This window comes from Castor canadensis, chromosome 5 (assembly GCF_047511655.1).
Source record: "Castor canadensis chromosome 5, mCasCan1.hap1v2, whole genome shotgun sequence".
In the NCBI taxonomy this organism is placed as follows: Eukaryota; Metazoa; Chordata; class Mammalia; order Rodentia; family Castoridae; genus Castor; species Castor canadensis.
Genome location: NC_133390.1, coordinates 42911465 through 43055643, shown reverse-complemented (window position 1 = coordinate 43055643; position 144179 = coordinate 42911465). Strand labels below are relative to the sequence as shown.

The following is a 144179-nucleotide window of genomic DNA, read 5'->3' as shown; positions in this document are numbered from 1 at the left end:
GGCATTCAAAGCAGACAAATGCATTCTACATCTTCTGTTTCTGGCTTGATCCATCAGAACTGCATATATATTGATACCTGATAATCCTATGTGTTTGTCAGTTTGTTCACATTTAACATTTATACTATGTGCTAGAAATCATGCAATTCCACAGCTGTTACTCAACATATTCTGAAATCAAATGCTTTTTTCTCCTAGACAAGCAATATCAAGACTAGCCTCCATTCATTCTACTGTTTTCACTTCTTTGTTGTTGTTGTTGTTTTTGTTGTACTGGGGGCATTTATAACCTGGGATGAGCATACCCTTATGTTTTCACTTCTTTATAAGTTAGAGAGCTGAACAGTATCTCCAATTTGACCAAAGAAGGTCTAAATGCTATTTTTTTCCCATCTCTTATTCTCTTTCAAGAAGAAAGAGATTTAAATAATATTTTGAAAGTATTATAATAGATATTTTATGTATTATATTTTATTTAGAAAATATATAGTGGAGAAATCTTTAGGAATCATAGTTTTATAAGATTCTAGATTTAGAATTCAAAATATCAGTAATAAAAGTTTTAAATTTATAACTTTGGCTTGAAAAAACGAGGCTTCCGCTATTGGTTTCTGCTCATCTCAGGGTATAAATAAATGCCAAGCAATATATTAGGATTTGCAAAATGTCTAGAACTCTCAAAAATCTCACAGTGATCTCTGAATTCTAAGTGATATTTCCCCTTTTCTTAGTTTGTTGCAAAGGAAATGACATTTTCAACATATTTCCAACTTAAATTAGTGTTTTCTGCTATGAAAACATAATTTCTCATCTTGAAGAAACATTTTTGACTCTGAAGAGCTCTTAGAGAAGCAGTAGCTGTTCATGGAGACTTTGGGGATGATATGCCTGGTCCAAAGGGCAAAACTGAAGCCATCTAAGTGAGGACAATAGGATTCACATTGCACAGTAGGTCTTTAAATAATTCAGTTCTGTGCAAACTTCTGCCTTCTTTTTTAGTTGGTCTACAAATGAATAGACTGATGGGGAAATTATAATGCATTTGTTTAGCTAAGGTTGTGTGTATGCAATTTCCCATGAATATTTTGATCTCTTGATATTCTAGGAAGTGAATAAGAACCAAAGAGATGGAGGGAAAAAGGGAAAAATACTGTAGATTATTAAGTCTTAAGAATATAATAATTTTCAAAAAATGTTTTAAATAGTAATTAAATAGTTACCTTTGGTTGCTATAGCATAATACTGTAGACTGGGATTCTGGATTAAACTGTATGAATTTATATTTTAATAGGTATGGAGGCTAGAAAATCCATCATCAAGGTCTGGGTGTGGTTATTTTCTAGTGGGGGGAGGGCTCTTCCTGATTCGCAGATTGCTTACCCTCTGGTGTCCTCACATGGTGAAGAAAGAGAGCCCTTTGACATCTCTTCTCATAAGGACCTTAATGTAATCAAATCAAGTTTCACTCTTAGGACCTTATTTAACATTAATTGCCTCCATCAAGCTCTTGTATCTAAACACAGTCACATTGGAAATTGGGGCTTCAACATACGCATTTTGGGGATTGCACAAACATTTAGTCCACAGCAGTAATGATCTACCTTCCAGAATAAAAGGGGCCCTGCATATGATGTTATTGGAAGCTAGGAAATTCTTCATGGACAGTAGTTTAAACTGAATGCTCTTGTACTATTCCTGTAAGTCAGAAGGAAGCACACTCTACTGGCTAGCTGTTAAGAGTATAGAAACTTCCTGCTATTCTCTGCAATGGTGGCAAAACTATGCAACACAGCCTTAAGAAAATCTTCTTATATAAAAACTTGTAAAGAAATGATGCATGTTGAGTTTTTCAGTATGTGAATTCTTCAGGCCATTCATATTCTGGACTGGGTTATTTTAGATATACTCACAGAAAATACCTGCAAAAGAAGGATATCAAAATATTTTCTGCACACCTATTATGTGAACCCATTACTATCCATTATAAGAGAGTGCTCTTCTACAAGAGCTATATAACTATTTCCAATAGTTTGTAGCATCAATAAACACATATATCTAAAGCACAGTGTAATGACTATATTATTGCACATGAGGCTTTTCCAAAGAGTCCTTTATTGCTAACATAAATTGGAAGGATGTTAATAAAGTAGGGAAATGGATCAGGCAGTAATATGTAGTACTTACAAAAGAAATGCTACTTCTTTTTCTGAAAGTTTGCTTAAAACTTCAATAGTTCATCTTTGCTTCTCTTCCATCAAAGTAAAAAGGAATAAAGGCAAAGGAGCATTTGGGTAACGTAGGAATGTTTCTCTATGAGAAAAAAAACATAGCTGTACTATAAAGGAAAGTTCTCTTGAGTACAAAGAGATAATCAGTTTCTTAAGTCCTATTTCTACCACTAGGTGACAATTTGACCTTGGGTTAGTCATTTGGCTGGTCCCTCCTATATAATCACAACTTTGGGGAAAAAAACCTTGTTAATTTCTTTCAATTGTAGAATGCAACAATCTGTTATTTAAATTTTCTTTTATGTGAGGCTGCATAAGTTGTATTGACTTCAACAAGTAGATTGTTCTACCCTATGTTATAACCCTAAACTTCCTAACCATGAGTCAAAAAGTTTAACAAATGCTTGTAAGTATTGATTTGTTTCAACAGAGAAAATAGATCATGTGTATGTTAAGAGCTGAATCATTTTCCTCTCTGACTGTATGTGAATAAACATTAAGTTATTCAGTATTCCAGGTTCTCAATGTGCTGAAATATCTCAAGGGATTGCCTGGACAGTTTAATTGCCTCTGTTACACAAAGCCCACTCAGCTTGTGTTTTCACAAAGTGCTACAGCAATTTCACACAAATGTTTGAGGCCCCAGGGTTTCCCTATACAAACACCAGTGGAAGAGCAAACTCTAAGACTAGGTTTATGTCAAAGATCATATTTTCTCTCTTGTACATACTCAGCTCTAAGAATGAGCTTTTATAAAGGTTATCTGTCCCTGTTTGAAATATCACAAAACCTACAAATTTGATAATGTGTTAAAATTTTGTCCCATGAAACAAAATATTTTCCCCCTTCGCCTCCAGATTTTCATCTGCCACATTTTTCAACCTTATTAGACTCAGTATTTTCGTTTCACTTTCTGGATGTATCCTGTGGTAAGACATCACATTTTGTCCTTGAGAAGTGAGTGCAAGTTACTATATTTTCCTTCTTGGCCATTTTGTGAGACAGGCAGTGAAAAGCCAAGAATAATGTAAACTATACAGGAAAATACCATGACATACTACACCTAGAAATATCTCAGGTTAATAGGTGTTGTGCCATTAACGGTGAATTTTATGGAGGTAAGGAGATGTAAATCTGTCATGTAGACAAAGATTTACAATAATGCCCACTTCAGTGGATGATTTTCATCACAGTTAGGATCGTCAGGCAACTTGCGTGTTTTCTCAAGTCTCAAGTTATAAAGGCCTCCTCATATTAATCCAAGGTTGGTCTCTTGACCTTCCTGGAGCTGGAGCTGATGATGTAGTTTGCCATGCTTCCCTTCCATTACCACTGATGTGATTTCAGTAAGTGTGGTGGAGTTTTAGTTAAATAAAATTGATTTACAATGCTAGTCAGAACAATTTAATTTAATAACAATTTTCAACAAACAATGTATTTTGACGGTTGCTAGAGGTAATATAAACTCTTCATAATGAGAATCATTTCCAAAGATACACAAAATATATTACTATGAGACATGATTTGCTTTTGTATTTTTATACATTGACTTACTTCACAGTTGTTACAGAAAATTGTTAATTTTGTTAGCTATTAATGTGAAGTTACTGGGAGGTAAACCAGCTCACAGATTTGCAGGATAGCATTGTATCAGAAAAACTAAAAACTAAAAAACAAGGTACCTAGTTCTATTTTGAAGCAAAAATTATTTAAAATAAAAGTACATACAGACTTTTATAGCTCTTCAGTTTACAAATTTGAATTTTCACTAAATGTATTAATTTTTAAACTCATACTCTATTCCTTTATTTATATGTATTACATTACTGGAAAAGATATGAGAAAAATTATGTGGGACATGATTATAACTAATGATCATCTAATATTTATTAAAGATATTTGCTAAAGTATTTCGAGTGAGACTTTTAGGCCATTATCTGCAGGCCGTTGGAATTCTAACTTAGTGACTTTGCAAAAGCAACTTTTTAGAAAAAAAATCCATAAGTTTAAAGTGAAAATACATGGACACTTTTGACATTCACATATGTGTTCTAGAATATATATGAAGCAGAAATAAAATAGCAAAGTGAAAATTATAGCCACAGTTACTATTGCTAGGTTTGGATGCAAATGTAGGGCACAGGCCTTACCAGGCTCAGTGGCCTGAAGATTGCTTATTGACTGGTATTCTTCCAAAAGTAAAGATATTACTGACTCTTTTTTTAGCAAAAATATGTAGACTGAAACCTAGAATAAACTGAAACAAAGACAGCAAAAAGGATGTGGCACAGACAAATGTCCTGACTTTGTTTTAATTTTCCATCTGTTAAAGCTATGATGTCTTCACTACATGTAATCCACAACTTTGTAGAAATAAGGAAGCTAAGCAAACTTCTGAGGACCTGATGGAGAACACCCATTTGAACATCTCAAAAGATGATGATGTAGAAAGAACATAGAGGCTGTATAGGGCTGTGAGCAAGAAGAGAGTTACAGAAGAGTGGAGCAAGAATGTGACCTTCTTCTTGAGCCAAAATCCAAAGTCATGGGGAGAAAGAATTTCAGCCCCTAATCGAGTCACTACTCATGTACATCATTTTTACTTTGAAAACTAAATTTATTATTAATAACATGTGATGTGATAGATATAAAACATACTTCTCTTGTGCAAAATACTAGATAAACATTCTCAATAGAGAAAAGTTGGTTGAAATTTTCCAACTAGTAACATGTAGTACCCTATAATAAACAAAATATTCAAAAAGGCCACTACCTTATAACTACCTAACAGCATAAAACATGCAGTGTTTCCAAAGAGTTTTGCAATGTATATTAAAATGTTTAATTTTAATTTTTGAGTTTTATTGAAGCTTATTGTAGCTCCTAAAAAGGTAATAAATGCCACACTGTGGCTGAAGAAGATAGGGTATTAACGTGGGTAATTCCAACACTAAGTTTTGGTTTTCACCATGGAGGAAAAACATGTTATTCACATTTATAAGAGGTGTTATTTTATCGCATTTCTAGGCTTTTTGGATTTGGTGATAAACATTTTGATTGTGGTATCTACCATGCATAGATTTGTTTGGAGACATTTTAGTGAAACAGCAATGAGTAGGTACAATATGAAAAATTCTGCTTATGACATTAACCATCTTGATCATTTAGATTTATCCTAAATATTTACTTACTTGTCTCTTGGCCTATATACAAAATTTCCATTTTAGTCACTAATTACATAAATTATTTTTTCATAGAAGAAAAAATTCATGGAATCTATATGTACACAATTTCTTTCATTTTAAATACAAACTGAAATAGTACAAAAGTTCACAATAAGGTGTACTAAAGGAGAATAGTCACATTGAAGGAAAAAAACAAACTGCACCTTGTTATTTCTCCTTTAGAGATTCATAATAACATTTTTGCATCTTATATATATTATTTACATATATTATTTATAGTTTCTAAAAATTTATGCAACAAAGAAACATGTTTCATGATGGCTAACTCAAGAAATTGCCAATTCATTAACTATGAAACTCCCTTTTTAAAATCTATTATCAAGACATTTTGAAATGCTACTGTAATTAATAACATTTAAAGTCTTTATGCTGATACAGTTTTTGAAGAATGCTTAATAGAGAATACATTTAAAGATGACTGAGACATATAATATGTGATCCTAAATATTTTATTGAAACTAGTTGATTCAGTTAAAACAATTCTCTTTTGACTTAGGATGTTTATATAAATCCTGACTTCATTTCTACATGATTCCAAATACTCACTGTTAAAACAAAAAAATCACAAAGACATTAATAGAGGAAAAGTGGATAAAGGAATCATACTCCATAAACTTTTCCTTGATCACTTTTCTTTGAAACCATCAATTTATCTAGAGCAGGAAATAGCACCACATAATTAGCAAGGCAACCAAAGTGTATTTTGCTTATTGTCAATAATGCCTCCTCCAGTATATTAGTGGAAAACCTCTAATGACTATTCAGACTTCTCCCACTCCAACACACCCACAAGATTCCATTTACACATTGAAGGACAAACATAGTCTGAACAGCAATCGGAAATTACAGTTATTGAATTAAATTTAATTTTGAGTTTAATTTTAATCAAAGCATCTCACTTATCCTTCAAATAATCTAACAAGAGAAGCCCTTAAGGCAGAAGCCCAATGAGCCTGGCCACTGCCTTCAGAGGATCCATGATTTTACACAATTCTGTACATAAGACATATAGACATTTTTGTGAGAAGACTAACAATCTTACTAATGTTGGAGTTTTAGAAACCTAATAAATTATATCAGAATTCTACATTTATGTTTCAAAGAGAATTAGACTAGAGAATCACATGGATAAACACTCCCAAATCATGACTAAAAAAGTTGTTTGGGGCATATGGAGTTTAGGAGCTAACAGGGGCCAGATATCCTTGAAAGTTGGATGAGAAAATTTCATTCAGTACTAATGAAAAAAAGGTGGGTAAGTTACTGATATTTTCCATGGCTCTGAGTAGGAAAAATGATGATAGTAATAATAATGATGATGACCATAACAGTAAAAGCACTAATGATAAAATCTCTTCTGGGTGTTTACCATCATAAACTCACTCTCACTCTTGGATTCACCGGCACCACAGTGGGAAAAACCTCAAGCCAAAAAAATGAAAATAGTACCAGATTCATTATGCAATATGGTTCCCAACAGAAGCAAATATAAATCCTCATTTAAAATATACTTCCAATTTAGACCTCAAATTCCAACATAGGAAATATAGCTGCAAATGAAAACTTACCAAATATGTAAGGGAAGAGAACGCCATGAGTAAAAGTCTTTAGAAACAATATTTAAATATTATAGGTTTCCCAGTGACTTCAAAAGTTGTGATTATGCCATACATACAGATTATAAAATAATCAACTATGAAATTTTTTAAAAAATTAATATCCTCTGATTTGTCAGTTCCATTATGTTCAATTCTTTTGACTAATATAATTCATCACAAGACACACAATGAAATTTAATAAGCATACTGAATTTTTCTTAGTTATGACTACTTCTTTCCCCCCAGTGCTTTCCAGAAAGTGACTATAGGCAGAAAGACAAGGAAATCATGGTTTCTTTTTCCTTTTTAAAAAATTTTTTGATTATAGTACTATTGTGCCATCTGTCCAATGTCTGAAAACACCTGTTTCACATATTTTGTCTCGTTTTCTAGTTATTTTTAGTGGAAGTCAAGTTTGTAGTTACTCAAACTCAGCCAGAAATAAGAATTACCAGGCTGTTTTAATTATGATGATGATTCTCCATATTACAGCCTGACCTAGTTCTGGAATGTTCCTGAAATTTCTGAGAGCTCCTGGCACGTGGACACCAATACCAATTTAGCTATTACACATGTTGTCATTGATTATTTTAATGTCCAAATATTTGGTAGTTTCTAGGTTATGCTGTTTTATTTTCATTCATTTCTGACTTAACTTTATTGGGATCAGATTTTCTTCATTTGAAATATATTTCAATTTGGATGATTTTCTCCCTTTATAATTCATTGAACATTTTTCTCAGGGAACCTGAAACAGAAAGTGGTAAATAATAGTCTACAAAATGTGAGCCAATCTGTAGCTCCAAATAGTTTTCAGTGAGTTGATTCAACAAAGAGAACTGCATCATTTATTTCATGCAAATTATGAAGTAGAATTTTTAGGAAGAACTCAACTCAGCAGGCATCGTTTTCCTTCTCTGCACAAAACAATTCAATCAGCTTCTTCCAACCTCAGCCATTAGTCATTATGAGATATGAGAGATGTAGCTGAGAGGAATGTTTCCTCACTATGAATCTCTCTGAGGAACAGTATAATTGCATCTCTTCCTGAATGCCCTTCCACTTGACCCTAGCTCCATCTTTCCATTTAGTACCTGTTTTCAGCCATTTCCCTCCACTCATGGTACAGTTCTCTGGCTTGAAACTTGTGGTTACCCATATTGCAAATGGTAGCAGCAGATTTGTCAATGTCTCTCCTATGTTCCATCCCCAGGGTGATATCATAGAATTTTAGGTAAAAAACTACAGATGACTTCACAGTTTACTCAAGGGTCTGCACTCATGCTTAGCCCTAACTTGATTTTAAAGCAAGAAGCTGTGAACCAACTCAAAGTAACTTAAATAATATACCCAATGTTAATCTATGGGATAGGGTTTTGTCTTGTGTAATATCTCTCCCTGTTCTGTGCTGGCATGTGCAGATCTGACAAGCCAAAATAAAAATATGTATATTCCCACTTTACTATCTTTCATATGGGTATGTTTAATTGACTAAAACCAGTCTTTTAAAACTGTTTTTCCCCAAGAGTGATAGTGAACACCTGTAGAACCAGCACTCAGAAGGCTGAGGCAGGAGGAGCATGAGTTTGAGGCTAACCTAAGCTACATAACAAGACCCTAACTGAAAAAAAAAAAAGGTCTCCTATTCCTGTTTTAAATAAGAAATATTTTAATCTCCCATTTTAATCTTTAATAAAAACACAGTACAGTCATGAAAAATGTGATCTATTGAAGTAATGCTATACATTTTTGCTCTCTTTTGTACATTAGTAGCAGTAAAATGTATTTGTTCGTCAAAACAAACATATTTTAGTGAATCCGAGTAAAGAATTTTCTTTCCAGAACCTTTACTACATTATATTCTGTACCTTCTCTTGCAAAATAAGCAAAACTTAGAATAAAATACAAACACATATATACTTGTAGATATCCATTTGTAGTGCATAGTAATTTCATCAGCACAAAAGCAATGTTATCCAACTTTCAGCTGAAGGAAAAGTAGACTTTGACCTCAGAAAATTGTCTATAACCATGTTCAGATGATTCCTTTCTTGTTGATACTGGTCTTTTCACGTCCAAGGGGAATGTATCACTGGCCTGTCCATGCATCACATGGGCAACTGTATTTTATTTTGTGCCAGTGGGTAACTGATTCTAAGGTTCTGATTAAGTTCTTGTGTTATCCTTTCCCCTCATTTCTTTCAAATTTTTGTTCACTTACCAACTTCTTAGGGAGGATTTCCCTATTTTATAGGACAAATGTTATTCACCCACTTTTCACATACCTCCATTATTCCTGTCATACTCCATCCCATTGCCCTGCTTTATTTTCCCAAGATACATTATACCAATGTCTAATTTATTAAATTCATTTTATTTGTTTAATATCACTCCCCTCACTAGAACATAAGTGCCATCCCAATAGAAAGATTTTGTTTGGTCACTGAATCTTCTTCTGCAGTCATGGGATGTGTTCCTTGTTGGTTGTTATTTCCTCACTCTTCTAGTCACAATTGAACTGCAATATTTTAAGTTCCTCAAATTGGCCCTCCTCTTTGAATATATGTATGGCTGTTTCTGGATCAGCATATCTTTATTCCTTCTATTTCCATTTTCAGTTTGAGTGCACACATTTACTTAACACATTTCTCCCTAGATTTTCCCTATAGGGAAAATGGCAGACATACAGCAAGTACTTTATAGGTCTGCTTCAAACAGCTATTGTTTGAATCATTCTTATATACCTTCACCTCCTTCAGTATAATAATGGGCAACTCCTTGGACCCTGGGATTCAATCCCAGCTCTACAATTTGCTAACTGCATTACCATGAGCAAGTTACTGTGAAAATTTCCACAAATGTAAAATAGAAGCAGTAATGCCATGTCTGTCATTCATATAGGACTGGCAAAGATTAAGCAACATGAAATATATTCATATGTTTGGAGCTAGCCCTGGCTATAAGGTTTAGTTATGTTCATGTTCATTTTTACCCACTTCAGGGGATGTTGTACTAGACAAATAGCTTACGTAGTCCTAGGCTTAATCCAATATGGTCCTACTATGCTCTCACTTAATATATCTCATCTTTACTTTCTCTTAGAACATCCATTCTCAAAGTGTTTTCTAACCCTGTAGCATCAACTCACAAAGAACTCTCAAATCTATTCAAATTCTCTGAAATCTCTTAGTATATGTTATGGTTTGGATGTGAGGTGTTCCCAAAAGGCTCATGTGTTAAAGGGTTATTCCCCAGCTGGTGGTGCCATTAAAAGGTGATTGGACCATAAGGGCTCAGCTTTCATCAATGGATTAGTCCAATGGTGAAGTCATAATTTGATGGCATTATTGGGAGGTGGTGGAGATTTAGAAGGTAGGGCCTAGTTGGAGGAAATAGGTCACAGGGGTGTGCCTTTGAAGAGTAGCTTGTCCTTATCTTTTCCTCTGCTTCCTATCTACCATGAGGTGAGCAGCTTTGCTCCATCACATGCTTTCCACCATGATGTCCAGCTGTGTCTCAGACCCATACCAATGGAATCAATTGCCCATGAATTAAAACCTCTGAACCCATAAGCCAAAATAATTCTTTCCTCCTTTGAAGTTTTTCTCTCATGCATTTGTCATAGCAAAAAGAACAACCACCAAAAAAAAAAAAAAAAAAAAAACCCACCTAACTGTCATTGTATGGCTATTTTACACTTTATGAAGTGGTTCCTTAATTATTCACTCTGACACTTGGGTCCCACAATAGAGATTGTGATCTAAATTACCCCAGGTCTACTGTATCCATTAAGATTTTTGAAAGGGCATTTCTAGTGTACAACCAAGGTTGAGAACACTGATACTTACTCTTGTTTAGGTATAAGTGATTCTAAATATTCAGGTTTTGAGTCTTAATATAAGAACAGTGTTTCCCAGCCACTCTTGGTGATATAAATTATTTAGGCCCGGGATAAAAATACAAATTCCAACACTCTATCCCAACCCTAGTGAATCAGAATCTCCAGAGAAAGCCACAGGAAGTGATATTTTTAATGAGTACTCTGGGTGATTCTTCACATTATGGAAATTTAAGAAAGTGTGATACATCATATGTAAATAAATATGTATGATTCTTGTCACTTTTCACTGAGGGACAAAAATACCATCTAGATGAGTACACTGAAACTAGATTTGATTTTCACATTCTTTTTATTTTTTAATTTATTAGTTATAATGTCATAAACCAAATGATTATTCTATTTAGTATCCCTGGGGAAGAAAGAATGTGATCTGGATTTATGTTTTAGACATAAAATAAAACTCTAGAGAACTTTTTGTCATAAGTGAAACCTAAACACCTTGCCAACCTTGAAAGGAGATTATTTAATAGCTTAATAGTTAGAAAGAATGACCAAGTTCACTATTCCATGGAAAAAATTCCCACAGATACTATGCTGAAAAAAATTATTTTTTAATTAAAATGAGCATTTCTTTTAAGTGAATTGAAACTTCATCTAAACATTGTAAACTTACTTGTTACATGAGAATTAAGTAGTAATTAATAATTACAAATCTACCATTTGTGAAGTTAAATAATTATTTTGCAGGAAAGATTACAAAATCCAAATTAAAACACTATGAAATTTAATTTGTCAAAATTACCATAAAACCTGTACAGTGTCTCTTCGGAATTAATGAGGCAGAACTCTGGGTGGTAGTGACATTACAGGGTAACTTTATGTATTTCTAATGTAATAAGTATGCTTTTACCAATTAAATACACAGTTTTTAGTGTTTAGCTTGTAATAGCTATCTCGCTAAGTGACTAGAAATGTATTCATTAGGTTATGTGATTTAATTTATTATCATAAAATTTATTCTACTTGATAGATGCTTAAAATAGCTGAACTCATTTCACCAGATTTAGGGCTTATTCAGAGAATATAGCTCCTCTGTTTTGCTTGAAACTTTAATCTTAATTGAGATCATTTGGTTCAAGCTAAATGCATCTGTAGCCAGGCTTAATGATCATGACTACCTGAGGAATATTGGATATTTTCTCCTTGAATTATTCAACAGCTATGAGTGTGTCAACTGCAAGCATGTTCAAAACAGGGAGGGCCTAATCAAATATTAAAGCATAGTGAATAGACCAAAATAATAATTTACCAAAACTACTTCAAGCAAAATCTAGAGTATGAATGAATTGCATAGAATATTTTTAAGCAAATGAGAAACAATACTATTTAACAATTTTTAATATTGGCTTTGGGAACTGTTGTGAAATCTTTCCTGCTTGCCCTAATGATCACTGTTATATCTCCCTTGCATCAAACTACCCCAGCCTTGCACCACTATCTTCCCAATAATGCCCATCCTCCCAAACTAGCTTTCCTCTTAGGTGTGCTGCTCTCTTTTCTCTCTTTAAGGTGACAGGAAATCTAAGGGTTCCCCAAATCCAATGTAACAAATATATTAATCACCTCAGGATCTTGTCAAAATGCAGATTCTATCTCAATAGGTGGGGTGGGTCTGCGATATTTTTACATTTCTATCATGCCCTAAGCAGATGCTAGGATCCTACTGATCTACAGCTGGAGTAGAGACAGATTGAAAGATAGCTTTTTTCAAGTTAGAGCAGTGTCTTTCCAGTCCACTCCATGGACTCATATCTTTGGAAAAATTAAGATTGTTGGACTTAATTATTCACCTATTAAATCTAATCTCTGAGGGTTAAACACAGGAATGTGCAGTTTGCCTAATGCCTGGAAGTGCATCCCAAAGGTTAAATCACAGATTCATTTTCAACTGCTCATAGCTATAAGTTTTTGGAAGCTGCCAATTTACAAACAATGCTAAAATCCAAAGAGGCAAACCAAATAGTGGAGGCAACAAACAAAAGGGCATGTTAGGTGGGAAAGAGTTTTGAAAAAGTAGGATGTTCAAATTATCCGTGGACCTATGTGTTTATTCCAAACAAAAATAGTACCTTCGTTTCTCTACATAGAGGACCTTGAGGATTAGCATAAACATTTCCTGTAAATAATGTTCTTTTTTGCTTCTGACAATGGTGAGTCTCTGAGCTATCTCCCTTGACTATCTCCAGCTTGCCAATCTTCTCTTTTTTGACATTGTTTCCATTTGCCATTACTTGGCACCATACAGCAGGTGTTAAGTCATCGCTGGTAATTACATGCTTCAGTAGAAACTTAGATCCTGCATGCTCCAGAGAGTGTAAAAGCTGTCATGAAAATTTAAAAATAGAGTCCAAAACGTGGCCTCTCAAAAGATCTACATGCAGCTTTCAACAGCAACACTTCAACAAAAATGAAATGCCCCAACATGAGCAGCTTTCTCCTACAAATGTAAAGATTAAATGTATCCAGATTAGTATTTTATGAAAACACCTTCCCCCCCAAAAAAAGGCATAATGAAATTATATTTTGAAGGAACAGCTGCTGAAAATACCCCACAAGCATGCAAAGACAGACTTCACACAGCATTTATCCTCCATCCACACTTCAACCCTCTTCCCAGAGGGAAGGCACAGCTAATATCAATTTCATTCATTTGCACGGCTTAGACGTTGGCTGCTTTGTAGTTAGGCATACTGAGGGTATTGCGATATTTCTGAGAGGAAGCGATATTCTGAGTAGCTCTTCTTTCAGACATTGCTTTGTGCTTTTCAAATGAGCTCAATTTTAAACTTGGTGCATTTTGTTGCTCAAAGCACAATCTGGAAGTAAGTCAAAGTTTTACAAATCCTGTATAGAAATAGGCAGTTTAAAACTTTGACATTTCAGAAATGTCTAAGGATTCAAATCAAATTCAGTTTATTCTAAATCACTCTGCCTAACCCTAGGGAAAATCAAATAGAGGAAGAACTCTTTGACATTCTGGAAGAGCAATTGTTGTTTCTGTATCTCCATAAAGACACATACAGCAAGACCAAGAGAACATAAAAGTGTGGGGGGTGTTAAAAGAAAAAAATGAATCTAACTAAAACAGAACTCCAGTAAATTAAAAAGCTGAAGAGCAAATTGTCTTAATATATTTGATCTAACTAAGTAGTTCCCATGTACTTCACCTCTCTACTTCATTTTATACATGGAATGCTTTCTTTTAATTTACTATATGTTAATAAATGAAAATTCAATTCCATTTCTACAAAAAATGAACCTAATTATAACATGCAAACTTAACCACTATCGAGGATGAAATTATAAATAAGAAACTACTCTCAAAATAATTATCAATTGGTTCCTGGAGAGTAGGAGAGGTCTGATAATAAGCTTATAAAAACATTATATATATAATATGTGTGTGTGTGTGTGTGTGTGTACACAATCAGTATACAGATGATGTAAGACAGTAGTGTTAATATGGTTCAGAGGATGACTTCACCAGGCTGGGTGAAGGAGGACTGCTTCCTTAAGTGGATGACTTATGGATGAGCCTCTGATGCTTGTATAAGATTTTGGAAGGACAAATTGGGAAATTAAGAACATGTTTTAGAAAAACACATAAGTAAATAAAAATTCAATTTAGAAATACAGAGAATCTGTTTGGCTGTATTGTAGGCTTGGCTTCTCACAGAGTTCATATAAAGACGTTCTGATGTGCCAATGATATGGTGGGGATGAAATATTGTAGAGGTTTTTAGCAAGTGGAGAATCTTTTTCCTGGTTCAACAATAGAAAATATTTCAAAGCATTGAAATAAATAAGTGCTATAAATAATCTGTCTATAGAATTAGATTGAATAAGAAGACTTTTTCTAACAAGTTATTTCATAGTAATTTCTACTTACTGCGAAGAGCTGTCTTCAAAAAAAGAGAAAGATAAGGAAGAATCAGAAGGATATAATTAGAGGAAACAAAAACTAAAGAATTCATAACAGATTTGATTTTTTTGTGGGGGGATGCAATACTGTGGTTTGATTTGAGAGTCTCGAGCTTGCAAGTCAGGTGCTTTACCAATTGAGCCTCATCCCCAGCCTTTTTTTTCTTTTAATTATTTAGATAGGATCTAACCTATCTGGAGTCTGACCTTGGAATGTGATCATCCTACCTATGCTTCCTTATGTACCTGGGATTACATAATACCTCACCCTACCCTGCTTGTTTGTTGTTGAAGGGGTTCTCACTAACTTTTTGTCATGATCCTCTCAATTTCCACCTTCCATGAAGCTGGGATTACTGTTGTGAGCCACTGCATCCAGCACTAGGTGAAAATTTGGTTAGAAGGATAAGGAGGAGACATGGGAAAAGAAACTCAAAACTGGCTCTAGGTTTTCAAATTTAGATTATTAAGAAAGGGGGACTATTTGGGGGAGAACCAGTGAGAGGGGTGAAGGTAAACAGAGAGGGTGATGAGGGCTAAATAAAAAGTTGCATATATGAAAATAAAATAATGAAGACCAATAAAAATTGTAAAAAATAAAAAAGGGGGGTAGGATAAGAAAGAGTGGTACAGAGGATGTAAGCAAACTACATCATGTGCTATAAATGTATGGAAAAACCACAATGACAGCCCTTTGTGCACTTAATACATGCCAATGTATTAATGGAATATTTTTTCTAAAAATATGCAAAATTAAAAAGTAAAATACATAAATGAACAATTTTCTATTTAAATTCAGATTAAAAGTATCTTGCCTCACATGACTGCATGCTTTAACCATCTAAGTAATTGTTTCAGTTAACTGCTTTCTTTAGCTGGAATACATGTAGTCTTTTTAAGATGATATGGATGGACTGCATTCTGAAGCATGTGTATAAATTGAAAATAAAGTAGTATCTTGACAGATCTTGTTTTTATATTTATTGATTCAATTATATTAAATCATTGACTTATACTGTTTAATCATTGATATGCATATTGAGTAAATAAGTTTGTGTAATATTGGGTTTGTTTCACTGACCTTGCTTTAAGAAATGAGACAAAAACCATAGGAACTGAGATAACCTGCAAGCAGAACACATGAGAGATCAAGACTTCTCAAAAAAAGATCAAGATCAAATAATGTATGTAAATGCAAAAATGATACCTGTTGAAACTGTTTAAAGAATCAGGGGGAGGGGATAATGAAGAGTGGGGGAGTGAGTTCAAGTCTGATGTATTTGATTGTAAGAACTTTTGTAAATGCCACAATGTACCCCCATCCAGCACAACAATAAAGGAAAAAAAAAATGTTAAAAAAATTCTGAAAAATTAAATTTGACTACATAATTTTAGTTCTTAGGAAGTATTAGCTGTAATTTGTAGTGTTGTTTTATATGAAAATCATTTATCATTGAAACAAGCAATTCATCAAGATAAGTAAAATTGTACAGCTACTATTTTATTGACACAACAATAACTTTTTTCTGAAACACTTCTGCACTATGAAGCACTGTACTAGGATTAGAGCTATCATCACTGGAAAGGAAGCAAGCATACCCTGAAGAAGTTACCATCTAAAAGAGAAGAAAAGCCATTCAATTACAACTCAGTTTAGGAACTCAGACCCAGAGTTGCGATGGAAAGAAAAAGAGGACATAAGCCGAATTTGGTGGACCAGAGAAAGCATCTTCAACCTGATGCCAGCGAATAACGTAACCTATTAAAAGAATTAATGCAGGAATAGAAGTGCCTCCCGGGCATTGGAGATGACAGGTGAGAAGACATGGAAGCAATCGTTGTGGTTTACAGTAATGGCAGTGCTAAAGAGGATGTTGTATAGGTAAGGAGAGAAGGGCATTGGGGCAAATGCCAGATGATGAAAGGTTTTCATGCCCTGGGACATTTGAGATTTCACCAAGAAGAAAAGAAGTCATTGATTTGTTAAACAGGAAAATACCATAATCAAATATATGCATATGTATCGTAAAATTACTCTAGGAACAATGCAGAGAGACAAATAGAGATCAGACTGAAAACAGAAATAGGCTTTGAAGACATTTTAAAGCATGGAGAAATGACTGTGTTTTCAATTAAAGTAATTAAACATCAATAGAAGTAAAACAAACTAAATCATAGTAGAATTAGGTAAATGCTTTAATGTGAGTGATATGGGAAAGAAAAAAAGTGGAACAGAGAGTTAATGTAAAGTAACAAAAAATCCTTAGACTGGCTAAGTAGGGAATTGATGGTGGTAGTCACTAAAATGGGCAATGGAGGAGAAGACCACATCTGGGAGGTAAGATATGAATTGGTCTTTATGTATAGTGAGCTAAAAATACCTACTGGACATCCAAATGGAGACATTCTTAAGCAACTAGACATACCTTATTTGAAATAAAGAAGAGATATTTGTAGTTTGGATTAATTATGAGCATATGTGTAGGGCCACTGAAATAAAGATGGTGGAATCTTGAATACTAAACATTTAATGCAAAAAGAGAAGCAAGAGAAGACCCAGGAAAATGAGGAGAGTAAAATGTGATAAAAGTCAATGAAAATGTTTTGGAAATGAGAAGCATTAACATTACTGAGTAGTCGAGTGGTAATGAAAAGGTGGCTCTCAGACTGAGTTGCATAAAAGTTACGGGAAAGCATGTCAAAAATGTACCCATGGACTAGTGGGGACTAGCTAACTTGCAGTGAATAAGAGAAGACGAATCCAAGAAAGCAATTACAGGTAACAACTCTTTTCACTAAAGCTGAGGAGACATTTATAGGAGGACAGGAAATATACAAGTGATTGTCTTAAGGGAGGGGAGACCTGGCATGGCTAACTGCTCATTAGAGTCATGAGTACAACTGTGGTTGAAGATGAAGGAACTAAATTACCCCCAAGTGAAATAGTTAACTTAAAGGAGAAGTAGGTTTTTATTTATAGAGGGAAGAGAAGAAGGGATTGATTTTCTCAGACAAGTGTATTAGTCTTCTATTGCTTTGTAAAAAATTGCTACAAACTTAGAAGTTTACAACTACACAAATGTATTATCTCAATTTTTATGAATTTAGACACTGGTTAACTAGGCCATCTTCTCAGGCCCTGGCAGTAAAATCAATGTGTTGGCCAGAGCTGTGTTCCTGTCTGAGGTTCAGGGTCTTCTTTCAAGCTCACTAGTTGCTGGAAGAATTCAGTTTCTCATAGCTGTAAAACTGAGATCCCTGCTCTATGGCTGGCTGTCAGCCAGGTATTATTCAAGCTACTAGAAGCCACCTGCTGTCCTGTCCATGTTGCTCTGCCTACATGATGGTAATTTGCTCCTTCAAGGCTAACAATAAGAGCAGAGTGCTGCTGCTTCAAACCTTTAAAAACAAGAAAGGCTTAGTCTCTCTTCATGGCTTTACCTGATTTAATCAGGTCCACACAGGATAATTGTCCTTGCAATTTACTCAAAGTCACCTGATTTGTAAACTAAAGCCCTTCTACAAAATTCCTTTGTCTTGTCATATAATGCAGCTTCATCACAATAGTGACATCCACTCTAGCCACATTCAAGAGGAGTAGATTGTACAGACCATGTGCTCAGGGAAAAGAGAATTTTGAGGACCATCTCATCTTTCTGTCTACCAGAAAAAGACTGCCCTAAATTTAAGCATTTTCTTTCTCAAAGAGAGATTTATTCACTATTCACTTCAAGTAAATAGTGAAAAAAATCTCTCAAATAAATAATAATAGCAAAATGAGGGCAAAACTAAACTCCTTATTGCAGCTTTCCCCTCCTTTCTTCCTTCACAACACCTCCCACTGGAGATCAAACTCAAGGCCTAAAACATGCTAGACATGTGCTCTCCCTCTGAGGTATACCCCAAGCCCCTCTTACTTTCTTAAAGAAATAATTCTTGGGAACTTTTTCTTCAGGTGGACACAGGTGCTGTTCCACTTTGGGGCTATAACTAGGACTGATGCTTCAGGCAATACTTACTTTCCCCATTCTCTAATGGATTTGGAGTCCATTTGATTCTGGGCTTTCCAATACCATTCAGCACTATCACAGGGAAGAAATGACAATCCAATAGATTTTGGATTATGGATCTCTTTCTGAAACAAGTGGAGACTAAGCAGGTAAAGTTTAACCTAATCAGGTTAGTGCCATGTATGTGTTTATAAAAGAATGTGATCCCACTCCAAAAATTATTTTCAAAATATTGATATTTGGGCTGAGGATATAGTTCACTAGAACACTTGCTCAGTATGTGCAAGGCCATGGGTTTGATTCCCAGCACTCCAAAAATATTGATGGTACAAATTAATTACCACTTATTTTATTCTTCTACTAATGTCTAATATTCACATGCCAAAATAGACATCATTCACCAAATTCTTGCATATAATGTGTATTGGACATTATAATACCTACCAAAAACCAACTACATAACACATTAACAGTTTCAGCAAAAATGTATATAAAATTAGATTCAAACACTATTAACCACAGTAGAGTATAGTGCCAGAGTCAATTAACATTGCCTTCAATGGATATGGAAGGAGGATGGAGCTGGAAATGCAAGTACAACTAAGAAATAATTGCAATGGTCTAAGAAAATAATGTAGGACAGAATGATAATAGATATGGCTATTGAATCCCCACATTTTCTTCCCTATGCTGAATTTTTTAAATTACGATGTATTCATTGTACAGAAGGGATTCATTGTGACAATGCCAAATAGGCTTATATTGTACATTGATTATATTACCCCCGCCATATCCCCCCTCAACTCCTTCCTCACACCACTTAAAACAATTGAAAGAAGTTTCCTAGTTCTATTTCGTATAAGTACATGAAGCCCATCTACCGTATACCTTCACACTGATCTCCTTCATTCACCCTCTCCCCTCCCACAATTACCCCCCCACTAACACACTGTACCTATTTTACAGTACTGTTTTTCATTATTGATATCTAAGTCAAAGGGGTTTCTCAATGTGTCCCCACTGTGAGTCTCCAAATTTTTGTAGTGGAGGCCATTATAGTGCCTACTTTATTTTAAATATCTCAGAGCTTAACAATGTCCTTGCAAGATAGATAGTTGTATCACTTTTTATAAATTTTTTAAATTGTAATTGTGAAATATTTATAGTACAATGTGATAATTGAATGAATGTATTTGGAATGTAATGTATATCAGTTTTTTAAAAATCTCAACATTAAGGAAGATAGGAAACTTAAGAAACTTATTCAGAAACAGACAAGTGAGGGGCAGTAATGTGTGACCATGGCTAGCTGGCCTCACATCCAGTGCATTTCCTCATATCACATTGTCTCTGGTAGGAAGGAGTGTCAATGAGGAGTCTGATGTCATATATCTCCAGAGCACTGACATAGTACTTGATAAAGTAACTTTAGGCTCTTCTCTTAAGGTTTCTCAGAGAGTATCTCCTAAAAAAAAAAAAGGAAAGTCATAAAACATAAATATAATATGCCGTATTCCAATTATGCCTTTTCAAGTGGCTTATTTTCAGATTTTTTAAAAAAGATTTTGCAACAGAGATTCATGACTGATTTAATCCTTGGATTTGGTCATTTCTTTTCTTCTGGTTTAAAACAAAAAATACCCAACTAAATAATCCTCTAAGTAAGCAGTATACAATACCTTACTTTCTCAGGTTGCTTCCTTTGTTTCAGCTTATAGAAATCTGTACTGGTCTTCTGAAAAAAACAAATTATTTGGGCAAGAAAGGAACACACTACTTCAGTACATACATATGAGCTCAGGAAGCAATTCTATAGCTGTTGTATTATTATATATTAATCTAATTACTGTTTCCTGTAGTGTTTTGCTGCTTTCCCACTAAGAAGCCAATGTACAAGTCTTTTGCCTGCATGTTCAGAGCCAGAAACTCATTATAAGAGTAGCCTGCAAGGCGGTGCTGGGAACCAAACTGTGAAATTGTGATTCCTTCACTGGAGTGTTGGCAGGGACATGTATGGATACCTTTCTAATAGACTGCACCACACAATCACAGCAAAGATTTAGAAAACTCTGAATGTGTGTACATGTTGATTTTAGCAGTATTCAAGGGAAAACTAATCAGAAAGGGAAATTTATTAAAATAAATATTTTCTTGACTAAGCAGTATCGACTCTAACATTTGATTTCCATTGACATTTGACATGCATTTTGACTATTCTTTTACATTTTCATATTCCAGAAATTTTCATTTTGAAAGAGAATATGAAGAAAGAAGTTTTGGTGGAATGTCACCTGGATTTTGCAAAATTTTGTTATTCAGGTGTTTAATCTCCCTCCCAGATATATTTCAGAATCAAGTGTTGAAAATAAGATACCCACACCTCTGCTTAATTTTCCTGAAAAAACAAGCTGACCAGAAAATAAGGTAAATGCTTTCAAACCATGACAACCTCATTATTTCTATAAAGCCTACATATGGACAAATAGAATTGTGGACTTTGAGAATGATTTGATTTTATTTGGAAAATTATTTTTCAATGAGATTCAAGACACATAAAATTATCATACCCTTTACCAAACCACTCCCTGTTGGTAGGCAGATACACTAAGGAATTTATCCCAAACAAGGAAAAATTAATATATATGAAAAATCTTTACAATAGTATATCTAAAACCATTAAAATGATGAGAACTCTATAACAACACAGAAACATAATATCAACTGAAAAAGAAACAATTGTATCTAACTACTATCTATAACAATATAAAAATCATCCTTAGATAAGAACTGTATGATGAAAAATGACACTAATTTATTGAATGACATGGGTCATTTTAGTGACTATTATTTTTATTTCAATAAATGCTACAACTTTGTCTAACAAAAATAATTTCTTTAAGGCAAGAATTCGTAGCAGGAAGTAAAAAAATCCTTTGTAGTTCCCCAACATCCAACCTCTCATTTTCCACTTACACTGGGACCATAGCCAGCAGAATAAAGATGACATTACCCAGACGCAGCCAGGTATGGTCATATGACTAAGTCTGGCCAATTTGCTGTGAATCAGACTAATATGTGGCAATTTTCTGGTTACCCAACTTAGGAGGCAGTTATCACATGACTGTCTCCCTACTTCTGTGTTCCCTTCTCCTGCTACCTAGATTGTTGAAGCCAACTTGGACAAGGGCAATCCTAGAGTTGACAAAGCAGCATGAATGAGGAGTCTTGGTCCTTTAAGGCAATACTAATCAGAGTTGTACTCCTAGAGTGAGCAATAAACAATATTAAGTCACTGTTAGTTCTTACTTTTCTATTACTCAGAATAATCTCAGCCAACTCAGTGCAGATGTATTGCCCCAAAAGCTAGTTAGTTACAACATTTAAGCCATAAACAGATTAAAATTTCTTAGAACAAGGAAGGGACAACAATATGGGGGTTGTAGGACATGACAAGATTATGAAAATTGACCAAAGGGGAATAAAATTAGCTGACAACATCCAGGCATGTGACTCCCACTATGTTAGGCAGTGTCAATGCAATCATATTGTACCAAAAGAATGAAAAAGTTTAGAAATTAGAATGGTTTCTGGTTTTCTAATAAGCCACAGTACATAAAGGGGCATTCAACATATCCGTGACATTAATATCAGTGTTATTTCTTGGGAATGGATGTTAGCATTTAGAAATTTTAAAAAGTATGGGGACATGACTCAACTAATAACGTGCATGACCAGTAAGCATATGAAGCTTTAAGTTCAAACTCTGTGTCTATAAAGTCTCCCTGTGGGGGGTGATAATGAAAAAAATATTGAGAAACTCAGCTCAATATAAAAAATTCTCTCCTGCTTGTTCTACTGAACAAGTCCTACTTATTCATTAGTCTCTGTGGCTTCCCTGATTAACCACTTATGTCATTGTTTTATTAGTGACTTAATTTTCCAATCTCTCCCAGTAGATTTTCAACTGATTATAGGAAAAAAGATTGTGACTTTCAATTCCAAATCCATAACATATTGTTTGGCATGCATTAATAGCATAAGAAATGTGACTGGCTGAATGAGTACTCCAGTGGCATTTTTTCACTTCAGCCTAAAATTCCAGCAATACTGATTTCTAGTAATTGACACAATTCTTCCTCTGCGTGGTTGATGAACAACTAAATCAACCTGCAGCAATTTCATTTCACTGAGAACAGAAAGCACTTCTCAAACACAAGTGTGGACAATTTCAGTTCACTGCAGAAACACCTTTTCTTACTTATTTGTACTAACTTAAGTTTACATGTAGAGAAATTAACCTTCTTTATGTTTATTAATACTTAGCAGTTTCCTTTTTAATTTCAAATCACTTGACTTCAGATCCAGTGTTTTAACAATAGAGTTTGCTATTTGGAATTTATGCAAACATTTCTGAAAAGGCCACAGCTAGAGAGATTCTAATCTTTCCAATTTACAGGAAATATCATCATGAACTCAAAAAATATTAATTACAAGCTGAACTCTGTTTGCTGGTGTTTTGTTCTATCATTATGAGTTATCCTTGTAGAATAATTTAATCTAAACAAAAGTTTTGAAGCACTTACTCCATGTGAAGTGTGGGACAAGGAGATCTAGAGTAAAATAAAGCATAGTTCTTGTCTTCAAATTTCTTACATTCACTTTCAGAAACTATCATGAAAAATAATATAACTGAAGTGCCATGAACAATATACATATAAATGTTTGGAAATTGCAAGAAGGAAATATAAAATTTGTGTAAATAAGATCTTAAGGATGGCTTTTGATATGTGCTTTAAAAGAGGAATAAGACTGTAATGGAACAGTGCATGATCTGCACTTGATTTGAATGCACATTAAGTTTGAGAATCACTTGCATAGGTTACATGTAGAAACCTGAAAGAAAATACAATAGCAAGGTAGTTTGGAGCCATTTCCAGACAAACTTGTCCTTTGAGGGGAAAAAGGAGTTTTTAGTCAGTAGAGACCATAGACAGCTTTTGCGAATGTGAGTTGAAGCTGCACTATAAGTAGATTAACAAAATATGTTTACAGGATAATTTTCAAAGAACTTTTGAAAATAGGAAGACCAATAGATAATTATTTCTGGGGTCTGGAAAGAGTTAATGAGGAGATGAATTAGAATTGTAAGTGGAAATAAAAAGTTGAAGATGTAGGAACATTTAAGAAATAAAATCTGCAAGACTGAACAACTATCTTAGTCTGTTAGGAGTGGTATATCTTAGACTGGGTAATTCATAAACTCTAATTTATTGCTCAGTTTGGGACACTGGAATGTTCAAGATCAAGGTGCTAGCAGATTCAACACATAGTGAAAGGTAGTTCCTCTTTGATAGCACCTTTTATGTGTCCTCCTATGGTAAAAGGGAACAGGCAAGGAAGGTTCTTTTATAAAAGCACCAATTCCAATAATAAGGGTTCTACTTTTTATATGTTAGTCACCTACCAAAGGCCATGCTTCTTAATACCATAACTTTGGGTGCTAAGATTCAATATATGAATTTTAGAGAGAGGACTAGGGGTGTAGCTCAAGTAATAGAACACATGTACCACAAGGGTGAGGCTCTCAGGGGAATGAATGAATGAATTTTATGGGGTCACAAACATTCAAACAATAGCAACTTTGAGTATCAGGGATAAGAGAATGATATATAATAAAGAAAAAATATTCTTGGGCTTTGAGCCTGAGCAACTGAGATAAGTAGCTGGGAGAAACATGTGGTGCTCACAGAAAGGGGAGAATAAGGAGGGAAAGTTGGTTTAAGACATTGAGGAGATAAAGAGTTCAGATTTGGACATATTGAACTTGATATAGTAATAAACGTCAAAGTGAAGATAATGTTGGGAATGATGTATTAGTAGTTAGAAAAGGTTGAAGGTGAAAAAAAATGGAACTTGAAACCCTATATGCAGACACAATTGTTGACGCTGTGGAACTATTTGAAAAAAAAAACAACAGTGTATGGAGATAAAAACTTTTAAAAATCAAGGAAAGAAACTTAGAGTTTTAAATTTTAAGATTTTAAGAGAAACAAAGGAGGCAGAGCAGTGGGTCCAAAAGTACATTTGGAGAGTATCATAAGTCACCAAGATGAGAAAACTCTACCTTTCAGTGAAGGAATTCATCAGCATCACAAGGTTGAAAGAAATCATAAGGAAAGATGATATTTCATTATGAGTAAAATCAGCTATGGTAACCAAGCACTCAATATATTTTAATTAAAGATCACGTATAAACTGTAAGTATTTCTAAGTATAGGGAGTATTAGTAGTAGAAAGCAAGCATGAGTGTATTGTGGAACAAATGTCAATGTAGCAATATTGAAACATGCTTCAACATATTTAGCATATCCATGCTTCTAGTAAACTAATTATACAAGCAGTCATACATATGTTCTGCATATAACTTTAGAGGATCCACACTGGTAACTTAGTCTTTTGAAAGCTATTAATAAATGAAGGAATTAATTTCAGCTTGTAATGAAAACCAATTGCAATGTAAACTAATCCATGCCCTGAGAAGTTACAAAAAAAAAAAAAATCAGCTGTAAACTTGTTTTGTGAATGTTGTAAACGTCATGACATATCTAGTCTTCATTTCTCCTGTTTTATATAAACTGTGAGCCCTGGATAAATTTCCAACAAAACTTCCTGACCCTACATATTCTAATATATTTCTGAAGTATCTTTTAACTAATTAGTATATTTAATATACAAAGATGTATCTGAGGAAATGGGTGAAAGTAGTATGATAAAGAAGAATAATATGGGATTGAGCAAGATGGTAGATTGTTAACAACCCTAAGCCCCAGTGGTGACTAATTACCCTGAAGAAGGAAGATCAGGGGACCACAAAAGCTACCCATGGGGTCCATAACCAGCAAGAAGCAAAGCCCTCTCTGAATCCACAGAGAAACAAGTAACCACAGTAAGAACAGTAACAACAAATCGCAGCTCAACACTCCCAGTGACCCCAAACTCCCCCACCCACCACCACCCCCACCCCCTGCTCCTGAAGTCTCCTTGTGTTTCCACTCCTTTGTGCTGGGGGGTAAGTCTAGCTTCCCAGCACATATAGGAATTCAGAGCTCCATACTCATCCCTACTACATGAACCTGCTACTGCACACCCTGGAACACCAGGGAAACCTGTGCTCCTACATAAGCAGACTCCAGGGCTCCCTCTCTCCACAGGTAACAGAAGTTGCAAGCCAGCAGGCTTTGTTCTCACATTCCTACAGCCTACTCTACTGGGCCCCTGGAAGCCCATGCCCACCAAGCTGGTCCCAGAACTGCTGCCAGCAAGTTTGATTCTCCCATGTCTGCAGCAGGTGTTGGATTCTGAAAGCCCATGCCCAAGCACAAGTAGACCCCAGGGCCTCTGCTGCTTTTCTGGAACTTGAAGATTCAAGCCTGCTGGCTTTGCTGCCCCACAGTCACCCTCAACTTGCTATTCAGTGCCAGGAGCCCACCCCACACATGCAAGTGAACCCCAGGCTCCATGCTTTGATAAATTGCTGGTGCCAGGAGGCTGCCCTCCTCACAGAGCATGAAGGCCCAGCATTCACAGAGAGCCCTCCAGTAGGAGAGTTACCACTATCCATCAGAAAGCAGGAATCCAGCTCCTTCACTGAGTGGTAATCTGCCACTCTGTGGGTGCCAGGAGACCTGGTTCCCTAAATTGCACAGAGGCCCAGCACTTCCCACTGTGCCTCCCTGTAGGAGACTCTCATCTATTTTGTCCAAGAGCTGGAATCCCAGCTCCTTCACTGAGTGGCACACCACTACTCTGCAGGTGCTGCCTCCCACAGTGCACAGAGACTGAACACTCCCCACCGTGACTGTGGGAGAGTTACCACTCCCCCATCAAAGAAATGGAATCCCAGATCCCTCACTGGGGGGAGAAAGGAGGTAATCTGTACCACAAGAACCCTACAAGGGGTAACATTTCCAGCATACCCCTCTCTGAGGAAAACTGCTGGGACTCCATAAGAAGAAACTCAAAATCCCAACCACAGGGGCACAAGACATTAAAACCCTAACCACAAACAATTCCAGATGCATAAATCTCAACACATAATGAAACCATAAGACAACTGCTTTCCATCAAAAGCCAACTCCACCACTAAGGATCTAAACACCTGTGTAGAGGAAAAAATATCAAATAATGAATTCCAAAAAAAATAGTAAAAATGATTAATGAGCTTAAGGAAGAAACACAAAAAGCTAGTATTTGATCTCAAAGAGGATGTGAATAAACAATTAAGTGGACTCAAAGAATACAAAGAAACAAATGATGAAATTAAGAAGACTATGCAGGATATGAAAAAAGAAATCTATAAAGATATGGAAACCCTGAAAAATAATCAATCTGAAATAAATAACCCATTTTCCCAAATAAACATCTCAACCAAAAGCTTAGTGTACAGAGTAATGCAAGTTGAAAACAGAGTATCAAAAATGGAAGACAAAGTAAAGGAATTAGAACAAACAGTAAAAGATCATGAAAGAATGCTAAGAAAACACAAATGGAACATGCAAGACATCTGGGACACCATGAAAAGACCAAACCTACAAATCTCAGGTATAGAAGAAGGAAAGGAGATACAAGCTAAAGGCACTGACAACCTATTCAATAACATAATAGCAGAAAACTTTCCTAACCTTGAGAAAGTGAGAATCACCCAGGTGTAGGAAACTTACAGAACACTAAACCATCAGGACCAAAAAAGAATCACTCCCCAGACATGTCATAATCAAAACACTCAGTACACAGAACAAAGAAAGAATACTGAAAGCTGTAAAAGAGAAGAGAAAAGACAAATCACATGTAAAGGCAAATCCATTAGAATAACAGCAGATTTCTCAACTCAAACGCTAAATGCAAGAAGGCCGTGGAAAGACATAATTCAGTCCCTGAAGGAAAGCAACTGTCAATGTAGACTAATCTATCCAGCAAAACTATCCTTCCTAATTGAAAGAGAAATTAAAACCTTCCACAATAAGGAAAAACTAAAGGAATGAACAATTACCAAGCCAGCACTACAGAAAATACATAAAGGACTTTTACACACAGAAGAAACTAGAGTAAGACAGAAGGAATCAAGAAAGAATAAACCCTTTTGAGCAAGCAGACCAATAAACAAGGAATAGGTAAAACTAAACAACAGGTGAATAAAAGTGACTGGAAACAACAGGCACCTCTTAATATTAATACTGAATGTAAATGGCCTCAATGCCCTAATCAAAAGACACAGAGTAGGAAATTGGGTTAAAAAAAACAAGACCCAACCATATGTTGCTTACAAGAGACTCATCTCACTGAAAGAAATAAACAGTGGCTTAGAGTTAAAGGATAGAAAAAGGTTTTCCAAACAAATGGACCCCATAAATAGGCAGGAGTAGCTATACATATATCTGACAAAGTAGGCTTTCAGATGAAAGTGACACAATGAAAGTCACTTTATATTAATTAAAGGAACAATCAAGTCTTAACATATATGCACCAAACACCCATCTACATTTAAAAAACTCTAATGGACCTAAGCATTAGTCCAGCAATAGTGGGAGAACTGAATATCTCACTGTTGCCAATAGATTGGTCATCCAGGCAAAAGATCAGCAAAGAAACTTTACAGCTACTCCACACATTACACCAAATAGACATGATTGATAGCTATAGAGTATTTCACCCAACAACCAGGAAATATGCATTCTTTTCTGTAGCTCAGAGAACTTTCTCCAAACATCATATTTTAGGATAAAGAGCCAGTAAATACATGAAGAAGTGTTCAAATTCCCTGGTTTCAGAAGAGATTCACATCAAAACACTTAGATTTCATCTCATCCCAGTTAGAATAGCCATAATCAAGGGCAATAACAACAACAAATACTGGCGAGGATGTGATGAAACAGGAACCCTTATACACTGCTGGTGAGGATGCAAATTGTACAACCACTATGGAAAGGAGTAGGGTGATTCCTCAAAAAGCTAAAGATTGAACTGCCATATAATCCAGTGATAACTTCTTCTGGGCATCTACCCAAAGGAACATCAGAGAGGATACAGTAGAGACACCTACACACTGATGTTCATTGGGGCACTGTTCGCATTAGCCAAGCTTTGGAAACAACCCAGGTGCCCTACAACTGATGAATGGATTAAGAAAATATGGTATATATACACAATGAAGTATTGATCAGCCATAAGGAATAATACCATGTAGGTTTTTATGGTAAATGAATGCAATTGGAGGATATTATTTTAAGTGAAGAAAGCCAAACTAAGAGACACAAAGGCCACATATTTTCTCTCATATGTGAACGATAGATCCAAAGATAAACATATATACAAAAACAAGCATGATCATAGACAAACTCAAATGTAGAACATGTTAGTAATATTGGAACTACTCTGGAATTTGGAGAAAGAAGGAAAGGAAAAGAGAATGATAGAGCATCAGTAATATAGGATGTGAAGACAGAGGATAGAAGGATGTGTATTGGCAGCTGTTGAAAAATGGGGGGTGGGGGAGAGGTAAAAGAGTAAAGGAGAGTAATGGAAGGGGTTGAATGGATCAAAGTAAAGAACACCCACAGTGGGCATACGTTGAGACACCACTTTGAACATCAGCTTAAGTATTAATAACAAAAAACAGGACTATAAAATAGGTACAGTGTGTATAGGGGTACTAGTGAGAGGGGGGAGAGGTTGAATGATGGAAATTAAGGTGACAGTATATGGTAAATGGACTCCATATGCCTATATGAAACAGAACTAAGAAACCTCCTGCAATTGCTTTAAGTGGGGCTGGGAGGGGTTGACGGGGAGAAACGATGGGGGCAATGTAATTAATCTACAACATGTGTAATCAGAATTGTCACTATGAATCTCCCTATATAATGAATATATATCCTAATAAAAAGTTATAAAAATGAACAATATGAAGAACCACTAATCTCCCCTTACATAGAAAGATAGTTTCATTAAATTCAAAATTCAAGATCCAGGAAATATAATAGTAGATTCTCAGCTATAATTTTTTCCCCAGGAACTGACAAATTGAAATGGCAAGAACCATTGTTTCCATATATATGGAAACAACTGAAATATTCTACTGAGAAATATCCTGAAAGTATTAATAAGAGACTATTGGAACTCATATACTATTAAAAATTATTGCTTGATATTTTAAATTACCATATAACACACCCAGCTGGGTGAAATTCAACACTCAGGTGCTTGGAAGTCACTTCTATGAATCTGTGTCAGGAAGACGAATGGCTGCACCTTCCCTTTTCCACCATGGCCATCATGGGAGACCTCGGTATCAGTCTACATCATAGAAACCCCCTGTCCCACAGCAGGTTATGAAGCTCACTGTAAGTGCATGACAAAGACTGTTTCAACAGGGAAACTTTCTGTACTTTCCATCGTGTTCAGTAATAGCCAGAAAAATTTTAAACCAAGATGGAGTTTCTCTTATTTTCTGATTCCTAATAGTGGAAGCAGATAAATAGGCTGGTTGGACTAGTTTGTCAGAATAACGTGTTGGTCATTAACCTTAAAGAGACTATTAAATTCAGTATTTTATCAATTTGTTGAAAAATTTGAAAGAGCTTAGTGATCGATAACTTTACTAAATAAATGAGGCCAGATAAGACACTATATTTTATCTAACTTCTTATTTTTTAATTTTTGTTTTACCAGCTTTCATATTATTTGATAGTGAAAATGATCATTTGAGGTTTCATTTAGGGACGTACTAAAACAAGTGCTATAAACATAAAGGGAAATAATAAATATATTAAGTATGTGCCCCAGTTCCTGACATAGAGCACACAAAACTCTTGTAGAGAAGGGCACTCGGAAAAAAATTTTATTCTAATATTTGTCCTTTGACCCTAGCTCCTGACACAGAGTTCCTATGATCTTTGTAATTTCTTGAGTGATAGAAGAATATGACCCTAAACTCCTGAATCTCTTGCTCCTTTCTGGGCTACATGATTCCCATTGCTTTTTGGGGGGCAGATTTTGGTTTTTAAGTGAGATAATTCTTGATTGGCTCCTGGATATCTCAGGAGGGAGGCTGGTTGTCAGTGAACTTACCTTTTCATTAGAGGGCTGGATCTTTCAGTCCCATCCACTGATCTCCAAAAGAAAAGAGAGGTGCTGCAGTTTGACTTGGTCACCATTGGCCAGTGATGAAATCTATCATGCATGCATAAGAAAGCCTTCATAAAAACACCAAATGACAGGACTCAGAGAGCTTCTGGATTGCAGAACACATGGAGGTGCCTTCAGAGTGGCAAGTCCAGAGAGGATGTGGATAATTGGTACATTTTCCTCAAAACACCTCTACATCTCTTCCATTTCACTGCTTATCTGTATCTTTATCATAACCATTATAATATAATAATGTGGTAAACATAAGTGTCTCCCTCAGTTTTGTGAGTTACTCCAGAAACTTAATTCAATCCAAAGAGGAGGCAGTGGGAGTTCCTAATTTACAGCCAATTGGTGGGAAGTGTGGGAACAACTTACTACTTGTGATTGTTATCTGAAGTGGTAGAAAGTCTGTTTCTTTGTTTTTTTCCTATTTTTTAAACAGATTGCTTAAAATTATGAAATGTTTATAAGTTAAATCTTTATATCCAAAAATATGCTTAAATAACTATTGTTCTTGAAGCATAATATAATTTATGCTTGTAACTACTGCATAAAGCATGGGTGGGGATGTGGAGGACTGTACCCCTCTAGCCTGTCAACTGGAGGACATATATGCTTGAAAACTTTTCTGGAAAAAAATTTGACAACTTTTAACAAAATCATTAAAAATGTCTGACTAACAATTCTACTATCCCAAGAAAATTACTATGGTCACAGCAAATATTCTACCAAATGATTTTGATGAAGTCATATTCTTAATAGAAAATAAATACACATCAGAACAAAGTAAATGATCAGTGGAAAAGTAGAATTTATTTTGGGGGTATAGTTCAGTGTTACATTACACAGCATACATAAAGCCCTGGGTGCAATCCCCAGACTTCAAAGACATAAATTAAAATCAATAACGTGTGAGTTAAATTATGAGCCTGATGTTATATACCCATACACCAAATTGTTATGCTTAAGTGTACGTTAAAATAAGGACAATGTTCATGACACATGTACTTTTTAAATATGAGAAAATATTATTTCCATATTACTATAGTTTTATAAATGACATTTACAGTATATATTTTACATTCAGAAAGTTACAGAGCATAGTTTGGCAGCATGTAGTGAGAGAATATACCAGTTCATTTCATATTCTATGTAGAAATAATTCACTCGTGAGCACATTTTATTGTGTAAAATGGTGATATTCTAATTCTATCATCTTTTAAACTAGCTTAAACAATTTTATAGATACTTTTCTTAGCTACCATTTGGGCACCCAATGTTACAATTCGTATAAGAAGGTAACATAAATGCTTTATTATTTTCTTTTTATACCTTTCTCAAAGTAAATATTGGCTCGCTTACATTTTTCAAAAGATGGCTGATTATTTTTATGTCTGTTTAAACTTTTGATTTAAAGGTATTTTGAGTTTCAACACATTTCTTATCCTTACTGATACCAAATTGTCCTATATTAGGCCAGTGAGAGACACTTCAAGTTAACACCTAATTCTTTTTGACAAGATCTTAAAAAGTCATCATTAGCTGTCTTGCTATCTGATATAACCAGATTTTCCAAACACATGCTGTTCATTTCCATCCCTACATGGAGAATCACCTATTTCTCCAAGAAGCCTTACTGTTTCAACACATAATTTGTTCAGCATAAAATGCACAGTGCTCATGAGCTAGCCATTCTTTACAGGCTTTCTCAGCAGACATGAATTTATGAAAATATACTCACAATTACATTGACTTTACTTAACCTCTTCTACTTTACATTTCTATCTCCTTTTTCCTATGCTAGGAAACTTGGTTCTCAAGCACAGAAGAGATATCCTCGATTTATCCCATATCCCATAAATGTTTAGATAAAAACTCTTATTGAAATTGAAAAAGAATGCAAGGGCAAGTTGACAGGAGCTGCCTGGCTGATAGAAGACAGGGGAAAGACTGTATAAAACAAATGGAAATGTCCATGAAACAGGAATCCAATAACCCCTATGCATCTTCTGAGTACCATGTAGTCCAATAGTCATTCTAGTTGTTCTAGGTGCCAGCAAACAAAGAATGGAGGTGACCAAAGTTTATGTTCCTAGGCAGCTTCCTTAATGGTCTCCTGACTTCATTTTGAAAAACTCTTTCAATATTGCTTTCTTCATAATTTTCCTTTTATTTTCATACCCCATCATAATCTTGTTTCAATAAGTGAATTTTCCTTTTCACAGCTACCTTTCAATACTAAGTGTGCTTTTTAAAATTAAATTAGTTGTTAATGACTGATAATAAAAATCACAACATATCTGTTATGGTTTGGATATGAAGTGTCCCCAAAAAGGATCATATATTAAAGGCTTGGTGCTCAGGTGGTGATACTATTTTGAGAGGTTCAAGAGACTTCAGGTGGTGGGGCCTACCTAAGGAAAACGGGTCACTGGGAGCATGTTCTTGGGGTCTTTGTCTTATCCTGGGTACCTCTGTATCTCTCTCTCTCTGCTTCCTAAATACCATGAGGGGATCAACTTTGCTCCTCTACCCCACTATGATGCTCTGCCTCACCATGGTCAAGAAACAGTGGCGTCAGTCATGATGGATTGAAGTTTCTGAAACCTTGAGTCAAAATAAATCCTTTCTCCCTTAAATTGTTTGTGTCAGGTATGCTGTCACAATGATGAATAGTCTGATGAACACAACATCAAAACTAGTACATTTGTTCCTTTACCCAATGGAATGGTCACTGGAGAAAGCTAAGGTTATAAGTTTGCTTCTGAAATTATTCTAATGGCTTATAAACAAAATGTACTTTAGTAAATAAATCCAAAGTTTTATAGATTATATAAATCTCAATAGATTGCTAAATCTAATCCTGCCAATATTTCAAATTAAATGTTTCTTAATGGAATTTCTACTTAGCCATTATTTTCTATCAGTAGGTTTTGAAACAAGGTTTACTTGTATCATGGAAGAGAATAACAATGTTAATGAAAAGATAGCAGGCCTAGCCAGATACAGTGGCTTATGCCTGTCATCCTAGCTACTCACAAGGCAGAGATCAGGAGGATCATGGTTCAAGGCCAGCCAAAGCAAAAAGTTCATTTCAACCAATAAAAATCTAGGTATGAGGATGTATGCCTTTCAACCCAGCTATACAGGAAAAATAAATAAGAGGCTCTCAATCCAAGCTGGCCCTGACCTAAGTGCCAGCTTAGGTTATTTTTAACCTTATGTTAAAAATAAACAAATCAAAATGTCTGGGGACATGGCCAAGTGGTAGAGGATCTGCTTTGCCAGCACAAGACCCTGAATTCAAACCCCAGTATTGTCATTAAAAAAAAGAAGGAAAATTAACAGGTTTAAAATAGAGTCACTCATGCAAAAATTCCACAACACAAAGCAAGACTTAAGATTTCTTATAAGATCTGACCTGAGAATCAGAAGAAAGAAGAGAGTCAAATCCCCAAACAGGTTAATTAAAAAAAAAAAGGAAAGTCAAGGTAATTAATTAAAAGTGGCCTGGTTATCCTGAACTGGCACAATAAGGAATTCTCTGCTTTAATCCATACAAGGAAATCAGCCTAATGATAACCAGCCAGCTTTTGGATCATGCTGTTTCCTGGTCTCTGTGAAATCTGTCTTACAGAAACCAATCCTCTGCCACACCTGGTGGAGTCCTTCTACTGTCCAGACTAGATGCTTCCTGGTTCATAAATCACTAAATGAAATCCTTATAACCCTAGGAGCCAATTGGATCTTTATACTCAATTTACTGAACTTTCATTTTTTAAAAGTAATAATAATACTTATATCTGTACAATAATTGCCAATACTTTTACATATACATTTCATTTGATTTCTAATGCTATATTCAATTTAATAAATATTTATTGTGTGTCTATCACCTATCAGGCACTAACTTGGGAAATGTAAAGAAGACAAAACTTTCTTCTTCCTGAAGGTTCAATAATTTCATTCAAGAAACAAACTGACAGTTTATAGCCTGAAGGAGAAAAAAAATTTTAATTTTGAACATGGGAGTTCCTCAAAACATGACTTGAATAAGAACCAGATAACTAAAATTAATATAACATATAATATCTTAAGAAAGGAATAGAGGCTTAGGGCTTCTGAGAGAAGGTGGTGACAAATTATGGGAAGAAAGAGGGAAGAAATTTGTGGAAAATAAAGCTGTGTGGCTATGCACAGAGAGTCACTAGATAATAAGATTTGTCTTGGAGGAGTCCACAGGAGATAGGCCATGTTCTGCAAAAGTCTGTGTAGGAATGGAATATTGGCTCCAATCTTCCCTGGTTGACAGGATTCCTATGGAGGGTGTAGATGACACTTGAGTTCCTTTTTGGAAGATCTATCTTTGGCAAATAGGAGAACCCCAGAGAAAACCCTTCCCTTCCTTTGCTTTACCTCAAGTTCTGTCAGATGAAAGTAATCAGCATATAAAAGTAGCATTTTTGGTGGTGAATTTCCTGAGCTCATTGAAGTATAAGACAGAGCCCTCAACAAGCTTACAAAGGAGGTGTTATATCACTACTCTTTAAAGAAGGAAGAAACAGTCCCAGGAAGATTAAAGAGTTCTGACAAGATCCTTGATGTGTAAATTGATAGCAGAACTAGAATTAGTATTCATTGTGTGAGAATGTGATTTCATATCCTCTCCCTGGATCACTCAATAACAGATCTATATTTTTATATTTTCTCACCTATAATAAAATTAAATGGAACACTTCTGGCTGCAGAAAATCTGCTTTTACTAGAAACCAAATTTTCATGGTGATTTCTGTCTCTGGCATAAAAAAATTTTTATACTACTGTAAATTAAAACAAATTTCCAGCTCTAAATTTGCAAGCTTCTGTCTGTACCATGTTTGGGTACTTTGGGGGGCAAAGTAGCTGAAGAAAGAAAGAATTTTATCCTTGAACTGACTTGGTCAATTCAAAACTCTTCTGGTGCTCATTTCATATTCAGGGACTCACTGGCCTATCAGTCTACTGTAGAAATAAAAGCTGCATTTACTTTTCTTTCTTTAATCTGCCTGTTCTTAATTGCCATATTGACAAAAAAAGAAACAGTTGTTTACTTTCCAAATTCTCTGGTGCACCAGCCAAATTAATCCTTTTAAGCAATGTTTCTTCAGCTCCAGGAACATGTAGCATGCAAAGTAGCTAGTGGCTCCCTTAAGAGGCAACAAATTCAAGATTCCAGGACATTGACCTTGATTGGGAGAGCTCTGAAGGCTTTTGTTTCTTCCTTTAGAAACAGCCCTGAGCTGGAGAAAAGGGGAGGTTGTATAACTAGGGCTAGATTAAGAAATAAACTAGTTGGGAAACTCCCTCTGGTGTCAATCTATAAGGGAAAGCCTGGTAAATACTGTTGATCACCTACCCTTAAGCTATGTTCCCTTCTTTCCTGATAATAGGATCGCAGTTTTATTCTCAGGAGCAATTTGTCTCACTTAAGTGATGAATCATGGTCTGTCTGAACTAATCTTGGTATTGCATTCCCTTTGCCAGGTGCTTTCGTTCTTAGCTTCTCTTGCAGCTACAGGTAGCCATTGACCCAATTCTGGGAAATTCTGGGAAAGAAATAAAACATCAAAGATGAGCTAGCTGGGACTGTCCCTTCTTCCTTCGTGATTAGAACACTTGCTACGATGCTGTGCCCACACTGGGAGGTAGAGAGAAAGGCATTCCAGAAATGAGTCCTAAATGTCAAGTAGACATAATAGGGAAAGGAGGGCAGGAAAGAGCTCCATGGAGAAAAAGTACTCTACAGAAAATTTCAGAACTACTGGCTAGAAATGACTAGTATGACAAAATAATAAAGCTCAAGTGGTAAGAAGTAAATTGGAGAGATATGAAAGGCATAGTAAGCCACACTAAGGAGTTTACATTTTACACTAGAAGGAAATAGAAGCTATTGAAAGCTTTTTTTTAATTCACTTATTCATATGTGCATACATTGTTTGGGTCATTTCTCCCCCTGCCCACTTCCCCCTCACTCTTCCTCCCACCCCTCCTCGCTTCCAGGCAGAACCTGTTCTGCCCTTTTCTCCAATTTTGTTGAAGAGAAGACATAAGCAACAATAAGAAAGACAAAACATTTTTGCTAGTTGAGATAAGGACACCTATACAGAGAGATTCCTAGCATTGCTTCCACGCACAAGTGTGTTACAACCCAAGATGATTCATCTCTACCTGACCTCTTCACTGCTTCCCGGTCACCTTCCCATATTGACCTCTGTCTCCTTAAGGTTTCTGTAATAGTTCCTCTGGAGGGGGACATCAACACTTTCATGTTTTGGGTTTTCTACCTATTCCCATACCTCCCATATGTGCTCTCCCATTAGCATGTGACCCAAGTCCAACTACATTGCTGCATTTGCCCTAGATCTAAAGTCCACATATGAGGGAGAACATATGATTTTTGGTCTTCTGAGCCTGGCTAACCTCACTCAGAATGATGTTCTCCAGTACCATTGATTTACTTGAGAATGATAAGATTTCATTCTTCTTCATGGCTGAGTAAAACTCCATTGTATATAAATACATTTTCTTAATCCATTCATCAGTAATGGGGCATCTTGGCTGTTTCCATAACTTGGCTATTGTGAATAGTGCTGCAATAAACATGGGTGTGCAGGTGCCTCTGGTGTAACCAGTGTTGCGTTCCTTTGGGTATATCCCCAGGAGTGGGATTGCTGGATCACATGGCATATCAATGTTTAGATTTTTAAGAAGCCTCCATATTTTTTTCAGAGTGATTGCACTAGCTTGCATTCCTACCAACAGTGCACAGGGTTTCTTTTTCCCCCACATCCTCGCCAACACCTGTTGTTGGTAGGGTTTTTTTGATCATAGCTACTCTAACAGTGGTGAGGTGGGATTTTAGTGTGGTTTTGATTTGCATTTCCTTTATGGCTAGAGATGGTGAGCATGTTTTGATGTGTTTTTGGCCATTTGAATTTCTTCTTTTCAGAAAGTTCTGTTTAGTTCAGTTGCTTATTTCTTTATTGGTTCATTGATTTGGGGAGAGTTTGGCTTTTTAAGTTCCCTGTATATTCTGGTTATCAGTCCTTTGTCTGATGTATCGCTGGCAAATATTTTCTCCCACTCTGTGGGTGGTCTCTTCAATTTAGAGATCATCTCTTTTGTTGTGAAGAAGCTTTTTAATTTTATGAAGTCCCATTTGTCCAGTTTTTCTTTTAGTTGCTGAGCTGTGGAGTTCTATTGAGGATGTCCCTGCCTATACCTATTACTTCCAGAGTATTCCCTGCTCTTTCCTGTACTAACTTTAGAGTTTTGGATCTGATATTAAGGTCCTTGATCCATTTTGAGTTGATACTAGTACAGGGTGATAAACATGGATCTAGGTTTTTACAGACTGATAACCATTTTACCCAGCAACATTTGTTAAAGAATGTATGTGTCTTTTCTCCATCCTATGTTTTTGGCATCTTTGTCAAAAAATAAGGTGGGCATAGCTGTGTGGATTCATATCTGGTACCTCTATTCTGTTCCACTGGTCTTCATGTCTGTTTTTGTGCCAGTACCATGCTGTTTTTATTGCTATTGCTTTATAATATAGTTTGAAGTCAGGTATTGTGATACCTCCAGCATTGCTCTTTTTGCTGAGTATTGCCATGGCTATTTATGTTCTCTTGTGCTTACAAATGAACTTTAGGGTAGATTTTTCAATCTCTGGGTTAAATGTCATTGGGATTTTGATGGGAATTGCATTAAACATGTAGATTGCTTTTGGTAGTATAGCCATTTTTACTATGTTGATTCTACCAATCCATGAGCATGGGAGATCTTTCCACTCTTCTTTCTTCAGTTGCTTGAAGTTCTCCTTGTAGAGGTCATTCACATCCTTTGTTAAGTGTACTCTTAGGTATTTGATTTTTTTTTAGGCTATTGTAAATGAAATTATTTCCATATATTCTTTCTCAGTCTGTTCCTTATTAGTGTATAGAAAAGCTAATGATTTTTGTAAGATGATTTTGTACCCTGCCACCTGCCTGAGAATCTTTATGGTGTCTAAGAGTTTTTGGGTGAGTTTTTTGGGTCTTTAAGAGTTAAGATCATGTTGTTTGTAAATAGGGATATTTTGACATTTTCTTTACCTGCTTGTATTCCTTTTATTTCTTCTTCTTGCCTAATTGTTCTGGCTAGGAATTCCAGGACTATGTTGAATAGGAGTGGGGATAGTGGGCACCCTTGTCTCATTCCTGATTTTAGGGGAAATGGTTTCAGTTTTTCTCCATTAAGTATGATGTTGGCTGTAGATTTGTCATATATAGGCTTTACAATGTTGAGGTGCATTCCTTCTATTCCTAGTTTTCTTAGAGCTTTTATGATGAAGTGGTGTTGAATCTTATGAAAGGCTTTTTCTGTATCTATAGAGATGATCAAGTGGTTTTTTTGTCTTTGTTTCTATTAATGTGCTGTATTATATTTATAGATTTGCATATGTTGAACCAGCCCTGCATCCCTGGGATGAAGCCGACTTGGTCATGGTGAATGATCTTTCTGATGTGTTGTTGGGTTTGGTTTGGGGATTTTTGCATCAATGTTCATTAAGGAGATTGGGCTATGCTTCTCTTTTTTGGAGGTATCATTGACTAGTTTTGGGATGAGTGTAATAATGTTTTCCTAAAATGAGTTAGGCAGTGTTCCTTCCCTTTCTATTTTGTGGAACATTTGAAGGAAAGTTGGTATTAGTTCTTCTTTAAAGGTGTAATAGAATTCAGCAGAGTATCCATCAGGTCATGGACTATTCTTTTTTGGGAGACTCTTTATTGCTGCTTCAATTTCATTTTGTGTTATAGATCAGGTGATTAATATCCTCTTGGTTCAATTTTGGATGGTCATAAGTATCTAGAAACCTGTCCATTTCTTCAAGATTTTCAAATTTATTAGAATATAGGTTCTCAAAGTAGTCTCTGATGATTTCCTGGATTTCCATGGTATTTGTTGCTATCTCCCCTTTTGCATTTTTTATTTTACTGATTTGGGTTTTTTCTCTCCTCATTTTAGTCAGGTTTGCCAGGGGTCTGTTAATCTTATTTATTTTTTCAAAGAACTAGTTTTTTGTTTCATTGATTCTTTTTATGGTTTTGTTGTTATTGTTGTTGTTTCTGTTTCATTAATTTTGGCCCTTATTTTTATTCTTTCTCCCCTTCTGCTTGTTTTGGGATTTCCTTGTTTGTGTTTTTCTAGGAGTTTGAGATGTAGCATTAGATCATTGATTTGAGATCTTTCTGACCTTTTAATATATGCACTCATGGCTATAAACTTTCCTCTCAGGACTGCCTTAGCTGTGTCCCATAGGTTTCGGTAGGTCATGTTTTCATTTTTATTAACTTCCAGGAAACTTTTAATTTCCTGTTTTATTTCATCAATGACCCATAGATCATTGAGCAATGTGTTGTTCAGCTTCCAATTGTTTGCATGATTTCTACTATGGTTTTTGTTGTTGAGTTCTAGTTTTAATGCATTGTGATCAGATAGAATGCATGGGATTATTTCTATTTTCTTCAATTTGCTGACGCTTGCTTTGTGCCCTAAGATATGATCATTTGTGGAGAAGGTTCCATGGGCTGCTGAGAAGAATGTATATTGTGCAGAAGTTGGATGAAATATTCTGTAGACATCAGCTATATCCATTTGATCTGTGGTGAGATTTAGTTCTCAAGTTTCTTTATTGATTTTTTGTTTGGATAACCTATCTATTGGTGATAGGGGGGTATTAAAGTCTCCCACTACCACTGTGTTGGAGCCCATATATGCTTATAGGTCTTCAGAGTATGTTTGATGATATTGGGTGCATATAGGTTGATGACTGTTATTTCCTTTTGGTGTATTTCTCCTTTTATTAGTATGGAGTGTCCTTATTTATCTCATTTGATCAATGTAAGTTTGAAGTCAACTTTGTCCAAGATAAGTATTGATACTCCTGCCTGTTTTGGGGGTCTATTGGTTTTGTAACTCTCCTTCCAACCTTTCACCCTAAGCCTGTGCTCTTTTCTGTCTATGAGATGGGTTTCTTGTAAGCAACGAATTGTTGGATCTTCCTTTTTAGTCCAGTTTGCCAAATGATGTCTTTTGATGGGGGAGTTAAGTCCATTAACATTCAGTGTTAATATTGATAGGTTTGTGGTGATTCCTGTATTTAGTTGTCTTTGTTGTTTAAGGGTTTGTTTATGTGCAGCTGAATCAATGTTACTCTTGACTTTTCTTGTCTTTTCTTCTCCTGTGGTTTGGTACAGCCTGTCCTTTCATGGTTTTGTTTGCTTTCATTTTCTCTGTGCAGAATTCCTTGAAGAATCTTTTGTAGTGGTGGCTTGGTGGTCAGATATTGTTTTAGTTTCTGCTTATCATGGAAGACTTTTATTGCTCCATTTATTCTGAATGATAGTTTTACTGGGTAGAGTATCTCATTTGAAATTATTTTCATTCAGTGACCAGAATACCTCACTCCATGCTCTTCTTGCTTTTAAGGTTTCTGTTGAGAAATCTGCTATGATTTTGATGTGTTTACCTTTGTATGTGATCTGGTTTTTTCTCTATGATGGCTTTCAGTATTCTTTCTGTATTCTCTGTGCTTGTTGCTTTAATGATAATATGTCGTGGGGAAATTCTATTTTGGTCAAGTCTGTTTGGTGTCCTGGAGGCTTCCTTTACCTGAATTGGCATGACTTTCTCTAGATTTGGGAAATATTCTGTTATTATTTTATTGAATATATTATGATTTCCTTTTGCTTGCACCTCTTCTCCTTCTTCAATGCCCATGATTCTCAGGTTTGGTCCTTTGATGGAGTCAGTGAGTTCTTGCATATTCCTTTCATAGGTCTTGAGTTGTTTGACTAATAGCTTTTCAGTTTTTCCTTTAATTTCCACTTCATCTTCAAGTTCTGAGATTCTGTCTTCTCCTTGTTCTAGTCTGCTGGAGTGGCCTTCCATTGTATTTTGTATTTCTGTTTCATTCTTTTTTCTGAGGTTTTCCATATCATGGGTCCCTTCCTCTTTAGTATTGTCAATTTTTGTCTTTAATCATTTGTCTCTCTATTTATAGTGTTCTCTGTTTCACTTCGGTGTTTATTTAGGGTTCCTATTAGTTCATTTATTTGTTTTTGTGTCTTGTCATATTCTTTATTTTTGTTGTCTTGGAATTTTTGAGTGCCTCTTGTACATTTTGGTTGACCATGTCTAGTAACATCTCCATTGAATTCTCAGTGATTACTTGCAGGATTTCTTCTTTCAGAGTGTACTTGTGGGCTTTTTTGGGTTCCTTGTCATAGTTTATCTTTGTTTTGTTGGAGTCTGGAACTGGGTATCCATTTTCTTCATTTTCCTGTGAATCCTGTATTAATTTATTTTTGGGGGGAGAATGGTTTCCATCCCTTTCATCTTCCCACTGCTCCACTTAATACTGTGTAACTATGTTCTTGATAGTCTATTGGTGGTTTCAGTCACCTGTTTTCTTTCCTTTGCTTTAATTTTGTTTTGTGGGTGTGTTGGGTTTTAGGTTAGTGTATGTATGCTGTTTCTGTCCCTGATCTGTGTGTAATTTAGTATTAGCTAGTTCACAATAGTAAAACTAAGAAAACCAAAGAAATCAATAGGGAGAGGTGGTGGACAAACAAACAGGATCAAAACAAACAAACAAACAAACACATTTTAAAAATTCCAGCTTAAGGAACAATAGAATTTCAGTCATAGTAGTTCTGGTGTTACTCCTTCAGCATCCAGTCTTGATGTTGGTATTTAAGCAGAGGCTCTGTCCTAGTCTCACCAGGTGGTTGAGGAGACTCAGCAATTTTTTTTTCCTGTCTTTCACCAGCAGCTGCTTCATCAGCTCCTCCCTCAGTGAGTTGTGGCTTGTCCTCAGGTTCCAGAGATCAGCTCTGTGGTCCGCCAGCTGTTCTGCTTTGGAGTTGGGTTTTTGTTGTGTTGGTTTATTGGGGGCTTGTTTCTTTGCCTCATCCCCTTTCTCAGGAGCAAGGTCAGAGATCTGTCAGCCAGCTCTCTGCTGTCAACATGTTATGCTGATTTGCTGATTATTTTTCAATTTTGCAGTGTCATTTGACTTTGGATGTTGCTTACTGGCTCAGGAAATGAGCTTTGTGAACCGCTATCTGCCCTATTTCAGGCAGTGGCTTATCACCCACCTGCTATCGGCCTTTCTGCTCTTCCAATCTTTGTTTACTAAAAGTTCCAGCAGAGATCAGCTCTTTGCCCCTCCCCCCTTCTCCGGTGAGCTTACGGCACCCCACCCCCTCTGCTGCGTGTTCCTTTTCAGTTCCTTGTTTATTATTCAGTTGTGGTTTTTTGGGTTTTTTGGGTTTTTTTTTTTTTTTTGCAGGGCAGGGGATCAATCTGTCCAGGGGGCTATCCTGGTTTATCCCAGGGTTGGCTGTGGGAATACCCACATGATGCTTATTTGCTCACCTGTTGGTCTGCTGGATGGCTCCTAAGCAGGTTTGGAATCAGTGTCTGGAGGCATGGGAGCCCTCTTGTTTTCTCAGTGTAATGTGGTGTGAAGAAGCTTTGTATGGGCTGGGGGTTCAGGGTGTCAAAGTTTTGATTCTTTTTGGTGCCTTTTTTTCTGCCAAGTGTGGCTCCAGCGTCTCAGCAAGATTTTTGATTTATGGAGCTCATGTTGTCTGCTTCTGCACTCTAGTCACTATCTTGGATACCCCCAATGAAAGCTTTTAATCAAAGGGATAAGATTAAGTTAACATCTTAAAATGGGATTGTATATGATCATACAAAACACAGTTATTGCTCCAAAGGTAATAAATCTTTGTTCTGAGCCAAATATGAATAACCATGGCCTGGGAACATGAATTTATCTGACCCTAAATGGCATGTTCTATTGTGGAAGAGGTTACATAAACTTTTATACTCATAGAACAAAAGAACATCATAAACCAAAGCACTTACCAAATGCACTGGTGGTGAAATCAGGTAGGTAGGTTGCAGCAGAGTTAGGAAATCTCTTGTACAAGATTCAGATGTCACTCTTAACTTTAGGGTTGGTGGAGGATAGAAGTCTGCTCAGTTTAACAATACATTCCAAAAGTTTTACCTAATAGTCACAAAGACATTAGCTCAGATACAAGGTTGGTAGCAAACGGCTATTAAAGAGACTAAAGACAGAGATTAAAGATAATTTTGGCTCTAGATCTGTAACACTTAATCTCTTCATAATCATGAAGTTTTAGTCAGTCAATCAGTCTATAGGCTCTGCATCACATATGCAGCTTCTTCAGAGAATTTAATTCACATGTAGACTTTAATAGAGAGAGACAGGAGAAACAAAAAGTACAGTTGTAATAATTTCAATGAGAGATGGTAGGGGCCAGAGCAAGGCTTGTAAAAATGGTAGCAAAGAGTTGAATGTCCTAACATTTAGAAGGTAGGATAAACATGAGCCTGTGACTATAAGAAAGAACAAACCAATAACATATAAAAGTAAGCCAATCAAAATAACAGCAGATTTCTCAAAAGAAACCGTGAAAGCAAGGAGGGCATGGGATGAGGTAATTCAGGCATGAGTGAAAATAATTTGAGCCCTAGAATATTCTACCCATTAAAACTATCATTGAAAATTGAGGGAGCAATAAAAACCTTCTATGATAAACAGAAACAGAGACAATATATGAACACCAAGCTATCACTACAGAAGATTCTACAAAGAATTCTGCACATAGAAGATGAAAGCAAACAAAACCATGAAAGGACAAGAAGTTTAAACTGCAGGAGAAAAAAAAGACAAGTAATCAGAACATAGCATTGATTTGGTTGCACACAATCAAATACTTAAACAACAAAAACACCTAAAAATGGCAGGAATCATCACATACCTATCAATATTAACACTGAATGTCACTGGACTCAACTACCCCATCAAAAGACACCGTTTGGCAAACCGGATTAAAAAGGAAGATCTGACAAACTTTTGTTTACAAGAGACCCATTTTATTGACAGAAATGAACACTGCCTTAGGGTAAAAGGCTGAAAGAAGATTTACCAAACTAATGGCCTCCCAAAACAGGCAGAGTAGCAATACTTATATCAGACAAAGTAGACTGCAAACTTGCACTGGTCAAATGAGACAAAGAAGGACATTTCTACTACTAAAAGGGGCAATACATCAAAAAGAAATAACAATTATCAACCTATATGCACCCAATGTCAGTCCAATTTCATTAAACATACACTAAAGGACTTAAAAGCACAAATGCACCAAATGCAGAGGTAGTGTGAGACTTTAACACCCCTTTATAACCAATAAATTGGTCATCTAAACAAAAAAATAATAAAAAAAATCTTAGAAGTAAATGACACCATAGATCAAATGAACCTGATGTCTACAGAATATTTCATCCAACAACAGCACAATGTGCATTCTTCTCAGCAGCCCATGGAACTTTCTCCAAAATAGAACATATCTTAGGGCACAAAGCAAGCCTCAGCAAATATACGAAAATAGAAAAACCTTCTGCATTCTATCTGATCACAATGCAATCAAACTAGAACTCAGCAACAAAAGCAACAGCAGAAAATATGCAAATAATTGGAGGCTGAGTGACACATTACACAACAATCAGTGGATCATAGAAGAAATAAGAGAAGAAATCAAAAGGTTACTTGAAGTTAATGAAAATGAAAGCAACACGTATCAGAACCTATGGGACACAGGAAAGGCAGTCCAAAGAAGAAAATTTATAGATATTAGTGCACACAATAAGAGGACAGAAAGATCTCAAATAAATGATCTAATGCTACATTTCAAACTCCTAAAAGAAACAAGAACAACAAACCTCAAAACAAACAGAAGGAGAGAAACAATAAAAATAAGGGCTGGAATTAATGAAATAGAGACAAAAAAAAATACAAAGAATCAACAAAACAAAAAACTGGTTCTTTTAAAAAATAAACAAGATTTAGAAGGCCCTGGCACATCTGACTAAAATGAGGAAAGAAAAGAACGAAATTAGTAAAATCAGAAATGAAAAAGGGGAGATAACAACAAATACCAACAAAATCCAGGGAATCATTAGTGACTATTTTGAGAAACTATATTCCAATAAATTAGAACATTGTCAAGAAATACACAAATTTCTAGATACTTATGACCACTCAAAACTGAGCCAAGAGGATATTAACCAACTAAACAGATGTATAACAAGTAACAAAATCGAAGCAGCAATAGTCTCACAAAAAAGAAAAGTCCAGGAACTGACAGATTCTCAACTGAATTCTAAAGGCCTTTAAAGAAGAAATAATGCCAATACTCCTTAAACTTTTTCATGAAATAGAAAGGGAAGGAATACTGCCTATCTCATTCTATGAAGCCAGTATAGCATTCATCCCAAAATCAGACAAGGACACATCCAAAAAGGAGAAATACAGGACAATAGAGATTGAATATCAATACAATGAATATCAGTACAAAAATCCTCAATAAAATAATGGCAAAACAAATCAGAAAGATCATTCACCATGACCAACTCAGCTTCAAAGCTGAGAAGCAAAGTCAAAATCCACTTGATCATCCCAATAGCTGCAGAAAAAGCCTTCAATAAGATTCAACACCATTTCATGATAAAAGCTCTAAGGAAACTAGTAACAGAAGAATTGTACCTCAACATTACAATGGCTGTAGATGGCAAACCTATAGCCAACATCATATTTAATGGGGAAAAACTGAATCTATTTCCCCTAAAGTCAGGAACAAGACAAGGGTGCCCACTATCCCCACTCCTATTCTAGACAGTCCTGGAATTCCTAGCCAGAGCAATAAGGCAAGAAGAAGAAATAAAAGGAACACAAATAGATAAGGAAATAAAATAGAAAACTATCCCTATTTGCAGACAATATGATCCAATACCTCAAAGACCCAAAAAAACTCCACCCCAAAACTCCTAGACACCATAAACAGCTTCAGGAATGCAGCAGAATGCAAAATCAACTTACAAAAATCAGTAGCCTTTCTATACACCAACAAAGAACAAATTGAGAAAGAGTACAGGAAAATAATTCCATTTACAATAGCCTGAAAAAAAAATACCTAGGAATAAACTTAACAAAGGATGTAAATGACCTCTACAAGGAGAACTATAAACCATGAAGAAAGAGATCAAAAAAGACTACAGAAGGTGGAAAGATCTCCTGTGCTCATGGAGTAGCAAAATCAACATAGTATAAATTTATATAAACATATATAAATGGCTGTACTACCAAAAGAAATCTACATGTTCAATGAAATTCCCACCAAAATCCCAATGACATTCATCACTGAGATTGAAAAAGCTACCCTAAAGTTCATTTGGAAACACAAAGGACTGAACAGCCAAGGCAATACTGAACAAAAAGAGCAATACTGGAGATATCACAATACCTTCACTTCAAACTATACTACAGAGATATAGCAATAAAAACAGCATAGCACTGGCACAAAAATAAATATGAAGACCAGTGGAACAGAATAGAGGACCTGAATATGAATCCATTCAGCTATACCCACTTTATTTTTGACAAAGGTGTCAAAAACATGATGGTGAGCCTATTCAACAAATGTTGGGAAAAGTGGTTATCCATCTGCAGAAAACTGAAACTAGATTCATGCCTGTCACCCTGCACTAGTATCAACTCAAAGAGGATTAAGGACCTTAATATTAGACATGAAATCTTGCAGTTAGTACAGGAAAGAGCAGGGAGTACTCAGAAAGTGATAGGTATAAGCAACGACTTCTTCAGTAGAACTCAAGAGGCCCAGCAACTAAGAGAAAGGATGAGCAAATGGAACTACATAAAATTAAAAAGTTTCTGCACCACAACAGAAATGGTCTTTAAATTGAAGAGAAAATCTTTGCTAGCAATACATCAGACAAGGGAATGATAACCAGAATATATAAGGAGCTCAAAAAACTAAACTCCCCCAAAATTAATAAACCAATAAAGTGGACAAATGAACTAAATAGAACTTTTTCAAAGGAAGAAGTCCAAATGGCCAAAAAACATGAGAAAATGCTCACCATTTCTGCCTATAAAGGAAATGCAAATCAAAACCACACTAAGATTCCACCTCATACCTGTTAGAATTGCTACCATTAAGAACACCAACAACAACAAATGTTGGTGAGGATGCAGGGGAATCATACACTGTTGGTGAGAATACAAGGTAGTACAACCACTTTGGAAAACAATATGGAGGCTTCTTAAAAAACTAAATATAGGTCTGCCATATGATCCAGCAGTACCACTTTTAGGGATATACCCGAAGGAATGTGACTCAGGTTATTACAAAGACACCTACACACCCATGTTTATTGCAGCACTATTCATAATAGCCAAGCTATGGAAATAGCCAAGATGCCCCACTACTGACTAATGGATTAAGGAAATATTTATACACAATGGAACTTTATTCAGCCACAAAGAAGAATGAGATTTTGTCATTCGCAACTAAATGGATGGAACTGGAGATCATCATCTTAAGTGAAGGTTCAGAAGGCCAAAAATTGCATGTACTCCCTCATAGGTGGATTACAGACCTGAAACAAATGCAGTAATATTATTGGACATGGGTCACACACTAAGGGGAGAATGCGCACAGGAAGAATAAGGAAAGGGACGAATCTAAAACTTGAATGTGGCTGATGTGCCATTCTAATCTTAAACTGGCAGAAGCCACTATGGAGTACCAGGAAGTAGTGAAGAGATCTGGTAGAGATGAATCAATGTGGTTTGCAATACACATGTGTTTGGAAGCAATGCTAAGAATCTCTCTGTATAGCTATCTTTATCTCAAACTAGCAAAAACACTATGTTTTTCTTATTATCTCTCCTGCTTTCTCTTCAACAAAAGAAAAGAACATGTTCTGTCCAGAAGCAGGGTTGGGGGAAGGTGGTCCAAATAATGTATATACATGTAAGTACATGTAAACATGATAAAATAAAAAAAAAATGAGTGTGTCTGCAAATGAATACAGCAACAAAGGATAAAAATCAACTTCCAGCTTCTTGTTATGTCAGGTAGGTAGATATCATTTTCATGCCAACCACTGAAAAAGTCAAAACAACAGGAAGAACAGGTCTGAAGGAAATCTGGATGTTGTGGGCTGTCTAAGGAGAGATGAAAGTCTGAGACTTGGAAGTGAGACTGATAATGATCTAAACAATGCAACCCAGAAAGGTTTCTGGCACAGAAAGAGAACAGGGAGAACTGTGGTCAATCCAGGACAGAATTTGTGGAGGACGCCTAACATAATGTCTGAGATAACAGATGTCAAAGTTTACTATGTATATGACTTACTCTGAGAAACTTGCTATAAGACAAGTTCTTGATCTCCCCTTCTAGTTTTCTCTTTAGAAGGTTTGTATTAGAATCAAACTCTGAATTCTAATAGTAATCCTATGATGACAAGGATGATGTATGCAGGTAGGCCATAGACCACACTTGGAGAAATCCCTAATTAAGGGGGAAACAAAGAGAATAAAGAAGGGTGAATGTAAGGAAGGAAGGGGAGGAAATTGTTCAGAAAATAGAGTTTGCCAGCTGTGCCAAAATTAGAAGGGAGAATTATGACAAATTTTACTCATGGTTCAAACAAGGCTAAGAAAACCATCAATTTAGTGGGAAAAAATCAAAAAATAGAAGAATAAAGAGTTACATGTTTGTTTTAGTGAAATTATTTGCAACTCACTCATTACTACTTAAATATTTAAGTTGATGTTTTCAAATGACCTATAGATAGGGGTTTTTCTTATAAACTTTTTTAAGTTCCCTTGTGATACTTCAAAATTCTTTTCCCATTAATCACAAGATCTACAGATATCAAAAGTAAAAGGGAATTTAATACAGATAAACAGCAAATTACATATTTTGACAAAAGAACATACAAAGAAGTTATTTTAGGAGTTTTGATAGAAAGGAAGAGGCACTTTAAATTTTGATTTCAGTTATAAAACAAAAATACAGTTCTCATTATCAGGGATAAAACAGCAACAGCATACAAATCTCACAAAATCAAAATCTAGTCATAGTAGACTCCATGAAGTAGAGTCCACGAACTCAGGCCTTAAAAGCATATATTTATTAAATGAGAAGGGAAGAATTATGAAGAAGACTATGAGATATTTTACTTAAAATAATTAAGAAAATATCATTGTGCTAATTTTTAAGAAGAAAACTTTCTGGTCTCCTTCCCATTTCCTATGAAGCAAAAAAATCTGGGTAAATAGTGCATGAAACTCACAGAAAGGAGTTGTAGAATGTAGTCTTTTTCTCTTGAAGAAATATATATATGGATGCTAAATTCATTTGAATGAAACCTGAAACATAAAATAACTTTATAAGAGTCCCTTTTGCACAAGGAAGGAAAATAATGCTAGTCTCTATAATATTTACATTATGGGGAAGAGAGGGAGAAAAGGAGGAAGAAAAGGGGAAAAGAGAGGGAGGTAGAATGGGGGAGCCAAGGAGAAATATATTATTCTTTTAGGTTGTCATGTAGTCTGGAAGCTATGCAATTGCTTTTTTTCCACCACAAAACTCCAACTTAGTCTTTGAAAAAGGTGTCTTGTCAATTAATCTTTCTGTTTCACAGCATAGTCTAAATTAACTTGCTAACCTCAGTTTTCTCTCCTATATATTCTGCTATAATATGTACCTCTAGCACAAGACACATTTTCATGCCTTTCAGTTGATGATCAACTTGAGTGTCTTGTTCTTACATTCTATTTCTAATTAGTGTTGCTGTTATTCCTGAACCTGTCTTATAACAAATACACTTTGGACAACATATTTTAAATGCTATCCCACTAGAAAATTCCATTATTTGGCTGAAAAACAGGGTAGGTTACCATAACATGACACCCTTTATACCATGACTTCAACATAACAGGGTCATTCAAATGAGAGTGACATTGCAATAGCAATTGTACTGGTCTCTCCCTTGTTACAGTCATTATCTTTGGTCATTCTATTTAAATGCATCATTTAGTTTGACAGCAAGTTGTATGACAGAATAAAAGGGACCTTGGGGGTGAAAAACATCCGTAAGTCAAACTGATTTAACATCACATAACTTCAAGGTTAGTTCTGCACTTTCAGTTGCTACCTTGCCATATTTCCTTTACCATAAAGAATGCTGGCCTCAATAAATTGGGGCATTTAACCTTGAGGGTAAAGAAACAAAGAGATCTCTTGCAAATGTCTTTAAGGATGTATGTATAGAAGTTTCAACAATTATAAAAACAAAACAAAACCTAAGTCATTTTGAAAAATGTCTTTCAATCATAAGAAGTAAGAACAAATAGAAGTTATGATCTTAAACATTCTTAAGAGCCTAGGTTTCAAGTTTTTGAGCTCACTGGTTTTTGTCACTTAGAAATTACATAATCTTAGGGGGGAAATAATTAAATTTGTTAGTACTACTATCCTGATCTTTAACATTGAAATTGTAACATGCCTTTACAGCATTTTTAGGGATTAAATAAAATGTAATTCAAATTTGCAGAACAATAAAGGGAAATACTACATATGTACCTGCTATATTGACCTGCTATGTTAGAATAAATCTATAGCTTACATTCCCAAAATCCATGATTACTTAAATCTTCTACTTGGAATTCATCCCTTGCATCAATAAACCCTTATTTTCAAAGTATATGGGACAGTTAACATATCCATAAACATAAAAGCTTCAGGATATGCCAAAACAGGCAACTGGCACATTTCAATATACGTTTTTCTTTCTCCTTCAGATTCATTCTAAGATGATGTGTTGCATGGTGAGCAAAATTTATAAAGGCCCTAATTATATATTATAGGCTTTTTGGCCAAATCCTTCCTATTATAACTATTCCAATTGGCCATTGCAGCAGGACAGTGGCCACAGGCAAGGTACAGATGAATGATATCTGTGTTCCAATAAAACTTTATGAAAACTGAATATGGAATTCAACTTTCATATACTATTCAAGTGTCACAAAATACTGTTATTCTTTTGCAACAATTTAAAAATACAAAAACTTTTCTTAGCTTCAGGATATGCCAAGACAGGCAGCTGTCAGAGTTATGCCTATGGACTACAGTTTGCTGACCCTTGGTATATTGAGTACTGAGTGGGAGAATTTTAGGTGAGCTTGGGCCTGGGAAGGGGAAACTCTAGCCTCAAACTCACCTCTGTGTTACTTGGTGACCATTCAATCAGAATTGGACTGTTTGATCCACAGCCATGCCCTTGTGATCCTCAAGTTCTTAGAATAGTTCAACCCTTGTCCTTCCATGTGACACAGCTTCCTCTCTTCTCCCTACTTCTGCAGATCTTGTTCAGTCTCTGCCATATCATCTACCTTGTGTTCATTCCCCAGTGACTCCTTCCATACCAAGACCTTAAACCAGTGTCCCTATACTCTGGAGCTGCAAAAAGGATACACATATAAATGATATCCTCTCTCCACCAGACCAAGCCATCTATCCTCTCTGTTAAGATTGTCTACTATATTTAATCAGAGCAGCCCTAGAACATCAACTCAACTCCTATGGGAAGTCAGATGCTGAGCGAAGCTGTGGCCCTCCTACCCTGGGTTTCCTGTCTGCCTGACCAGACTTCCTCCCCACCTCGAGGCTCAGTCCCCAAAATCACATTTTTCTCATTTCAGTGGAAGCATGATCCTCTTCTTCCCCAGTGTCAAGATAGTGGCTAACGTACAGGGGAAAAAAATTTATTAATAAGGAAAAGAGTTCAGCACAGAAATGAGGATGCTAAAAATTCATACTCAATTTGTTTCTTCAGAATCTTGGCTTCTACATCCAGACATCCACTTTGTGCTTCTTTAACAAAATATTACAGACTGGGTATTAATGTTTAATGATCAGAAATTTATTTCTCACAATTCTAGTGGTGGGGAAGTCCAAGATCAAGGCACCAACATCCAGCAAGGCCCTTCTTGCTGAGTCATGACATGGCAGAAAAACAAAGAAGGGCTGAGTGCAGATAAAATGGGGCAGAACTTATCCATTTAGGACAATACATTCTTGTGAAAATGGTACTAACCCATTAATGAGGGCAGAGCCCTCAAGACCAGTTACCTCTTAAATAAAGGTCCTGCTTCTTAGTATTATTTAAATATTAGACAATTTTCTATGTGAATTTGAAGGTGAAAGAACATTTAAACAAGAGCAAGATATTGAGGTGTGAGTCAGTGGTAGAGCATTTGGAAGGGAGAAGGAAGGAAGGAAGGAAGAAAGGAAGGAAGGAAGGAATGAGGAAGGAAGGAAGAGATGGTAATCCATATGGAGGCTCCTCAATAAACTAAAATTAGAACTACCATATGCCTGAAGGAATGCAATGGCAGCATTAGTGACACCTGCACCATCCATGGTTATTGTGGCACAATTCATAGTAGTCAAGTCATAGAGTCAGCCAAAGTACCCAAAGTCAAATAAATGGATAATAAAACATAGTATATATACACTATGAAGTATTATTCAGCCATGAAAACTAAAATTATGTCAGTTGCAGGAAAATGGATCATCATATTATCCAAAATAAGACAGACTCAGAAAAACAAATACCACATGTTTTCTCTCATATGCAGAATGAAAAACAGAAAAAACTGGACATGAACATAAGTAGGGAACTATTTTTGGGGGTGCAGGGAACCAGAAGGAAGTGGAGTGGTCAAAGAGAGGGCAAGTGGGGGAGAGTATTATGGAAGTATATTGTATGCATGTATGAAAAAATCATAATGAAAGCCATTTAAAAATTGTAGAAAAGATTTTTTTAAAGGGGTATGGGAAGAAGGATAAGAAGGTAACACGGGAAAATATGATCAAACTATATTATGTGAATATATGGGAAAACAATTAAATTCATCATTATACAATTAATAAGCACTAATAAAAATGTGGAAAAAATAAATAAATCTTAGCAAGAACTGTTTTTACTGGACTTTCAAGACTGGGAGGTAACCTTGGAAGTTAGGTAAACCTTACTTCATTCTATTTCTATTCTTCGCCCAGTGTCTAAGGAGTTTTTTCTCCAAGCTAAAAAAAAAGATCTTATTCCCTTCTGGCCAAAGATGTTGAGCCATGTGTATAGGTAAAGTTTCTCCATTCTATCATCACCACAGTTATCTGAGACTAGCTCTTAAGAAAATTCATCTACTGCACAATGAGTTTTTTTTAATTGTTGTCCTTTTGTCTTGGGGGTTTCGTTTGCCTGCTTTTGCCTAAAGTCAGCAATGCTTTAAACTGGCTCCCTATTCACTCTCCATCCCCGTCTTCTTTATTTTACTCGAATCATGTCCAGTAATTAACCTCAGCTGTGTGATTCAGCAAGCCAATGGATTCTGTCTATGTTCTTGTGGGACCAAGCTGTTCCTAGGACTCTCCCACCCTAGCTTTCTCCCAGAGCCCCCAAGCCCATCTTAGTTTCCACACAAGCAGAATGGGTTTTCATTACGGATGCAATCTACCTGGGGATTGGTTTTTATAGGGGAGCCAAAGCAGAGGATGTCTATGAAGTTTTACATACTCTTCAAAATGTCCCCCCTGAAGAACTGAAGTTTAATCTCCCACAATCATTGGGGATTAAAAGGCTTCTATAGGGCTGGAGGAGTGGCTCAAGCTATAGAGCACCTACCTAAAAAAGTGCAAAGCCCTGAGTCAAACTCTAGTACCTCTAAAGAAATAAATAATGCAATTTATTTTACACATTTAAAGCATCTAGTTAAAACTTTACTCCTATCATCGATATGCTAGGTTTTCAAATTCTTAGCTCTTTCCCCTGTTAATAAAAGCAAAAGAACGCAATAACCAAAACTTAAACTGGATTAAAATATCTAAAATAGTATACTTTGCTTATGGATAAAATGTCTTCTGAAAGGCCACATTGATCTTTATTTTATTTTGATGTCTGAAAATTATTCAATTCTACTGTGATAGAATTTAAAAATTCTTTGATTCTAATTAATCAGAACACTTTCTTTTATTTAGTTCTGGAAACCCATAGAAAGTTATTAGCTGTCAGCAGCTTTAATGCCAGTTTATTAGAGGCCCTGACTCGGTGCCTGCTGATAGTTATTGTGAAGGATGAAAGGTTAACAAGAACGGGCTGCTACCAACCGCCTTGCCAGGTGTTTTTCCCTGCAGTTAATGGACTTGAGCCAATTGAAATTATCACTCCAGAACAAGTCACAGACACTCTTAATCTTTAAACAGAAACATTGGTAGGAAAAAAAAAATTAAAACTGTGATTTATATTGTTGCTTTCTACCTTCATCAAACTTAGAACAATTAAAATGAATTATAGTTAATCCTCTATTTGTAAATGAAGGCCTGACAGCTCAAAAAAAGAAAAAGAAACTTTTTAAAACAATATGCATGCATTAACATGTTCCATTAAAATAATAACTGTCCCTTCAATGAAACAATGTCTTGTAAAACCTCTTACACATTTTGGAAGCACAGTGGTTAAGGGGTTCGTAAGTATTAATGAATCTAAGTTCCTTTAATTGCTGGGTTTATAAATCCAAACAGTTGTAATGAAATAAAAAGAATCAACCAGATGGAATTGGAGCCAGTTACCATGAGTATTTGAGAAGTGCATGCTGTTTGGAAGGGTTGAATATATATTTGTCCAATCCAAAATGGAACAGATGGCAAAGCAAACAGGTAAGCGTTTGCTTCATCTTGCAGATATTGCGGTTCACTGATCATCCTTACTTATTTTAGGAACTTTAGCACATCTGTACAACTGAGATGAAGGACAGTAGTAACCAAGAAAGACTTGAGTGAAGCATGAAATTTTAGAGCTTTCGAGCTGTTGAATGAAAATTAAGGGATGCTTACCCTTTGCCAATCTTTAAGAAGTACATAGAATTTTAGGTAGCAGTGTTTGAAATTAAATACTTAGCTGAACAAAATACAAAGGAATGAAGTGCTTTAATTGTATAAAATCCAAACTTGAACAAATAAGAACAAAAGTAAGAGGAATAGAAGTGGACTGAGTATAATAAAAGTGAAAATTACCCATGCCCACCCGAACATTAATGTGCTCAACTAGTGGCAATATCTTGAAGTTCCTTGGAGAAATGCTTATACAAAGAAAATCACTGGTGAGTTTAAAGGTTCTTGTACTGTCAGAAAGTGAGAAAGTACTCAATGATTAGTGAAGACACAACAGCAGCAACAACAACAAAAGCATGGGGACTACATTGAAAGATCCAACTGAACAAATGTTGGGTGATTGAGCGTTCAAGAAAAGAACAACACCCAGGATCAGTGGCTCAAGCCTATAATCCTAGGTACTCAGAGGCAGAGATCAGGAGGATTACAGTTTAGGGGCAGTCTGGGCAAAAAGTTGATCCATCCCAATCTCAATCAATGGATGAGAGTAGTGGTTCATACCTGCTATTCCATCTGTGCAGGGAAGCATAAATAGGAGGATCATACTCCAGGGAGACCCAGGTATAAAGTGAGACTCTTTCTCAAAAATAACCAAAGCAAAAAGGGGAGTGACTCAAGTGGTAAAGCACCTGCCTAGCAAGTGCAAGCAAGGCACTTAGTTCAAAACCCAGCACCACCCAAAACAGAGACAGAGAAGAATATAGCATAATTAATTATAACATATTACATTTAGAAAAAAACTCAATAAAATGTATGGTGGATGGAAGAGGAAAAGTTCTCTTAAAAATGCCATCTAAAAAATATGTAGTGAAAGGATCCCCACATTCTGAAAGTTTCACCCAGCACATTATTTATGGATCATGAAGATAAAAAAGTACTTTTATAACAGTAACAGCATATTCTTCTGGGATTGGTGACTCATGCCTGTAATTCCAGTTACTTAGGAGGCTGAGATGGGAGGGTGGCAGTTTGATGCCAGCCTAGGCAGAAAAGTTAGCAAGATCCCATCTCAAAGATGGTTCATGCCTGTAAAATACCTGCCCAGGGCAAAAAACATGAGACTCTAACTGAAAAATAACTTAAGCAAAAAAAAAAAAAAAAAAAAAAAAGACAAGCATTTTTCTGCAAGTTCTCCAACACAATGCATGTTTAATGTGCCCAACTTTTTATACCAACCATGGGAAGGAAAAAAAATGACCTAAGCAAGCTCTTTCATGGCAAATAGATCCTTTTGATGATAATTGGTAGCAAGACAATTTGCTCTAGTTTATTTATAACGACTTTATAGAATTGTTTTTAAAAAGTAAACCTTTCATTCTGTTGTAGAAAGTGTATGCAACAGTATTGTTGATCTGGTTTTATGTTACATTCATTGGGCTTCATGTTCTTTATCAATGAATGAAGAAGGTTGGACTCTGACTTCTAAATTTTCTTTCATCTTCAATTTTATACCTTAAAACTTAAAATTTATTTTTTACTAGGCCTATAGCAAAAGAAAAAATATTCAAAATGATTCTTGAAAAAAACTTTCTTTTAATTTCCAATATTAGCCAAAAAATAGATATGTGCTAAGATGGTAAAAACAAGACAGTTTAATGTCAAAGATTACATTAAAAGCTGGGTTCCATCCAATTATCAGATCCTGATTACACATATCCCAAGGGACTTAAGGAATTGACTGAAGCAATTACTGAAGCACTAACCATAATTTATGAGTACTTAGAGGACACAGTGCCTCTGACAGTAATAAATCATCACTTTTATTTTTTTGAGGAAAGAAAGGACTATTCAATCCATCCATGCTTCTCTTCAGAGTCTAACAATTTCCAATTTAATCTTTCATGCACACTTTTCCACACCCCTCTTTCAACTGCAGTTAAAACTATATATAAAATACATGTATGAATACATGTATGTAAATACAAAATACATATATGCACATATGTATGTTTTATATATATAATTAGGCTTGCTTTTAAGAAAGGGTTTAAGCACTAACAAGCAAAACAAATTTAATTACAATGACTAAAAACTTACCAAATTGTTAAAAATTAATAAAACTTTTTTTTACTTCAGAGACATTTTGATTCATAATCATATATCAAAGGAGAGTGAGCACTACAAGGATGTTGGTAAATTGACTGTGGAGCTTTGTTCGCTGCTCTTTAAGTCTCCCATTTAGAGAATCAATGCTTACTAGATACCTAAACCCACAAAGCCCAAATTTTAGGTGTATCTTCTTAGAATTAATAAGCATTCTCACAATGACCTAAACACAGAGCTTTTCAAGGACCCTAATGATGAGGTGAGCATCTGAAAAATTTGTGGTACTAAATGGATTTATTATTGCTTTCCATCTTAGACTTTTAACCCTTTCTAACAGGATGTCAGGCAAGTTACAGCATTTCCATCGTTTTGACAGCAGGTTGCCACTGACTTACCTTATAATTAGCTAATTTAATTGATAAATGTACTCTTAAGTGCTTGAGCCAAGACATTAAATTCTATAATCTTTGGGGAAGATACATATCATTTTGTCCAAACAAACAATGTTTTTACTCCTTTTTGGTCTGACGTCATTAGAGTCCACTCTTACAATGCTCCTGACTCTTGCTAATACAAAAGGGCAGTCCTACAGCCCTTTGAAGTAAACCTATATCCTTTCAGAGAAGGACTTGCATGAATTTATTGGTATGTGTTGATATCTGACTCTTACTATGAACATGGGAATAATGAAGGATAGTGGTGGTAGGAGACTAGCATTTCTTTATGAGATAACGCACTGTTGTAGCAGCCATCAAAAATTTCATTCAAGAGGAGTATTATGTCCTCAGATAGGGTTGGAAGGTAAGATTCTTTTTTTTTTTTTTGCTTATAAAATTTTACATATTTTATTAAAATTTGGAGGAGAGGGTCAATGTCCTTTTTGTGTTATTAATCTCCAACAGGAAGGCAAGATTCTTGATCTCTGTAGGATTGTGCTGCTACTCTGCAGTGCTCACAATGAGGCCTCAAGTCTCCCTGTGACTACAGGAAATAAGAGGCTCCCTCAAAGATGCCCTTAAAGATTTCTGATATCTCCCTCATGTTCTAAGTGTTATTTTCAGGATGAGAATTTCTCCTTTTTACGATGTGCGATCTCTGCAGTCATCAGAAACAGCCAACTGATCTGTAATTATTATCATCACAAGTGCTACCATAGGCCCAAGTGCCTTCAGAGCACACGTGATGTCCAGGCTCCTTGCCTTAGACTTCAGTAGTCTACACTATGCGAGTGAACATTTAAATAACCATAAAGACGTTGTAAGTTCTGCATCATGAGTAGTTCTACAACTACCTATAAAAACATTATCTATGTGCTCTTCAAATTGTGGAGCTATCCAATTTAAGAAATAATTTTCTGAATCATTCTGCTACCATATACTACATCAGCCAGGTTCCTAGCAGAAAAGGTATTTTACTTGTAATCTTATAAAAAATGTAATAAAGGACTATTTAAATAGGAATGAGAATCACACTTGGAGGGAGGTTTGAAGGAAGTAGTGACCCCAAAGCTAGCCATAGCTGGAAACCATTATCACTTATGGGCCTAAAGAGACAGGGAGAACATGGAGTTCTATCTGCCCAGCTGAAAGGACCTAGAGCAACCAATCCCACGGAGAGAGTTGAGTGTGTAGATACCCTGAAATCAAACTGTTCCCAGATATCTGCATCTGAAGAAGCAAATAATAATTGTCCGTGACACATAGTCTTATAAGGAAAGACATTGCAACTTGTACCCTATAGCCAAAAATCATGAGTTTGGATCTCATTCTAGGAACAGTGCAGTCACTAAAAGTTTTTAAGTTAAAAAAATAACGTGGAATTTGATTGATGACTTAAAAATAATTGTCTATAGGATTGAGCATGCTGGCTCATGTCTGTACTTCCAGCTACTTGGAAGGCTGAGATAGGAGGGTCATGGTTTGAGGCCAGCAGAGGCAAAAAGTTATTGTGATCCTATCAAAAAGAATAAGCTGGGCATGGTGACACATTTCTGTAATCCCAGCTATGCAAGAGGCAAAGGTAGGAGAATCATTGTATAAGGCCATCTGGGGCAAAAGAAAGATCCTATCCAAAAAGTAACTAAAGCAAAAAGGATTGGGGACATGGCTTAAGTCAGAGAGCACTTGCCTAGCGAACATGAGAGCCCTGAGTTCAAACCCTAGTACCACCAAAACATCCAAAAAAGTTCTTTAGCTGTTCTGTAGAAAAAGGATTGGAAGTTATTGCAGTTGCTCAGGTAGGAGATGATGTTGGGATATGTTAAAAAGGTGGCAATAAAGATGGATATAGTGTGGCTTCAGGCACACTTTGGAGGTAGAATTAAGAAGATTTAGTGGCAAGTATAACATGGAAAATGGATAAAAATGTCACATGTGAATCACAGGCTTGTAGACTCTCTAACAAGCTACAGTGTGATGTAATTTACTGAGACCCATTCAGTGAGAGCTAGCTGAGAATTAAGTGTGAGAAAATTCCCTGAAGAAATAAGGGAAAAAATGTAGTGTGTAAAAAGTTACATGAGCTGCATCGTTTTCCAGGAACAAAGCCCATTTTATTATAGTCTATTTCGGCATTTTGGAATCTAACCACAAACAGAAAAGTCAGTTTTATGGCTGTCTTCTGTCACTGGCAAATGGGAGCTTTCAGGGATGTCTGCTCACCTCTTTGAGATAAATGGTATTAGTAACTAAAAGCAATAAAGTTATTTGTGACAAGTGAATTGAATATTGATTTTATTCTATTTTCCTCTGGTAACTTTTTCAGAAATATTCAAAAGAAGCTAGATTTCAGGCCTAATCAGTTTAAAATAAAGCAGAATCAATTTATTGTTAACTAACACCTTTCCAATATTTCCAGCTTCTGCATTTATTTGGTATTAGTTTATATATCCTCCATTAGTCAAAATTTTATTAACTCTTTCCAGGATTACATACTGCTCAGAGAAACTGATAAATGAAATAGAGTTTAAGGTTTTAGTATCTGATTTCTCCTTTCCCCTAAATGTCTGGATATTTTAACTTATCAGTTTTCCTGATAGGGAAATAAAACAATTTTTCACCTTTCCATCCTGATAAAAGTTACTTATACTTGAGTATTAGAGAATGGTGACACAAACCAGATAGTCTAGGCTATTTCTTATAGTGGTTCCTTCTGGTACCCTCAAGTAGGTAATTTTGTCAATGGCTTTTGTAGAACCTTTGGAAGAGAATATTAGTGATCACAGCTCACTGGGACAGGATCTGGTTCAGACTTTCAATGGTTTCTCTCAATGATGAACATAATTAATGAGTAAGAGTGGGTGCTGACCCCAAAAGGCTGACCAGTAAAGGCTCCTTATAGAGTGAAGCTAATAGACTAAACCAAAGCCTAAGAGAGTCTATATGTGAGGCACAAGCAGGAATGCAGAGGACAAACTAGACCATACACAAGGAGTCAGTGGCTGTTAATAACAACATAAAAGTAGCATGATCTACTAGGACAGAAAATGATTAGTTACAAACGGGACAGTCCTCTAGAGCTGCTATTGGAAGATCACAACTATTTGGACCCAAAGATGATAATCTATTTACTCATGAATTCCAACCCCAAAACTATGGAGGCTGGTGACTCCTTTTTTCTTATTTTCCATGTCTTTCTTTGAACTATTACCTAAACTTTTTCAATCTTATCTTAATTCTTGACAGCTATTACCTAACACAAATTCTTGTTTTGAGAAATAATTTTTAAAAGTAATCAAAAAATGAAAATTTTCAAAATAAATGGAAGCAGACTATCTCTGGAATATCCATAATTCAAGGTATGGCTTTTCTATTTATGTGTATGCTTGTGCTTAAGTTATTTAACCGCTCTGTCTTCAGGTTTCTCATCTGTGAACTAAAGATAAAGATAGTTGTAACATCTTAATAACATGTGGCATATACAATATTCAATGAAAGGTAATTTCTCATTGAAAATACTGTATTTTCTAAAGATGACTGAGATGTTTCCCATACCATATGTCTTCTCATTGTGTGATGTTGCCACTCCTCTAACAAGAGGTAGAGACTATTTTACTTCCCTTGAATAAGTTTTTGTAACTTCCACAACACAAAGCATGTAGTAGAAGTAATGATGCTTGACATCTGAAAATAGATCATAAAAGATGATACGGCTTTTGCTTGCCTCTTCCCCTCTCTTAAAACTCTCATCCCTTTGACCACAGCTACCATCTCAATTGAGATCAGTCTTCCAGTTGAGACCATGGGAAATCACAGAGCAAAGACAATCTATTTCCACTGTGTTCTTTACATATTCCCGACCAACAGAATATACAAACATAATGAATGGAAGTTTCTATCACACAGTAATGATGTTGTATATTACACAATACAGTAAGTCACTTAGTACTCATTAGACTTAAGTACTAAAATAGACTCTACCTTTTAACAGAAGAGTGCCAAATCACAAAACAGTCATCTCTCAGTATCTGTGGGGAACTGGTTCCAGGTTACTTGCGGTTACCCAAATGCACAGATGCTTAAGTTCCAAATACAAAGTACAATATTTACATATAACCTACATACATCCTCCTGTATACTTTAAATAATCTCTAGATTGTTAATAATACTTAACAAAATATAAATGCTATGTAAGTAGTTGTTATAACATATTGTTTAGGAAATAATGACAAGAAAAAAGCCTGTACATGTTTAGTACAGATACACTTTTTTATATATTATCAATCAGATATTTGAATTCACAGATATGGAAACCACAGTTACTGAGATATGAGTATGATTGATAAATGATAATTATTATATATTATATTATATATAAAATAAATATTTCTGCGTTAAGACTACTCAAATATAGCGCTATAGTATCATTATAATCACTGTCAATTTCATCATTGTCATACTCATCATCATAACTACTGCTTCATTCGTGTCCTGTATATTTTTTCAATGGAAATGCAAAGGAAAAAACATAACTCAATTTATTTAAAGATTCTTTAAACTTAACTTTCCCAGACCATATATTTCATTAAATGAAAAGCGGCTATAGGTTTTTTAATGTGCTTTTGCCACTGAAGGTCTGAGTCAGGAGAAAATTCCAGAAGTGTTTGACAAGCTGTTTGTGTTTGAGGGCTTTATTTTAATTATGCTAAACAATCAAGAGAATTGAAATACAGTGCTGTAAAGACAAGCATTTTTCTGCAAGTTCTCCAACACAATGCATGTTTAATGTGCCCAACTTTTTATACCAACCACAGGAAGGAAAAAAATGACCTAAGCAAGCTCTTTCAATGGCAAATAGATCCTTTGATGGTAATTGGCAGCAAGACAATTTGCTCTTGTTTATTTATAGTGAATTTATAGAATTGTTTTTAAAAAGTAAACCTTTCATTCTTTTGTAGAAAGTGTATGCAACGGTATTGTTTTATAGATACCAAAAAGAAACAGATGTTAGCCATGTGGTTGGCTGCCTGACTGGTTCTCAGCCACCGACTTTTTACGGTTACATTTTAGTCTCCCACCTTTCAGTCTCACTTTTCTTTCATTTTCACCTTCTCACTGAAACTTATAAGTAAAATACCTTTTTAAATATGTGAAGTAGGATTATTTCTTTGAAGGACAATTGCTAGTGTCAAGAAGGAAGTAAAAAAAGAAATGGAGAAACAGGAACTGTGTTTCTTTATGTCTTAAGTTATGCAGTAGATTCAGTTCTGAGGAGCATAACTTAGACATTGATAAATTATACCTTAGACATACTATTAGAGTTTGATATGGAACAGAATTTGTGCTGAATCTCTTAGCTGATTTATTTTGCAAATGTGAATATTCATATATCATTCTTTTTAAAAATAAGCAATACTTAGAGTTGAAAATAGATAGTATAGAAATTTTAATCAAATATGGGTAAAAATCTTAATGCAAAAGATAAAAAATAAAACCACAAAAGTATCATATTTCAATATAGAAAGTTTTTTCATCTTTGGAGAAATAAAGAAATTTGTTTTAACCTTTATAACTAGGAGGAGACCTTTAAAAATAAACTCATAGATTTGGTTTCATAAACAGCAAAAACTTATATCCATAAAAAATTAATCAAATAAATATGAAAGATAAATAAAAGTGTGCAAAGGTATTTAAAAATGTACAATAAGTAATTTATTACATGTGCATACATGTAAATATACATGTATAAAGAGGGAGACAGAAATAGTACTCCTACAAAGGAAGCATAGTAATAGAAACATGTGTCAATGATACACACCTATAATACCAGCACTCAGAATGCCAAGGCAGGAGGATGTCAAGTTCAAGGTTACTCTGGCCTATCTACTATGACCCTGCTTTAAGAAAAGAAACAATATCTGTGTCAGGATGCAGAGGCAATTTAAGGAATTAAGATGGTCAAATTATGTCCAGACTCATATAGCAAAACACAAACAGCAAAGCAAAATGAGATTTTTAAAAATCTAACTACTTGTTTGTCCTTGAAATGGAAAGATAAAAATTCTCAGGCAATCCCATGCATTAAGAAGTATAAGTGGGTATGACTATTATGAAGAACAATTTGACACATCAACTTCACTTAGGTAATTTTATAAAACTGGGATAGTCCTACAAGTTAGGAAAGACATGAATACAATATTCGTTAGAAAAATGTAATGGGCCTGGAGGTGCAACTCAAGTGTTTGATTACTTGCCTAAAAAGCAGAAGGCCCTGAGTTCAAACCTCAGTGCTATCAAAAAAAAAAAAAAAAGAAGACAAAGAAAAATTAATGGAGAAACTTTGCAGTGGCACATGCCTGTAGTCCCAGCATTTGGGAAGCTGAGGCAATAGGATGAGGAGTTCAGGGCCAGGCTGGGCTACATAGTGAGTTCCATGCCACTCTGTGCCATACAACCAGAGCCTGTGTCAAAAGAGAAAAGAAAGGAAAAGGAAGGAAGGGTGAGAAGGAGGGAAAGAGGAAGGGAGGGAGGAAAGATAAAAGACAAAAGACAATTGAAAAATGCAATTGAACAAAATTAAGGAAAAAATTTAAAAAAACAGAATTTCCAAATTTCCAACAGCAGTGTAGAGGATGTTTCTTCTCTTTCTTTTTTTAAACATACATACTCAGCTATTAAAAGAATAAAGTTGATCTATACAAAAAAACTAAGCTCAAACAGAGTACAAGTAAAAATGTAAGTTGTAGATCAGTATTTCTAGCATGATTTAATTTTTTACAAACCGATATTAAGAAAAATAATATGTACCGTAAAACTAAAGACTATATACCAAGTGGTTAGTGATAGTAATAGTTGTCTGAAGGGATGGGATTATGGAAACTTACATTCTTCAACACATATCTCTGTAAGATCAAACTTCTACATAATGAACAAGTATTATGCCCTAAGTAAAAATTAGAATATTCAATAAATTCCAATAAAATGAAAATAAGGGAAGACTTAATTTTATCTGTTTTTGTGGAATCTATAGAACTAATCTTTTAAAACTCTGAAGAACTGAGTGTCAGAAAGTCAACATGTGTGCAGGTAGAGGATATAATTATATGTATTGAAAGCTGTCAGATAATGGGGGGTGGTAAGGAAGGGGTAAGGAGAGTAATAGAAGGGGTTGAAACAACCAAAATAAAGGATATTCACAGCTGGGATTCATCAAGAAACCCCTTTGAACATTGACTTTGGAATTAATAATGAACAACAGGACTGTAAAACAGGTACGGGAAGAGGGGTTCTTTTAGAGAGGGGAGGGTGAAAGGAGGAGATGAAGGTAAGGGAATATGGTTGATGGGCTTCCTTTACATATATGAAAAATAATGAAACTTCTTGCAATTGCTTTAAGTGGGGCAGAGATGGGGTTGGTGGGGGAGATGGTGGGAGCCATGTAACCAGTGTACAATGTAAGCCTATTTGGAATTGTCACAATTAATTCTCCCTGTACAACAAATATATCCTAATAAAAATGGGGAAAAAAGAGAACTGCATGAAATAGCCTTGTCACTGATTAAGACTTTTTATGTTAGGATTTAATGCTTATATGATCTTCAATAAAACCCTGTCATTACTTCATAACTCTGAATAAATAGAAGGAGAAAATGAAAACAAAGATATCTTTAGGATGAATGTTGGGACAATCCCATACAGTTTCCTTAGACTCCTGACTCTTGGTGTTTATTTTTATTGTATTTTATTTATCTATTTTGGTGGTTCTGGGGTTTGAAATCAAGGCTCTGTGGTTGCCAGGCAAGTATTCCATCACTTGAGCCAAACCTCCAGCCAAATTCTTGTGTTTCAGATATAACTTACCCTTGACAACAATTTAAATAAAAGAATTGACTAATGAAGTTCACAATATTAAAAAAGAGGACATTTAAATTACTTCAGAGGAAAGCTTTTAAAGTGTATTTAAATAATCTACTCACAGAAAATGTAAATTTCAATGAAACAAGAACTTAAATTTTTGTATATGTACTCTATACATTTATGCTGAACCTTAGAACTTGCCACTAGATGGTTTAACCTCTGTAGCCAACCAAACCAATTCAGCTGTGACTTTTCTTTCTTTCTTTTATGCATATTTTTCTTTTTTTTTTAAGCATTGATAATTCAAACACTGTTTCTAAAGGTAGATCCAGGGTTTGAGTGACCTATACAATTTAGAGAGCCCTCTCAAAATAAAAGTTTAAAGGCCCATGACTACAAAAACACATTGTAGGAGAAGCATGGTAAACTTCCCTCTCTGGGTTCCTCATTTTATTATCAAAGAATAAGTTTACTTGGCCTTAAATGTAGTCATTCATATTGTCTCACTCTCACTCTCAGTCAAGAACTAAGATGAAAACTTCCCAAAGGGGTTCCCTGCCCCTCTTCCAGCAGGGGCCTTATCAAACCCTTCTGTCTTGTACTTTTAAGAACAAAGAACAATTCATTTTCCCTCATAATGTTAAGTTCTTATGATCACAGATGTTCCCTTCTTATCATGTCATCCTTTTCTCTCAATTTTATAAAACAAAAATCACAAGAAATGAGTGAATCAAGCATTTGTGTTAGTTTCCCCACCAAGGAGAAACAAGTTCAACTGTCTTTGAGATGACTACAAGGCAAGAAAACTGACATTCACTGTGTTAACATGTCAGGATCAAGAACTTCACAACCTTCAGGATGTGGAAACAGAGTAGGTTTGTATTTCTTCTTAGAAAGCTATAAGTGGCAGTTGTATATGTAATTACTCAATTAATCTGAAATACAAAAAGAATGTAAGATTAAGGAAATATAAAGATAAGTGCAAAATTACTTACAACTTCTTTTCAGGCTATGACTCTAGTTGCAACATCATAAAATAAGAGAGATAGCAAAAAAATAAAATGAAAAGAAAGATATAAAAAATAGAATGGAAATGTAAAAGAATTAGAAAAAATAGTAGTGGCAAATATTATTGATACTGTTATCTATGTACAAATGACCCCTATATTTAAGAGAACCAAATAAAATAAATAAATTTTGGATATTCAATTCCATTTAAAATTAATTTAAATACTTTTTACTTTATCCAGCATTTTCCTCAGGGTTTTCTTGAGCAGTCTAGCAACCTACTTCCAATATTTAGTTTCTCACCCAGCAAGAAAGAATATATGCTCATTAATTTTAAACTATTTATTTCAGATTAACAATAATTGACAACAGTATGTGCTGGAAAGGTTGACATGGAAAGAGCTTCATTCAATGTTTGTTTTTATTATTATCGCCATACTGTCTTACTAAATAGGTTACTTATGAATATGGTAATGAATAATTTGGACTTATAGTTTGCTTTGTTAAATAAAGCATCAGAAACTACCTCAGGGGATCTCCTATTTGAGCCTCAGCTTAAAATATCTGTGCCAGTCAGTGAGTGTTAGACTTCAAGCTACCTCCAAGTCCCTGAACTGAAATCTCATCAACAATTTTGTCATTTCCTTGAGAGACAAGAGGCCACCTTCTGAGAAAACAACTGTAAGCGGATGAGCAAATAATTGGTGCCTTATAATACTACAACACACTTTATGATCTCAGGACTTATGTTTTGGAGATAATACCTGAATTGATGTATGAAACCAAGTCTATAAATGCAAAGATGAAACATGTGTACCGTTTACTTCCTAGGAAAAAACAGAGTAAAAGTAAAAATTAAGATAGCCTCCATCATTCTAAGAATGCACATGAAAGTTCAAACACAGCTCTCAGCATATGCATGAAGTATTATTTCCTTTCTTCCCATGCTTTTTCTCCAAAAGAAAAAGAGTATAATTACTTTCTTTTATTTCTGGACCCCATCAGGTCACTAAAATTCTTTTCAATTTAATGTAAAGCCTGCTTACAGTTTGGTTCTTCCTAGTTAAACTTTGGAAAACCAAGTCTGTTTACTCATGTGTTTGGGCTGCTATGTCATAATATCATAAACTGGTAAGCTTAGAAATAACAAAAAATTTGTTCCTCACAATTCTGGAGTAAGTCCAAGATCAAGTCAATGTTTAGTGAGGGCTCACTTCCTTACAGACAGCTTCTCCTCACTATGTCCTCACCTCTTGGGAAGGACAAGGCTCTCTCGGACCTCCTTTTCAAGGGCATTAGTCTTCCTGGAGAGTTCTTCCTTCATGATCTGAACACCTCCAAATTCTCTACCTTTTAATACTTCAGCATATGAATTCAGAGGAGACATAAACATTTAGACCACAGCATATATTCATTACAAAACTGATTTCCAGGAAAAGGATGGAGAGTCTACCTCTTTAGTCTCTTTATCAAGTATTTTTGACTTTCTGTGCTCTGTGCTATCTCATCCTGTATCCATCATGGTTCTTCTGGCCTGTGTAAGGAGGCAAGCTGGTGTAGCGGTTGAGAGTGAACATCTTCAGCTAATCTCAGCTCTGGTGTCCACTGGGTAATATCTGACAAGCTGCATATCCTCCCAGGCTTTGCTTCTTGTCTGCAAAATGGAAATAGTAATAGAATAAAACTCAGGTTGTAATACTGAGGATTAAATGAGTTAATTTCAGTAAAATATTTAGAATAGTAACTTCCATAGGATAACTCAAAAAATGCTACTTATTATGTGAGAAAGATGATCACAGGAAAAGCATGTGGCCTAAATCCCTCCTGTGCATACTTAAAGACTGTACCACATGCTCATCTCTTTCACTTGTAGTATTCCAATTCTTGGTATGTTTTTAAATTCTAAAATTCATTATGTGTCCTTCTCTGTTTCCAAAGCCTTTTAATGTCTAAAGACCAACAGATTTTAAACTCTCTCATTTGTTCCTTGACAACACAATTTTCAAACACAGCATATCCACACAGTGTGCTAGCCATTAGGACATTGTGATAAGAGAAATGAAAGATATTGTTTGAGTCTCCTAATTGTGGGGTAAGGGTAAGGAGGAAAGGAACAGTTAAACAAGTGAACAAATAACTACCACTTATCTGAGTTGCCCTTTTTCATGTACAGATGAGAATTATTGCAAACCCTTATACTGTCCTATATCCTTTCTAGTTTTCTGATTTTGTGATTGTTGTTTTGGCAATCCTCAATAACTTCTGACATATTCTGAAATCCATTTCTGATGCCACCATGCATCTCTCCTCTCACTCTGCTGTCCTGCTTCTTTCATGGGAATTTCTCCCTACACCACTTCCCTTGGCAACTCTCTGATCTGCTTCATTTCTAGGCATGGATAGAGAAAAACTGAAGGTTCTGAGAGGGCAGGACTGTATTTGGCGGTTTGTTCACTATTATTACCTCAGAACCTATCACAGTGCCTGCATGTAGGAAAAGTACTGTAACACTTGATAAATGTGTGAATGAATATGAAAGAACTCATGAGAATGAATAAATAGTGTAATAAAGAGCTCTTTTCTCCCAAGTCAAGAATCCCCTTACTTCATATATGGATGACCAAGAAGCATTTTTTAAAAATCAGTTAATACATTAATTTCTACAATGTACCTTCTGCTTGTAATAAAAACAAAGCTTTGTTTTATATTTTCGTACATTATTCTAACCCCCAACATCTCAGCAGCATCTTCTTAATTATATCTCTATAATTAAAAAAGCATTCCAAAATAATCTTCAAAACAAAGGTAGACTCTCCTCTCCTTAAAGGATAAATTTCAACTTCTATTTCCTCCATACTCCAAATGTAGAAACAGCTGAACTTTTCAGAATGACTCATATTGGTCTCAGCTACAGTGGTAGTGCTGTTAATTTGATGAGTTAACATTCATGTGTTTTATATACATTTTAGCATCCCACTAGAAGATGTCTGTGACCTAGAAACTACAAAACTGAAATCATAACTGAGGCTGATGTTGGAATTACAGTGAGTAAGTAGTTCAAGCCAGGACATAAGTCCACTTGTACTCATGACCAAACCCCACATCTGCTAATAAATGATCACTAAGAAGGCCCAGATCAGCCCTGAAAATACCCGAAGACTACTCCATCCCTCCCAGATTTTTTCTTAACCTAAACAGCTGTGGATTCCTCAATCATGCCTCAAAACATGTGGTTAGGACTCCCTGGTGTTACTAGTTGCTTTCTCTTCTGCACAGAATATGACCTTTCTCTAAACTGATTTTGGAGTTGAAAAGAGAACAAAAATAGTCTTTGAAAGAATGAGGGAAAAAAAAGAGAAGATTTTATTAGACATCATGATATATTGTACTATGTATATTATACATCAGGCTTCTCCCCAATACTGTGCATCTTATCTTCTTTCTAAGGGTAGAACTATGCTACTTTCCATTCTACTGATTTTAATCTGGTCACATGACTTGGTGTAACCAATAAAATGTGAACTGAAGTTAGCTTTACCAGACCTAAATAAAAAGTTTAAATCCAGTTGTGAGTTTATACTATGAACTCTCAACTTCAACACAAGAGGGAACATGCCCATATTTTGGGAACATAGTTAAACAGTTGCCAATTTGGAATAAACCTGACTGATAGTGTGTAAGTTTATCTTAGTTGAATAAATAAATAAATTTATCTTAGTTGAATAAATAAAGAAGATTCAATAATTATAGCAAAAATACTTGGCTATGAAACAAAGGAGAAAGAGAAAAAGTACTTAAAGATAACAAGACACATAAAAGAAATTTTTTTTATTTGAAACAGGATGACCTTATATATCACCTAGAGTGATGATTTGTCCCTTGAAGTTCCAAAATAAGGAAGAGAAAAAAGAAAAGAAAGAAGTAAAAATACAGGATACAGTTGACCCAGTTGGGAGATCAAGATTTACTATTTAGAATAATAACAATACAACTGAATAAGCACATTTTCTGAAAATGTTAAGAGTTGGAATTCAGAACCAAAGTCTTGTGAATAGGTATGGTTCATGATAACCATGTGTCAGGCATCATGCTAGACACATCACATTAAAGGGATAATCTCATTAAATTCTCACAACCACTCTACCTAACTATGCTTCCATTACAAGAAAAAAATCTAAGGCTTAGAAGGAAAGTATATAGCTGTAAGAGGCAGATGGGATCTAAAAACAGGCTTTCTGGCTCCATAATTTGTGTCTGTAAGCACTCAGTAATGTTGTTTGGTTGTTATAAGAAGGAAGAGACGTTTCTTACCCTGAAAATATGTTCCTATACATACCATTTTATGACTGAAGAGAAAGAGGTTAAGAATATTTTGCCCAATGTATGGATTTAGCTTGACTGCAACCATCTTGAGTCACAATCACAATGACTGTCTTACCAGTATCCAAATAAGTAGACAAAACCATTAGAACCAACAGAGGAGCTTTCCAAAAAGGCCCTGGCACCAGGAAAGAATCTGACTCATTGATATCACCTTAAAGTCCAGGTACAATCCAACTTGGATTAAGTCACTTTTATCCTAACCAATACATATTCCCCTCTTTCTGACCCAAATTATTGAGATCTATTTGGTCTTGTTGCTGCCCAGATCCATACTTCTGTCAGTAGGTCCCCCCAATAAATTGCAGTCTATGCAATCCTCAATCTATCTCTTTTTCTTGAGTCACACAGCACCTCAGGACCAGTTCTCACACACAGGGTCATTATTATTTCATAATACACAATTCAGAATTCAGAATACGATAATACTTGGTTTTCTTTGAGAGGTAATAGAAGAGATTAGAGCTATGAAGCAAAGGAGAAAAATAAATGCTAAAGGATACTTGATACTTGCAGGATCTAGTCCTAAAAAACAAAAAAACACTAATCTCAGGGTAATTTGTTAAGCAAAAATCCTATCAGATTCATGAACTGACTATGCATGAAAACAATCCTGATTCTGAACCAGGGATATGTTTTTATACCACTGGTTTTCTCTCGGGTGTGAATTCTCAAGAGAACAAATGCTATAAGGCAAAACCTGATAAACCTAGGTTAAGAGGACGGTTGTGTAGCACATCTTCTGCTATGCAGTAACCTTAAATCTTAAGCCAACTGATGACTAGATTTTCTGGTACTAGAAGAGTCTGGTCCTTCTTCATTTTGGTTTTCAAGGTCTGGAATTTTGTGATTTTTCAAAAAAAATTAACGTATATTAATTGTAAAAAGAGGTTTCATTGTTGATTCAAAAGTAGACAGACCATCCAAGAGGAATCTTGGATGACAAAGGCTCTACAAAAAGCTGGAAACTATGGTGGGTACAGTGCTCCCTGAGAGCACCAAGAAATAACCAAAGGCAACATTTGCAGGGTGGAGGACCTGGAGTCTGAGTGTGAAAACCCTGATAGAAAATTCAAGTGAACAGATTGGAGGTAAATTCTGGATAAACGTGTGTAAGCCCAAATATTATGAGATGTTACTTTTGAGTAAGGCCAGTTATGGTTTCATTATTATCTTCCCACAGGCTTGCATGTTGAATGTTTGGTTACTAGATTGTGATGTTATTTTGAGAGGTGGTGGAAAATTTAGGAATTCCTCCTACCTGGAGGAAGTAGGTCACTGGGTGCATGAATGAAAGTTCTGCCTGATCACCGTTCCCTTCCTCTCTTCATCCATAAGGTGAAGAACCTCCTCCGCCATATGTTTTTACCACCAGCATGACGTTCTGCCCAGTCCCATGGCGTCAGGTGACCATGAACTGAACCTTGAAACTGTTAGCAAAATAAATATTTCCTACCTTAAATTATTCTCTCAGGTAATTTTGTTGCCATTATGGAAAACTGATTAACACAATCCCTGTCAAAATAATTTAAAATATTAACAGAGTCTGGAAAAGGTGTAGTTTCTGGTTTTCAAGATCAATAACTTGCCAAGAGTGAGAGTGACTTTTTGTCTGTTGAAGTCTGTCTCTTATTTCCTATAACTTACTGCAATCTTTCCTTGCTGCCCCTGTCAGTCTAAAGAGTAATGCCCCAAACCAGAAGGTTAACTGGTGTCCCCCCCATGGTGAAATGTTTTCTTCAGTTTCTAATTGGGCCACTTACTTCTCAGCACTGCTTTCACAGGAAAGCAATGGCTGAGCAGTCCAAGACTGCTGCTTCTTTTCACATTGTGTGACTTGACACCCAACAGCAAGAAAACCACCCTCACAGATGCCAAATAAATGCTCTCAACCTGAAAAAGATACGGATGTTTTCATTGGCCTCTCCAATCAGCCTGTCAAGTTGGAAGAAAGAGAGTTGGGGGGACAAAGAGAAAGCCTGCCAGAATACAGTCCTCCATACCCTCTTCTCAAAAGAATTGTAACTGCTCTGTTTATTTACTAACAAAGATGTCAAAGTCCTTTCATGCCTAGGGTTTTACATGCTGGTAATATCAAAGAAAAAAAAAGGCTATGATTTTTTTTTTTCCTTTGCCTAATAGAATGTCATCAAAGAACTTAGGATTCAAGAAGATAAAGGTATTGCCACCATGGTCTGAGGAAATTTTACTCCTTGAAAAGAATCACACCTACAAGATGTTCTGGGTATGCTCAGGTGCCTGGCCTCAAAATACTGGTATGAAATATTCTCTTTTAAATACAAAAAAAAATTAAAATTTTGGTGGCTAAAAAGACTTGGGATTTCTTGGCTTTTGCAGTACATAATATTGTCTCTTAACATTCTTCAACACTGGACCCCAAAGTGATTTTAAAACTCATTATGTTCACAAATTGTTGTAGCTATAGGAAGATAATGACAGTTTTCAACTGTAGGAAAGTTGAATTTATTGAACCCTTCAAGACTGAATGAGTTTGCAGATGCAGATTCCTATGTTGATTTAGGATTCAATTGACTACCACCACGTTCAAAATCACTGGGTTTGGGGAGGGAAAAATTGAAATGCAGAATCCCAGGCCCAGAACAAATCAGCTTTCCATATATGGGTTACAGTTATCAGTACTGTATACAAACCTCCAAAAGAGTCTTCTTTAATAAACCAAGTGTATCTATTGTATCTGCAACTGGGACTAGTGCCTAAGGATTCCTAGACACCAAGACATTGTAGTTGGTAGCTTCTTTCTGTTTGTTTTGCATTTTTATAAGATAAAATGCCTGTGTGTGCAAGAGCTATATGAAGAAGACAATATCCTTGCTTTCTATAAGCTTTATGCAAAATACTTTTAGTGCCTCTGAACATGAGAAAAGCAGATTTCCCCACATACAATAAATGGAACTCCCAGACACTTTGCAACTGCAATAAATTGACAGTAGTGGGGGAGAAAATGAACTGTGATTTCACTTTCCTTAGTGAGGAAACAGTTCCTCCAGGAGTACTTCAGTGTCCTTTCCAAGGTGACTGGGAAGTATACTTGGCAGATTTAACCATGAAAAGCTTGCAAGATGTAATGGACAGAGGGGCAACAGGACAGAGAGAAGATCTCTAGAGAATGCCGCTAGTCTTCACCATGCCAGGCTTTGAGTGGCTCAAGGAAAACATCCTAGAGTGGAAGGAGTCTGAGGAATGGTCAGAAGATTCAGGTTATATGGCAAGGTCAAGGGTAGGCTGAGGGATTGTTACTGCTCCTACCCAATGTCTAGCAACCTACCAACCTACCTCAAGTGTTTTTATTAGACAATGAACATTTCTCTATCTTTAAGAGTGAATATACCATCTTTAGAAAACTTTGCTGTGTTTATTAATCTGTAATTTAATTCATTTTTAGAAAATGTACTTGCTGGACTTGTGCAACTGCAAACCAAGTCCCTTTATTCACCTTCCCACTGGCAAAGGCCTCTCTAAATAGAAATACTGGAGTGACCACTGCCTTTGTGCTAGTTCTGGCTTGAAAAAATTACTCCTTCTCTTTGAGACTTTTTTAACCCCTCTCCCAATCAAAAATATTCAAGATCAGCCTATCTGATTTCCTTTATTTTTCTCAAGCTATAAAATATTAGACACATTACAACTCTCTGTTTTCATAAAACCAAATCCACCAACCATCTTGTGCTTTGCTCCTTAATTTGGGATGAGTCTCTGCCTGTTCTGATTTGATCGCCTGATAGTTACTAATCTTCTGAGTGAGGGAAAAAAATTAATTCACTAAATGGCCCTCTGATGATCAGGGGCTCTAAAATGCTAAGCGTTGTTTGTTAGCAACTCCATCCTCAGTATGAGCTCATTTCTCACTTTCACATACCACAAATTCCATCTCTATTTCTGTGCCAGCTCCTGGCAAACACCCACACCACCTTCGCTCACTATGATCAAGTTAAATTGTGTATCAAAATAAATCCTAAACATTGGAAAGCCTCACAGAAAATTTAATCCATCTCTATTTTTGTGAATTCTGCTAATACTGTAAATTTTGTTTTTAACTGATGGATGCCATCCTGTGGGGAAATTTGGTAGTACTGGGCTATTGCTAACTCTTCTCTGGTCAGCCAGTGTGCAGTTAGTTAGCAATGGGTCAGTGCATTTTCATCCAAATAGCCCTGAGCTAACATAAACCCAGGACAGTCCCTTCCAAAACTTCCACTCTCTTTAGTGATGGCAGCCTAAATATTTACTGAAAGGCTGTCTGCACACACAGCGAGGGAACTGGTTTTGTTCCATGGATGATTATGTCTTCTGCTACACATATAAAACTTCACTGTGTCTTTACAACGTTCCCCTGAAAAGTGTGTTTGACTGTTCTTTCCTTTAAAAAGTAGAAAGAAAAAAATGTGGTGTTCTATTTCAGTGAGGTAAGAACTCAATTCTGCTTTATAACTGAGCTTACTGCCCACCTCACCAAATGAATCAACCTGATTAGCTGTCGAGTACAAACCGCTGAGATCCCACCACAGAGCGGTCACCTTTACACTTAACAGCACAGGAAAATTACAATTTCAAAAAAAAAAAACATGTAGTCACTTACTTTCAAATAGCAAATCCAGTCATTGTCATGAGTATTGCTTAACACAATTTCATGCACCCTCAGCCTTGCTGAGCTGCGTTTTCTCTTCGCTGTCTTTGCGCAGGGGAAGGTGAGTGAAGCTGGCAGCCTCACCCAGGCAACTGCCTATAATATCCTGAAAATACACAGTAAGTCTGTTGTCTTGGAGATGCCACAAGAGGAAGGCAGTAAGCTGGCGGTGGCCCTTCAGAGAAGCCATGTTTGTCAATGTTATTCACCCCAGATGTAGGTAAACTAAATTATGCCTGCATTTGAGTTTTTCCTCATTAGTGTGGCCTTACATAGTATTCAGATGACATTGTGACCACAAATGATAAGTATTTTCTTGCACTAAAGTAATTTAAATGTTCTTCCCATCTCCACTATTGGATCTCAAACTCCCACAAAGCAGAAAAAATCCCACACTATGAACCCCCACCCCAAAAAAAGAAAAAAATAAATAGTGCCTTGTATGTATTTAAGTATTTAAAAAATTAGTTAAAAAATAGGGGAAAAAGAAGCTAAGAAAAACACATTTCTCATTGCTTAGGAAATATTCTCTTTAAATTATCTAATTTCACTGTAGAGAAATATGTTAATTTTCAAAATTACCAAGTTTACCTAATAATAAAGAAAAATTAAAATCTTAAGTAGGAAGCTCTGCAAAAAATAGCAAACACCCAGTTCATCCTACATACATATGAAACAAAAATAAGATTGAGCAGAAGTGTCAGAAAAGACAACAGATTAGACTGTCACTTTCTTTGATACCTTCTATGTTAGAATAGGGTTTTTCAAGCTTGACATTATTAACATCTTTAGGTATTCTTTGTTGAGTGGAGGGGTGTAGTGGCTGTCCTATGCATTTAGGATACTGAGTAACATCCCTGCCCTCTACCAATAGCAGCTCACCCCCAATTGTTACAACCAAAAATGGCTCCCTCTAAACAAAGCCAAATGTTCCCTGGAGAACAAATTAGCCTCTGCTGAAAACCAGTACTTTATGGTTAAATTGTACTTAGGATAGACTTCTCACAAGGATTAAACTACATACTAGGACTTGCTTTACTCAGCATATTTTTACATTTTGGTCAATATACTATTCAGTTAACATCTTTTTTGAGTTTCACCCATTTTGCTTTTCTCTTAGAATCAAATTAAGACTGTAATGCAGAGAACTGGGTTTTCCATATCACAACCTCCTCGGCCCCTTTAACCATTTCTGGGTGCTGGGTAAAATGCTTGGAGCTTTGGTTTCTAACTCACAGGAAAACCTGACTGAGCAGGTGGCAGCAGGCAGCAGTCATCGAATGGCACTGGGGTATGCCAAGGCTGAGGTAAGCTTTGCCTCTTCAAAGTTTTGAGGAACTCAAAACGTAAGACATTCTATGTCGGGAGTACAGAAAAATGTTAAGCTTATATGACTAAAACCAGGACATTTACTATAAACCTGCTTTCAAAAGTGGGGAGAATTTTTTATCATAGACATGGGAATTCCTCAGCTATATCAAGGCCTCAGATTTGGCACATCTATTGATTGTATGGTGGAGTCACAGTGTCTCAAACCCTAAAGGCTTCTTAAGGTTCCTATTTCTCATGGTATAAGGCACCCATTTCCTTTCTCAAATCTGTTCAAAGAAGGACTCTAACAGCTCTCCAAGAAAGAGTCCTGGAACTCAATTAAGTTAGAGTTCAAAATTTATGTGCATCCCTGCATGAGTGATTAGGGTTGCAAGAATAAAACATGCTGACTGGTTAAAGACAAGGAACAGCCCTGAATTGGAGGTAAAATAAGCAGATATGAGACAGGTAAAGCCAAAAGAAAATCTGGGTGATATTTGAAAGAAGGATGGGAGGAAAACTGAGTCTAAAAAATACTACTAATATTATCCCCTGTTATGGCTAGATTTTTAAATGTTTAACATTACAGGTGAAACAAAAATTAAAATGCAACATATTGTGATGCAATTACAGGATTGATATTTTAAAATAAATATCAATTTACTTATTAATAACATAACAATTCACAGTACACATGAAGTTTGAAATGTAGGATGATCACTTTGCAATCCTTTACTTTAAATTTGTTACTGCATACTATTTTTATCTTGAGATTACAGCAAGTCTAAATTTGAGAACCTTTCTGAATGTAAGGCACTACTAGCCTGAGGGACCTTCTAGAAACTTTCATCACTACCTTTACCACCACCACTATGACTACACACAGGGTTTCCACTTCTTTTGGTCCTTTCTGTTTTCCTAGTGAGCTTTCAAAAAAAAAAAAGTCACATTATAAATAAGGATCTTGATCAAATAATCAAATGGGATATAAATATCCCTGCCTAGAGTGTATTTAGAAAAGTAAACTCCCTGTTAGGGAGAATTATTTAACAGACAATTTCGATGAAGGTGAGCACACACTGCAGTAAAGAGCTTTAGAGATTGGGAAAAGGCTAAAGTTAAGCTGAGCTCCCTGGAGGATTGTTGAAGCAGTTTATTTTAAATATGCTAAAATGTTAGGGTATTATCTTTCTAATAAGATGAGATCAAAGAGAAGTCACAAACAGAGCTAAGAAAATAGATGCTGTTTCAGAGTTCAAAAGTTCAATAGCACATGCCTTCCGGCTTCCTGCTGACTTCTGCTAGGGCTGTCAGAATGTTCAAGATTTTCAGAATGGCATGAAGAGAAGCCAATAAGGATTTCTTTAATATTTCTAAGCATGAAGGCACCCTCTAGCTTCCACATGGACTGTGTTTCAAGAGTTCAGGTTAGGAGTTATTTATTTAAGACTCAGTTTGCATTTTCCTTAGGGACAACCAAATAGCTAAAGCTGATGAAGTGAAGTTCTGTCCTAACAATTTTGTGAAACCTAAATGCCTATCCATAAACCTCTTGCGAGAAAATGCATTCCAAATCTCCACCTGAATGACAGAGACATATTTCCCATCAGAGAAAGAATACTTCAATTTTAAATCCCTGGGCCCTACCAAAGGATAAAATATAGGAATGATAGGAAAGCAAAAGGTAAATAAATGCTCCTGTAACCCAGGACTCCAACCTGGGAGTAAAGAGGATCCTCCTATTCTCACATTCCAGTTTACCTCCATATCCCTGGGCCCTCTTCAAATTAAGGGTAGTTTGAGAATTTGCTTTCCTACCAGACTTTTTAGTAGTATAATTCCTGATTTATCTTCCCTCATTTTCTTTCCTTATAAAATAAAGCAAATTGAGATTTTTTTTTTTTTTTTTTTTTTTTTTGGTGGTGGTACTGGGGTTTGAACTCAGGGTTTCACCCTTTCTGGGCAGGCACTATACTGCTTGAGGCATGCCTCTAGCCTATGAGGTCTTTATAAAAGGCTATAATTTAAGACAAAGAATACACCCTTTTGAAGGTCGGACCACAGGAGGTCAAGGAGACACTTCTCCTCCCTATGAAACAACTGTCTGCATTTGAAAGGCATCTCTGTGCTCAGGAAATACACAAAGAAAAAAGCTATAAAACCCACTCCCCACTCTGACCCACAGGACCACCAGTTTCCAGATCCCCCTGCATTCTGCACTATGCAGTCTTTCTCTTCTCTTCTTTACAAATAAAATCTTTCTGACCTCTGCTGTTGGAGTCTACCTGTGCTTTCATTCTCAGAGGGGGCTCAAGAACCCTGAGCACCTGAAATTCCTGTACATGTCATCTGTGAATATTTGGCAATGCACAAAAGGACCAGCCATCACCTGAGGTCGATATAGGTCATGCCAAACTGGGAATGGCTGCCTAGGAATGTGACTATGAGCATCCAGCACTGCAATGGAGTCTGTTTTCCAGGAGAGCTCCCACATCACAGCCTAGTTACAGCAGAAATCTCAGGCCGACCTTCTCTCTCTTTCTCTCTCTCTCTCTCTGTCTCATTAAGGAGGGTTTCTCCCTTGGGAAACTGAGGAAAAGCTCCAAGCCCATTACAGCTGTAAGGCAGGCAATCTGAGAGAATTCAGATGCCAGCCAGGGGTTTATACTGGACTGCTAATGCTACATGGGCAGAGCCAGACTTAAGTGCACTGTACCTTTTTTTCCTCCCCTTAAACGCTAATTCTCTCTTCCTTTCATGATCTGACCCGCTTAAGAGGAGGGCCGAAAACAGCTGTTGGAAAATAAAGTTTGTCTTCAAGCCATAAAAGGTGTTCTGCCCAGGACACTCCCTGGTGTCACCCAAAGGTTGGAGATGCAACTTCCTGACCTGCCCTGAGGCTCCAAAGGTGGCTAAGTCTCGGACCCTTCCAGGCATGCCCACAGCAAACAAACAACCAGAACTCTTATGCTTCCTTCATAGTTTTTGTGGCCTGAGAGTGGAGGTCAGCCCCTGCTTCCAGTGCCCCAGTACTGCCCTTGGGCAGGATCGACCTGGACAACAGTGGTAACCAATAATCCCTCATACATTCTATATGTTCAACCGTTCTTTTTCCTAAGAGACCACACAGAATGGCTGAACAAATGCAGGTTAGATACACAGACCCATGGTAACCCTTTGCAAAAAGCCCCCAAACTTCCTTGAACCAAAAAACCCATCTGATTCTCCATCAGGTCCCCCACATCCCCTTTACCCAGCTACCTCACACACCAGACATCGTCCCACAGGACTCTATCCCCTCCAGTTAATTCCTGGAAAGGATAGGGTTCACATTCCTTTTAGAGTGAATAAACTTAAAGAAATAAAAAAGGATTTAGGAAATTACACAGAAAACCCAGATCAGTACATCAAGGCATTTAGAGAAGTCAGCCAAAACTTTGAACTGAGCTGGAAAGATGTAATACTATTGCTATCTCAGACCCATACTTCTCAGAAGAAACAGCAGGTACAAGATCAAGCAGTCACAGCTGGAGACAATTACCACTTAGATAAAAGTGGCCCTACAGGCCGGTCTCAGACTGTGCCCTCACAGGCAGAGGAGGAGGAGGGAGAAAAAAGACAAAGGCGTTGGATATCTAAAAGGGAACCTCAATTCCCAGTTCCAGTGGGAGATCAGGCAGTGCCTAGGTATGACCCTAAGTGGGACCCTGAAGATGACAAGGATGAATGGAGTCATAACCATTTCATCCACTCCATTCTTGAGGGTCTACGGAGAGCCAAGGTAAACTCTCTTAATTGCTCCCAAGTCACAGCTGTACAGCAAGGACCCTTAGAAACTCCAGTAGCTTTCCTACAGAGACTTAAGGATACTTTACAAAAGCATACCAACATTGTACCAGAGTCACAGGAAGAGGACATTGTCTTAAAAGATAAATTTCTAACACAGCACCAGATAGCCATAAAAAGCTTCAGAAACTGATGGCTGAGGGGAGCAGAGATCTAGACTATTTGGTCTGTGTAGCCACGTCTGTATACTATAACAGGGACTTAGAAAAAGAAAAAAAGGACCTGGAGAAGTAAATAAGAAAGGATAAATGGCAGGAGGCTCTGATCACAGTGCTCAGAGAGGCTTCCCCAATACAAAGTCCAAACCCAAGGACATGATTTCAATGTGGACAGACAGGCCATTTTAAGAGGGTATGCCCCTGGAGAAAGCTACCTCCAGGACCTTGCCCCATTTTTTGGGAAAAATATTAGAAGGCACACTGTCCCTGGTTCCCAGGGGAACCGAGGTCAGAGCCTCCCACCCAATGACAGGTCCCAGGCCCTCCCATACAGGCTCCTATGGCCACCATAAAAGCAGAGGAGCCCCACGTGATACTATTGAAAAGAACAAGGTCAGCCTCCTTATCAATACTGGAGCCAGCATTTCAGCTATTCCTTTCTCTCCCTGACCCAAAAAAATTACTGTCTGGGGCATATCAGGCCAGCCTCTAGAGTGTTATTTCACTCAGCTTTTAGCCTGCTCCTGGGGAGATTTCCATTTCTGTCACTCCTTTTTAATTGTCCCAGAAACCCCTACTCCTCTGCTAGGGTGAGACCTTCTATCTAAGTTGGGGGTACAGCTCCTTTTACTCCCAGGAGAGTACTTTTGCTTGTCCCTAATAGAGGAACAAGTAGACCCCACAGTGTGGACAGATGGACACACCATGGAACAGGCACGAACAGCTGTCCCAGTCCTAATTCACCTCAAGGATCCCTCCTGGTTTCCCCATCAAAAACAACATCCTTTAAAGCCAGAAGTTAAGGAGGTGCTAATTCCCATAATTAAAGACTTAAAGAGACAGGGACTGCTAATAGAATGCTCCAGCCCGAATAATACTCCTATTCTTGGTGTCAGGAAGAGACCTAACAAATGGAGGCTAGTCTAGGATCTCCACATGACCAATGAAGCAGTAGTGCCTCTCCACCCTTTAGTTCCAAATCCCTATACACTTTTAGCCCAAATACCTCCAGGTACTTCTTACTACTCTGTTCTGGATTTAAAGAATGCCTTCTTTTGCATTCCCTTACACCCTAAAAGTCAACCTATCTTTGCCTTTGAGGACCCCACAAGAAAGTCTGGACAGGTCACTTGGACTGTCCTCCCCCAGGGATTCAGAGACAGCCCCCACCTCTTTGGGTTGGCTCTAACCCAAGACTTGGCAGAGTGGCAACATCCACAAACTACTCTGCTACAATATGTAGGTGACCTCTTGCTCTGTGGACCAAATGAGCCTGTCATTTCATGAGCCACTGAGTCCTTACTAAACTTCTTAGCAGATAGAGGATAAAAAATTTCTAAAGAAAAATCCCAATTATGTCAGTCAAGGGTTACATATTTAGGTCTTATCCAGGAGAAAGAAATGAGGGATCTAGGAGAAGATAGAATCCGTCCAACCCTGATGTTTCCTCTACCTAAAACTCTAAAGCAATTGAGGACCTTTTTAGGGGTCACAAGATACCGTAGAATTTGGATCCTGGGCTATGCAGACCTAGCCAGGCCCTTATATCAAATACTTAAGGAAGCACAGAAGGATACCCAGCCCTTTATTGAATGGGATGACAAGTCAGAAAATACATTCCACCATTTAAAAAAGGCTCTTATGACACCTCCCACATGGGTCTCCCAGTACAAGACAAGTTTCAATTGTATGTCTATGAAAAAGGAGGACTGGCCTTGCTAATGGTGACTCAGCTCCAGGGCATCACTCCCCAGCCAGTAGGCTACTTAAGCAAAGAATTAGATCAAGTAGCCAAGAGATGGCCAGGATACCTTACAGCAGTGGCTGCAGTAAGCCTTCTAGTGCCTGAAGCTCAAAAACTGCCCCCTAACTGTTTATACTTCACACAATCTAGGCGGAATTTTAAGCTCAAAAGGAGAACTTCTGGGAGGGACAGAAATAACTTTAAAAACCTGTCAGAACCTAAATCCTGCATCACTTCTATCAGAGGCAGAGGGAAGTCCTGAACACTGATGTGAGGAGGTACTTAGGAGAAATTATGCTGCTCTACCTGACTTAACTGATCGGCGCTTAAAAAACCCAGATCTAGAATTGCACACTGATGGCAGTTCTTTTGTCAAGAATGGTGTCAAACATGCAGGGTTTGCAGTTGTGACAGAATTTGGCATCCTCAAATCAGGTCCTCTTCCTCCCAATATAAGTGCTTAACTGGCAGAATTAGTGGCCCTACCAGAAGCCCTAAGACTGTCAAAAGAACAGAGAGTAAACATCTATACAGATTTTAAGTATGCCTTCCTGATCCCGTATGCTCATGCAGCCATCTGGAAGAAAAGGGAAATGCTAATTACAACAGGAACAGCTTCCCATAAAGATAAAAGAGAGGTTACTTTAAAAGTTTTAAGGATAACAGCATTAGTTACAGCCCTAGCTGAAATCTGCTATGCCAATCATGTAACTGCAAAAAACCTAACCAAAGTAGTAGAGGACACCTCAGACCAGATAGGCATTGCCATTAAGGACATGCAAAGGTCTTTTTCATCCCTTGCCTGTATGGTCATAGACCACCACCTGGCCCTAGATTTTCTTTTGGCCAAACAAGGAGGGGTATTTGCCATCACTAATACTTCCTGTTGTACATATATAAACACTTCAGGCATTGTAGAAGAATGTACAGATTCCATTCTCCAACAGGCTAAGTGGCTCCAAGAATAATCTCTTGAAACTCAGGTTTCTACAAAGGTATGGGACCAAATAAAATCCTGGCTTCCCTCCAGGACTTGGTTCCTACCCTTTCTGGGGCCTATAGTTGCCACTATTCTCTTGCTTGTATTTGGGCCTTGCATTTTAAACTTGTCAAGTTTGTTTCTTCTCACCTAGAATCCATCAAACTACAAATACCTCTGATGGAAATGAAAACAACCTACTATCACGGTCCCCTCGACAACCCCTCTTGTGGTCAGCCCTGATGCTGTGGGCCCCTTCATTGCCTTCTGTCAGCAGGAAACAGTTACTGAACAAACTTTGTCATCCTATTCCTAACAGAAGTTAGGGCGGTCACTGAGAGGGGGGACTTGAAGGACAGACTGTGCGAGATCAAGGAGTCACTTCTCCTCCCCAGGAAATGCCCATCTCCATCTGAAAGGCATCTCTACCTTCAGGGAATACACAAAGAAAAAAGCTATATAACCCACTCCCCACCCTGACCCACGAGACCACCAGTTTCCGGGTCCTCCTGCATTCTCCACTATGCAGTCTTTTTCTTCTCTTCTCTTTCCGACCTCTGCTGTTGGAGTGCACCTGTGCTTTCATTCTCAAAGGGGGCTCAAGAACCCTGAGCACCTAAAATTCCTGCATGTGTCATCTGTGCATCACTTAGGCTTGTGGAATAGCCAAGTGGTAAAGTGCCTCCTTAGCATGCATGAGGATCTGAGTTCAAACACCAGTAGTGCCAATAAAAAAATATATACCCTTTTATGACCTTTTTTTAAAAATTTACTTTGACTCCTTCATAAATCTGTAAAATTGCCATGGTTTAAAACATACCAACCTTTTATAAATTTTCAGGTATCAACTGGATAGAAGCAGCACTTGACTAATCTTATAGACACAGATAGTTAACTAGCCTTCCAAAGTTGCCAGGTCTCTGAGAAGCAGTTTAAGTCACAGGAGAATATACATTAAGAATGTATTACTTCATTCTGTTGCTGGGTTTTAAATGGTTAAGATTCATTTGATGTTACATAATTCAGAGCTGAAATGGAAGTTTAAAATTGGATATTCAATGAAACTGCAAAAAGATATAGTTAAGCAAGTCCAGAACTGGTTAGGCTAAATCATGAAAGAGAATTTGCCAAAGGGATCGAAGAAATAGCAAAATGGGACAAGAAATGACCCTCAAATAAAAAAACACAAAGACAAATACAACCATGCTATGTAGAGAGAAGGAAAAAAAAGGTGACTGAGAAAAATATTGTTTTACAAAAAGAAAAGATGTTTAAATGGTCACAGTTCCTTTCTTTCCCTTTTCTAAAATGAGAAGAGTATTTGGCAAGCAATATATGGATTTCAGAATTTTCAGAACAATGAGAAGTAGATCTAACTTGGCTCCAGGGCCTAAAATTAAGGCCAAGTGTGTCTGGAATTGATGTAAGAGCATTCGGCACGAGGCCCACATCATCAGCCAGCCAGCCTGGGCAGTGTTTTGGTCACTCTTGACCTGCAGTCTTAGGAGAAGTAGTGATTATAAACCCACCACTGAATTGTTGCGGGAGTTTGCTAGCTGAGATACAGGACTCTGAGGCAATTAGCAGGAAGCAAGGTTTTATTGTGCCAGCACAGACTCAGCAGACTCATGTCCAAAGGCTGAGCCCTGAGAACAAAGGGGTCTCACTTTATATACCCTTGCAAGGAGGTTACAGAAGCAAAAAGCAAGATCTAATCCATATATGGTTATATTTAATTTTATTGGCTACTTTATCCTAGTGCTACATGACTTTCCCTTCCCTGGTGCTACATGACCTTCCTCATGTTCAGATTTCTCAGGTTTTATCTCTCTGCTATGCCATCCCTACCTCTCTGCTACTTTCTCAGGACTCAGGTCTAGTCTGTTTTCTTCTGATCCTCCTCTCTGCTACATTGGAATTACCCTGATAATTTGTTTCACAGTAACAACTATAAATGTTGTTTTTTGGGGAAAGTATTAATATGCTGATCCTATATTTTAAAAAATTACCAGGAGTAGTAGAAAAAGGACACATGCCAGGATTGATAGTTACTGAAAGTGATATCCTGGGAAATTCATGTAAGAGGAAGCACAATGCATATAACAATCATTTAGTAGTTACACAATCTCTTCTTTCTTTCTTACTCCAAAAGTACCTCTTAGATTGAGTGCATATGATTATTTCAAGTCTGAAAATATTGGGGAATTTCTTCACTATGGAACAACCAACTATATTCTGAAATTTTCTGGAACATTCAGAACTTTTTTTTAAATTAAGAACAACTTATTTTTGGCAGAATAGCTCAAGTGGTAAGAGTACCCTCCTAGCACGTGTGAGGCCCTGAGTTCAAATGCCAATGCCACCAAAAAAACATATAAGTCTGATGCTTAGGAAATAGATATATAAAAAACAACTTATTAAAGCCTTTCCACAGTCAAGGAGAGAAGACACGAAGGGATGATGGGAAAGGTTTGCATTTTTATTTTGTTATTATTTAGAAATCACCAGATGGCGCTGTGTTAGGCTTTGTCCTGGTAATTTTCATCATGCAGTAATGGCTTGTGGTTGGACTTTGGGGAAAGCAAGATAGTACTTCAGTGTAGGATCTCACAGGAAGTAATTAAAACATGCCATGAAGCTTGTTCTATTGCTGAATTTGTCACTATGATCATTTCTTTACATTCTGCTACCCACAGTGAAGAAATTTAACAACCACAACACTCAGTACTGCTAACTGCTTAACCAGAGAAGGAAAGAACCACTTTAGGTAGGTAAGAGGCAATGTCTTGTGGTCGTTGGTTGTCTGCACTGTGGGCAATTGAGAGAAAAGTGCCATCACAATCAAAAATTCAACAGTAATGTTTAGTGCTTCACATTGCACACTTTATGGACAGTATTTCATTGATCCTGGAAAAAAATCTCTGTGAAATAAGCAAGTAGAGATGTTGTAATAGTCTGTGTGGAGAATTTTTTTATGGAACAACAATTTTATCAGAACTCAAATATTGACAAAACATAAATTCAGAACTATATCTCTAACATTTAATTACCAATAATTACAGTTTGTTAATTATGGAGGATGTGGGGCTTCTAAGTAGAGTTAAAAATCTGTTCAATGTTATGATGTGTAGAGAATGACACAGTATTTCAATACAGCGCCTGAAGGCCTGACTAATTAGCTCTGTGACCTTGGGAAGGTCATATAACATCTATGCCTAAAATGCTTCATCATAAGGTTAGTGGGGTTTAACTAAATCCCCATCATATCTGCAGTGTGGTAAAGCATTTGCAAGTACAGCCTTTGTAATCAGAAAGACTCCTGTTCTGTCACTTAGCTGTGTGAATTTGAGCACCTTATTTAACATTCTGTGCCTTAGTTTCTGTACCTCTAAGATGAGGGTAATAATAATGCCTATTCACGTAATTGTTTCAAAAAAATCACATGCAATAATAAAAGTAAAGTGTTTAGCATTATTCACTGTCCACACTAAATATCTACTAAATACTGTTATTACTGAAAATATGGTTCTAGCCATGTGCTTGTTTATTGGGCTTCACTTACAGAGGGGAAGATGCTCTGGGCTCTATTGCTGATTTAGGCTCTTCCAGCTCCTCATGTGGTGCTACTTAATTTTTAACAAATTTAGTAATTCTGCAAATAATAGCTTACTTTTTCATCTCATCTCTCCTATTGTGTAAAGGGGGTGGGCAGGGCTAGCCAGAAATTTAAGGCAGATATCCAAAAACACAGAAAGAGTGACTTAATCAAAGTCACAGCTGGTATGAATGTCAGATCTCTATCTACTATTCCAAAAGTCTTTGGCTTGTAGTAATGTCCTTGGTCCAGGCTGCATCTTGCCAACCCAAGAAATATTTGAAAGGTTGATTTAGATTTGGCTGCTCCAAGCGTAGATCACTGCTCCAATCTTCGTGACATTTCTAGCACAAGACCAAGATTTTACCATCCTTAAAAGTTAGAGCCATAAACAAAGCAAGGGATACATTGCAATATAAAAATGGGAAAGAAATTAGCTACAAGAAACTATATTTTAAATAGTTTATCAAATTTAAGTATATTAATTTTGTTTGGCAGTGTTTCCTAATGAGATTTTTTTTGGCATTAGGAAAAAGTTCAAAAGTGGTCCACCATATTCTAAATCATCTCTAAGAGTGTAATACTCAGCTTCTCCAGTATTTTCATCAAAATACCAAAGAAGATTCAGAAGAAAACAAATAATAGCAGCCATAAGGATGATAGCCATTCCTAAAATAAGAAACTGAGAAGAATTTTCCCTCCATGTTAGAGTAAGAGATGAAAATGAAAATCACAATCAGGAAAACACAAATAAAACAGTGTGGCAGGTATGTGTTTCAAAGACAGCCATTCTAATATACTTTATCCTTTGTGATTGATCTTACAATGTTACATTGACACTCCTTCATCATTCCCTTGAATTTGAGTCTCCTTAGTTAGGTGCTTTTAAAACTGGAGTATAGAAGAAGAATTCTGTGACTAGGTTAGAAAAGTCAAAAGCATTTCCATCTGCTGTCTCTCTCTATATATATACTTAACCTTCAAACTCAGCCATCATGTTGTGAGGAAGCCCAGACAACATAGACAGTGACTGGTATGTGTTTTTACCAAAAATCCCAGCTAAAGTTTAAACCAACAGCTAGTATCAACAACTAAATTTATATGAGCCAGTCTTCTGATTCTGCTCTCAGACTTTGAGATGCCCCAGCTGATGCTGAGTAGAGCAGAGATGAGCTACCTTAACAGAACTTATCCACGTCCTGTTGTACCCTTCACCCAGTCTACTGTAGATTAATATGCAAAATAAATGTTGTTTTAAGTTATGAAATTTTAGGGTAGCTTGTTACATACCAATAGATAACAAGAAAATCCTGATATACATTTTGCCACATAAATAAGAGCAAATAATCCTGTTGTTCTTAAATTGGAATTGGAGTTATTATGTTCACTAACTACTTGTCCCAATATCCAGAGTCATTTCAACTGCAAAATTAAACTATTCTCCCTCCATAGACAGAGTTACTCTTTTGAGAATTTAGCATAATATTACAACAAAGATAATTTAATATCACTCACTAACATTTACTGAGTGAATATGATTAAGCATGGTGCTATTTTGCATGTAATTTTTCATTTAATGTCCTCAACAGCCCCATCAAATATATGGGAAGTTCAGAAAAGTTAAGAGACATGTTCAAAAACCCTCCATTATTAGCCAAGGAGCACAATTTAAAACCAGTGTGCCTACCCACATAGAAAGATAAAAATATTCCCTGAAAACTCCTGTATCAGGGAAACAAAAACTTGATTGAAAGCCCCTTTAATGACAGACAACATGACAAAATAAATAATATCTCAAAATTTGTGGAATATGGCCACAGCCGCAGAGAACCAGAGTAAATGTACTCAGAGAAAAATTAACAGATTTAAATGCTTTCACTTTATACAAACAAAAATATGATAAGTAAACAATATATGCAATTCGTTAACTTATGAAATCAATATAAGGAAACCAGAATAGATTATCATACTGATTAAAGCACAGATCAAACGAATTGAGAGATACACCAGGCATGTTGGTGCCCATCTATAATCCTAGCACTAGGAAAACAGGAAGGAAGATTGCCAAGTTCAACACCAGCCTGAATTATATCATGAGTTCCAGGCCAGCCTGAGTGGCAAAGCACGACCTTGTTTCAAAAAAGCTAACTAACTAAGCATTAAAAGAAAAGATAATTTTAAAAACACAAAATAATTCCAAGAGCAGAGTCTTTAAGGAAAAATGCAAGCTACAAATATTGGGGGTACAAGTCTCAGTAGGCTAACTGCGGAGGGAAAATAACAAAATTTCAGTCTCAACTCAATGAAAGCTTACTGGTTGTTCACATTATTATCTAATAAAATGGTGTTAGGATTGGGAGGCTCTGCTTCACAAACTTGGCTCCTTCCGTTTTATGATGCCACCATCTTAAACACATAAATTCCAAGGATGCCTTGAAAAAGGAAGAAAGTAAAAAAGTAAATGGTTTTTCACGGGTGATTTTTATGGACTAGACCTAGAAGCTGTATCTAACACTTCTAAATTTCATTCACAAGAATCTAACCTCGCAGTGTTATTTATCTCAAGTTGTCTAGGAAACTATGTTACAGATGAAAAAGAAATGGGTTAGGTAAAATATACCCATTATCTCTCCCCCAATCTTTCTTTGTGAAAGAAATCCATTTCACTTTTCATCCCCCATATAGATAGAGATGAAATGATTACCTCTAGAAGAATGGAAATTAGGTACAAGACCTCAAATTCCAGAAAACTGGGTCACCACAGTCACAGTGGAACCATATGTTTTAATATGAGGCATATAGTGTTACGTTTAGAGTTCCTTATTTACCATCCCACCCCATTCTTAATATCACTCCTTAAATCTGCCAAGTTTGGACACATATGCAGAAACAAAAGCACCATATTACTATCCTTAAAAAAAATATCAGAGACAGTATTGCAGGAAAGAGAAGATCCATAGAAGATGAGCAGGCACTAGAATGTCTTAAATCTCTATTGTTGAGAAATTGCTGAAACTGAAGATAGAGGTAAGTCGGGAACATGATGTGACCCTCAAAGGACAACTCACACTGAACTGCAAGACAAAGATTAAGAAGTCATCATTCAACCCAATGAAATCAGCCCACTTCCACATTTCCTCATTAAAGAGGAAATTCAGTGGGGGAAATATTTATGAAATCCTTATTTAAATCAGAGTCTCTTAAAAAAAAATAAGCAAACAAAGCAAAAACCATAAAATTTAGTAATAAAAAAGAGCGAAAAAAACAGTCTCTGAAGTTCTCATAAGAACAGTCAAAGAGCATTAGAGAGAATTCACATTTTAAAGGGCACTAAGTTTTACTTGGGATGGGAGGATGTAATAAATATTAAATGATTTTTAATAGGTTGAATCTCCAGTTCAGTTCTCTGTACAATAGTATTTTTCTCTCACCTGAGCATCCAGGTGAGTTGCTCAACATTTCTCTGCCTTCAACATTTCTCCTACTAATTAGAAAAGAATGCATGTCAAAAACAATAACTTAATGTGAACCCATCTATTTTATTCAGTATTTTATGAATGGTATTACATTCTCATATGCTGTTCTTTGCAATAATCATGTCATTCATTCTGCACCAGTAAACAGTGATTTAATCTTCTGAAGCTTTATTATGGTTCATCTTGCTGGTAGTTTAAGTACCCATTAGTTAATCTTTGCTGCTGCTGACCTCAGTAGGTCTTTTGGTAAAGTTCCACATAGCATTTATAGGTCACAGAAATGTCAACAATGTTCATTATGGTCATTTTCCAAACTACCTGACAGCAAAATATTTTCCCTTAAGTCATTTGTATGTATGTCCTTTAATTAATGCTTCACCTCATGCCAAAATATACTGAAATACTTGTCATTTTACATTCAGAATGACATTTACCCAAATACCTGCTGAATTCATCATAAGCAATGCACAGAATTTGTACCTTGTGGCTTAAAGGCAGATAAGCCATAAACCTAGACTCATACCTGCTGACTAAAAAGTAAAAACTCAAACTCAAAGCCATCCTCAAAGGCATCATGACTACTAATTTGCTGCTAACAAATAGATCTCCCAAAACTATTGTAAAAACTTTTAAGAGTGCTTTTACTTATTTGTTTATTTATACTTATTTATTCTTTCATTTATGTTTTTAACTTTTTTTGGCCATACTGGAATTTACTGGAGCTTGAACTCAGGACCTCACACGTGCTAGGCAGGTGCTCCCACTTGAGCCACTCTGCCAGCTACTTTTGCTTTTGACTGTTCAAATGCCAGCATAGGCTTTTTTGGGAAAGAAACCCTGCAGAGAGGAGTATCTAGCCAATGCTAGAATCTCACTGCAGCTTACAGGTTCAGAGTACATATAGGAGGTTAGTGGAAGACAATCCAGGAAGGTCACTGGGTTGAAAAATCCTCAGTCACTCCTCTGATCCTCCTGAGATAATGGCTTAAGGGCAGGTTGTTCTTCAAGGCTGAGTGGGGAGTTCCTAGTAAATGGTTAAAGGTGGATGTCTGTTATTCTTTAGGACCAGGTGGAGAGTTTCCACTAAGCCACCTTCGAGGGGAAAGGAGTTCAGTTCTAACATGGCTGCCTAATATTCTACTAAATTTCCAAATATGTATATTTGGAAAAGGGATGATGAAATTTCGTTTAGCTACTTCCTGCTAAGGCAGGGTATTGAGATCTCTTAAGGAGAGAGGGTATTGGCAGGGTCTTCGTGCTCTAGAAAACTAGAGCAGGCCTGTTGGAGAAATAGGATCAAATTGATCTGCATTTGGATAGTGTCCTGGATAAAAGCCTGGAGCCTCTGGGAAAAAGGCAAAAAAGTCATTGGAAAAGACAAGATCTGATAGTCAGCAGAATGAGGAAAAAATAAGGGGTCCCAGCAGAGGGAGGACCCATGACCTCCACTTAGCCCAGGAAGATCACTGTCCCCAGTTGTACATTGTTTGTTGTCAGAAATTGACAGCACATTCCTGAAATCTCTTAGCAGCCTTGCAAAAGATCCCAAACTGCTTGACATAAAAGCAGCATTCTTTCGACAAGGTTTTGAGTGGCAATCTATGAAAAGGAATGTAGCCTTTGGAAGATAAAGTGAGACATTCAGTTAAATAAATACACATGGGTCAATAGTTACAGCATGGGAGGGAAAATGAGGGGATCTTGGGGTACAGACATGGGCTATAGGTTTAAGTAGACAAAAGAACTGGGGGTAGAGGACAAAGTTATATATAATTAAACAGTCCTAGTCTTAGGTGTGGTCTGCTTGGCCATCTCAGTTCTTGTTTTGGGAGAGGTTCCAAAGTAGTTATCTTGAGGGTAGACACTCTGAGGAAGGCCTACTGTTGTCACAATGATGCTGTTGATCATTCCTGTGCTTCTTTGCAGGTGACTGCAGAGAGAATGACTCAGAGCAAAGACAGATACAAAATGGAGAGATGCCAGGCTTTTCCGTTTTTAGTTAATTTGTGAGCCCAAGTAAGGGTCAGTGCTTTTCAGCAAAAGTAGTTTAAGTACCATAATTTTTTATGCTTGAACATTTTTTAATCAGGAGGGAATTAGGGTTTCTTAGCCAGTGATAAATTAGTACAGGAGAAGGGGACAGATAGCTGACAGCTAAGTCAGCTGTCTAAATCTATAAACATTTTATAAAGCACAATACGGAGACAGTGAAAGTATTTACCAGTTAAAACTGTGTAGGGGAGCCCATTTCCAAGTAACTCCACGAGCACAGACTACTAAGAATATACATGTTGAAGAAGATACAAGTGGAGCCAGCTAAAAGTTATTTTTATCTCTACTTAAATAGAAGGCCTTTGTTTAAAAATATGACATTGCCTTCTGTCAGAGGTGCCTGCAAGGGCTTGGATGTCTTGTAGCCATGTTAAGAACATTTCTTTAAAACCTCTTAAGGTCTGGCACAGGTGACTCCATCTACATTGTGACAGTTTTCCACTCTTGTCTCCAAACTGTTTGTCTCTGAATAGTTTTTCTGAAGATTTCATCAATGTTAACCATTCTGGTTGATGAAAGTCCTTTGTCACCAGGAATAGCTTTTCCCAGATGCTCTGATGAGATCCCACATTGGAGGGGAAGCATCAGGCAAGTCAGTTGTGAGTCAGTGCCAAAAACCCTTTCGACCAAATTATAAGCAACTGAGAGGTTTAAAAGAAGAAGACTAAGGGTACTTTTAGAAGATAGTTTCATGCACAGGAAGTGCTCCTTACCTGAAAGACAGATGGAAATTTCCTAAAAATCAGAAAAGGTGTTTGAAAGACTCCCAAAGGCTCAAAAATAGAGAAGTGGTTCAATCCATTACAGGGAAATCTCCTTTCTGGAGATGAAGGGAATTGAAGTGGTGCCATTTGACCATTTAGGGCATAAACATGTCACTGGGAACACAAAAGATTTTGGTGAACAGAATTCAAAAATTTTAAATCCAAACTAGATTCTGGTTTTGAAACTGTAAAGCACTTTCTGTTGTAAGGTTGATTGATATGAAACACCTAACAGAAGAATCTTCAAGCAGACCCTGCATACTTAACGTCTTAAGTGCAGCAAGAGGCATGGGGCAGTGTGCAGAGCGCATGCTCTAGAGTAAGGCCATTGGCGCTTCGCAAATTCATTGCGAATGCTCCAGCTTCTATATTACTTGTGTTTTCTCACTTAGGAAGAAGCAGGGAGAGCTTATAAAAAAAAAATCTCATGAGTTTTATGAAAATTAAATCAGTTAATAAGTAAAAAAAACAGTGTAGAATACTGTTTACTATATCATATCTACTCATTGAAAGTTAGCTATTACTATTATTCCAAACTTACAAGTGAAATAACTTCAGAGATATGAAGTGATTCCAAAGGTGGCACAGATGCTTAGTGGCCACCAATGTCCCCTGAACTCAGACCCTATGTCTTTGTCTACATTTCCCCAAAACTTCTCACAAAAATTAAGATTTAAACTATTCAGTTTTCAGCAATGCTATTTATTTTTTAATAATATTCATATTTTAAACATTATTGGCTAATCTTGCCCTGAAAGTAAATTGCAGTCACTTTCCAACCCACAAGTTGGGTTAATTTCTTCCCATGTTTCCTCTCCCTTTACTCTAAATGTTTGAAAACATTTTCTTAACTGAAGTGCAGTGAATTAGGACTTGAGAAATGCTCCCAATAGCATTCTTCTGGACTTCTTTCTAGAGTCAGCACTTAGACAGAAAGGGGATAACCTTCCAGGCCACAGTGACACGAGCTGTTGTGTATAATTCAATCTTGGTCATCAAATGACATATTAGGTAATAATACCAAGCTTATGGCCACCACAAAACATTAATAGATCATCTACTCTGAAAATAGCAGACCCCAAACCTTCTGGCAATAAAAGTGTTATGCAGCTAAAAAGACACAGTATAAAGTCATGTAAAAATGACTGAAAACTAGCTTCTAATTGTGGCTCTTCCTTCAACCATCTTTCTGTCAAATAAAAACGTTGTAGCTGGGTCACACACCTGTAATCTCAGCACTCATGTTTCAGGCCAGCCTGGAATAACTAGCAAGACACCACAGCAATAAACAACAAGCAAACAAACAGAAAAACAAATAAATAAATAGCTGGAGTGTAGCTCAAGTGGTAGAGAGCCTGCCTAATAAATGTGAAGCCCTAAGTTCAAACCCCAGCACCTCCAAAAAAAAGCTGGAATGAGTGATATTATATCTTCAATGATTTACGGTTCTAAAACTTTACTGTTTGTGTTTTGTTTTCTTTTAGGGGTGTGTATTTAAGACTGTTGTTCCTAATTGGTGTTCTCACATATCTTTCTCAAATATCCTAAGCATAATTATTTTCCCTAAAAAAGGAAAAAGTATATGGCTCTCCAAACTGGAATTAGCTTAAAAATAATCATCTAATAAAATAAACTATTATGCAGAATACTCATTAGCTGAGATTTTCACAAAGGAATCTTTAAAACACTTACCTCAATAAGAGACAAAATTCAATTTTGCTGATTAAATTAGATCAATTCATCAGTTAGCCATGTAATGGATATATTTCATACATGAGGGAATATCAGCTAAATGATCTTAACGAATTTCTTTGAAACAAAAAATTATCTGAGACCCAGCTAGATTTAGTTAAGGAAAGTAAAGGAATGGCAACTCTAAGTTACTTTAAAACTTATTGTGTCTTTATATAGATTAATTATTTGCCATTTATCAAAATTATTAAGATGACATTATTAGCCTCAAGACAAATGACAGTTTAGGAAATTTTTTATGTTTTCAGAAATGATAGACTCCCTTCAGAAACTGAATTTCCCTTTTGTGGGCAGTGTTTATCATATGTTATGACAACTAAACAACTGTATTTAAAATAATAAATTCAGATGCTCTTAGAATGGTTTATTTTGCTAACTCTATGTATATTTTTTTCCTTAGTGGTATAATATTACTAGGGTACTTGCATTAAAACCACAGTCAAAAGGAATTGAAACAATAAGAAGTCATAGAATTATGTGTTTTAGTAGTTAAAATCTTTATGCAACATGTACAGATATGTCCTCCTAGAATCATAAACTGATAGCAAAAATGAGCACAAGAACAGTAACGTATGCATTCTGACTCACCCAGGAAGAAGAGAAAATAGAGACGGTGGAAAACAAAACATGAGACACTTAAGTTCCCCATAAATACATGCTGTTATGTGTTAAAGAGAAATGATTAAGCTTTGGAAAAACTTGAGAGCCTGACAAGATTAAAATGTTCCAAGTAAGTACCTGTAATATGAAAATGTTTCTAAATAACTATAACTTATATGCTAGCAAAAATTAAAGGTTTGTACCAGTAAGCCCCTAGATCAATTTGAACACTAAAGTTTTATAACCATATAAACTAGGAAATTAAGTATCCTTTCTAGGAACTGAACCAAGATCGTGACCCAGGAAACAAAAAGGATTTACCTGTTTTCATAATGTTTAATGGATTCTTAAATTTTCTCAAAAATGATTCTAAAGTGATTATGGGCTCAATAAGAAATAGAAAATTGCTGAACAGAATTTGTAATATGTGAAGAAAGGCATGCATAGAGAAATAATAGGTTTTTGTTATCCCTAACTTACAGGCATTAAACAGGGGATAAGCATAATGAATGCCAAACAGTCACTCTCAACATTAACACTGAGTTTCTTTTTGAGACAAATGTTAGAATTTTGTGTGTATATGTAAACATACGTGTCCTTTTCAATGAGTGACAATAGTGAAGAATACCGCCTCATTCAGAAACTTTATTAATTTGCTAAGGCTGCCATAACAAAATCTCAGACTGGGTGCCTTAAACAACAGAAATGTATTTTCTCATAGCTCCTGACCTTATAAGTCTAAGATCAAGGTGCTGGCTGTTTTTTTGTTTTGTTTTGTTTTTTCTCCTAAGGCTTTTCCTCTCTGCAAGTGCAACCATGATGTCGCTGCTTCTTTGTATTAGCACACCAGTCAGACTAGAGTCCACCCACATGCCCTCGTTTAACTGTAATTATCTCTTTAAAACCTTTACCTCCAAAGAGAGTCACTTTCTGAGGTGAACTAGGAATTGGTATTTCAATATATGAATTTTGGTTAGACACAATTTAGTCCATACCAGAATCGATGCCTCTGCAGTTACCATTTTTCTCAGCCCATGTCTTCTCAAAAATATTCAGAAAATCGAACATCAGCTAGTGATGGAATTCGCTGGAGGGAGGACCAATACTTTACCCAGAAGGCTTGGTATGGGTACCAAGGCTCATTCCCGCAGTACCGCTTTGCCTTATGGTTGATGGTTTTTTTATTTTCTGTTACAGATATAGAGTACTTTACTACATAATTGCAATAAAGTTAGTATATCCCTAGAACAAAGTGAAGTGAGGCTAGAAGCAGGAAGACTGGCTAGAATATCAAGAGTGGCTAAGGAAATGGAAAAGAAGGGGTAAATCAAGAGCTACTAGTAGATATCTTTGTTGCACTTGTCAAGGGCTTTGCAGATGCAGGAAGAGAAGATGAAGTGTCTTTGTTGGGGGCCTAGGAAAACAAGTCCACCCATACCAGACAGGACAGAGCTCAATTCCTCTGTGGAAAATTATACCATGTTTGGCAATGGGGAATATTTCCCTAAAAGTTAAAATAGAATCTAGACATACCCACTGGCTTTAAAGTTATGTCTCACAAAGCTTTGTTGTTTCAGAGAGAAGAAAGAAAAAGGGAAAGGGTACTACTCATCCCAAGGCAGTTCTGCTTTTACAGTGTTGTTAAGAATGTATTTGAAAATATTAATTCTTAACCTAATTCCCTACCGAAAACTTTCAGACCATCAGGCTACAAGATGTTTAGTTTTCCCTCTTCCAAGAAATTCTAATATTCTGAGTCTAAAATGCATCCAAAGATCTCACTCAAAAATTTTCAAGGAGCTGTGTTATATTCCTTTTCAATACAGAATTCTTAAAGTCCTTATTCGTTAAGTATCTGGTTTAAAATTTGGTCTTAAATTTAAAATGATCATCTCCATATTCATGTTGGAAAATGGAAGTTTGAAAATTTAATTTACTTATCTAAAAGGCAAGTCATCAATAATAAATTTTGTCTCTCAGTTGTCTCAATAGGTCCCAACACAGACCTACTATCTAAATTATTCAAAAAGTGTAGATGTATAGTCTTAATTTTAAACAGGTTAAGTCAAAGTCCAAAAACCTTAAATGCAGCAAAGTGGGATAGTGTTATAAAGGTAAGGGATGATCAACCTTTGTAATAACCACAGAGATTTAAAGGTAGGGTGAATGGTAGATGAAAAATCTTTGAGTCAGGATGTGAGGGGCTGCCATGAGATTGAAAACCAGGAGAAGAACCTGGAGGAATCTTATAGGTAGGGAGAAGGATGTCTGTGAGGCAGATCAATACACGGGAAAGAGCTGTCTCCCAGAGCTGTTGATCTATATACAGATTCCACTTTCCCAGACCAACTTTGGGCTCAAAAAATTCATTCCATTTTGTCGTATCATGAGAAAATGGATCTTTGTCATAGATCACAGAAAATATGACATTTTTCTTTTCTGAGCTGCCATAAAGAGCAATAAAATGCAATTGGAACAACACAAAATAAAACAAAAACAAGAGAAAAATAAAATCAAAACAATATTCTTAAATGTTGGCTTCAGGCAAAATAACTCAGAAAGAAAGACAGAGAGAACAAAAGAAGAAATGAAAGAAAGTGCTTTTAGAATTTTAAATATTACATTTATTAATGGTATACTAAATTACATTTCCACCTGGTTGCAAAGCCTAGTCAAGAAATAAAACAAAATGTTGAAGAATAAGAAAAAAAGAAAGGAAAACCCCAGCTCTGATAGCATTTTTAAAAACTACGTGAAAAACTGTGAGATAGTACATGATCCCTACTTGAAAGTGGATGTCACGTTGCTGTAAAGCTAGTTCCTAAAAAGCTCACACTACAAAAACTGACATCTCGTTCCTAATTGAGCTTTGAAGACAACAGAATATTTTCAAAATCTGATTTCTACTTTATGCATTTATTTTTCCTCTGCATTTTAATGTCAAGATACAGTGAGGTTAATGAGTCAATGATATCATTGTCTGCGATCAAGCTACTAACCAATTAGTGTTAACTAGAGAACAAATGTTTAAAATACATTTTCCGTGTACTCCTGACTACCAAAAATTGTCAGCTTATAAGCATATTTTTCTGCCATTAAATTTTATGCCAGCTACTAATGTATCTTTGAAGACTGCTAGAATGTTTTGAAGTTCATATAATTAACCCTGCACTACTGGGTGGGACTTAGCAATATAGGTCTTGAATTTATTTTTAATAAATTGGAGGTTAGAGGAGAAGTGAAGAGTGTATTCTGCCTTGTTCAGTATTTTACTGCATTGATCAGGTTCTAGCCATAAATTGAATCAAATTCTCCCACTGCATAAATTCAGATAATTTTCAGTAACAAGAAAGAGCCTTACGAATAGTTCAGTTGATAGTTCTATCCAAATATAATCTTTTAGTATTTCAAATTTTAATATTTGAAAGCATCACTAAAATCCTTCTTGTATCTTGAGAATGTCTTACTCACTTTGTTTCTGATCTCTTCCCTTCATCTTTCACTCTGTTCTGACAGTCTTTATATGATAAAGAAGATACCTGTATCTAAAATGATCTGAATAAATTATTGCCTCTCATCTATGAAACTGTCCTAATTCCTTCCAAGGACAATAGAGAACTATTAGCTACATTATTCAAAAAGTGTAGGTGAATAGTCTTAATTATCTTTATAATTCATGAAAATTCAATTGTGTGGATTCTTCTAAATACAGATAAAGTTTTGTGCATTCATTGTTGGAATTATTGCTCAATATATGTTTATCACTTTATTATGAATAGAAGTATAATCAGGATTCAGAGCTTTCAAGACTATTTAGGGAAAACTATGCATACCACACACATTTAGTAGTGGCATCTTAAACTTGGGTCATTTAGAGTATCTTTGCCAGGAACTTACTGTGTTTTAAGGAATCACAGACTTCACAACTTTGCCAAATTTTCACAATTATTAAAAACAGAATTATTCTTCCCCTGACTGTTCAGAAGATTGGATTTCTGTCACCTTCCTATAAATAAGCATAAAAATCTGTTACCTATTTAACTAATTTCTCATCCTGTTCTTTAGTACAAACTGATAAAAATGCAAAAAGATTGTTAGTAAAGGGCAGTCTATCACAAAAATATCCATTTGTTCTCATTTGATTTTAGATTTAAGTCTTTGAATGCTATTAACTATTATAAGAAGATTTTCCCCCATTTTCCTGAATGATCTAAGCCTACACATTCTAAAATAGACAAAGGAAAACCAGCAGAAATGAAAACAAAAGGTGTAAAAGAAACTTATGAGAAACTATCATCATTTTTAGAAGCATTTGTACAAAATTAAGACTTCTCAAATTATTGGGTCCCAGATCACTTCATATTCTTACAACAATTATTAAAGAGAAAAAAAGAGTATATGTGGGATATAGCTATCTGAAATTAAAACTGACAAGTTTTTAAAATTCAGGAATGCATAAGCACATCATCTTGATGACATTGTCACACATCATGTAGATTCTGGAAAGTTCTCTTCTACCATGGTACGAGAATGAGGATGAAAAATGCAAACAACGTGTTTAATGTTGTTAGAAAGTTTTGGTCTTCCAAGATCCTTGAAAGTGTTTCAGCAACCCCTAAGATTTCAAAGACCACACCTTAACATCCACTTTTCTGAGTGAATTGGGGTTGGTCAGATAGAAATCAAAGGTAGAAATCTGCTTGGGAAACCCAACCAGTCATGGCTTTCAGGCTTCCATGCAGACAGGGAACCCATTTCATTCTTCCATCATTAACTGCCTGCCAAAAAAGCCACCCTTTCTGACACCCTTCCTTCTACTTTCTCCATTTAAACCTTCCTTTCTTGGTCCTATTTTTTCTGAGATTCCCTCACATCTAAAGAAATAGAACAATCTAATTCTCTTAAAATGCTCAAGGAGAGATGAAAATAATGTGCATTTGTATTTTAAACTGAACTCTTACAATGACCTTGAGAATGATCTATTGGTAGTATTTTTTGATGCCAGAGAAAATTTACCTGGCAAGAAGTTTCACTTTATAACCAATCACACCAATAGCAACCACCTACAGTTGCAAGAAGTCTGGCTTGAAAGATGCCTTCAAGATTTCAAGTATCTACACTCAGGTCAGTGCTTGGCATACAGCACTTTTAACACCAAGGTGAATTCCAATGAATTTACCATTAATCTCTCTGTATAAAAACAGAAACAACTAAAAGCAAATAAAATTCCCTTAAGCTATTAAGATGCAATTTAATGGGATTTCTGTGCTCAATCCATTTGCAAAATTGAGGCAGTTTTCAAAGTTCCCAAGTTTAAGGATTTAGAGAAACAATCCATTCCCCACTCCCATTCAATTCTTCCCCCCTACCTTCATGCTATAGTTTGGATTTGGAATGTCCCTAAGGCCCATGTGTTGAAAACTTGGCCCCCAGCCAGTAGTGTCAGGATATAGTGGAACCTTTGGGAGGTTGGGCCTACTAAAAGGAAGTGAGATCACTGGAGGTGTGATCCCAAAGAATATATTTAGAACCTGTTTGTTTCCTGTCTCTTTTTGAGGTGAGCAGCTTTGCTCCACCACAGATTCCCCACCATTATATGCTGCCTCACCACAGACTCAAAATCAGTGGAGCTAAGTGACCATGAGCTGAAGCCTCTGAAGCTGTGAGTCACAATAAACCATTCTCCTCTTAAGATGATTTTCTTGAGTATTTTGTCCCAGCAATGGAAAGCTGATTTCATACTTCTTTTGTTTCTTCTTCTCTTTTTTTCAATAAGTAGTTACTAGGCATACGCAAGGAGCCAGTTACTGTACTCAGTAGTTGGGACCTATCATAGACCAAAACAGATTCCTGGTGTTGGAGGTGCTTACTTTCTATGACACAGTTTCTAACAGGCGTATTAAAGATGAGGTATATGGTATTGAAGTTATCTTGTACAGATGTTGAACTGGAATTTTGTTCTCAGAATCACCTATCCAGAATGATATTGGTAAGAAGTGACCCAAAGCTGAATCTGTGGAAAGTGAAACAGTAGCTTTGTGGGAGATATAGAAGGGTAGCAAAACAGTAGCTTTACTTTGAGAGTCATCCTGGTTAGATATGATGAGAGGCAGAAATATAGGTAGCTATACATCTAGTTTGTTCTGTCTGCTCACATGTAATAGATTTTCCCTTCAGAGGCCCTGCTAGCCAATAGCAACCTTAGGTTCACCACAAGACACAGAGGCAACAGCCTTCTAGAAAATTCTAAGTTATCTCCCCTTTATATCCAAATAGATGTGCTGGCTCCTCAGATTTCACAGCAAGTTTTAATTCATCCCATACAAGAAGGCATAATGAATAATAAAAAACAAGTAAGTTTCTCCTGTTGGAATTGTTTTTCTTGTCCTAAAGACATCTTATATAGGGAGAAAAGCAAGCCCTGTGTCAATGAGCACAACATTTTAAAGGCAACAGATCTGAATTCTAGTCTGCCTTCTAGTCCTGATTTTATAACATAATCATGCTACCTGATACAAGGTTTCTCACTTCAGCAATATTGATATTTTGGTCGGGGTAATTCAGTGCTATGGGGGCTGTATGCATGCATTATAGAATGTTTAGGAGCACACCTAACCTCTACCCACCAGACATACCCCTCCCCAGCAGTGACAACCAGACACATCTCCAGACATTACCAATGTCTCCTATGTAACAAAATTGCCCCAAACAAGAACTATTGCATTAGTGAGATAGTTTTGCAATTCATTTTTTAACAAGAAGAGATCATAATATCATGTTGCAATGTTGTTTAAAAGTTTAAATGAGCGTATGCATTTTAAATTGCTCTGTAGATACTTATTAAGATGGCTAAATGTATTCATAACTAAGGAGTTTTTCCTTGATGTAATCACTTTTTCAAGTTTTTTTTTTCCCAATTCATCTAACCACAGACACTAATTAAACATTTCATCTAATATGTATGGATTCAATTTAATGGTTTGTTGTGTTGTTTTTTTTTTAACAAGGTAAATCATCTTGGTCTATGCTTTTCTACCAAGAACAGAGATACATTTGCCATTCAATTCAATGGTTATCCTCTGATTAACAGCACAATATTTGATTCAGAAATTCATATTCGGCTTTAGAAACACTCACAGAGTAGACAACTGCCACTACATTTGACAATGCCTTTTAAATTTGGTCAGCTTTTCCCCTAATCTGCATCACAATTCAGTGGAGGATGATCTACCATAGTGAGATACAGTCTGGACAAGCTTCTGATTAGCAGGAGGTTCCAAACAGCAGTGCCTCTGCCAGACAGATGTCAGTGTAATCTAACCTCCCAATCTTTTGCAACTGTGTGCAGGAGCTGCCTAGCCACAGTGTTTGACATGCCCCTCATTAGTTAAGATTTCATACAAAGACTGTTTGATAATAAATCCTTTTTTTCAGAGGTCAATATATGGTGGCCCTTCCAAAACCACCCTGGCATCAATCCCAGGACATAATTTATTGCCTAATAAGCAAGCAAGCTTTTCAGTTATTTCCTCTCCCCCAATACCTCTCTCTGTGATTAGATTGTCTTGTTGCCAACTCCCAGAAACATTAGGATAGGTGAAAATGGGAGGGGGGTTCTTAAAGACACAGTCAAAGCTGCACAAAAAACCTGAAAACAAAATGGAATCACCATACCAGCTTTGGTTGTTGATTCACACTGACTCATTCTAACTCCTCTTTCCAGAAGCCTGAGTCTATAGGAGTATTTTCCACCAAAAGCTGTCTTTTTAGTCCTACTTCCAATTTATCATTTCACCAAGAAATCCCCATTTAACTCCACCCTCAGGTTATAGTTCAGCCACCTTGAAGAAGTTCCTGAGTTAAACTGGAAGTTTTAGATTCTCCTGTCTAAGGCAAAGAAGAATCTCAGACTAACTGCTATCTTTGACCCCTTTCATCTGATCTCCCACTTAGTTGCTTGCTCTGCCTTCTCTTTGCATATTTCATCCTTTCTCCAGCATTATTGTCTGACTTATGGACTGTGTATCTCCTGACCTTGTCATTTATGTTCATCGTGACACCTGGTCCTCACCAGTACTTCAGATCATCTTCCTGATGTCACTGGCAATCTGATGTCAGAATACTCACATAAGGTGGCAGGTAATACCGAAATAGACTACACTTGAGATAGCACAGCTTCTGAACTTTTGAGAAATTATGGACCTAAAAAATTGCAAATGAGAAGAAAAGTAACATTTACATCGATATAACCCATCCTTTTAAAAGTAAGCCACTGTAAAAGTATTTGCCTTTAGCATTTTGTTAATTTTAATAGCTCACTAAAAATCACTAGGAGAAGAAGGCTAGACTATACGGGAGAATTTCTAGCTTAGTAAATTGTTATTCACATTTTATTCTAAATAATCTACCTCTAAAAAAGAGGTTTTTGAAGTGTGATGATATATTTGGGTTGTTTCATCAATATTTTCTTCCTCATCAACCTGACCCCATTCCCTGCTTGAAATTGCTGGCTGGGATATAATTTATACCTGTAAATACAATCAAGCTTAACCTATCACATCTAGGTTAAATCTGAATTTAATTACATTAGCACTGAGTCTAGAAGCTCAGAGAATAGAACCAATTTCCTCTGAGAGGATGCTATGAGAAACTTGTAAGATAAGCTATGTCAACATATCTACTAAAATACAATCATGCATTGCCTACGAATGGATATTTCCAAGAAATGCACCATAAGGCAATTTCATTATTGTGTGAATATCATAAAATGTACTCCCATAATCCTAGATGGTATAGGACAATAAGCTTTAGTGCAATTAAGAGATGCTATAAACATGAGGTGTATAAATCTGCTACCAGCATAATACAGCAAACTATTTTACAGTAAACATTTTGATAAATGAGTAGAGGGCATAATCTAAGATAATGACAAAACGTGTATTATAGTAAGTATATAAGCCAATAATATGGTGTTTATTATCATTACCAATTATTATGCACTGTACATAATTGTATGTGCTTTACTTTTACACAACTGGCAGCACAATACTTTTGTTTACACCCATAGCACTACAAACATGAGTAATTCATTGGGCTACAACCTTAGCATGGCTGTGACATCACTAGACAATAGGAATTTTTCAGCACCATTTTAATTTTATGAGACCACAGCTGTCTAGACAATCCGTTATTAATCAAAATGTCATTGTGTGATACACAATTGTATATCTATTGTTATGTAAAATGTTTGGATAGCTACCAGCATCCAAACATTGTTGCTATAGAAATCTGATAGAAAAAGAAGTTTTAGGGTAGATAATGGAGAACTCTTGATATTTAGGTAAGGTAGGAAAAAAAAACTTATTCTTACCAGCTGTCATCTGGGCACAAAAAAATTACAGCTCTTGTTAACTTCTAAAGAAGGAGTTTAAGACATTCCAGATACACAGTTCAAAAAGAAGAATTGCCAGGTGAATGCCATGAGAATGATGAGGGAGTGCCTGAGCACTGCTTAGGGAGCTTGAGATGACTGAAAGGAGGCCTTTGGGCATCACTCACTAGCTTTGGAGGATAAAGCCCTCCCCGTACTCTGGGCTACAGTAACACCTTTTATTTGTGTGTGCTTCAAGGGGAGATCTATCCCTCAGGGCCGGATCCTTATATATAAATGGTGCATATAAAACCACAAATGTATCAAAACCCATTGCATGCCAGCATGTTATTATTCTGTATAATGGACTTGAACCAAGCAATGTAGCTAAGTTGGAACGTTTCCCATAATTCCCTTCACCATGAGCCAGAGAAGCCTTTTTACAGGAGTTTTCAAATGTCGATTTGAAGCAGCAATCCTGTTGCTTTTACATTCAGACCAGTGCAGAACCCAGGCACTATTCCAACTCACTCTCATTGACATTTCAGCTGACACTGACTGACACAGGGCAACAGCTAGCACATTTCCCCTCAGTTGCTCCTCGGGTTCTCTGTGTCCTAGTCCAGATGTGGGTTTAAGCTTTGAGACAAAGAACCCCAGTTATATCTGTAGGTCATTAGTGTCATCAAAGTTGAAAGTAGGTACGAGTCCATCTGGTGGGTTCCACCTGTGCCACTGAATTCCAGTTTTTCTTGCTCTACTGATGTCACACTGTCTTTTTTCTTGACTACCTGTCCTATGTGCTTTAAGCTCCAAAAAAGATGCAAAGACCATAGCCTAGCAGAGACCATTTAATCATCTCCCATAATTGTATAAGGTACAGTCTCTCTATAAATCCTATCAGTTTCTCTTCTCTGATTCTACCCTGACTGCTAAAATTAAACTAATTTAAAAAAAAATAATAACCATTATGAGTCCTGAGCTCTTCAAGCCTATATGACCAGTACATTCTTCTCTGTAGGCAGAACTACCACAGAATGAAATAATGACCCAGAGGCTTGTCTTGGAAAGACTGGAAACAGAAGAGAATTTATTAAATAAATCAAATTTTAATATAAAATAGATGCCTTAATATAGGATCTTCCTGATAATGGAAAAAGATAAAAAATTCTGTTTTCTGAGCTATATTAGGATAGGCATTTCCAAAGTATATTCCTGCCCTTTTCAACAATTCAAAGGGTGACCAATCTTTGATTGAGACTTTTTTTTTCATTAGATGCATTAATAGTCAGTTTATTTTTTTTCATGGTCAGCATAATGTTACTTTGAGTATCTCTTTTCAGATCTATTTTCCAAATCAAGTATTGTTTTAAAAATTATAAAATCCAATCTCTTCCCACAATTGAAAGTTTTTACTTCATTTCTCAGTTCTGCAAATTAGAAATAATTTTAGCTTCTCGAGCAACCTCTTTTATGTAGCAAATACCCACATGGAGGGTAGCAGACTTTCTCATCTTAGCGTGAATTAACTCCATCTGTTTGATTTCCTCTTGCTGTGGTCAGCTGTGCTGAATGGATCAGTGTTTTAACAAAGGATTGGAAAGGAGAAAATTATTTTAGGATGCAGGATCTTTGGGGAAAGAAGAATCCAGTTGAGTCATCTTAGGAGAAAGCAAGCAAACACAGGCAATACAATCATTCAGGGCTTCTGAGGAAAAGGAGGAGAGGGAAAACTCTCAAGATGTTTTTTCTGACTCCACATTCTGCAGTCATAAGAACTTCAGTAGACAATTTAGAGTCAGCAACAGATTCTCCCAAATCTTAGACCTTGATTGAGAAAATTAGATGGTGACTTGTAGTTCAAATGCTAAGTAGGATTTTGAACAGCTCTCTCCCCAGACACCAACGCCATCTCCATAAATGGCTCTCATTAGATGTCCTTTGAAAGACTTTGGCACAAATGTGTGGCTGCAAGAGAGCTTGATAATTTTAAAATAATCAAGTTGTAAGTAGTAATTATTGACAAGATATAAGAATTATCGTATTTTTGTTGTTGTTAACATGAATACAGCCTCCAAGTGAAATGCCAAGTGGAAAGTTCTTCTGTCCACTAGAAGACTCCAAATACTGAAGTTTATCTGATTCATAAAAATAGTATTTTCAGCCTTGAAAAAGGCTGGAATTACTGAAATAAAAATGAAAGGGTATAGCCATGTTTTATAAAATTTCACTTTCAAGCAAACTGTATGAAGCATTTTGTTTTGTATAGAAACATTGAAATAGCCTGAAGGCTTTCTTTGACCAGCTGTCTATCTATTAAATGTCCTCGGAGTGAAAAGCTTCGCACAGCAGAGGCACCTGCAGGATGTGCAGAGATTCGTTTTTACCCCAATGTCAGTTCTATGGAAGTTTCAGCTCTACTGGCTCATCATTTACATTCACAATGGACATCTGGAGCCAGCAAAATGAAACATTAGACTTGTTTGTGTTGTCAAATTAAAAAGGGAAAGGAGAATGTTTAAAGTTCTGAGAGTCTCTGTAACATTTAATTATGCTTTCAACTGCAGTCCAATCAAAAATATGCTTCTGCAGGAAAATGAGCACTAAGAAAAAACATACTCTGCTATTCAGATTGTTGCTAGGTCAACCTCTCAATTCATGGACTGAGAGAAAAGCAGCCACCACATGGTTGTGCAGTCTTTCCTCTGCAGAAGCCCAAAGCTCTTCCAATATTTTCAATAGCGCTATTTCCTTCACAGTCCTGTGAGGTGCTATTACCCCTCCTTTTCTGATTGAGGAACTAGAGGCTGTTAAGCCAACTATGTTTAAGAAGTTAACTAAATCTGTTAGTTTGTGCTGACAATAAACCTATTGTGTTCGTCCCATGATAAATTTCAATCCAATGGATATGACTAGATATGCAATTGATAAAGGAATGCCATACAACTCAATGAATATTTTGATAATTTTACTATGAAATCTTTTATTATACAATGTTTTTACATGAGAGCTTTAGTAATTTTCAAAACCCCTGCCATGAAAAAAAAAAAAAGGCCTTATGCAAAGAAACAGAGTTGTAGGAAATAATAATTGACTGCTTCCTACTGACCTTACAATGACTATTCCTAGTGAAATTGTTTAAGCTATTAGGTTATTTCTGTCCTTACTCCAAATTGATTCAATCACATCTGCTGAGAGACTGACAAGAAGGACTTCAATAGGCAGATGATGGAATTGTTGAAAAGGGTGAGGGTTTTTGGTTTTTTGTTTTTGTTTTTGTTTTAGCTTATCCAGCTATTGCATACACATTTATTGAGCCTTTACTCTATTTATTGCACTATATTAAACAACTTGGGAAATCCAAGATAGAGCTTACATCCAGCTAGAAAAAAAATAAGTAGAAATGGGAAAATGATGTCTAAAGCACACATCTTTCAATCAGAAGTTTTGTACAAAGTAAATTTGAATTACTGTTATACCCACAGCAAACTCTCTCCCTCTGTCTTTCTATCCCTCTCCTCTCTTTTTCTCTCCTCTTCTCTTCTCTCTTTCTTCACTCTCTTTTCCACACACAAATTATAGATGGGTTCAATGAGTCAATTAAAAATAATTGTCCCTCTGAGAAAAAAATTGCATTTTAAGAATAAAACAGGGTGTGGGAGGTAAATGGGTAAGGGAGAATAATGGAAAGGGTTGAGTGGACCAAGGTAAAATATACCCACAGTGGGCATACATTGGGATACCCCTTTGAACATCAACTTAAATATTGATAATGAAAACCAGGACTATAAAATAGGCACAGTAGGGGGAGGGTAGTAGTGGAGGGGAGGGTGAAGGAAGGAGATTAAGGTAACGTTATATGGCAGATAGACCTCATATACCTATATGAAACAGAACTGAGAAACTTCTTGCAATTGTTTTAAGTGGGGTGAGGAGGGGGAGAAACAGAGGCAATGTAAACAACATACAATATAAGTCTAATTGGAATTATCACTATGAACTCCCCCTGTATGATGAATATAGCCTAAAAAATTTATTTTAAAATGAATAAAATAAGCTCCTTGAAAATCAGGTATTTTAAAGAAAATTGAGATAAATGAATAACCATGAGGATGTATAACAGACTCCAAAGATAAGGATATTATAAGAATGCATGAACACTACAAAACTGTTATATTGTGATTGTTTGCCTCATGCTATTTATATTTAAAGTAGTCTTAAAAATACCAGCACTTTTGAATAAATTTGTCATTGTTCTGAGTGACTTTACCTCTGAATTTACAATTTAATCCTAAATTCTTTAATATTATGCTAGACCTCATTTTTTGAGTGGTTAAGATTATTTGTTTTTGGTTTTCACATTTCTCTAAACATTTAAATTCATTATAATTCATGTCACCTGGTAACACCTCTGTGAGGCACCATGTATTTTTATTTAGCAAATGACATGGGGTTGGCACAATATTCAGGCTTGCAAATCTGTTCCCTGCTTATTCATATTTTTGACATACTCACAGCTATTCCTTGTTTTTTTTTAATTCTGAAAAGTATTTAGATTCTATTCTTAAAATTGTTTTCCTTAACTTTTGCTCCCTGTACAATATGGGGATATTAAGATAGCAGAAGTTTTTGCCAAACTAGATCATTACTGTGGTTAGCCTGTGCATGCCTAAATGTCACACGCACGTCACTTCAGGAGACCATCAGGTGATCATTACAGTGAGCATGAGAGACGTCTGCTATACTTTATGGCCTCTGTGTCAGCACAGCTGCACATTCTGCCAAACTCAATCAGTGATCAGACCACCCAAACCTGCTTGTTTACCACCCAGGAAGTTCAAGCAGATGCCTTGGCAAGAACACAGGCTTGAGAGCCTAAAAATATTATTTTAAAAATTGCTTTATTTCCTCCTATAACTCCCAAGTTGTTATATCATCACATATAAATTATACTTCTCCACCTATTTCTGTATCATCATTAGCAGAACGGAAGAAATCCCTGTAAGGCTGGAATTTTGCTCTCTCCTCTAGATCAAAGTTTGAGTCTTAAACATTAGGGCACCAGCTGGGCTTCACCCCCAGAGTTTCTGACTTGGTAGGTCTGGTTGGAGCTTAACAATTTGCATTTTCAATATGTTTCTTACTGATCAGGCTATGAGAACCACTGCTTGGCCCATGGTTTTTCTGCTGGTTCTAAGACCATACACAATCTTACAGTCACTTTAGGCCACAAAGTATAGTCTCAATCATATTAACTCCAGTAAAGTATAAGAGCTGTCCCATGTTCTCTCATTAAAGTCTGGTACACAGTGGGCTGTCTGCATTCTGGGAACAGTGTACTGTCAGCCTCTGCTTTCTCCCTCTACTCACGTCCTCCCACACTTGCACCATTCTACTGGTGGGGGGAGAGAGCTGATGAGGGAGAAAAAGTATGATGAGTAAGATTAGAAAGTTCTTAGTTGGCCACTATCAATTGCTGTCCTAAGCTGGTTTTCTGCACCGGAGACCTGGCTGATGCTGTTTGGGGGTCCTTGGAACACCACCCCTGAACCTGTCTGACTATTGTCATGTGACCATGATGATGCCTCTTCTTTGACTGGTGGTTGTTCTATAAGCTGCGCTTCTATGGAAGTCCACTCAACTCATGGATTCTCACTGTAGAAATCTGCTCACACTTCTTGGGGTTCCCTTGGGTAGCTTTTGAAACAGTTCCAGGTCAATGCTTTGTCTCCAGACCTGAGTCATAGAGAACTCTCACACATTCCTTTTGTTAGTGTCACTGGGGGTGTTGTAACTTCCCAAATGGAGTTCTCTATTGAGCTCATGCTTGCTGTCTGTTACAGGCCACATTGGCCTCTCAGGCACCAGTGCAAAGAATACCTCATCTGTACAGAATACATACCTCTAATTGGTTCTGAGTAAACTCTTCCTCATCAAACTTTGAAGTGAGGAAACAACTACCATCTGTTAGGAGTGATAAGATAGGGTAGGACTCAAAGAACAATTTTCCCTTAAAAGATCCTCTACACACACACACACACACACACACACACGTGCACACACACACACACACACACATCTCTTCAACATCCTTGTCTCTTTTTTTGCTCTACTACTTCCTTGTACCTCCTTCAAGTTTAGAGTCTTCCTATCTATTAGCACTTTCTTTGAAAGATTACATTGTGCTCATTGTGCTCTGTTTTTTTTTTTTTTTTTTTTTTTTTAGTGCTGTGATTTGACAGGGCCTACACTTTGAGCCACTTTACCAGCCCTATTTTTGTGATGGGGTTTTTTGAGATATGGTCTTAAAACCTGTTAGCCCAGGCTGGCTTCAAACCAGGACTAGGATCCTCCTGATCTCTGCCTCCTGAGTAGCTATGATTATAGGCTTAAACCACTGTCATCTGGCTCATTTTGGTATTTTGTCTCACTAAAAATGTTCTATCTCTTTTCTCTCTTAGTACTTCAATCAAAACTTTTAATTTTGATATCCTATAACAATCAGAATCTTGTATTCTCTTGAAACAACCTGGTCATAATCCCGAACACCAAGACAATGTGTTCTCCAGGCAATTTACTCATGTAAATGCCTTGGTGAAGAATGCAGATATTACTAAATATGTCACAGGGATAGATGAAGGGTCATATATCAGATCCACATCTGTGTACCACATAACAATTGTCTTCATCTATTTCCTTTCCTCAAAGTCTACGTCAAGTGAAGACTCCATCTTTTATAATTCTTTGCCTTCCATGTTCAATCTGTCTTTCTCTAACCTCAACTCACCAGATCCCCACATGAGATGTCAAATTCCTTTTCCTTCCTTATTATGCAAGATAGTTTTCTTCTTTTTCAGACAAACTGGATGTAGCGGACATCAGGTTCTAGGAGGTTCAGCTTCCTAGCAATCATCTCAATAAAATCTAGTAGGAACTTCCAAGGGAGGCTTATTTTTATTCTTTATTGTTGTAACTACACTATCTTGTTTAACCTTTAGGAAAAACACTGTGAACATAATATTAGAAAATTTGAGAGGTATTATTGATGATGAAATCAGATTGTAAGGATCTCATGCTACTTGTCCAACTTCACAAAGGAGAAAAATGGTTAAATTTTTCTTCTTGTGCCAGAAGCAGAAATGAGTACAAGCAGATAAACTGGCCCAGGCATAATGAAGGTATAGTATCAACCTTGTGTAATAAGCACTCCACAGAAATGTCATTGTTAGTAGTTCACTGCTATATCATCAACCAAACTGGTCACTTTTTTTTTTTTTTTGGTTTTCAGTTTATTCATTTTAACATTTTTATTAGCATATATTAGTGCATAAGGAGTTTCATTGTGACATTTCCATATAGGCTTAGCAATGTGGCCACCATTTTTAAAGATTAATTTCAAACTGCTTGTTTCCTAAATTCCTACCAATTAATTCAGATTGACACAAGATTGCAGCATATTGAAAGGAAAGGGGGCAGCTATCCTCTCCTGTGGAGGAACAAGGGATTTATTTCTGAAGCTGCTAATAGCATTTAATGGGGAGTTATGAATTTACCTTATTTCATTTCAGTAGGAGGAGAGGGCTGGCTGAATGATGAATACAGACAAGATTATTCTATTCAAAGTGTCCCTAGCAATTTCTATTTGTTTCCATGGTTTTTCAACTTGTAATTCTTTATGAACCAAATTTTGCTCAAAAGTCGTAATACTTGAGATTATCAGCCATATCAGGTAATGTCACCACTGATAAGTGCCTGCTGTTAAAGTAAATGCTGTGTTTCACTCTGCATCTCAGCTTGTTTTTAATGCAGACTCCTAGGGGCTTGTACAACAGTGGGAATCCATTTATCGGCATAAAACAGCCTCTTGTTTACACATGATCACTTGGTAATCATGTGGCCTGAGTACAAGAAGTCAAGAAAAAGAATAAGCATGACTCAATCTGCAAAGCTGGAACAAGAGGGCAGTCTTTTGACAATCAAGCACTATTTTTGAGGATTAATGTGGCTTTTGATACACTGCCAAACAACCACAGAGGCCACATTGAGAACAAGGCCGAGTGAAGACCTTTTGAGCTCTTCATTTTCATAAAGACTGTTCACAGGGAATGTTGAGCAACTTCTTAATAACTGGAAATCAGATGCATTAAAAAAAAAACAAAGCTAAGTGTTTTCTCTGAAAGAAAAAAATAATCTCATTTATTCGCTTTCTCCTACCAAAGAAACCATGTTCTGCAATAACAAAAGGTAAAGAAATTATTTCCTTTTATCCAGAAACTCCATTGTCCCCGATATGTATGCACACTTTCCTGAATTTGAACACATGCACATTGTATAAGCAATTGCCTCACATGGCTTGGATTAAAAAATGCTATAAATCCCGCCCACTCCATTTTCTGTTCACCTTATCACCTGAGTAAAGGAGAATAAAGCAAAATTTACAAGCTAAATGTGGGGAACTGTCCTACATGTAACCCTCATACTTTTACACATTTTGCAAGTGTGCCAACGAATGCAAGGCCATGACAATTTTGCCACATGGAGCACCTTGAGAAAGAAGGTAACATCTCTCCCCACGCAGAGGGCACACTTGCTTAGTACTTGCTGTAAAAGAGTGAATTTTCCAAGTTACTGTTTCTCAGGTGTGATCCAAACCCATCAACTGTGAGTCATCCATCTGCCCCTCAGCACAGTGGGCTTGGGGCAAGGGAGTTGATGCCCATGTACCGATAGCCAGGCTGCATCCTATATCAGGAGTATTACAGTTGTTTGTCTCTGACAAGTCTCATGGCTTCCACCAGCATCTTGAAACAACAACAGGATTGTTACCAGCTTGTAAGTGAGGTAAAATCAAATACCTGATCTGACATTAAGATGCATTATTGATACATCATCTAGATAAACAGAAGACACTGGTAAAATAAAGAAGGAAAAACAATTCTTTTTGAGAATAGGTCTCACTAAGTTGCCCAGGCTGGCCTCCAAATAAGGATCCTTCAACCTCACCTTCTGGAATTGTTAGTGTGGTGGGCCTAGGCCACTAGCCAAAACCAAAATTTTTCTATTAACATCTTAACCCCTTTTTGGGGTGCCTGGGGACATACCTGGGATTGAACTCAAGGCTTCAAACTTGCTACATTCATTCCTCTTCTCTCCTTCTCTCCACTTTCAGTCCATGTAGTACAAGCATATGTGATCCCTTTTCTCCTCAATTCAAGAACGGGAAAAATGGGACTTTGTCTATGTGAAGCACTCCTGTTCACAGCCATTGATTCAGGAATATAACTCAGGCAAAATGAATGAAATTCAGTGTATTGAACACCAAGTACAAATAAGTACTGTTCTAGTAGCTGCAAATGTATTTGGAAGCAAAACAGGAAAGATTCTTCTTTGGAGAAATTTATACACAGATGCAGCTTTCTGGAGCTAGAAGGAAAAAGTTGCTGTCTTTGAGCTGTGTTTGCTAAACTGGCATAAGGTAGGACTGTTGCAGTGGCCATCCTAGTCTCCTGCTAAAGAGATCCTATTTGTTAATAGACTTACCCCAAAAGAAAGCAGATGACAAGACTGAGGTCTAATGACCTATGTTTTAAATATTTTAACTGATAAATGAAAGTTGTATATGCTTATGATATATGACATGCTGTTTTGAAATGTATATATATTGTACAATGGCTAAATTAAGCTAATTAACATATGCATTTCCTTAACATACTTATTTTTTATAGGGAAAACACTTAAAATCTGTACATTCAGTAATTTTCAAGTTTATAATGCGTTGTTATTTACTATAGTCACCATGTAGTATAATAAATTGCTTGAATTTATTCCTCCTATCTAACTGAAATTTTGTCTTTAAGGAATCATTTCAGCACCTCTATGAAACCATGCATGCCTGAAGCCAAGTTACCCCTGAATGTTTCAGACACACAGGCAAATCAATTTCATTTTTAAGCAAAGCCATTTTGAGTTTTGTCACCAAAAGCCCTAGTAATACTGGTCAATTTGGAAAATACTGCACATTATACTGGGAAATACTAATGTAGATTAGCATATTAAGGCCATGAGGAAGTCTTACTGTAAAAAAAAAAAAAAAAGAAAAAGAAAAAAATTTACCATTCCTTAATTGGCCTTTCTCATTCTATACTATTTCTTATTCCACATAGGTCTTTTCACTTGTTTTTGGCATTTTGGAGGGAAGTGTTTGATTTGTTTGTTTCAGTTATACATATCAGTTTCTTATAAAGCTAGTATCTCATATACGTCATTGGACAATGTTGTAATATTCTTTTTCTTAAAGATTCATTTCAGACATGCAAATCAGAGAACCAAACAGAATAAACAGAAAATGTGTGTGCTCATGAAAACTTCCCTTGTGTACTTACTCCACAGTATTTAATGAGGACCTGCTAGATCAGATGAAGTGGAAGGCATTGAATACATAAACTTGAAGGAAAATTGAAGCGGTCTTACACAAAAATCAACGCCTTCCCGCTGGCCATAGAAACATGTTAAAAATAATTGAGTGTTTTGTTCTACTAAAGATGTTTAATATCAAGCTCTGTCATACTAAGACCATATTAAAACACTGAAAAGTCAATCCATTTTTAATTTTTGTTAAGAATCACAAAGCAAATTCCTCTGATTATACATAGACACAATCCTCAGATGACTGCTAGAAATAGTTGAAAAGTGTAACCTATTTAGAACACGAGAATAAGGCAATTTTTGTAATGGGAAGATTATCATATCAAATTTACAACCCAATTTATGGTCCAAAGGGCTCTAATTTGATCAGGAATTAAAACAAAAGTCAACAAACTGTTGTGTATATTCTAAGCAATTAATGAAAACTGCTTTGTAATGTTGTTGGAATTAAAGACCCTCTGGTGCCAAAAAACAGACACATAAGACACAGAGAAAATCTTGACAAGGCAATTTCTCTTGATCAAGAGGGTGCAAGCATGTGCTCACTCCTACTAAGCAACAGACAAGCACAAAATGGCTGACAGTAGCTCCTGCTTCTATCCCTAATGCAGTTGTACCTGCCCCTCACCTAGGATTTGTCCAGGTCAAAGGTTCACAATCTTTCCTGATTGGCTAAAAGGCTTGGGGGATAGGTCAGGGCACACAGTTTGCCAGACAATGGAGTCATACAGGAATCTGGAAGAAGCAATGACCTTTTAAACATGCAAGTCACCTAAGATGACAACCTGAGGAATGTTTAAGTAATCTAGGAGAGGAACAGAAAAGATCATTTTTCTTACAATGTGACGAGAGAGAACATATAAAAGAAGGAATCTTTGAAGGAAAGTATAATCCTGAAAGCTAGACCCATCCAAAAATAAATTATGTAAATCAATTCAATTCAGCAAGATTTTTTATTGTTGTTTCTCAGTTCTCTGCTAGGCATGTGGGGAGATAAAACACAATAAATAATATGGCATTCTACACTCACCTTGCTTAGTTTGTGCAATCAGCTTGAAAGTAGATATCACTTTTGACTTGCCTTCTAAGTGTCTGAAAAATCAGAGAAAAGAAATACAAATGCAGGATCTAAAGAAGAAATGGAGGAAGAGAGAGATAACTGGAGAGTATCAAGAAAACAAATTAACAAAAGCAAAGCTATGGAACACTACTTTCATCTGGTTTTGTTCCAATTTGTGTGTTTTTAAACTGCACAGTGTTCATAATGTCACTGCTTTGACTGGGGCAGAAGGATAACACTGACAAGTATCTAAAGTTTAGTAAGAAGGTGAATATGGTTGTTGTACTTCCTATACAGGAATCACTACAGAATTTTTAAACCTGTTGAATTCACCATAAGAAGAGGATTAAGGTAAAAATAAAAATAAATAGAGATGAGGAGATGAACCAATTGGGGTTATAATATAAATATATATGGAAATGTCACAAGGAAACACCCTGTGTAGCTACCTTTATCTCAAGCAAGCAAAAATGTCATTTTTTTTATTTTTCTTTTTTCCTGCTACAAAATCAGAGAACAGGAGGGTAGAACAGGTCCTCTGGGGCAGGGGCAAGAGGTTGGTACCAGTGGGAGGGGGAGGTGGCAGGAAAGGAGGATGAATACAGTGCAAAAAATGTATACACATAAATGTATATGCAAAAATGATACCTGCTAAAACTATTCCAGGAATAGGGAGGAAGAGATAAAGCGGCGCAATGGAGGGAGTGAATTCAAGTGTGATACATTTGATATATTGTAAGAACTTTTGTCAATGCCACAATGTAATCCCACTCAGAACAACAATAAATTTAAAGAAATAAAATATATAAATAAATAAAAGCAAGGAAAAAAATAAAGTTTGGGCAGAAAGAATAGATTTAATGATGACAGATGACAGGAAAAATATATCAACAGATATTTTTTGTGTAATTGCTATAGAAAAACATTGTAGCAAGCCTTCGTAAACCTACAAATATTGATAATATGATAGATTTGTCATCAAAAAGTCAAAAAATCAGACAGAGAAAATATGTCAATGAAAGAAACATGTAGCAAAGGTCATAAGATTGATGTAAATAAGTTCTGTTGAAGGTTCTAAATGGTGCAGATCCCTTCTGGTGGGAAGTTAATGCTGGATATACTCTGAACCTGAGGGATGAAAATATTTTAGCAGATTGAAGAGCATATGAAGAGGAATGGATAGAACTTTATAACCAGTAACACAGACAGAATGTAGAAGTCTATCTCAAACAAAGAAATGTTTGTGACGTCATCGCAGAAATGTGTAAGTGCAACACCATTGTAAGGATTATTCAGTGTCCTAAGTTAACTCATATAGTGTCTCGGGGCCTTTGTTCTTCCACTTTAAAAGGGAAACTATCATGTTTCCTCTGCCCTTTCCATATGACTTTTGTAGTAGCTTAATAAGAAAATGTGCCATCATATTTTTACATGTTAACAGCTTTATTGAGATCTTATTGATATCCAAAAAACACACATACTTAATGCATACAATTGATGAGTTCGGATCCATGAAACTATCACCAGAATGAAGGCAATAAGTATGTTAATCACTTCCAAAAGTCTCTTCATGCACCTGCGTTCTTATTGTGGTAAGAATGCTTAACGCGGCATCTGCCCTCTAAACAAATATTTTAAAGTGCACATTAAAGTATTGCTGTTTATAGGCACTATCTTGTATGGCAGGTATTTGGGACTGAATCATCTAGTATAGCGGAAACCTTAGACCCACTGAAGAATGACTCTCCATTCCCTCCTCTTTCCAGTCGCTTTCAACCACGACCATTCTACTCCCTGCTTCTGTGTCAGTTTACATATCTTGTATAAGTGAAAGCATGCAGTATTTGTCCAGCCAATGTATTTTTAAAATTATTAATCACTTTAAAATTAAAGTGTATTTAATGACTCCCAACCTAAAACCTGGGCATCAGTCAATGTTAAATGAAGCCAGAATAAAAATAACAGTATCATTTCCAAGCAAAATCAATAAGGCAAAGCAAAAATCTTCACCCTAAAGATGCAAATGAGGAATCTGAAAAAAAAAAGTTTAAAAGAGAAAAAAATACAGTCAAAATACCTGTCCTGGAGCCTGATGGCAATGCGGGTTTCTGTGTTTTGACGTATTTATCTGTGGGACTCTGCTGTTGCATTAGCATTCTTCAAATTATTTTTACATTTAAATTGATTTCAATTACATAGACATTTCAAAACATTAATATTCATTTGAGATATTTTTGATATCTTCTCGGTGTGCTAAACTTTTTCAGGCTCTGGTTCATAATTAACCCACTCCACATGTAACTGCTAGAGAACAACCCTATGAAATTCTGATTAGTATAAGAGCCTTTTTGCATATGCTCAAAGTTCCTAAATTATAAACATCCCATTGAAAAAGAGCTCACACATACAAACCATTCCTCCGAGGTTGAACTTTCAGATGTCTCTCTCCCAGTGTTTGAGAATAAGTAACTGAGGTAAGAGAAGTTTAGGCAACATACATGCTCATTAGGTTATTAGGAGACAAAAAAGGAAAATTTAGTTCGTTCTTTAGAGGAGGTAAAGAGGGGAAGTAAGGACCTATGGGATGGGGGGGAAAACTTGACCCCTTCTTATGATCCCTATAAGGCTTAGTTTGAATGTTAGATTTTCCACTCAAATTACAAATAAACAAAACTGAACTGATTTATGTAGAGGCAGCATGTAATATTTCAGAAGACTCAAGAGAAACCATGAGCCCTTGACAAAGAAATGAATACAACTTGTCTGGAAGTTATGGAATTATTTGTGTTTGCCACAATGTCATGTCATTGGGCAGGGGAATACACAAATGTTATCTGGGACACATAGACATTAGATAATAGCTAAAATACTCTGTATTTACATGGTGCTTTTAAGAAAGAGCAGTTACAGCTATTTTAGCATCTCATTTAGACTTCACAATATATATCTAAATGAGTTCAGCAAAAGGTTTGGGCTGACTGTCCCATGAGTGTTAAGCAACACTGCCCCCTAACGATCTCCTTTGTGCTCTGGGGCCATCATCCTTCCCAGCAGAAATCAAAATAGATGCATTCCCCCATTTGGTTGATAGTCCAGGGGAACTACGGGAAAGAATTTGAATTTGTGTTCCAATTGTGATATGATCTTATTGGAAGCCTGGAACCTTCCTCTAAGTTGTATTAGAACTGAGGAAACTCCTGGAGTCCCAGAGAAAAATCTATAGTGAGAGAAGAGTGGTCCAGATGGAGCAGAAGGATGGTACTACAGAGAACCAGCAGCTCCAGGTGGATGTGGGTAAGCTTCATCATCCTTTAGCCAGTCACAAGTTCAATACTTAGAGGAAGTCAGCATCATTGGGGATGTAAGCTGTAGAGTTGAGATGTGAAAGGAAGATTTCCTGGCTAGTGGAAAACAAAGTAAATAGGAATCAGTGGGGAAGAGGTTGAGAGCAGCACAAGAGGTCTTTAGTGGCTTGAAGTCAGCACAATAGAAGGCTCAGCACTAACAGAGCAGAGGATCAACAACACAAAGTAAGGAGTTCTAAGGTAGAACTTTTCAGAATTGCCCTCATTTTTATGCAGACAGGGATCTCAGAGGAACTCTTCTATTAAGGTTCTGTCATGGACCACATTTCCTGGCCAGGATGGTTACAGTTTATATCCATTTAATAGAAACAAATACTGAAATTCAGAAGCTCAACAAGCTCACAAAACTACTTTTTTCCAGCACAAAGATTAGGACATGGAACATGGATCTTTCTTTCTTTTTACATTGTTTTCTTCCTTCCTTCCTTCTTTCGTCCCTTCCTTCCTTCCTTCCTTCTGTTTCAATTTATACTTACCTGTCTACCTTCTTAAAAAATCTTGCAGGCTGGAAGCATGGCTCACATGCGTGAGGCTGGGAGTCCAAACTCCAGCCCCCTAAAAAAATCTTCAGTCCCCAAAGAAATCTATTCCCTCTGCTCCTTTCACTTTTAAAGTTTTTTAACTCTACATTATACTTAATTGCATAAGTTTCTTCTAATGTTTTTTTCTGAGCAGGTACAGTATAAATACCCAGTAAAAAAATATAAATTTCTATAGAAACATGTTACAACTTTCAAACAACAATTGGTCTTTGCACAGCTTTTTTATTTTTAGGTTTTAAAGATTTTAGGGGAGATTCTATGTGGATCAATCCAGGAAATATTTTATAGTTTACTAACAGGTTCCCCTAAAATAATAGAAGATAAATAATACTTTGTATACTTTGGACTTCCTTGAAAAGAATATCGTGAAAGGTTCAATTATTTGACCTTGATAGATATCTTTCTCTATACAATGAACTTCTAAATTTGTGCATATTTCAAAGAAGGTTGATGTAACAAGTTTATGCTCTTTGAATTATTCATTTTCTTCTTTAACAAATTTTTAGTTTAAACTTGCAATGCAGCAGAAATAATCAAAATGAAAATAATGGCTAAGTTACTAGGAAATGTGTTAGCATATTTAATGTACAAAAAGAATTTTTCTATAACAAATGTAGAAATCCAGTCATCAAAGTTCACTGGGAGAAAGGAAACAAAAAAATGTTTTTGCATTGTTCATAGGATGACAATGTGGGCAATAATAAGTTTAAATTAGATAGGCTGGGATCCTCTGAATTATAGCTCTGGGTACAATAACATTTAAACAATGCCTACTAATAAAACTTTGATTTCTGGATAAAACACAATATGCTTTCTTTTATTCATTTACCTACAGAAGTTGACTTTAATCATATTTCATGACTACTTTGAAGAATAAAAGCAGTGCTTGAATAATTTGCATTTGGCTTTTGGATTTCCTCTATACTCCTACATGGAGCAGGAGGTATAGTACAATGGGTCTTAACTTGCAACCCAGAACCACACTCCCAAAAGAAGCTTCTATTTCAAAGTTACTATGTTTTTGGTGTAGACAAATATGCATGCAAATTCTTAGAAAAATATGTAACAGGAAAGAAGTTTGAAACTTGACAGAGATACCTTACAAAAATGCTGACAGTAGATGACTACATGTCATATGTGACTAGAAAATGAATATGTTAGCAATCAGGAATCGGTCACTCTAGTACTTCATTTCAAGAAGAAAGATAATAAGAGGAGTTAGGTGTTTACCAAACTGTCAGGCATGCTGGAGGAATAGAGATCAGAAAATTCAGCCACTAGCTCTCGGGGATTGCCTGCAGCTCTGTGATATTTTGAAATTTGCAGTCACTACAGGAAAACACTGATGGCAATGAGAGCTGCCAATAGCACAGAGGTGGACTATCACTAGGACAATGTCTTGAAGGCCCTGCAAAATTTGCATCAGTTGAAGGCCACATATCTGACAACTACTGCCAAGAGGAGCAAGAAGAACAATAATGGATTTCTGGTTCTCTTTCACCTCCCAAATCTCATACAAATGCTGCTAATTGGAAAAAAAGTCTGTAGTTTCCCTTATATGTCAGGGGCTAGAATTCTCAGGCAATATCCAGGCATTAAAACAACTTCAGGCAACAAAAGTCTCTCAGATCTAAGAAACTCTTATTGTTAACAGCCAAGGCATTTGTATTGCGGACCCAGGCTTAACTGCTGGAGGCTATGATGAGGCCTGGTTTGTCACAACATGTAGCTTAAATTGTATGCCCCTTCTAGACAACTGGGTCACATTCTGAAAATAATAGCTGTGCATGTGAATATGAGCTAAAATAAAACTCAATCTCAGAGAAAATATGAGCCGTCCTTGATGGAGAGAGTGAGATCAACCTCCATCATGGAACCTGAGCAAGCATCTTCAGCAGCCAAGGCATAAATGCAGCAGTGAATTCTGCCAAACCAATTCCCCACACTGGCACCACACAGCAGAAACAATGCCAACAGAAAGGTTAGTCCTGATGATGGATCAGTCAGTTCCCCTATCTTCTCCTGGTGAGGCCTTGTAATGAAGATCCACCCCTTAGACTGAGTTATGCCCAAGTCATTGAACATTTCAGAAAAAAAAGAAAAAAAAAAAAAAACACTGGAGGTTCATGATTTGAAGTTATAAAATTGTGTTGCTTTAACTTAGACTTGTTTAAAGTTTCTGGATTAAAGAAAGTACTTTCTGCTGTCTTCTAAAAGTCTATTAAACTATATTTTTAAAAATAAAGGCATAAACTGACATAGAAAAAGAGTATTAAGAAAAAGGCAAAACTGGCACAGCTTTGAAAGCTAGAAAGCACCTGTATGGTGGTATATTACATGGCAAATGTGAGAAAGGCAAATTCTAAGCCAGCAGAAGGAAAAATCAAGGAGTTACCTGATACATGTGACAGTGATCAGGCAGCCCTGCCCCTTAACAGAAATTCCGGTGCTCTAAGACAGCCCCACCCCTACCAGAGAGTACCCTGCATGCACTAACTTCCTTAACCTCCCCCTTCCACAAAAACCACGCCTGGCCCAGAGTCTGTGCTGCGCCATATTTTCCCGACCAGCCTGGCAGTTCGAGCCTGCCATTAAACTTTGCTCTTGGATGTGAGACTTTTCTCCTGACCTTTCTTTGTGAGCTGTGTTTTTCCTAACAGACAGAACCCCCAGACCACAGTTTAGTGGAGCAGGTAACTCTAGAAGAATTGAGAGGTGGGGAGAGTGACTATAAAAATAGCAGGATTGCTTGACAGTCATTTTTAAGAAACTTTCTGGCTCCTCTCCAACTTTATGAAACTTTGGAAGCACTCCTCACTCACTCTGGCAGAAGACTAATGCTTATTCTGAAGACAGAAAAGGCTGAGGTTTCCTGTACTGGAGAAACATCAGGCACAGGCCAGGAAAAGCTATCACAATGGAAATGGGAGAATTAATTCACACATAATGTTGAGACCACTGACCTTCAGCATTCATGCCTACCTGGCTTCAAAACTGCTGGTTCTGAAGACTGCAAGGAGACCAAAGTACCTCTCCTAGAAAGTCCTGCAAGTCCAAGAGAATCGTCCTTAAAATGCTCTAATAAAGGATTTTCCCAAGAAAACATACAAGTAAGATTACTCTGAAGCACACTGTCCGTGCCTCTCCCACCACCATATGACCAAAATTCCCAAACAGGACTTTTGGGGTGCATTCTTCTTCACTATGAATGGACAGTAAAGGTATTTGTGGTGACAGACTGCCAGGCTAAATGACAGTGCCCAAACTAAGCACCCATAAAAAGCAATCTGAAGGAAAACAAGATTATCCTGAAAGAAGAAAAGTAAATTTAAAAAGAGTGATAGTATTCTAAGAGAAATCGAAGAAGATATTGCATCAATGAATCAAAACATAACATTTTTAAGTGGTAAAGTAGTCATAGTTAATTACTAACTCTTTGACCAAGAAAACTACACATACCCTATTTCTGTTACTATTCTATTAGGACGAGTCAATGAGAGCTTGGAAATGTGGCCCCTGAGTAGTTGCTTCTCATCAACAGCACTAATGTGGTTGGACTTGGATCATATGACAAGGGGAGAGCACATATGGGAGATATGGGAATAGGGAGAAAACCCAAAACATGAAAACGTTTGATGTCTCCACTCCAGAGGAACTAATACAGAAACCTTAAAGCGACAGAGGTCAACACAAGAAAGGGATCAGGAACCAGTGTAAAGATCAGTTAGAGAGGAATCAACATGGATTGTAACACATGTGTACATGGAAGCAATGCTAGGACTCTTTCTGTATAGCTATCCTTAACTCAACTAGCAAAAACGCTTTGTCTTCCTTATTATGCTTATGTCTTCTCTTCAACAAAATTAGAGATAAGGGCAGAACAGGTTCTGCCTAGAAGTGAGCAGGGGAGGGGAGGAATGAGTGGGAGAGGCGGCCAGAGGGAAGAAATGACCCAAACAATGTACACACATGTGAATAAATGAATAATAAAAAAATTTTTTAAATAGAAAGAGAAATGCAAATCTATATTTGTGCTGCACTACTGGAAAAAATTACAAGGGTGTGTCCTACCATTGAAAATGAAAAAAAAGTAGAAGACTGAAGACAAATACAGCTCCAATAAAATAAAAACTATAGAAGCTGGGTAGTTCACGTCTGTAATCCCAGCTTTTCAGGAGGCAAAGATAGGAGTAGCTCAAGTTCCAGACTAACCCAGACAAAGTTAGGAATACCCTATCTCAAAAACAAAATACAAACACAAGGACAGGGGTGTAGTTCAAGTGACAGAGCACTTTATCCCACATGTGAGGCTCTAAATTTAATCCCTGGTACCTAAAAAGGAAAAAAGGTATAATAGCCATTATTTAAAAATCAATGTGAGATATTTTGAAATGGTAAAATAGAGATGGAAGACAAAATTGAGAAGACCTGGCAGAAAGTGTAGCAAAAGGTAAAGTGATAGAACATAGCACAGAAATTTAATAAAATTAGAAGTTCATACATAGAGAGCAATATCCAAATAACAGGAGTTCCAGAAAGGCAAATACAGTGGAAAAAAAAACAAATAATTAATTAAAGGGAATTTCAAATGACTGACAAATATGAGTTAGCAGATTGAAAGATCTCAGATCTGACAAGGTAGATAAGACAGACTTACACTAAGGTACATGACATTTCAGATCACTGGGAATAACAGTATTCTAAAAACTTTAAAGGGCAAAGGATCATATTTCATGCAATGATCAAAAATCAGAATAATATTAAACTTTTCAAAACTAAAGTGGATCTGGGCATGGTGGTGGCTCACACTTGTAATCCTGGCTACTCAGGAAGGGGAGACCAGAAGGACTGAGGTTTGAGGTCAGCCTGGGCAAAAAGTTAGTGAGACCCATTTCAATAAATGAGCTGGGCATAGTGGTTGATGCTTGTGATCCCAACTATGCAGGGGGCATAGATAGGAGGTTCATGGTCTGAAGTCAGTCCAGGGAAAAATACGAGACCCTACCTGAAAAATAAACTAAAGCAAAAATGGGCTGAGAGTGAGGCTCAAGTAGCAGAGTGCCTGCCTAGGAAGCATGAGACCCTGAGTTCAAACTCCAGTGACATCAAAAACAAAACACCAAAGCAAAGGAAGACAGAAGAGAGTAACAGTGTGGTATGGTGGTCAGGATTATAAAGAGGCATTAATTTGCAACCAAGAATTCTAGACCCAGCCACACTAACATTGAAGAATGATGTTATAATAAACAGAAGTTTCAAACCTGAAAGGTCTCAAATCAAATCTATGTCTTATTCTTCTAGAAACTGTGTTCCACCTTAATAAGGGATGAAATGAGAAAAATAAAAATAAATAAATAAATAAATAAATAAATAAAGCTAGGAAAATAAAACCTGGTATGGAAAAGAAACTAAGAGACTCTTCAGGGTTGTGGGCCACAGAGATCTCAAGACAGTAACTGTTCATCAGGCCTTGAGAGCAACCAATTAACATGGAAACAGGAAGGGGTTTTTTTATTATTAATTTATTCACATGTACATACACTGGGTCATTTCTCCCCACTGCCCCCAACCTCCCCCACCCCCACTCCACCCCCATCTCCACCTCACTTCCAGGTAGAACCTGTTCTGCTCTTATCACTAATTTTGTTGAAGAGAAGACATAAGCATAATAAGGAAGACAAAACGTTTTTGCTAGTTGAGTTAAGGGTAGCTATACAGAGAGATACCTAGCATTGCTTCCATGTGCAAATGTGTTTCTTTTTAAACCATGAAACTGACAGCCCATCTGCAACATTGACATTATTTAAAGAGGATGAATAGCTGAGAGGAGTTAGAAACATAAGAAAGTAGTAACAGAATCAGTAGCAGGGATGGCATGAGAACAGAAATTAATTTGACTTATACATGTCTGAAGCAAATGGAAAACCATGAAAGAAAAAATAAAATTAAAGAACATAAGAACATGCATGAAAAATAAGTAGTAAATGAGTGGTCAGGAAGAACTACATATTTTATAAGATCTCTACTTCTGTCTTTAAGAAAACATAACAATTGCTTTCAATGTTGACAGTCCATCTGCCCCATATTTAGGATCCTCCTCTGTGAAAGCAGAGGATATTCGTGTTGCCACTTTGCAGGTCAACTCACATCTTTCCAGGTGTGATCTATGTTCCATTTTCTCCTAATCACTACTTTTAATACACAGCGTTCAATTGAAATCACTTAGTGGCTTCTGTAAAAACACTGGCAACATTTTCAAACTTTTATTAATTTTTTGATCTTTTAAAGTTTTAAATTGTGTCCTTTGAGAAAATGTACTGGCAATTCTCTCTGAATGTTCTGTGAAATAAAATTAATATTGAATAATTAAGAAGAGAAAAGGCAACTTGGAACTCTACAAAAGTAGGAAACTTACCTATCCATCTGGTACAATTCATGCCAGCCACACTAATTAGTACAAATTTAATATGAGAAAACTTCTATAGTAAGTTTAAAAAGAAAAGCCATATTACCTTGACCTAGATTACTAAATTTCAGGAATCATCTTTGGTATTCATACCATAGCATAGCTTATGTGAGAGGAAATTACAATCGCTGCTTTATTTAAACCAGGCTATATGTTTCTTCACTTTGTCCCTGACTGTTAAAAGCACCAAAATACACTTTCTCCCTGTGGTACTTTGCAAGGTTGGGTCAGATAACAGAACATGAGGCAATCAGTAAGGAAAAAGGTTTACAGGGTTTCTCAAAGGTCAACCTGTGAATCACATATGTAAGAAACACCTTGAATATTCATTAAAAATAAAAATTCCTTGCTTCTGCCACAAAAATGACTAATTCGAAATTTCCATGGTAGGTCTCAAAACCTGATTTTCTAGTTTATAAAGCACTCATGTGCTTTTTACTTAATTGAAATATGAAGATGCACTGACTTAGTAAGCTGCATCTGAATATCAGCATACTGAAGGTGTCTGAGTACCACAAAGTCGGAGCAAAGGCAAGGGACTCTTTTTCTCAAAGGCAGTGGATGGAAAGGAAGTCAACCTTGAAGATATAAGAAGATTTCAGGGGCTGATAATCAAGGTCTTAAGACAATGATGACTCTTAATTTTCTGCTGAGGTACAGTCTTGCTGGGGTACACAGACATTCTTAGCCTATAACGTTATTTTAGTATTGCATGATTTTAATTCTATAAATCTTAATTTTAAATAAAGCATCAAGCTAAAATATTATGATGAGTGTATTTTGATGTCTTAAACAGCTGGGATTAAGTATGGCTGCTTATATAAGGAAAAATCACCCTGGCTTCCACAAGAGAGGGATTTTATTTCTCCTCTCACATGTTGAGCAGCTCCACAACTTCTTCAGGGTTTATGATTCCACCAGATGCTTGCTCTACCATTTTAATAATTTGACTATGGGCATATGGTTATGATTACTAGAGCTTCAGCCATGATACCTAACCAGTGGCAAAGATGTTTATATTAACTACATCAGACTCCTTTTGAAGGCATCTTCTTATAAGCCTTATGCAAAAACACCCAGTCACATCTCAATGAATAGTTTCCATTTGCCATTGAAAGAAATATGAAATGTAGGCTGGGCTGAATACATTTCAAAAAACTGGAGTTCCATTGCTCAAAGAGAAGAGGAGAACTGATATTGAACAGATACCCAGAGTCTAGGTTCTCTCTTGTACTTAATATTTGGCCAAGGGAAATCATCTTTTTTTTTTTTTTTTTTGACAGCTCTAGGGCTTGAATTGAGGGCCTCATGCTTGCTAGCAGGTGCTCTGCTACTTGAGCCACTCCACCAGTCCTTCCAGGCCTCATCTCCTCATCTTTCTCATTTGTAAAATAAGAACCAATAACCAATACTTACTTTTCAAGATTGTTATAATGTTTACAGATGGTGTTATGTAAAAGGCTTATACACAATAGTAATTTAATAAATTAAACAATTTACCACAAAAAGCTGTAACTTTTAAAATATATTTTTAAACTTACTGAACATTGTTGTAGGGATAGTCATTTGACTAAATGTAATGTCATCAAATACTGGAACAGACTCATACTACCTCACCAGTACAGCTTAAATATTTTATCCTGTCTCATTTCATTACTTCTAGCTTACCCTCTGGGGAAGCAATGATTAGGAATTAACAAACTCTTACAAAGCTTATCAACTGCTAAAGAAAACTAAGTAACTAGGAATAATGAATGAAGAGCAATGAAGAAGGCCACTCTTCAAACATAATAAATAATGCAAACCCTTTACTCTTTGCCAAAACAATGCCCTTATTAGCCTAACACATATTTTGCCTCTAATACACACTATTTTCCTTCATAAAAATTGCAAGTTTGGGCTTCTCCCATCATGTTTCTAGAAGCAGACTGTAGGATGTAGACGTGCTATCCCACTGTTATTTATTTCTCTACTTGCTCATTATAGATTGAAAAACATGACCACAAGTCCTCCTACTACAGTATGCATGCCACTTTTGCTTTCCCATCAAAACTTGGAGTCTATTCCCCTACCTGTTGAATTTAGGCTGGTCTTACACCAGTCAACATGTTGACCAATAGAAGGTGGCAAAAGTGACATAATGTAATTTACAAGGCTACATAGGTCTCAGTAGGACTTAAAAGCTCCAGCTTCACCCACTTGAAACATTGCTCTGAGATGGCCATGAAAGAAAGTCTTAACCACATGGAGGCAAATCTGTTCACCCCAAAGGATAGTCAGCAGCTGACAGGTGAGTTAGACCATCTCAGTCCTTGTAGTCCAGAAGATCCTCCAGTTGAATGTAGCTGCATGAGTGAATTCAAATAAAACCAGCAGAGAAATCTCCTAGTCAATCCACAAAATAATAGGAAATAATAAGTCATTGTAATCATAAGCCATGGTGCTTTAATGGAGTTTGTTACACAGCAATATAAAATAAAATATTCTTTTGTGAAGAAATACATTTAAGCTTTTATTTTTCTTACCATCGTCTTTGAACCTGGTGGGTGATGGGGACAGACACAGTCCTAGAACCTGGTGGGCTCTTAATAGTTATTTGTAAAGTGAATGAATAAACTAGTCATGAGTGAACTACCTTTAACTCAATAAAGATCCATGGTTTATAATCTGTGTCATTAAACCTCCACCAGCATCAAGCTCAGAGCACCATCTATTGGCCAATCAGGTAATTTTGAAACTACAAAGCAGAGATGAATTTACCCTCATTTCTTTTCAATGCAACATTTAATAATTCAACAACATTTCTGACTGAGTCATATGGTTGCCTTACAAAATAAAAATCATACAGATACACTGGTTTTCCCCCCATGTTCTTTCTCTTATATAACAGGATTGGCTTCAAAATATGATTTTCACTATAGTATTGATATTTTAAAACCTACCCAAAACAAAATTCATCTTTTATGGACACAGACCTCTCCAATATCCAATTAGGTTGTTTCTGAGCTTTCTTGTATACTATGAATGGTGCATGAGAAACAAAGAGTGAGCTCAAAGAGCTCAGAAACTATCAAATTTATTTGTTTATTTACTCCACAAATGAGTAAAGTAGAACAAAGACAGTCAATGATTTATTTTATACTCCTACCATTTGTTAGCAAAATTTTAAAAAAGCCAAGAAGCAGACTTCAATTTCTCAGACTTCAGGTCCAGTGCTTTTCTTCCACTATACCATGATCCACTCATTCAGCCATATCCTAATAGTTAACAGTTATCGAGTGTCTTACAAGTACATGACAGTAAAACTCAGATCAAAACACTTATCCCAAAAAATGCAAGGCCAAGAATTAATGGAATGATTCATGTTGAAGAAGCCAGAGCACAAATCCAAATCCAAATCCAAAATTCATTTCTTGACCAAGTTATAAGAGACTCCTTCTCCCAATCCAAAGCCATCACTACCTGAGGAAATTGCTCTCTTCCTCAGGACCCAAATTGGTATCCTTACACTTGTCCACTGAAATTGAACCTATAATTCACTAACTTCAATCTCAGTCTCTTTCCCAGGTTAGGGTGTGTAAGGAAGATAAGAATGAGAAATTTGTGAAACCCTGGAGGCTGATTTTTCATTAGCATAAATGTAAGTAACCAGGACAACCGAAGACTTGGCAGCAGGTGGCAGATATGATCCCCTTTTGTACAATATATTCTGAAATGGAATTAATTTTTAATACCACATATTAGCAATCTTCTAATACATAGGTAATCTCCTTGCAGTTCCTTCCAAAAGAACAGATGCTGCTGATGGAATAAATGGAAGGAAGTCAGCCTGATCTAATAGAAAGTATTTGCCACTTTTTCCTAGTATGGGCATTCCGGTCTGAATTTTGAAACATTTGAGCCAAAGGAAGAGCACATATTTCCTCATTTATACAACACCTTCCATAACCTGTCTGCCAATCTATAATATAATTTCCATAAGCTATAAGATTTCAAATTGTTTAAAACAAAGAAGCTTGAATGTTTCAACTTTTCAACATACTACAGCTAAGTCAGCCCCATAATTATTACTTTCATTGTTCTCTTAACTCTTATGACATCCATGGAAAACTATTCTTTAAAAATATTTAATATTGGATATTATGAAAAATATTATGCTAAAGCGAGGTCACATATGAGAGAGGGAGAGTAAAAGAAGGAAGTTAAGAAGGTTAGTATGGTTGATGTACTTTCTAATCAAAAATGAATGTAGAATTTTTAAACCTGTTGAAATAATCCTAATAATGAAAGGGATGAAGGTAGAAAGAAGAAAAACAGAGAAGATCAACTAATTTAGGTTATAGTATATATACACATGGAAATGTCACAAGGAAGCTCCATGTGTAGCTATCTTAAACAAACAAAAATGTCAATCTTTTTTATTTAACAAAATCACAGAACAGAAAAACAGAACACGCCCTGTCTGGGGGTGCGGGGTTGGTACCAGTGTGACAGGGAGGCAGTGGGGAAAAGGTGTGGGAAGGTGAATATAGTGCAAATACTGTGTACACATGTATATAAATGGAAAATTATATCTATTGAAACTATTCCAGGAATGAAGGGATAGGAGGATAAAGGAGTATATTGGAGGGGGTGAATTCAATAATGATATATTTGATACATTGTAAGAACTTTTGTAAATGCCACAATGTACCCTCACCCAGCACAATAAAAAAAAAAAGAAAAATATTTAAGATTGAGGAGAGTACATTTCCTGTCTTTTCTTTTAATAAATACAAAGGACCGCTGTAATCAGTAAAGAGGATACATTACAGATGCATACATTAGCAGATCAAAGAAATATTAATATTTAATACATAGACATAGACATAAGGAATTAAAAAACAAAAATTTTCTCGACCAATACTTGTAGTTTACCAAATTAGCATATATTTTATGTTCTTTCAATAGTACAACACATGAAGATAGCATCAGTAATCCCAAATACCTACTTTGTTAATGGATCATTTTTTTCCATTCTTTCAAACAATACATAAAGAAAAGGCAGATGTGAAATGATCTTGCTGGTATATTCCTGAGCATAATCATCTGTACAGTACTTCAAAGAGATGTGTTCCCTAGGTATTCATTCATAGTCCCAATTCTTGAAAGTGAAACACTATAGAAAACAAACAAGGATCAGTGTCAAAAGAAACTGATTTCTAACTGAACACACTGGAATACTAATAAAAGTAGCATTTTGAAGGTATATTATTCCTTCAAAGCATTAACAACTTGAATGTTAATGATTATAAAGACTTGATGAATCTTTTAAATAAAGTATCCTGTTATCTCTGGTTAAATTCCTCATAGTAAACAGATATGCTGTGTTATATCATACAAAGGATTATATGTTAAAGAATTCATTCTAAAGTATTTCCTAATCACTCTTGTGAAATACCACACTCATAAAAAGTGTATGAAACACAAATGTACAGCATGCCAAGTAAATATAAAGCAAACATCTATGTATCTCCTAACCAGATCAAAACATAGAATACTGCTGACTCTGTAGACATCTCCTGTGAGTCTCTTCTTGAACATATCTTTCTCTCACCACACAGCACAACCACTGCCATAACTTTTATTATAGCATGTCTTTTTCATTTTATACTATTATTACCAATATATTCCCCTCTAAAATACAGATTAGTTTTTTTATGTTGACCAGGATGCATTATTTTGTACATTCCTTCCTTTTTAACATTGTGCTTGTATGATTCAACCATATTGCTGCACAGAGCTGTAATTCCTTCAATTGTTTATATACTGTGTACAATTTCATAATATAAATGTATATGATACATTCATTTACTCTATGTTTACAGGTATTTGGATTGTTTTTTTCTAATTTTTTGATCTCCCAAGCAATTCTGCACTAAGTATACTCATAGTGTATCCTGGAACACCTGTGGACAAGTTTCTTTGGGTGTGAAGAACCATGGAGGATCTGAGATTACACCCTGCTTGCAGTCTAACAAGTTAGTCTACCATAGCCTCAGGAACACTAGTAGAAGACATAAAATTCCTGAATCAGAGTAGAAAGACAGTTTGTTACTCACAAAAATAGTACTAAGCAAGGGATCAGTGTTTGTGTTGGTTTCATAGTCACACAAACACAAAAAGAGCCAGATGGATGCCTGTGAACGTAGTGTGTTGTATTACAGAACAGGAACCTTCACCTAAGGGAATCCAAAGTTATTATAATGAACAATAAGACTGACTGACCCTTGTTTCATTAAGGACACTGTTTCTACCTTCAAAGTCTGTTTTCTGGCTAAATATTCTTGAAAAATGTAACATAAGAAAGCAGGTAGGGTTTCTGCCCAAAAGTTATACAAAAATGTAAGAAACCCATGGAGAATTATCCCCCAACATTAAGTAATAAACATTATGTTAGAAAACTAATCTTCCTACTTATTTTCTTCTTCATATTTTTAAAATATCTATTGGAGTTTATAAATATACTAAAATGTCTATTTACAAAAATATATTCAAAGATAAAAATTAAGAGAACCATAAATTTCTTTCTCAAAAGTATAAATTTTGTGACTTAAAGACATTTCAAAATAAAATTTTTGGCTTACATCTGGAAAAAAGTAAAATTCTCTGTAGCTTCTTCTTTATGTCCTAAAATTCTTAAGGAAAATCTGAATTCTAGGTTTCATTCTCTAATCCATATTAGGTAACATTTCATCACTGTAAAGGCAACTATAAAATACATTAGTGGTTTGCACAGAGAATAAAAGTGAGTCATTGTACACAGGAAGGAAAATGCTAAACCCTGATCATGACTAAAATCCATTCCCAACACCCAGTGAGCCTTAGGTGATTACATCAAAATGCCATCATGACTCCCTGAAGATTATCTTTACTCCAATTTCTCTCTGATTCAAAACCTCCTGCATAGCAATGCCAGAGAAGTTATCCTTTGAAACAGATTACATTAAGTCATAACTTTGTTCAAGCACTTACAGAATTCAGCAAGTGCTGCCATTGGATTGTGTGTAGTTGGTGTTTTTCTAGGGTCACTTTTTAAAACTTTTACCAGCTACATTAAACATGTTTTTTTATGCTGATAATTTGATATCTTAGAGTCTTACTAATTTTGGAAGGGACTTCCCTCTCTCAGGGTTAACTAATTTCTAAAGATAAGTATGTCTTTCATACAAAATCCAACAATACAAAGAGCATATCCCACAACTACTTCATTTATCTAACTCTTACACTCTGGGCCACATCTAGTTAAACAGAGGGATGGATACCAGGCAACTAGGAAGCAACTTCTATTCTCCATATCCCACAAAATTATTCAAAGGAGCCAATTCTAAATTCTCCCTGCTTTCCCCATTCGCTTCCTTGGAAAGCACAGAAAGGCTATTGTTCACATTTCTTCTCACCCTGTTTTCCTCCTGACTGACCCTGGTGTTGCTTCATTTGACCCCACTCACAACATGCCATACCTCCTGTTTTTAGGAATCTGTGGGTATAAAACTTCAGCCTTCATAAATCATTTCTATGTCTATGTGTCTTACCATGCCTGATTAAACAAATCCCAGATGCAAGTTTTTTTCATTTGTAGTACTGGGGATTGAACCTAGGCCTCATGCTTTCTAAGCAATCACTCTGCCACTTGAGCTACACCATGAGTCCCCAGCTATATTTTAAAATATAGCTCTGGCCAATATATTCAACTATACCTTACCTACACAAGCATATTTTTATAATCATCAATCTCCAGCACCAAAGTTAGAACACTCATATTATTAATTTCACAAGGATTCCAAAGTTGTTTTCTAGGGAAGAGTTCTTGAGGGGTAAGCAGCATCCCAACATCTAGTTGCTATAAACTACAATTGGAGAACTCCAAACAAAAGAACATGCTATTTCTAGCATATAAGGAAAACCCTTATCATGAAGAATCTTGGGAGAGTATCACAACTTCAATGAACTTATCACCTGTGATGACATTTCTTGAAGATATTGCTCAGATTTTTTATATAGCCAAATTCAATATTGGAAGCTTGAGAGAAAATGCAACAAGAGGACTGGTAAGTGTTACCACCTAAGAAAAAGATGAATGAAAAGAAAGCAGAGGCCTAGGAAAGAGTACAGGTAATGGTTATGGCTTGGTTACCTGAGGAATAAATGTCAACAGAAAAGAAAGGGAGATGTTTGTGAATGAGGGAAAGGAGAACAGATGATTATTACTGTACATTCCCCTCAATCTCTCTCAGTACTAATAAGAAGACAGCCCAATAACCTGAAAAAATTTCAGGCACTCAAGAATGTTTGAAAATGAAAGATGTAGTGTGCTTCTGAATAATCAAGTCCTTTGAGAAGTATCTAGACAAGAAATCAACTCCTTCAAGATGCTGCCACAGGCTGCTACCTTGGCTCCAGAAGGGAAGCCTGTCATTGTAAAATAAAGTAGGACATTTGTTTACCCAAAATGTGCTGGAAGCAAAGGAATACAGAGACTGGAGAGAAAAGCATTTCATTTAACGAAATCTGAGAGTGAACTTGGGAATCCTGTCTAAAAAGCAAAAGAAGACAAATATAAAAAGAGCACAGGGGCAGCCAGGAGCCTACTGAATCACACAGGAAAATAACTAAGAACATTGTGGAGACAATGTTTGTCTCTCTAGTGTGAGATCACAGACCTCAAGGTAATAAATTGAGTTTGCCACGAAAGGGACAGTTACTGGTTCAAAAGTCAGAGGTCCTAAGCCTGTAGCACAGGCTACCAGCAGAAGGCTCCAGTGCTTTCAGCCACCAGGCACCATGAAACAACTGAAGAGCTGGGAGAGAGAAATAGATGTTATGAGTAGCTGAGTGCCTCTAGGTATAACAAATGAAAATGCAAACACTGCATTTAATTTGACTTTCCTTGTCAGTTGGGCATTGTTTGTTCTGGATAAAATAAATCATAACCTTGAAATTCTATGATTTGTTAATTGATATTGAGGATTGATGGAATTAAAACTCAGTATTCAGAGTTTTTAGAGCACTGCACACAAAGTAAGCCTTCACTAAAGAATATTTTTATGTATATGTAGGTATATATGTGATTTTACATATACACATACATATATGTAGTATATGAAAGAACAAGTCTGTATTAGTAAGTGCCTGAGGGCACTACAGGAGGCCAAAAAGGTAAATAAAATGTTAGAGAATGAAATATATTGAAACAGCCCACCTATATGTGACTATAATATAATGCACTGTACTGTAAGCTGTGGGGGAGGATGGTGATAGAAAATGAATGCGTGGGGAGGTGATTTGATTAAAGCATGGAGCAGTCAGGCCTGAATTACCAAAGCAAAACCCCCTTGGATCACATACACTTTAAAAAAATGAAGGACACGAGTGTAAAACAGCTCTTTTCCTGGAGTAGGTACCAGTAGGAAGGAGCAGGCATAGGGAAAGGGTGAATGATGGTGAATATGCTAGGTGTATTTTGTATTCATATAAGAAAATAGAAGAATGAAACCTGTTGAAAATTGTAAGCATATAAGTAAATATCACAATGCAGCCCCCCCACTGTACAACTATTATATGCTAATAAAATTTAAGAATGTTTTTAAAGGAATCATTTTTATAATCTCCTAAATGAAGCTTTAACCAACAAAATTATTTTTACATTAAAATCATAGAATAGACTAAAAAATTAAACTTCACTAATTAAAAGAAGCATTATTAAGAGCCTGGCTTAAAATTTTTACTCTATCAGTTTTTCTAAGCTACCACAGGCAAACATTGAAAATATAACACATTCCTGACCATATAAATAATGATTTGCTTGTGCAGAATTAAGGTTTATAATCCCTAAAATAGAGATTTCTAGATTCAGAATGAGTTGCAGTCACCCTATGGCACCACAGGTGTGCTCACATAACCAGGCCAGAGTCAATTCCCATATTTGTAAAATGAGCTAATTAATAGTATGTACTTTGGGAGTTGATATTGGTGTTACATTTGAAAACATATTTTAAAAAGCTTGCCATTTGGAACATAGCAAATACCCAATACAGGTTAGCTGTCTGGAATTCTTATCCATCTACAGGCATCCTAGTTATATCTCTGGGATGTATATAAATTCTAACAATATCAAAGATATTGACTGAGTGCTAAAATTATGATAAAGTTATTACTTAAATTTGTTTTAAATCTGGAGCAAAATATAAAAACCAAAACAAAAAAGGCTTAACAAAGCTCCCAACTGCCATTAAAATTCCAATGAAATTCATTAAAGAGATTGAAAAATCTACCGTTAAATTTATATGGAAACACAAGAGGCCACGAATAGCCGAGGCAATACTCAGTCAAAAGAACAATGCTGGAGGTATCACAATACCTGACTTCAAACTACATTACAAAACAATAACAATAAAAACAGCATGGTACTGCCACAAAAACAGACATGAAGACCAGTGGAACAGAATAGAGGACCCAGATATGAAGCCAAACAACTATAACTAACTTGTCTTTGACAAAGGCACTAAAAATATACAACGGAGAAATAGCAGCCTCTTCAACAAAAACTTCTGGGAAAACTGGTTAGCAGTCTGCATAAAACTGAAACTAGATCCATGTATATCACCCTATACCAATATTAACTCAAAATGGATCAAGGATCTTAATATCAGACCACAAACTCTAAAGTCGATATAGGAAAGAGTAGGAAATACTCTGGAGTTAGTAGGTATAGGTAAGAACTTTCTCAACAGAACCCCAGCAGCACAGCAACTAAGAGATAGCATCGATAAATGGGACTTCATAAAACTAAAAAGCTTCCGTTCATCAAAAGAAATGGTCTCTAAACTGAAGAGAACACCCACAGAGTGGGAGAAAATATTTGCCAGCTACACATTAGACAAAGGACTGATAACCAGAATATACAGGGAACTTAAAAAACTAAATTCTCCCAAAACTAATGAACCAATAAAGAAATGGGCAAGTGAACTAAACAGAACTTTCTCAAAACAAGAAATTCAAATGGACAAAAAACACATGAAAAAATGCTCACCATCTCTAGCAATAAAGGAAATGCAAATTAAAACCACACTAAGATTCCACCTCACCCCTGTTAGAGTAGCCATCATTAGCAACACTATCACCAACAGGTGTTGGCGAGGATGTGGGGGAAAAAGGAATCCTCTTACACTGTTGGTGGGAATGTAAACTAGTACAACCACTCTGAAAAAAAATTTGGAGGCTACTTAAAAAGCTAAACATTGATCTACCATTTGATCCAGCAATACCACTCTTGGGGATATACCCAAAAGACTGTGACACAGGTTACTCCTGAGGCACCCGCACACCCGTGTTTATTGCAGCACTATTCACAATAGCCAAGTTATGGAACTAGCCAAGATGCCCCACCACTGACAAATGGATTAAGAAAATGTGGTATCTAAACACAATGAAATTTTATGCAGCCATGAAGAAGAACGAAATGTTATCATTCCCTGGTAAATGGATGGAATTGGAGAACATCATTCTGAGTGAGGTTAGCCTGGCCCAAAAGACCAAAAATCATATGTTTTCCCTCATATGCAAACATTAGATCAAGGGCAAACACAACAAGGGGATTGGACTTTGAGCACATGATAAAAACGAGAGCACACAAGGGAGGTGTGAGGATAAGTAAGACACCTAAAAAATTAGCTAGCATTTGTTGCCCTCAATGCAGAGAAATTAAAGCAGATACCTTAAAAGCCACTGATAAACTGTTCCACAAAATAGAAAGGGAAGGAAAACTGCCAAACACATTTTATGAAGCCAGTATTACACTTATCCCAAAACCAGGCAAAGACACCTCCAAAAAGGAGAACTATAGGCCAATCTCCTTAATGAACATTGACGCAAAAATCCTCAACAAAATAATGGCAAATCGAATTCAGCAACACATCAAAAAGATTATTCACCATGACCAAGTAGGCTTCATCCCAGGGAAGCAGGGGTGGTTCAACATACGAAAATCAATAAACGTAATAAACCACATTAACAGAAGCAAACACAAAAACCACTTGATCATCTCAATAGAAGCAGAAAAAGCCTTTGATAAGATCCAACATCATTTCATGATAAAAGCTCTAAGAAAACTAGGAATAGAAGGAAAGTTCCTCAACATTATTAAAGCTATATATGACAAACCTACAGCCAGCATTATACTTAACAGAGAAAAACTAAAACCATTCCCTCTAAAATCAGGAACCAGACAAGGATGCCCACTATCTCCACTCCTATTCAACATAGTACTGGAATTCCTAGCCAGAGCAATTAGGCAAGAAGAAGGAATAAAAGGAATACAAATAGGTAAAGAAACTGTCAAAATATCCCTATTTGCAGACGACATGATCCTATACCTTAAAGACCCAAAAAACTCTACTCAGAAGCTTCTAGACATCATCAATAGCTATAGCAAGGTAGCAGGATATAAAATCAACATAGAAAAATCATTAGCATTTCTATACACTAACAATGAGCAAACAGAAAAAGAATGTATGAAAACAATTCCATTTACAATAGCCTCAAAAAAAAATCAAATACCTAGGTGTAAACCTAACAAAAGACGGAAAGACCTCTACAAGGAAAACTATACACTTCTGAACAAAGAGATTGAGGAAGACTATAGAAAGTGGAGAGATCTCTCATGCTCATGGATTGGTAGAATTAACATAGTAAAAATGTCTATACTGCCAAAAGTAATCTACATGTTTAATGCAATTCCCATCAAAATTCCAATGACATTCATTAAAGAGATTGAAAAATCTACTGTGAAATTTATATGGAAACACAAGAGGCCAAGGCAATACTCAGTCAAAAGAACAATGCTGGAGGTATCACAATACCTGACTTCAAACTATATTACAAAGCAATAACAATAAAAACAGCATGGTACTGGCACAAAAACAGACATGAAGACCAGTGGAACAGAATAGAGGACCCAGATATGAAGCCACACAACTATAACCAACTTATCTTTGACAAAGGAGCTAAAAATATACGATGGAGAAATAGCAGCCTCTTCAACAAAAACTTCTGGGAAAACTGGTTAGCAGTCTGCATAAAACTGAAACTAGATCCATGTATATCACTCTATACTAAGATTAACTCAAAATGGATCAAGGATCTTAATATCAGACCACAAACTCTTAAGTTGATTAAGGAAAGAGTAGGAAATACTCTGGAGTTAGTAGGTATAGGTAAGAACTTTCTCAATGGAACCCCAGCAGCACAGCAACTAAGAGATAGCATCGATAAATGGGACCTCATAAAGCTAAAAAGCTTCTGTTCATCAAAAGAAATGGTCTCTAAACTGAAGAGAACACCCACAGAGTGGGAGAAAATATTTGCCAGCTATACATCAAACAAAGGACTGATAACCAGAATATATAGGGAACTTAAAAAACTAAATTCTCCCAAAACTAATGAACCAATAAAGAAATGGGCAAGTGAACTAAACAGAACTTTCTCAAAAGAAGAAATTCAAATGGACAAAAAACACATGAAAAAATGCTCACCATCTCTAGCAATAAAGGAAATGCAAATTAAAACCACACTAAGATTCCACCTCACCCCTGGTAGAATAGCCATCATCAGCAACACCACCAACAACAGGTGTTGGCGAGGATGCAGGGAAAAAGGAACCCTCTTACACTGTTGGTGGGAATGTAGACTAGTACAACCACTCTGGAAAAATATTTGGAGGCTACTTAAAAAGCTAGACATTGATCTTCCATTTGATCCAGCAATACCACTCTTGGGGATACACCCAAAAGACTGTGACACAGGTTACTCCAGAGGCACCTGCACACCCATGTTTATTGCGGCACTATTCACAATAGCCAAGTTATGGAAACAGCCAAGATGCCCCACCACTGACGAATGGATTAAGAAAATGTGGTATCTAAACACAATGGAATTTTATGCAGCCATGAAGAAGAACGAAATGTTATCATTCCCTGGTAAATGGATGGAATTGGAGAACATCATTCTGAGTGAGGTTAGCCTGGCCCAAAAGACTAAAAATCGTATGTTCTCCCTCATATGTGGACATTAGATCAAGGGCAAACACAACAAGGGGATTGGACTTTGAGCACATGATAAAAGCGAGAGCACACAAGGAAGGAGTGAGGATAGGTAAGACGCCTAAAAAATTAGCTAGCATTTGTTGCCCTTAATGCAGAGAAACTAAAGCAGATACCTTAAAAGCAACTGAGGCCAATAGGAAAAGGGGAACAGGTTCTAGAGAAAAGGTTAGATCAAAAAGAATTAACCTAGAAGGTAACACCCACGCACAGGAAATCAATGTGAGTCAACTCCCTGTATAGCTATCCTTATCTCAACTAGCAAAAACCCTTGTTCCTTCCTATTATTGCTTATACTCTCTCTACAACAAAATTAGAAATAAGGGCAAAATAGTTTCTGCCAGGTATTGGGGGGGAGAGGGAGGGGGTGGAGTGGGTGGTAAGGGAGGGCGTGGGGGCAGGGGGGAGAAATGAACCAAGCCTTGTATGCACATATGAATAATAAAAGAAAAAGGAAAAAATAAAAAATTTTAAAAAGCCACTGAGGCCAATAGAAGAAGGGGACCAGGAACTAGAGAAAAGGTTAGATCAAAAAGAATTAACCTAGAAGGTAACACACATGCACAGGAAATTAATGTGAGTTAATTCCATGTATAGCTATCCTTATCTCAACTAGCAAAAACCCTTGTTCCTTCCTATTATTGCTTATACTCTCTCTACAACAAAATTAGAAATAAGGGCAAAATAGTTTCTGCTGGGTATTGAGGGGGTGTGGGAGAGAGGGAGGGGGTGGAGTGGGTGGTAAGGGAGGGGGTGGGGGCAGGGGGGAGAAATGACCCAAGCATTGTATGCACATATGAATAATAAAACAATAAAAATTTAAAAAAAAGAAGTCAGTATTTGTTTAGTACCCTCATAAGTATGCAGAGGTGATTCAAATAAAAAGTTTTAAGCCCATAAAATAAATAAGTGAACCTAAACTAAGCACTGGAAGGGTAGAAAGAAAATTAATAATGAGATATAATTTCTTTTTTTTTTGACTCCATTTTATTTTAGCTGAGGTTGATATAGAAATATTAACACTGCATCAATAAAAGCATAACAAAAAATTTTGGTATTCAAACAGAAAATTTAAATCACTACCTAGAAGCCACCTTCCAGCTTAGTTGGCAACATTACAAAGGTAGTACACCGGGAGGATCCTAGTTGATTGTCTCAGGTGTTAGGAGGTCTTTTCACTGTGGGTAATGGGAAGATATATTATTTCCAAGTCTTTGTGATTTCCAAGAATTGTCCCACTCCTTCCAGTTTTCTCGCCCTGCCATGATGGTTTTCCATCATGACACATGGAATAATCAGGTAAAGAATCAGAGGGAACCTCTGTAAAGTTCCAGATATTTTCCTCTCTGAAGATTCCCCTCTCTGACTCTGTGTCATGAATTCAAACCACCTTGTCCTCCCTGAACTCAGAATGCTGACTCTTTTCAAAGAGACTCTGGGCTCTGTTTGAGGCCTAGAAAATCTAAGAAGTCAGGACTGGAGGTGTGCTTCAAAAGGTAGAGTGCCCACTTTGCAAGTGTAAAATCCTGAGTTTAAACCCCAGTCCCACCAACAGAAAAATCTAAGAAGTTAGCTTGGCCAATCATCGATCAGGCTTACTTACTTGTTTTCCTCTTCTCAGAAATCACTCTAGAGAATTCCAAGATGGCGGCTAGAGGTAGGAAGCAGAAAGCGAGCCTCCCATAGTGCAATCTTGGAGAGACGCTGGAGACACACTTTGCAGGCATAATCACCGAGAAAAGGCATAACTTTGACCCCTCCACATCTCCAGCCGACGCAGAGAATCTCCACTTCACGTTAAACAGAGAACTGAGGAGGCCCCCGGGGCCGCCAGTGGCCGGCGCCCATACGGCTTGGAAAGACGCGGACCAGGTGAGCTTCGCAGTACCGCGGTAGCCCCACAGACAAGCCTGGGCCAGAGCAGCATAGCCCCCTGGACAGACTGACCTCCACCCGGGAAAAAAAGAGAAACTGAGTACTAAGCAATAAGAACAGTTAAGACACGCTGGAAAGAGGGTGGGGCGCCCTGAGCGCTGAAGATTGGGGGAAGGGAATCCTTCCCGGGACTGTAAATAAACGAGCCTGGCGGGCCGGAGAGGCTCTGGCGGGAGC

General features: G+C 36.4%; 1 long non-coding RNA gene across 2 annotated transcripts; it reads right to left on the bottom strand.

Moving 5' to 3' along the window:
* Positions 1-44052: 44052 nt before the first annotated feature.
* On the bottom strand, positions 44053-115524 carry LOC141423046 (uncharacterized). Of its 2 annotated transcripts, XR_012447711.1 has the most exons (5): positions 115173-115524; positions 68832-69032; positions 68143-68205; positions 50371-50446; positions 44053-44191 (listed from the first exon to the last, which is right to left on the bottom strand). It is a non-coding gene; the product is annotated as an uncharacterized lncRNA (long non-coding RNA). The 2 variants fall into 2 exon arrangements; XR_012447710.1 differs by lacking the exons at positions 44053-44191; positions 50371-50446 and adding an exon at positions 64273-67305.
* Positions 115525-144179: the final 28655 nt, after the last annotated feature.